Raw genomic sequence first — 114,421 nt, 5'->3', positions numbered from 1 at the left:
GTAGAAGCCAGTCCCTTTTCAGATTCTGAGGAAAGAGTGAGTGTGGTTGTAGCCCTGTGTTTCACATTATCGCACTCTGCTTTGGGCCCTCCTTTTCATAACCCATTGGAGAAATTACCTTGTCTGATGTTTGGAAAATCGGATCAGTCTACCAGGCTATTGTTATAGGGCTCTCATCTATAGGCCTCTGGGGGGCGTTTTGTGATGAGGCCAACTCCTGTCAAGGCTGTGTCTGAGTAGTATGTGGTGAAAGTACAGGAGGCTCTGGTATGGTTGCTTCCTTTGGAGTATGTTGCAATGAGGGCAATAATTATGTTTTGATTTTTTGGGGGAATGTCTGCACACCCTACATGTAGTTAGCTTATTATGTTTCTCTTGCTTTTTAGCTGACTGTACTAACTCCATGCTGTCTTTTTGTGAGTCTGTCTCCTCCAGGGTTTGACATGTTGCCCAGCAATGTTGCCCAGCAACACGATTGTGTAGTTTTGGCATTTTCACACCACGTGTCTCTAGACTAACGAGCTTTCTTTTACTTATTTACCGCTTCCTGTGCATTCTTTTAATGCATCTGGTGTCAGTACCACCTATGTTTTATATTACAAATATTTTTCCTAGTGGACAGCTCTTTCTGTCCATGACCGTCCAGGGTGTCTTATTCCACTCGCTCTTATGGATACAGTTCTAGTAGCACAGCTCTGCGTGCCCTTCACTCAATCCACACTCTCTAAGTACTCCATTATGGGATAGGTGCTATTAAGACAGTTCGGCATGTCCCTAGTACCCAGGGAAGGTCTCAATCCCTTCATGATCCTGACTCTGTTATGAAGTAAACTTCTGCTTGTCCCCTGTCTGAAGTCCTTTTTGTGCCAGCAGACACTTGTTTTAAAAAGGTCAGCACTGTGTGACACTGAACAAGTCCTTGTTAAAGGAAATTATGAAGAAAGAAAAAATTACTGTCCTTTGCCTCTAAAACAAGACAAAGCACTTATGAGGCGTTGCAGACTAACTATATTTACAGTGTGAGGTATCAAAACTCAATTGTCTGTCCTTCCTACAGAGGTGAATGAAAACAAACACCTAACATCTGGACTGACACTAGGGCAGACAAGAGAAAGCTGTGCACCTCTAACATTGTCTTAAAATAGATCTCCATGCATTAAATTAATGAAAATTTGTTTAACACAATAGTATGAATTTCTGTATAAGGATAAATACATTATTCTAATTGAGTATGCAGTGATGGAAGCAATATGCACTGAGATACTAGTATGTGATATGTAGATGCCCCAAAATGTACCTTGTGCATACTAATTTAATGGGTCACATCTACCCTGCTCCATAAAGACAACACCTGATCCACGTGTGGTAAAAGCCCAAAAAAAGTACTGCAAACTATTTTAGTAAAACATTTTTTGTATACTTGTAAGAGTTGGTTTACAGTGTGTATAAGTATGTGTTTAAATGTACATAATGAAAAAAAAGAAATATTTAAAATAAAGTCAACTTAGACCATTCCTGGAGCAGGAGTTACAATTGCATCGGCACAGGGTCATGGATGTCCATGAGTGCAAAGCTGCTGTTTGAGATTAGGCCTGCAAATATTAAGTTGCAGGACATACATGACAGCCACCAGACTCGTTGACAAGGATGCAGTCACTGCTGTTTCCTCGGCGGCTGAAGCCACCAATGAAGAGAGAAACACTCATCTGAGTGAGAACATTAATAGTACGTTCTTGCCATATAGACCACCAGCCTGTCAGCAAGTTGTGCTTGGCAGTAAAAACTATAAATTGAATGTAACAGCAAATACAATCCCTCATTCTAATTTACTACTTATAAAGAAACCACTTCTCTGTAGAACAGATGTTACATTGGCAGGAAAAGATTGTTCATGATAATTTCGGGTTTGATATTTCACAGAAAAAACAACCCACCCCTCTTTCCCAGGCTTGCAAAATACTGGCATGACTTCATTTCTGTGCAGAGCAGCTGGATGCCATCTACAGAAACTCTGCAGCATTCAGAGGAAGTAAGGGAAGGAGAATCCAAAAGTAAAACAACTTAATTTTTAAAAAAAAAAGTCTAGAAGAGCTGGGTTTATTTATAGGTTGAAAATTAGAAAATGGGGATTTTTCTCTTTACTTAGTCTTCAAAAGGTACAGCTGCAATTAAGCTGTAGCAACTGTATCAGTAGTGTTGCTAACACAAATGCATTCATTTCCTTTTTGATATTCTTGCATAAAAGGATTTGCGTTTCAACTCTAGCCTCAAAAATGTTCCTGGGTCGTGCTAAATAAGTGCTTTTATTAGCCATGTAGGAGCTCCTATGTGGAATTGCAGCCTACAGGAGGCTTTATTTGACAGTACACCTATACACAACAAATACTTGACACCAAGCCTGTAAAGTCTTAGAGATCATACAAATAATTGCTGAGAAAAATGTTACAATCCACTGGCTGCAGAATTGTTTTAGATGAGGACTGTTTTATGCAATATAAATTTATATAGACCTACATTTTAAGGGTACTTATCTGTGCTGAAATTTTGTTGTCAAACAGTCTTTATGGATTGTACTACCACTTTTCAAGATAATTGAGGCAAATCAGCTACAGTACGGATCTATTCAAAGTTGGTACCTAACACTGGTTTCCTTTCTTGTCATTTTGTTAGTGACATCATTATGAAGGGTATGCTCTATATCAAGGCATGAAAAGACTCCCCCAAAGCACCAGCTTTTTTTAATGTAAAATTTCAGTAACATTTTTAAAATATTAATCAACATTAGTGCTAATTGTTGTATTACCACATTTAAACGGTCAGATGCTCTAAATCCATTATTTTTGAATGTGTTCTATGTTTGACAGTAATCCTATACATGTAGTGGTAACTAAAACATATAGTAACATGCTAACTAAAATTGTGCTCTCACCGCAATTTTTTTTAGACCAGTTAATCATCATCTAATCGTATATGATAGGGAACTGAAACCAGTATAAAGCTTTTGTAAATGCAGGTGTATATTCCAGTGATATTGCATGTATATCGTCTTGCATCAGACCACTGACCAATGCAACATGTAGCTGTACACTGGCTTATCTACCATGACCGGTAAGTCATTCATCCCCATTTACAGTGATTGGGTTGTTTTAACCAGTGTGCACACTTCTTTTTTTGTTCTTGAAACTCTGTATTTGTATATTTCCACAAACAAAGTACATCAGTTTGTTAAATTAACTAAACTGCATGTCTATTTATATTAGTGCACATACAGAAAGGATTATTATACTACATCTGACATGAGAAAAAAAAGGCACAGCAGCACCATGTTGCTTTTTACTTCACAAAGCTAACTGAACATTTTCTCTTTCCTTCACACATTTAACATTCCAAATATTTTAAGGAATGACTTGCAAATAATATGGTTAATTATAAGCAACTTTTCAATGGCGATAGAGGTGGGCTGGGCAGCTTTATGTGGTGGGTGAATTTTTACCTGTGCTGTCCCCTGATCCTGGACTACCCAGGAGCGCAGGACTATATTGGTTCAATAGGCCTGAGGCCAGCCCTGATTATTCAAATGCAAAGCAAGTAACTTTCACTCTACATCATACAAAAAGTTAATGCAAATGTTAAATATCACTTTATTAAATCTAAGCTTAAAATAAGTTTTGTACAAGACCTTTAATGAAACATTTTGGATACGGAATATTATAATTGAAAGTTTAAGAAAAATCACACAACTCTTATCCAAAAAAAGAATAACTCAAATGACAACTTTAAACTATTCATCACTTTTTCTGATGCATTTATTGAAAAAAAATGTTTGCAAATTTTGAACCATACCATTCTCATGTTACAAAATATGACTTGTACAGGTAATTCGGTGATAACAATGCTTCTACAGGCAATGTTAAAACTGTTAAATATGAATACAAATCACATCATGTTTTCCAAAAAAAAAGTCAATTTAAAATTTTACAAGATTTCAATAGTTTTTCGAACAGACATGTACCTATATCCCATAAGTGGATGTATAGTTTCCATCAGGACAGGACACTATGAAAGAAACGTATTCCTCTTGAGCTATACTCTACTCTGCCCTGTTTTTTTTTTTTTTTTTTCATATAGTCTGTTTACTTCAACTTGCTCTGAAGCAAGTCTGTTTTCGATTGGATTGGAAGGTATAGCTGTAGAGGTATGAGTTTGTTCTTTCCTAGTGTCCTGCCCTTCTGGTGATGGAAGCTATATTAAAAAAAAATTGTGCATTCAGTGTTATAAAAAAACATCACTGCTAAGTTTTATGTGAAACAATAACTTACTTTAAAATCTTAAATGGCTGACAAATTAAGAATAAAGCATTAGTCAAAATTTCACAAATTCTTAAAGGAACAGTAACACTAAAAAATTTAAGTGGGTTAAAGTAATGACAATATAATTTATTGTTGACTTTCTATTGAAAACTGGCAGGATTTCTGAATTTTATATAAACAAGCTGCTGTGTAGCAAAACGGGGCAGCCATTCAGTCCAAAAAAAGGAGAAAAGGCACAGGTTTCAAAGTAGACAAGAGAACAGTTAGATCAGATTAGAATGTGATTCTGTTTATCGGTTATTTTCCTGTGCCTGTTTTTTTTAATTTTCAGACTAAATGGCTGCCACCATGGCTACACATCAGCTAATTTATATCAAATATACTACAGGTATGGGACCTGTTATCCATAATTCTCTGAACCTGGGGTTTTCCGGATAACGGATCTTTCAGTTATTTGGGTCTTCATGCTTTAAGTCTCCGAGGAAATCGTTTAAACATTAAAGGGATACTGTCATGGTAAAAAACATTTTTTTCTAAATGAATCAGTAAATAGTGCTACTCCAGCAGAATTCTGCACTGAAATCCATTTCTCAAAAGAGCAAACAGATTTTTTTATATTCAATTTTGAAATCCGACATATGGCTAGACATTTTGTCAATTTCCCAGCTGCCCCTGGTCATGTGACTTGTGCCTGCACTTTAGGAGAGAAATGCTTTCTGGCAGGCTGCTGTTTTTCCTTCTCAATGTAACTGAATGTGTCTCAGTGGGACATGGTTTTTTACTATTAAGTGTTGTTCTTATATCTACCAGGCAGTTGTTATCTTGTGTTAGGGAGCTGCTATCTGGTTACCTTCCCATTGTTCTTTTGTTTGGCTGCTGGGGGGGGAAGGAGGGGTGATATCACTCCAACTTGCAGTACAGCAGTAAAGAGTGATTGAAGTTTATCAGAGCACAAGTCACATGACCAGGGGCAGCTGGTAAATTGACTAAATGTCTAGCCCCATGTCAGATTTCAAAACTGAATATAAAAAAAAGCTGTTTGCTCTTTTGAGAAATGGATTTCAGTGCAGAATTTTGCTGGAGCAGCACTATTAACTGATGCGTTTTGATTTTTTTTTCCCCCATGACAGTATCACTTTATATAAACCCAATAGGCTGGTTTTGCTTCCAATAAGGATTAATTATATCTTAGTTGGGATCAAGTACAAGCTAAAAAAAGGAAATAATTTTTAAAAATTTGGATTATTTTGGATAATATGGAGTCTATGGGAGACAGCCATTCCGTAATTCAGAGCTTTCTGGATATCGGGTTTCCGGATAAGGGATCCTATACAGGTATGGGATCAGTTATCCGGAAACCCATTATCCAGAAATCTCTGAATTATGGAAAGTCCATCTCCCATAGACTCCATTATAATCAAATAATCCAATTTTTTTTAAAATGATTTCCCTTTTCTCTGTAATAATAAAACAGAACCTTTTACTTGATCCCAACTAAGATATAATTAATCCTTATTGAAAGCAAAGCCAGCCTATTGAGATTATTTGATGTTTACATGATTTTCTAATAGACAAGGTATGAAGATCCAAATTACAGAAAGATCAGTTATCCAGAAAACCCCAGGTCCCAAGCGTTCTGGAGAACAGGTCCCATACCTGTACCTGTATTTTTAAAGCAAACAATTTTTACCTGTGCATAGAAAAATGACTTCATACACAGTTATTACTTTAAAAAACTTATTTTTCGTGTTACTATTCCGTTTAGGCATTTCGAACAATTTTAGAAAAATATTTATTGCACAAGTAATTGTGTCTTGGGACAAATAAAACTGAAATGTCACAAAAATAGAGAAGATTTTAAATATTAAATTATTTAAACTAGTAGAGAGCAAGTAATTGAGCATTCAAGTGTAACCCAAAAAGAAGAATGAAAATCTTAAAACGATTTTAAATCTTTTAGAAAAATAACAGTGCACAAGTACAAATTGTGCATTCCTGAGAGAAATAACAAAACTTAATTACCAAAATAGTAGATTTAAAATAGTAAAGGACCAGTAACATCAAACCAATTTTTTAAAAAACTTGTCAGTATACATTGAAGAAAAAACGCCAAGACAAATTAAACCTTAAAAATCACAGAGCCTTTATTAATAACTTAACAAAACCATTTCCGCTCCTCTTCAGGAAAAGCCATATGGCGATCCATCGTACAACACTCAATTTCTCCTCCATGCCATGCTTCTAGGAGATTGCTGCACAATGTCTCAACGCCATAACGAGTTTTCTAAAGAGGAGCGGAACCGTAGTTTGTTTTTTTGTTAAAAAAAGCTTCGCTATTTTTAGTTTAATTTGTGTTTTTTGTCTATGTATATTAAATTTTGTAAGAAATTTTTTGATGTTACTGGTCCTTTAAACGATTTTAACAAGTTAAATAAATAAATTGCCGCACAAGTAAGACTTTTTAAATCTTATATGAATCGTTCAGTGTAATAATAAAAACGGTGCAAATAAAACATGCTTCTAATACAGTTAGTTAGGCAAAAATGTCGTGTATAAAGACTGGAGTGACTGGATGTGTAACATAATAGCCAGAACATTACTTCCAGCTTGTAAGCACTCTTGGTTTACACTGACTGGTTACCCTGCTTACCAGGCAGTAACCAGAGACTTGAGGAGGGCACATGGGTCATATTTGTTGCTTTTGAATCTGAGCTGAATGCTGAGGATCAATTACAAACTCACTGAATAGTTATGTCCCATGTGGCCCCCCTTATAGTCACTGACTAACTCAGAGGTAGAGAGCTGAAAAGCAGGAAGTAGTGTTCTGGCTATTGTTATACATCCACTCACTCCAGCCTTTATACACTACATTTTGGCTAATTACCGATATTAGAATTTTTTTTTATTTTGCACAGCCTATCAACCAAGTTTTTATTTTCACACTGAATTGAAAATGTGTAGTCAACACAAAATCTTCTCAATCTTCTTATTTATAAGTGCTATAGCACATATATAACCTGTGTCATCACAGGCATCAGATAAATTAGTTATTTATCTGAGAAAAAATTCTTAAAGCAGAATTCTGCACTGAAATCCATTTCTCAAAAGAGCAAACATATTTTTTTATATTCAATTTTGAAATCTGACATAGGGCTAGACATTTTGTCAATTTCCCAGCTGCCCCTGGTCATGTGACTTGTGCCTGCACTTTAGGAGAGAAATGCTTTCAGGCAGGCTGCTGTTTTTCCTTCTCAATGTAACTGAATGTGTCTCAGTGAGACATGGGATTTTACTATTGAGTGCTGTTCTTAGATCTACCAGGCAGCTGTTATCTTGTGTTAGGGAGCTGCTATCTGGTTACCTTCCCATTGTTCTTTTGTTTGGCTGCTGGCGGGGAAAGGGAAGGGGTGATATCACTCCAGCTTGCAGTACAGCAGTAAAGAGTGATTGAAGTTTATCAGAGCACAAGTCACCTAACTTGGGGCAGCTGGGAAATTGACACTATGTCTAGCCCCATGTCAGATTTCAAAATTGAATATTAAAAAATCAGTTTGCTCTTTTGAGAAATGGATTTCAGTACAGAATTCTGCTGGAGCAGCACCATTAACTGATTAATTTTGAAAATTTTTTTTTACAATGACAGTATCCCTTTAAAGAAATTGTTGCAACAGTAGTGGAGCGCAAAAGGAGGGCCAGAAGACAGAAACCATCTTACCACATGTAACCATAGTGGTTACAGAAATCCAAATTTGGAATTTTTTTTAAAAAACGGACTACTTGTGTGGCAGATGGGCGTTCGTATCTATTGTACTTAACACAGCATGTAACAATCTCTTTAACTGATGCAGGAACATCAGCAAGGCCATGCGGTTGTGTCTTTCTGGAAAGCAATCTGTTAAAAGAGATCATGTCCTTCACATTCCACGCGCATTTGCCGCTAAATAATTCTACAAGTAAAATTCCAAAAGACCAAATATCAGATTGGTAGGTTGCAGCTTCGTACTGTATTTGACATTCCGGGGACATGTATAAGGGAGTTCCACCGTTTTGCGGGAAAATTGTTCTGGACATATGACTGCCCATATTGAGTGACACAGAATCTTTCATGTGGGCCAAACCCCAATCTGTCAGAATGGCCTTTTTGTTTAAAAAGGTTATCTGGAAAAGAAAAAAAAAATGCAAATATTGGACACACTACTTTGTGATTACAATAGTACACTTAAAAAAAAGGCTAAGAGTCAGCATCCTTCCTACTATATAATGTTTGTATTTTAAATAGTCACAATTAGCACTTTGGCCTATGCAAAAGTAATGAGTGAATTATAAAGGTAGATTTTTTAACCTGAAATTTATACAAATGAATATATAAATCGTTTGCGGTTTGAATGATTACCATAAATAAATGTAATTTTTCTCTCACGTCTAGGGGGGTGGGGGGGACACAGGGACCGTGAGCTAAAGGGTCCCTCCCATCAAGAGGAAAGACACAAAGAAAACAGAGCTGAAGCCCCTCCTACTACTGCTTTATCCCCTGTTGACCTGAAAGGGCAACATTTTATTTCACTGTCCTTCGAACAGGAGGTTTGGACTAGCTTCTAGTTAGGCTTCTAAGAGAATGGCGATTGATGGTTAGCATCAACACCTGGTGTGAGGCTGGGTCAGCTGGACTGTTCTCCTCATGTGAGCCCCCAACGCAGTGCCAGACTTCTAGCACCCTTACGTCCATTTTGGTTCACAATCACTGACGCGTTGCAGTCAGCCCCTCCAGCTTTTCTTTCATGGGTGCACAGCCTCTCCGCTTCTCACTAATCCTCTTCTCCCCTAACGGCATCAGACCTTCAGCAGGGGGACTTAGGTACTCTGTAATTCAAATCCGACAATGGCACAAACCTGGGGGGGATTTGTTATAATGGGGGGGGGCTGACTCCCTAGCTTGCTCCACATGCCTCACTAAATTTCGAGAGGGCCGAGCAGATCCTCTCTGCTCCACTTGCTTTGAACGGCGCATGAGCAGTAGGATCATTTCGCCTGTACGATCTACTGCGCATGACTTTTGGCGCATGCGCAGTAGATCCGTACCGGCGAAATGATCCTACTGCGCATGCGCCGTTCAAAGAAGGAAGAAGATCGCGTGGAATAAGATGGCGTATGTAAACTCCCTGGACTGGACCTGTGCAGAAGGGTAAGTAACAAGTTAGGGGCATAAGCCCAGTGGGACGGGTAGGCCAGGGGGGAGGAGGGAGGGTGGGCAACACACGGGAGGGGGGGTAGAGGGTTTGCGCCGGTTTCCTTCCCCTTTAAGAGACAACGCCAGACCTCAGCTGTTATTTCAGCTCATGAACAACTGCAGACCTTTGTGCAGGAAGAACGGAAAACTACGGACAAAAAATTCCATGTCACAATTTTCAAGAGAATACCCTTTTCCAAAGGAATTCATCGACAAGTGGAGCACACCAACTATGGTCGATGCTCCAGTTTCAAGTCTTTACAGGTCAACTGCACTACCAGTCTCAGACGCTTCGGCCTTTAAGGACCACACTTATAATAAGAAGGAAGGTCTCCTCAAAGCTAACTATTTCCATTGGATCAACTCTTTCTCTGCCTAGGTGAGACAAGCAGTTGAAAGCTAGTCTAGCTCTCTAATACCGGTTACACAGGAAGAGAACATGGAGCTAGTAGTACAGCATGCCTCTTACATCCAGGAGGCCAACCATTTTCTAGCAGATGCCTCTTTAGACATCGCACTCTCAGTGGCAGCGCATAGAGCCATGTGGCTGAAGCTGTGGTCTGCCGATCTCAGCTCCAAGAAGTCACATATCTATCCGTTTCCAAGGTGCGGAGTTCTTTGGAGACAAGTTAGATAAAATCATTTCACAGGCAACAGGAGGCAAGAGCACTCTTTTACCTCAGCAGAAATCAAAATACGTTATTCTCCTCCAGAAGGGGACATTCCTTTCGGAATCAGGGATTTCGCAAGGACTGCTTTTACGATACAACCAGCACCACGTCAAACATGCATTCTTCCTTCTAAGGACGTTTCTCCAATAAGGAAAGATCATTGTGGCAGCACCGCAAGCCACAGCTCAAGTCTTCAGGATACAAGAAACCCTCCTCTTTCTCCTCTGATGCATAGGGTGTCGCCTTAACATCAACAAATGTAAGTGTTTTAAAGTAATGAAACTATCATATACTGTTGCCCTGCACTGGTAAAACTGATGTGTTTGCCTCAGAAACAATACTATAGTTAATATACAAGCTGCTGTGGAGCAATGGTGGAATTTGAAAAACTGCTATAAGGCACAGGTTAACTAATGGATAACAGATAACACCATTAGACAGACAGAGCTTATCTGCTATCTGCTGTGTAACCTGAGCCTTTTCTCCTTTGAATGGCTGCCCCCATGGCTACACAGCAGCTTTTTTATATAAACAATAGTATTGTTTCTTAAGCAAACACAGAAGTTTTACCAGCGCAGGGCAACACTGCATTATATTTTCATTACTTTAAAACACATATTTTTTGACGTTACTGTACCTTTAAGATTTTTTTTTCGCACACCTGGACCGGACTTAGACGATCCTTGGGTAGTCCAAACAAACTGGCTACCGTTTAGAGTTCCACAGTGTGCCAACAAATCAATTTCATATGTCTACGGTTCCTTCACAGGAAACCAAACAGCGGTCCTTTTACTTCATAATATACTTGCTTCTCAAGACAGGAGACAAAGGAACCGCCCTTCATGCATAAAAAGGGCGGTTCCTTAAGGCCCATCCTAGATCTCAAAGCCTGTACAAATGGGTGGTATACCACAGGTTCCAGATGGAGTCCTTTGGTACCATCAACAGGGCACTGGAACTAGGAGACTTCCTAGTGTCCCTAGACATCCAGAACGCAGATCTGCATGTACCCATTTACCCACCCCATGAACAGTTCCTGAAATTTGCTTTTCAAAATTGGAATTTTCAGTTCGTGACCTTGCCCTTCGCTCTGTCTTTGGCACCCTGAGTTTTCACAAAGATCATGGCATCCATGGCAACCTTCCTTTGAGTGCGGGGAGTATTCATCATGCCTCACTTTGGACGACCTTCTCATCAAGGCACAGTCCAGAAATGTAGCCGAAAGCATGAGTGAGTCTAACAACACAGACATTAGTACTAAGGAGGTTGAACAGGACATCAGAGACTAACCATTCCAGATGCTGCAAAAATCACTGCTATGGTGGTTGACCCCAGGCTGCCTAGGTCAGTGTCACATGGTGACAACAGATGTCAGTCTTACCGGGTGGGGAGCCACCTTTCAAGGCCTCTCTGCTCAAGGTCGACGGTCACAGAGGGAGACAGAAATGCCGATAAACATACTGGAACTTCGTGCCATACTCAAAGCCCTCCACTCATGGGAACACCGTTTAACAAACCAGGCAGTTTGAATCCACTCTGAGAATGCAGTGGCATACATCAATGGGCAAGGAGGCATAAGAAGCAAATAGAGAAGCCAGTTTGATTCATTGAATGGGCGGAAAGAGTCACCTCTCAGATATCCACCATACACATCCCCGGGTTGGACAACGTGGAGGCTGACTTTCTAAGCAGACATCAGTTGGACCCAGGGGAGTGGGAACTCCAACAAAAATGCCTTTCAAACACTAGTCCAGCGGTGGGTAGTGCCAGGGATTGATCTAATGGCAAACAGACAATCGGAAAGTAGCAAGGTTCTTCACAAGATGCAGAGATCCACTGGTGGAGGGCACAGACGCCAAGACAAGGTCCTGGTGTTTTGACTGGCATACGCAGCAGTGTAAACACGCCCCGTTATTACGCCGGACTTATTATCGGCGGAAATGACAAGAGCCGTTTGTGATGTCACAGACCCAGAAGTTCGGGCAGCACGCAAAAGAAAATGATTGACGCTTAATTGAATCGTGTATGTATATGTTTGGCATTCCAGTGGCACATCAGAATCCCCTTGACAAAGGCATTTGTGCTGAAACGTTGGGGCTATTCTCATATGTGGCAAGTATATACGCTACTTGTTACTTCCTTTTTTTGGCTTTGTACAAACCTTTGGGTGGTGTGTATACTATTACTTTGTATATCGTGGAAGGGGTTCTCAGAAGATGTCATTCAAACCATGATCAAAGCTCGTAAACTACCCACTACTATGGTTTACCACAGGGTGTGGGAGACCTACCGGAACTGGTGTAGCATAGAGGAGAATCTCTTTGGGGAATTCAGGTTGACGTGGATACTAAGGTTTGAACAGGCTTATGTCCCTGAAGGCCTAGGTGTCTGCTCTATCTGTTGTTTTTCAGGAGAGGATAGTCCTTTCGGATGATGTACACAACTTCTTGCATGGAGTTGCCCGCATGGCCCCTCAATTCTGACAGCCGGCTCCTCCCTGGGACCTAAACCTAGTCCTGACCGCTCTGCTGGATCCCCCATTCGAACCAATTTATGCGGTTTAAATTTAATTCCTCACATGGAAGATAGTTTTCCTTGTTGCCATCTCCTCAGCCAGACGAGTCTCAGAACTGGGTGCCTTATCTTGTGCTGAAGCTTTTCCGATCTTTCACCAGTATAGGGCAGTTTTCCGTCGAGACCCCGGGTTCTTACCCAAGGATGGTCTCTGCCATTCACATCAATGCTGAAATTATTCTCCCATCTTTTTGCAACAACCCAAACAATGCCAAGAAGGCCACCTTACACCACCTGGATGTAGTCAGAACCCTGAAGACAGGGGATAAAGGAGGAGCAGGAGGGCTTCAGCTCAGATGTTTTCTCAGTGTCCTTCCTCCTGATGGGAGGGACCGTTTACCCCACGGTCCCGGTGTGCCCCTTACGACTGAAGAGAAAATGTTGTAACAGTTAAATACAAAATCTTCCTTTTTTTATATCAGCAAAATGTATTCTATTTACCCCGAACATCTTCATCTCTCTTTAGTTCATGCTGTTGTATAATATATAGTCTATCATAGGTAAAAACTGAATTGATTTGAGAACTCTAGATGTCATCACATAGACTATACCAAATTAATCATTACAGATTATTAATCATATGGACAACTATTTGATTAACACTGTAGTTAGAATTTCCTTTAGAGAAGACTTTTTGCAATATGTAAAGTGATTATTGAAGTCAATTTGAAATTTTTTAATTTTTTTAATATTTCAAATTTTTCAGGATTATGAATAGGGAGATGGACGGAATATAAAGAGGTGTACTAAAAAAAGTAGTAATAATAATACATTTGCAGTCTTACAGAGCATTTTAGATAGGGTCTCTAACGCCCTTAGGAAAGCAGTAAATAGTCTAAGAAAGCCCATAATAATTCAAATTTATAAAATACCAATTGAAAGTTGATTAATAATGTCCATTCTATCAGATACTATAAAGTTAGCCAGAAGGTTAACAAACTTTTTATTAAATATTGTTGGCAAGACAAATGTAATGATAAATATGCTTGAAAAATTCACTGTTCTATTGTGTTGACTTACCATAACATTTGCTGGTTTAATGTCTTGGTGAATAATTTTTCTTTCATGTATATATTGTATTGCCAAAGACATATCAATGCCAACAAAGGCTTTTTCTTCAAAGCTTAGCTTCAAAAACAAAACAAGTTAAACATCATAAATATTTACAATGTGTGTCATTTATATATTTACCTGTATGTATATTTATATAATCATCTTATGTAAACTAAATAGAAAATATTTACTGATCCTCTGAGACCAGTAAATCAGCTGCTGGTAACACAATGGAGTCTGTCCTGTGACTAATCCATTTTACTAGAGGGCTGTCCATGTCCTAGAAGCAGGACACATGAAAAAAGATTTGAAAGGGTTAAATCAAATGGGTAAAGTCTGAGTGGACCCACCATTCCCCTTTAATCATTTTGTGTTTCAATGTCACACCTCCTTAAGGTTTGAGAGTATCCACTCGAGTTCCCTGTGTCCCCTTAAGACTGACAAGTTTAACAAGGGCCAGATTAAACAAAGTTTGAATTTAAATTTATATTCTTTTTATTAGATTTTTTAGTTTATTTTACGGTCATTTGACAAGTCAATAATCCAAATTCAATTAGAAAAATATTCAAATTAAAATTTCTAAATTTTTCAATTATTCTCTACAAATAAACATTCTACTATTCTCCTTCTAAAAGCTGCCGAATTGATTTATTTGCCTATGGGGGACATCATAAAACCATTTTGGAGTAATTTGGTTGATTTAAAACATAAAATTAAATTTCTTAAATTTTAATTAAGTTATTATCTATTTATTATTTGAATATAAATAGATAATATCTATTAAATATTTATTCAAATAGGCATTTTAAAATTATATTTACCTTAATTGGGCATTTAGGCGAATTAATTACTTTTTGTAGGGTGTCTCCATGAATGAACTCGTTAGCGAGTAATATATCATTCTCTCTTTGTCCAACGGCCATTAATCTTACAATGTTAGGATGTGACATTGTTCTAAAGGAATCAGAAGCATTATTAACAAAGACTCAAAATGTTCTGATTAGCAGTTATTGCAAAGACAATTTGTAACACCACCTTTTAAATAAATCTCTCTCTCATATTTATCTATATATCAATAGATCTGTATATCTATCTCTATCTACAGTATATCTATATATCGATCTTTATATCTATATTTATAACAAAAAAGGGAAAGTTGTGATTACCACTAATTGTAAAAACCATTAGGCGGGGGTGCAATGAGGCTGTGACCACAAAATACATATAGACAAAAAAAAATAGTCCTCTGCACTCAACCCATTATCAATATATTTAAGACAGCGACATTTTGTGCATACTGCTACTGAAAAAGGCCTTACCCTTTAAACAAAACAGGGATTGTTTGTCCATATATTACAATATATTTCAGCTGGCCAACTACGTCAAAGTCATCCCTTATCTGGCCAGTCCTATGCTCAACGAATCCGCAGCTGCATCTATCTATCTATCTATCTATCTATCTATCTATCTATCTATAACTGAACGAATCCGCACAACTCAGGGCTTCTTTAAATTTTAAAGTATACTTTATTGGACACTAAATGACTTTTCGACCTTTCAAGTACTTTGAGAAATACTGCAGCAGCAGTCGAAACGTCAGTTAGTGTCTAATAAAGTATACTTAAATTTTTCAGAAGCCCTGAGTTGTGCGGATTTGTTGAGTTATATATTTGATGTTTGAAGACTGCACCAAGGCATCTGTTTTACGAGACTTTCATGAGTGCCGATATTCCAACTTCTGTTTTTTCTCAGTCAGTTATACTTACAGACATACTTTAATCTCTTGAATATGATCAAGACTTTGGACACTCTGGATAATTTTTACAGCCGCTGGAGTATCCAGAAAGTAACCCTTGTAAACAGTGCCATAATTTCCTCTCCCAAGGATTGTGTTTTCAGAATATTTTATTTTTTCAGCTGCTACAAATGGCAGCCGGTGATTGAATGCTGCATAATAATACACACAGAAAAGAAAAAATTAGTATTATGATTATTCATCAACATATAAAATTATTATTAAAAAAATTAAACAGTATCATCAGTAAAGTATCAATTTATTATCACGCTTAGTTAATTTATCCACTAGTTAGACCAGACCTTCTATAGTACATGTATACATGTTTACAACATTTTTGATTAAAGTTATTTATTTAAATATACATACACTGTTCCCATACGGCATGAGCTTCTGCAGCATTAAAGCCCGAACAACCAGGCTGCGCAAAAGCTTTTTTCAACAAGCTATCAGACTCTTCAACTCACTGCCTGCCCTCCCACTACATTCCAGACACACTTAACTTTGTGAACTGTTAAAGGGATCCTGTCATCGGAAAACATGTTTTTTTCAAAACGCATCAGTTAATAGTGCTACTCCAGCAGAATTCTGCACTGAAATCCTTTTCTCAAAAGAGCAAATAGATATTTTTATATTCAATTTTGAAATCTGACTTATGGCCAGACATTTTGGTCGATTTACCAGCTGCCCCTGGTCATGTGAATTGTGCCTGCACTTTAGGAGAGAAATGCTTTCTGCAAGGCTGCTGTTTTTCCTTCTCAATGTAACTTAATGTGTCTCAGTGGGACATGGGTTTTTACTATTGAGTGTTGTTCTTAGATCTACCAGGCAGCTGTTGTGGTAGGGAGCTGTTATCTGGTTACCTTCCCATTGTTCTTTTGTTTGGCTGCTGGGGGGGGGAGGAGGGGTGATATCACTCCAACTTACAGTACAGCAGTAAAGATTGATTGAAGTTTATCAAAGCACAAGTCACATGACTTGGGGCAGCTGGGAAATTGACAATATGTCTAGCCCCATGTCAGATTTCAAATCGAATATAAAAAAAAATCTGTTTGCTCTTGTGAGAAATGGATTCAGTGCAGAATTCTGCTGGAGCAGCACTATTAAATGATTAATTTTGAAAAAAAATGTTTTTCCATTGAAAGTATCCCTTTAATGTTTTTGCACAATTCTAAAGGTTTACAAATGTATATATATTCAATTTCTTCCAATATATTGCACATTTCACATGTTTACATATTTATTGTGTATTTGAAGTGCCTTTTTCTGATCTGTACTAGCTGGAGCCACGTCGACTCGTCTCACGGTGTATTCGTATACTACTGAGATGACAATAAAGTTTACTTTGTCTACAGTTTTGTATTAATGAACAAAAATATTTGCCAGCTTTTACTGCGAAAAAGATACCCATACACTTTATATCAGCATGCTCTGTCACCCATAGAATTTACCTTTGGCAATTTTTTAACCTAATTTCGACAAGGCGAAATTGGTCAAATTTGCTCATCAAAATTACTTGGTATTAGAGAACACCAACAATAAATGTAAATCCCTACTGCATTTCTAAAATGACAGTGCAGTTAAAATAGAACATTTTAAACTTTCAATGTTTCTATTTAAATCATAGTACCAATACTAATTTAAAGCTACATTACCTAATGATTTTGTTGGAATAGGTGGAGTGGAATGATCTTCTATATTTTCTTCGAAGATATTAGATGCCGATAAATCCTTTAAAAAAAGGAAATGTATAGTTTTATATTATAAAATTTTATAAATGATACATATAGGCATATTATTAAATAACCAATGTAATAAAATGAGACAGAGTATGGTAACGGAGGATAAGATACATTAATTTTAAAACAAAACCAAAAGGAGATTTAGTGGACTCACCGTTCAGATGCTTGGGGACACAGGAAACGCTAGGTTATAGCTGCTGCAAATAGGAGGAGGACACAACAATAAAAATACTACTAGGTCGTCCCTCACCGCCTCAGACGAGTGCGGTATGGATTCCCCATCATCATCGTCACAGACTGACAATTCTCCTTCAGAGAGATTGGCGTCTGGGAAAGAGGGGAATGAATTTTGTCTCCATCATCATTGCTTTCCTCATCCGAGGGCGATGGGGCCCTTCTTTTATGGGCTTTGTTCTTAGGGTTGTCAGGCATGGATAGAAGCTCATCAAGAGACTGTGCCAGTTTATGAATTTCCGTTGCGAACTGGAATGCTCATTCAGGAATGACCTGTTCCCCGGATGGAGTTTTGTCAGTGGACGTGTCCCCAGAAGCCCCTTGAGCAGTTTGCTACACTTGAGAAGGAGCCATTCCTGGAGTTTCCAGAACCACAGCCGTAGGTTTGCAACCATTACATAGTGGTTCCTTGTACCCAGAGGGTATACGTTTCTGGCATTTGACACATGCCGAGTATCGAACCCACGTCCCCTTGGAAAAAAGGGCATCACTGGCCGTCTTAGACACGGTTCAGTAAAATGCCAGGCAAATAATAGACTTTCTGTGACAGAACACAGAAAACAGTGAATGCAGGGACACAAACTGCTATGTAACCGTTCCCTAGAGAGTTACAGCAGCAGATGCAGGTATGAATACAGGTAGTATGTGCAGTGAAACTATTTTATGTCACTCTAACGTTAGAGTCGTCAGAAAAAATCCTGCGCAGCATTAACTTAAAATGGCGCTGTGCGACTATGAACAACTAGAACTCCCGCCAATGTTCGTGACGCGCTTCCGTCTTCCACGTAATTAGCGCAAAAAACAATGGCGTTTATAATTTGAAAAAGTACACGCCCTTCAGAAAAATCAATTCCGGTGTCAGCAGAGGAGGAGTTGTCTGCTCCGACTCTGCTAAAAACTGCCCCTTGCGATTCTTGCATGGGTTGCTATAACAATGACCCACAATGTTAAGAACACTGTTCCCCCTGTGCAATGAGCGCTCCGCTGAACAGAGACACTGGTAGGCAGCCTTGGAAACCTAAAAGGCTAGGTGTACTCACCACAGCAGCGTGCCCCCCCTCTCTCTCTGTCGTCCGGCCAGCTAGCTCTTCTCCAGGGGAGAATCGAAAAATGAAGGCTGGTTGGTTATTGGCACATTGCCCAGCAGACCTCGCCGACAATGGAGGGTGCCAAACAATAACCTCATACTCAGTATATAGGTTGTTGCACCACCAAATGCCAGAATAAACTGACTAAACACACCAGTAGAAAATCACGTCCTTCTCCTGCGGACATAACAATTGGTTTAGGCTCTGCCTCCTGGTGGGTATAGCCGGCGAGGGAGGAGCTAGTATTTTTATTGTTGTGTCCTCCTCCTATTTGCACCAGCTATACCCCAGCATTTCCTGTGTACCCAAGCAGACGCTGTAGAAAAATGTTATCAAAATGGTAAACTTAATTCGAACTAACTTATTTTAAAATATACATTTTACAAAAATATAGACTGTCAGTTTATCATCAAGTTTACTGCTGACATTAAAGTACACAAAATATCAGACCAAATAAATTGTGATTCAAATCAAAAATATAATAAACATTTTTGAATTTCAAATGAATTATAAATTTGACCTTTGACAAATCTGCCCCAGAAAGCAGTGTAACATACATACTTTTGAAAAAATATATGTATGTTATATTATTGTTATGAAGAAAAACTTTGTATCGTGTATAGGTGCAATATTCTATATTATACAACACTTATGTAAAGTTTTCTAATATCAGCACGGAATATATTTGAGAGCATTTCAAATTAATAATGGTTGTGTTTATGCAAATGGTATTTAGGTCTCACTATGCATACTAATACTGTACCTGCATAGTACTTTCTAGGCTTCTAAAATTGCTAGTAATGGCTGCATGTACCTACTAATAAAGCTCGGTTTTACCCTACACATCTTCGGCTACTAAAAGACAATAATGTACAGTAGGAATTAAGAAATGTAATAAGTTAACTTTTGTAATAATTACCTTGCTAAGACCGCCTGTGGGTAAGAAATATAAATTTATTAATAATCAATTAAAATTTATAAGAAACGTTTTTACATACAAAAATACATTTTTACTATTAGAATTACTTACCACAACCACACAAAGTACTCCTTAAAATAAACTGGTCCAAGTCAGTACATTTTCCCCATAGACCCACTCCCACCCAACACCCCCCATCAAACTTTAGGCCCAAAATGGGTAGACACCTTCAAATACTTTGTGATATGGATACATGCGGACCTTTCCAAATATACTGAGCTAAATATTCTCCACCAGCTAAAATATCTTGAAGCCAAGAAGGAAGCGTGGGCCAGTTTACCATGCTCATGCATGATAGGGAGCATAAATTTAGTGAAGAGGATGGTATTACCAAAACTAAATTACGTATGTAGTCAGTCCCCGTTACTAACCTGAAATCAGATATTCTCCAAATTTAAAACCCTTACACTGTACTGGAATGGGGCTAATCCAAGGCTCGCCCGTGGCACTTTGCAGTTACCTGTTCATAAGGGTGGTCTGGCAGCCCCCAATCTTTTCTGATACTATTTGGCTTCACAACTAGTGACAGTGAGAAACGGGGCTCCCTCAGATACTAATGCAGCAACAATCTTAGAGGCAAAGTTGGTGGGATTCTTTGAAAGCATGAGGAACCTTCCTTATAGAGGGTGTAACTATGTGACCAAACTGTCCCCACTGATGAAAGCCACAGTAACAATTTGGGCAATCTGTGCTGAAGTTTTATCCCAAAGTACAAAATCATTGCTCTGGCTTTACCCTACTGTGGTGTAACCCCCACCTGAAACACATAGAGCAGGGGTCAGCAACCTTTACTATCGAAAGAGCCATTTTGCCCCTCTTCCACTAAAGAAAAATAGTCTGGAGCCGCTTTAACTGTTACAACAACAGAATACAACAAACAGAAATGCAATGTGCATGTGTAGTCCTACTTTGAAAAAAATTAAACACTGAATAGCCCTATTAAATGCCAGTATTCTCATCTGTTTATAGACGAGTGCTATAGACGTCCTTAAAATATGCATCACATCCATGTCTATGGCCTCGCACCTGCTGCAGCTGGACTCTGGAGGCTTCTCTCGTCTTGAGTGTGTGACCACAGTAAGGACCCTGATGAATCATCTTGCTGCGGCAAGGTCTTGTCCGTCACTCCTGTGATGTCTTATACAGACCTTGCACCTAATGGCGGCTTCCTGAATGTGCAACCGCGGTAAGGTAACCGTTAGCTTATCGCGATCGCACACTGAAGAAGACGTCAGCAGATGCAAGGGCTGTATAGACAACATGACAGGCAAAGCCACAGGACCGAGCCGCAACAAGAAGGATGAAGAGCCGCATGAGGCCCCGGAGCCGCGATATGCCTACCCCTGACCTAGAGGTAATCCCAGACCCACAAATTTGGGCAAGGTACAATATAAAATATATAGCTTATGTCTTTGCAGACGGCAAACTATTAGGTTTCCAAGGATTGAAACAAAGTGTTGACTTACGAATGTAATGCTATTCAGGTTCCTACTACTTAGACATGCCTTAGAGACTCAGTTTAGATGTGTATCACTAGACAGAGGGGGTACATAGACTAATACTACGTAAATCTTTGTCACATTTCTATGCATTGCTGTTGCAATTCCTGTCATCACAGCGGAAAGCTGTGTTGATATTCTTGACTCCACTTCTGATGGTATAATTAGTAGCAACAATAGGATGATGCAATTAAATTATCTGCATAGAGTATATCTCACTCCACAGCGGCTACATAGCGTACACTCTACAATCAGCCCCGAGTCCCCTAGGTGTCACACTCCCCGGCTGGGTTTTTCCACATGATTTGTATATGTCCAGACCTCCTAAAAACAGACCTCTTTCTTCCAATGGAACTAAATGTATCGTTACCGAACCAGGTAGAGGAAGTGGCCCCAAGGAGGGCACAGCGTACACGGTTGTCTATACTATGTATGTATGCCAAGAAACTGATTGCTATGAACTGGAACTCAAGTCAGGGGCACACAGTGCAGAAGTAGGAAAAGTTAATAGAAAAATATATTCCACTGTACAAACATGAGAAGGGGTTGCCCAAAAAAATGTAACAAGTTATGGGCCTGTGGACAGATGACCCGGACATAGATCCACCGTTTTTTAAATTTTTAAATAACTAGGAATAATTAGACTGGGGCTCTCCCCCCCATCTCATATAATAACAGACTGTGCAAGTTAGATGGTCCATTTTGGCAGTATTGTATTTTTTAGGTTTAGATACTGTGGAAATATAAGCATTGGATGTTGAGGGTAAATATGTTACTGCTCTCTAGAAAAGAATTGCAACACAAAGACACCAATTTTGATTGTTTAGATGTTTGATAAACAGTAACAATCCTGTTTGATATGAAGCAATGTAAATTGTAAAATAAATGTTATTTTGATGACTGCTTGTACAATAAAAGATTTGTTAAAATAAAAAAATAATTACTTACCACAGGACTGCATATCGAAATTGCTCTTTAAAAAAAAGAAAGTGGAAATAAATTTTTAGAATATCATAATACGTTGTGCATGATTTTACAGTTTAATTATTTACTATACAGCACTTAGTGGGACACAGCGATGTGGCTTGAAAGTGCTCCTTCCACCCCAAAAAATTTACAATCCTAACTACAGATAACAATAATGAGGATTGTTGATCATCCTAATGTAACTTCAACCTATGTATTTGTAGCGCTATAGTAAATTGAGTGCACCTTACTCTACTATGGGCTTCACTCCTAGTACATATGCTCCGGATGAGACCTTAAATCTTAGGGAGTGAGCCTTCGCATCGAGGTGGAAGCAGGGTGTAGTGCAACTGTAACAGTAATCAGGGTGCAAAGAATTGGGCGCCAGAGGTTCTTATAACTTAACCAAATAGCAGATTTATTGAGCACAGTATACAATCATCAGTGGAGTGAACATAGATCAGAACATTGCAGGTTCATACAATACATTGAATAGGCAGTACTCACAACACCTTTGGTCAGTATGATTCTCCTCAGAGATAGGAACAATACATGCAGCTTTGAGGAGGTACACCCAGCTTTCAACCATTTTCCCTAAGTGGAACTTGAGGGGAATCTATGTACCCTAGGGCTGTACACTTAGTCCCTACTTCTGGGCAATGAGTACCCTGGGATCTTAATCCCACTACAATCCTCGTAGGAGCCTCAGACTGCTCAGCTAAATAACCTGACTGACTATTATAGTGATCTATAAGGGTGAATAGCCTATTATTACTAGACCTGACCTGTCTAGGTTCCACTCGAGCTCTGCCTCCTGCACAGGCTAGAGCCAGCACAAGATGGACCCTGAAAGTCTGTCTTCAGAGCCTTTTATACTCTAGCACAGTGCCATCTGCTGGTCACTGTGGGAAACAACAAGAGTCAACAGTACCCCTCCCAACTGTATTTTAGGACCCAATTAGGTGTCCATAACATGGAGGGACTGCCTGACAATAATACTAGGGGTGGCTATTCTACACATCCCTACATATTCAACAAACAAAATTTTTTTTTAAAGGACCTGTGAAACCTACATTTTCCAACCATAAGTTGGGCATATCTTCACCACCCAAACAACCTCATTTGTCCTTTAACAAAACATACAAATAAAATGTCAAAGTTTTTTGGGGGGTGGGATGAAACCACTATTACTCTGTATTGGTTGATATATTTTTTTTTCAAATAAAAAAAAAACCAATCCTGTTAGCGTGAAAGATGTCACACATAGGGAGTGTGGCTGATGGAGAACGTGAAAAAAGAGGGGATTAGTGGAAGAGGTGAAAATGAGAATTAATGTAATTAGAGATTTTTAAATGGAGGCACAGCAAAGGTACAACATGCATAAAATTGTGTGTAAAAATCACATTTGTCTAAAAGATGTAAAAATTAACATTATGTTTTTTTTCTGTGCCAGATAGTCATACCTCACTAGCTGGTTGATCAAAAATGAACAGGTCTGGTTTTTTGCAGTAATAATCTTTCATTCTCTAGAAAAAAAAAGTTAATATTGTCACAGGTATAACAGATGATTGGAAAAAAAAACTTAATGGTGAAGAACTTGTATTAAAGATTTGACAATAAATTTTATCCTTCTTGTCAGTCATGTCCCTGGCGCATAATTTAGTCCAAACTATGTAACTCTACCTCACACAGAGAAGAACACACATTTGCAATGCCAAAGTCAGAGGTGTGTTCCAACATAGCATTTGAATTGTAGAAGTATTCAAAAAACATGAGAATAGGTCACATGAGAAGAGCCACGTGCAATCTGGAGATGTTGCATACTAGAGGAACAGCTGATTTGCTATGCTCAACTAAAGACAGCAAGCGAAATGTGTCCCTACAGGCACAAAGCTATCCTGCACTTAAGTAATGAGAAGACTAATGCTTGTGAATATTTTTAAGGCCAATTCGACTGGGCAATGGCTGACAACATTGGTGAAAGGTTTAATAGTCAGTATACAACAAAATTAACTACAAACACTGAACCGACAATGTATGTTACTGCCTTAACATTAAACAAAGATTGATCTAGGTAATACGTACATAAAAGTACAACAAAACCTTATAAACGCTTATCCATGGGTGGGGGGCAGTGGATAAGGTAGTGTACGAGAGTACACAACCGATTAACACCTGTATACAAAACAAATAAAATTTACATTTGATTCTAGTTAAAAATTTAGAAAAGTACAATAAGTTACCTTTGGTGAAGATTTTGTCAAATTAAAATCTGTAATAAAAACAATAATTAAATTATCCGTATTTAAAAATATTAAAAATAAAAAAGCAAAAACAAACTTACCTTCTGTTGATGAATTGTTTTGTACGGTATCCTTGATCTTAAAAGTAAACATTTCAACAAGGTTTTAATTAAAACATACATGACTTAATTTTAGAGAAATAGCAATTTATGATGCAATTTTTTTTTCTTTAATTCATAAATCGACATCAATTTTTTTTATCCTTAGCCTATTGTGTATAAAACAACCATTCCCTTTGTATGTCAAGATAGATGGTAAAATTGTAAAATAAACAATTAAATTTGATGCAGACGTATAGCTGTTATAGTATATGAACTATCAAAACACTGAACTGTTTTACATTTTTCTTTATTATCTATAATACTATTCAATTACATATTTCGACTATGAGCTAATTAAAGGGCAAGTCAACTCCAGAATATATATTATTATATGATAAATTATTATTTTGGGTTCACTTTCCCTTAAAAATAAGCTGCTTTAGCCTTGGATTTTTTATAACAGATATACTTTCAATATTAAAATTTAAAGAGATTATCAATAACCTAGGATTATCAATAACCTAGGAGATCAATGACTGATGACTATATAAAGTGAAGAGGCAGAATGCAGGGTGATTTGATAAAGATCATGGAACGTAAAAGTGATTTAAATATCTTGTTACTAAAAATTTGCATTAAAAATATTTTTTTAACAGAATTGTCTAAGAAAAATTAATAGGAACCATTTATAAAGGACAAGATTGGTAAATATTGTTTAGTAGGCTAAAGTTAACAGTCTAGTTAATGATATTGTATATCATGTACTGATTATTTTGTACTTACCACATGAGAACTCTGTTGATTAGCTATACAAAAATATAAAATAAAATTAATTAACATATTAAAAATTAAAATATAAATGATTAATTATTGTGAAATAACCAACCTGGATCTTGACTATTTTGTATTGGATTTAAGAGAGAGTTCTCCAGTAGAATTAAGACATTTTCCTCAGGCTGTACCATTTCTTCTTGGCAGTCAATATTAAATTCATAAAATTCAGGGACTGATTTACTGCCCTTAAATGAAAGTCAAAATCTCAGTTCAAATTAATTTAAACAAAAATAGTGTAAGTCAAATCAGAGTAAACATTACTAATAATGTATTATGACACCGTAATGAACAAAAACCATTATACAGGTATGGGACCTATTATACAGAATGCTCGGGACCTGGGGCTTTCCGATAACGGGTCTTTCTGTAATTTGTAGCTTCATACCTTAAGACTACTAGAAAATCATGCAAACATTAAATAAACCTAATAGGCTAGTTTATCTTCCAATGAGGATAAATAATATCTTAGTTTGGATCAAGTACAAGGTACTGTTTTATTATTACAGAGAAAAGGAAAAGATTATTCAAAACCGGGATTATTTGATTATAATGGAGTCTATGGGAGACGTACATTCTGTAATTCGGAACTTTCTGGATAACTGGTTTACGGACAACGGATCCCATAACTGTAATACACTGAAGCCATGATTTTCTATTAAATTATATACTTATAAATGGTGAAAAGTGATGTATTGAGTTATAAACATGGAGTACTGATGTCATTTTAGTCACATGACTCACTAAACCTTGTGCGTTCTAATAAAGCACCCCTTGTTGGAAAATTAGGCTACTAGAAGTAACGCGGACTTCCACGACCTGTTTAAGAGCACTCACCTTCGGCCTTGTGCTTTTATGGTCATGGAACTGCTCAGTGAATTATAATCTCTAATTTCACACTAGGGGTAATTTATACAATATATATTTTACATATAGTTAACCAGTAACCGGTACCTAAAGTATAACTTTATACTAATATATTTATAATTAATACGTTATTGAGCATAAACTATACACTGAACTCAAGCAAATAGAAATTACAATGAAACATGTGTACTTATTTAGATTGCTCAATGCTATAAGGAGATGTATTAATGACTAAATGAGGACAATAAAATGTACAATTAAACTTCTTAGAGCTCTGAAAACAGAACCGTCACATAATAAGTTAATTAAGAAGAACACATCATTATTAAAATTAACATTACACTCAAATACCTTGATTAAATTTTCTTGAGACTGACCTAAAAAAAAATATAATCAATTTAATATATTGATGTATTAAAAGGTTGGTGGTTGATATATTTTTAAAATTAATAAATATAATAACCTATTGATGTGTGGATTGTACCAGTATATGTGGACTGTAATGAAATAAAAAAAAATACAGAAACGGTTAAAATATTTTTAAATGAATGTGTAATTAAACAAAATAATAATAAGACAACCTATTCTAAAATTATCTGTATATTTAGCAATATTTAATGTAGTATTGGAATTAATGTTTTTCATCCTCAGTAAAATGATAATACGTTTCACAAATTGACTACCATTGCAATAAATTTTAAAAATTATTTTCATTTATTAATTTGCCTCTGCCTTCTAACATGGAAGTCTTTTAGCTTTCTGGTGGAGGATTACCGACCTCCATTTAAATAATAAAAAAATGTAAGCTCTGTGTCTTTTCAAGTTTATAGTTATTTTAATTTGTTTATACATATCTTAAAATTTCTTAGGTTATTTTACAGTCTCAAATTTAATCCTTGCCTTATTGCAAGGTTAAATTAAACCCAAACAACCAAAATGATGATGAGATGAAGAAATTTGAAAATAGAGAGACCGGATAAACATGAATATAAACAGAATTAGGAAGGGCACATTAAAAAGCTTCATCAACTGCAGGTTGGAAACTGAATATGATATAAACAATCAATCCTTCATCAAAGGACAATCAAATATAAATTGAGGGATTAATACGATAGGCAATGGATGAAAAAGAGAGGAGTGAATGAGATGTTTTTGTATCATTTTATTCTCTGAAAATAATAATTAAAATACATTTTAGGGATTATAAAACTTTCTAATTAAAACAAATGAATTGTGAACTCACAACTTCAAGTTTAGAATTGTAATTTTGAATTCAGAGTTTATTTCTGTGTAATTAGACTGGGGAATATTGTAAATTGTGCGCAGTAGGATCATTTTGCCGGTACGATCTACTGCGCATGCGCATGACTTTTGGCGCATGCGCAGTAGATCCGTACCGCCAAAATGATCAAACTGCGCATGCGCCATTCAAAGCAGGAAGAAGATAGCGTGGAATAAGATGTCGCCTGTGAACTCCCTAGACTGGACCTGCGCAGAAGGGTAAGTAACAAGTTAGGAGCATTTGCCCAGCGGGACGGGTAGGCCAGGGGTGAGGAGGGAGGGTGGACAAAAAACGGGTGGGGGGTTTGCACCGACTAGGTTTCCTTCCCCTTTAATAACAGTGTCCAAAAAATGGCTCCTGGCTGCTTGCTGTAATTATGAGTTCCGAGACTGAATATTGTAATATATATATATTGTAATTAAAGTTCAATTTGCTTGACTAATGTGAAACAATATGATTTAGAATCATTTTTTGGGTGACAGGTCCCCTTTAAGGCAGTTTTAGGATAAATTCTAAATTCAACCCTTGATACATCTGGCCAGAGTAATCATTATATTACAGGTATAGGCCTGTTATCGGATACTTTAGGAACTTGGCTATTTATTTGGTTACAGTTTTATTATTAACCACAAAAGGGAAATCTTCTGATAATTTATTTAAGCATTATTTGATTATAACGGAGTCTATGAGAAAATAACTATGTAATTCGTAGCTTTATTGAGAACAGGTTTCCTGAGCACATATCCCATACTTGTAATTATTAAAAATAAATGTAATTTTGTAGGCAAGGACATTATAGTGTTCACAATGAAAAGCAATACATAATATATAAGCAGTAAATTATATATTAAGAATATTGTACAGCTTAGTATTCTTTAAAGTAATTTAATAAAATATAATAAAAAAAAATTTAATTGAAAAAAAAAAAAAAACACATAAGACTTAAAATTAACAATGAACACTTTACTATTGGCGATATTTTGGAGCCTGTTCTTTGTGGCGAAACGGTAGTTGCTGGAATTGTATCTATGGAATAGTGTAGAAAAAGTATTTAGATTAACATTAGTTAAATAAAGCATTATCATGAACACATATAGATTTATTTTCAAACCTTTATTTCGTCTGCCGATATAAAACGTTTTTTTCCATACATCATGCACATCGCCAAGAGTCTCGTGTTCCATCAGAAAGTCGGCTTTGGGCCATCTACACCCATCGTTCAAGCATAATGTGTATGAGGCATTATACTTTTCTTTGTCATGCCAGAGGTTGTCAATACCGATTTTTATAATGTCATCATAACTTGCTGACTTTTTCAACAGAACCCTGGGAGGCTCTTCGTCAAGAATGATTTTAATATATCGTCCTGGCCTGCTTTTAGTCCTCTCCACCCATTGCATAGGACATAATTTTATCTAAAGGAAAAAAATAAGACTAATTTACAATTATTCAAAATAAAAATACTAATTTACAATTATTGGAAAATTATATAATCTTTAGATAATAATAATAGTTTGTTTACAAATATACGTGTAACAGTTAGGCTTTAAAGTAAACTGTTTTTTGAAGGTTATATTTAAAATAGGCTTTTACTAACAAAATAACTACAAAAGGACACTTTTTGAAATATTCACTTCAATATTTGGAGGACTACAAATAAATACTATACATTGGATATAACACAAAATATGTAAAATAAATATTTAAGTCAATACATTGTTTATCTAAAAATTTAAATTTTAATATAACTTGAGCCATTTTAAAAATTTAAATATTGAAACTGAATTTAAAGGGGAAGGAAACCTAGTCGGCGCAAACCCTTCCCCTTTAATGTTGTTCAACCAAGTCATAAGGTTGACTTTGACAACACACAACAAAGATGCAATGGAGAATGCAATGTTATAACAACAACTCAACGGGCAGAGCACAGTTATGTACTGTAATTAACAGCTTGTTTATTGAAAAGAGGGGTTTCAACTTTAATATAGTGTGCAGAGTGATATTCGGAGATCAGTTGCAATTGATATGAATTTTTTGGTTTGTTTTTTGGTTTGTTTTCCGTTATACAGAAAGTTCACCATTAATTTTTTTTTAATGATTGCCTTGTTTTATCTTCTATTAAAACAAGACATTTTACTTGATATAAAATATATAATTAATCCTTATTGCAAGCCAAACCAGACTATTAGGTACTGTTAAGTATAATAAAACAATAATTAATATATTAAATAAACCTAATGTCTGAAGATCAAAATTACGTGAAAGGAGCAGTAACCTTTGGATGGTACACGGAGAAAAAAAAATCATCAAGACAAATTAAACTTAAAAATCTCTAAGACTTTATTAAGAAATAAATCACCGAAATTACTCTTGTACTATTCTTCATAAAGAGCGACAGTGTGACGATCCATCATGTGGCGCTCGATTTCTCCTTCTTGGATATCTCCAATAAGGAGGACAAGAACGAGAAAGAAAGCACCGCACGATGAATCGCCCTATTGATTTTTCTGAAGAGGAGCGGAAGCAGAGTTTCACAAAAATATTTATTAATAAAAGCTTTGCGTTTTTAACTCTTACATTTTCGTGGTGGTTTTTTTCAAAGGTATAAAAAATAAAAAAAATTTGGAATGTTAATGGTACTTTAAGATGCCATATTGGAAAAAACAAGAGGACCCAAGCATTCTGGATTAGACCCATAGGTATAGCTGTTTATTAAGCAGCTGTCCAGTTTGCAATGTCATCAATTCTGTTGCTAGGGTTCAAATAACCCTAACAACCATGAACATCTTCCAAAAAAAAGGATTTTGTGATACTCACCATTAAATCCATTTCTCTACAGAGTTCTGTGGGAGACAGGGAGCTTGGGGTATAGCAACCACCACTAGGAGAAAGGAAACCAAGAAGCCGATTTCTCCCCTTCCAGCTATAACCCCTATTGGATTGGAGGATTTCAGTTGTGATTAACAAAGAAGGAAAAGCTAAGGAAAACTAACTATATACAGTTACGGAATTAGCCTGGTTGATAGGACTTCCAACCCTGGAAGCTGTCCACTTTACATCCTATGTCCCACAGACTTCCGAAGAGAAAAGGAATTTAACAGCGAGTATCACAAAATTAAATTTTCTCTTGCAGAGTTCTGTGGAACACATGGACCTTGGGGACATACCAAAGCTGTCCTGATGTAGGGCGGGAGTAAGGAAGGTTGTTGTAGTTAAACAACCACAGCTTGTAAAATCTTCCTGCCGAAATGCGTCTCAGATGACGCAAAGACATTTAGTAAATGAAAGAATGAATGGAGGCCCAAGTGGCTGCTTTGCAGACTTGTTCTGCGGAGGCCTGGTTCTTGAAGGCTGATGAAGTGCTGATACCTCTCGTAGAGTGTGCTTCGGGTCTTTAGCTACAAAAGCTCTGATAATGGCTTCTCTGATACATTTTGAGATTGTGGTTTTTGATGAGGGCGATCCCTTTTGCGTCCTGGAATGTTGCATAAAAAGTGATTCTGAAGTCTGAATTCCCTTTGTGCAATCTAAGGAGAACTTAATAGTCCTTACTGGGTCAAGGGAATGGAGCGTAATCTCTTGAGGTGATTAAGGTTGTGGGCAGAATGATGGGATGGTAATATCCTGGTTGTTGAGGAATTCAGAAACTACCTTATATATGAAGGACGTAACTGTGGAGGACTGCCCTATCAGAGTGGAACACCAGAAATGGATGTTGGCAGGACAAGGCTCCCAGTTCTGATACTCTTGTGTGCTGAAGCGATGGCAATGAGGAATATCACTTTCCATGTAATGCTTGGCAGAGCAACAGTTGGTAGTGGTTCAAAGGGTGGTCCCTGTAATGCCATCAGGACCAGATTAAAATTCAATGGTGGGTGAGGGGGTTCATGGTATGAAGGTTCTATGCAAGTGGCTCCCTGTAGGAATGTACAAATGTCTGGTAGCGTAGTGAACGCTAGGGGAAGAGGGTCTTTGTAACAGGCAATTAACTGTAGAAACTGTGTTTTCCGATTATGCCATGAGGTCTACCTCTGGGTTGGCCAACCTTTTGTTAACAGCTAGGAAGACTTATTTGGGGTGCAAACCATTCTACTAGGTCTAGGGTATGGCAACAGATAATCGGACTGCCAGTTTTTGAGCCATGGTATGTAGCTTGCCAAGATCAAGGTGTTGTGCCTCTCTGCCCAGGAAAGGATTTGTTGAGATAAGCCACTGTGGTGTCAGTCAGACTGAACCTGAATGTCCCTCTGGCCCATCTGCACCAGCCAGTGGAATAGGACTAGTTTTACTGGTCTCCGCTCTAGGATATTGATTGGGAGGAGGTATTCTGCCTCCAACCATGGTCCCTGTGCCGTCCGAGTCTGGAATAAAGCTCCCCAACCAAGGTTGGCCTTTGTAAACACTAAATGCAGAGGTTAGGCCAAACTGAAAGGTTGTAAATTGGAAGCATTGGCCGCCATAGTCCAATTGAAAAAATCACTGATGGGGTAGGAAAATGGAACATGTAGATTTGCGTCTCGGATGTCTAGTGCTGCCAGGAACTCTTTTTGTTTCATTCCTGCAATGACCAAGCGCAGGGATTCTATCTTGAAGACTGCTGGGCGGATGAAGGTATTGAGTCATATGTGGTCAAGGACTGGATGAGGGGATCCGTCTTTCTTTGAGACTATAAAGAGGTTTGAATAGAAACCTATGAATTTTTGACTGTGTTCCCGGGAACAATGTCCTTCTCCTGGAGGAAGTTGGCACCACGCCACACCAAACAATAGTCTTCCCTTAAAATATATGATTGTAAGTGAATTTTTTGAATACAGATCTGCTGTCCACAGCTTCAGCCATAGGGACCTTTGTGCAGCTACCGAAAACGCAGACGTGCGGACGACTACTTGGACTGTGTCTAGGGTTGCTTCCACTAGGTATTCTGAAGCCTCCTGGATCATTTATGCAGTCTCAAGAAGTTAATGTCTAGGTTTGCCCACTGAAATATTCTTTAACAGTGAGTTAGAACATGACTGGATTGACCTGTTCACATATGCTGCTGCCAGTGTGGAGCCTACAGCTTCTCCTGCTGCTGTAAAGGTAGAACGGAATAAACGTCACATTTTTTTCCATTCAATCCTTAAAGGATGATGCGTCTGGCACTGGAAGCAACGTGCTTCTGAATAGACGTGACACCAGCGCATCAACTGAAAGAGGGGTAGCCCATTTTATTTCTCTCCTGAGGAAAGGGATATAGTCACTGGAATACAGGATTTGTGTAATCTTTTTTCAGGATGGTCCCACGCCTCATGCATGTTCTCTAGTTGTGGATGAGCTGGGAAGATGGGAATAGACTTTGTCTGGAGCTTGAGTAGCAGAGAGAATATGGGGGGGGGGGGTGTCTTATGAGATCTGGTTCTTGAATCAGGGTAAGTCTGTTCCAACCAGTCTAAAAGCTTGTCTAGGCATGCCGCTAGTTTTGGTATGCATGAGGACAGGTGGAGTGCCCACGCTGGGGGTGCTAACTCTGCTGAAGACTGACACATTGAAGTATTATTAGTCTTGGGGAGGACGAACTGTTGGGATGCCACTGGGGTATTAGTATCCTGCACTTCTGTGAAACATAAGGAAATGTAAGGAAAGAAATTTAAATTCCTGACATTCCGAACAGAAGAGATGTCTCTATATAAATCGGACACAAAGTCAGGAGAGATAGTGCGCCACTTGATGCTAGAAACCACAAGTTTACCTAGCACAGAATGAGTTCAACACTGGAACGCATGAAGGCTCTGAGCAAGGCAAGGATGGCAACCCTGTTCTGAGGAGCCATTTGTATTGCGGTTCCTGCTGTAAGGGCTGAGTTTGACATGGGAGGGGAGGCAATGGCCGAATGGTTTATAGGTGTATGTCCTCTGAGTAGACACCAGGTATGGGTGATACTGTTTGGGAGTTCTGTAAACCTGCACTGTTCTGCCTGGTTCAATCAGCCACCAAAACCATATAGGCTACTCAACTCTCTCTTAGGGAGACAATAGCTTAAGTGCAGCAATCACACGGAGGGGTTAGCTTGAATAACAACATTCTCTGCTGGAGAATATTAAAGGTCAACCCCTGTTGGCAAGAAGTCTTGCCGCAAAATCTTTTCAGTATCGAATTCATTTGTGGACCAGGTGATAAGATGTCCTGTCTCCATGAGGACACTCAAAAAAAAATGAAATCCTCCAATACAATAGGGGCTATAGCAGGAAGGGGAGGAGTCAGCTTCTTGATCTAGTGTCCTGCCTCCTAGCGGTGGATACTATACCCCAAGGTCCCTGTGTCCCACAGAACTCTGTAAGATAAAGACCATAATATACTGTTAATTGTAGAGGGCCTGAATAGAAATAAAGATAAATGTTTAGCCTGTCAAAGCATATATTTTTAAATGGGGCCAGTGACCCCCATTTGAATGCTGGAAGGAAAGAAAAAAGGCAAATAAAAAAAAAAAATTAAACAGTGATAAAAAATGTACAATTCTTTTTCATGCTTACAGTTAAATCTGAACCATCCCTTTAATGTTAGTTGATCTGAGGGAGCACACATACCATCATTACACAGCAATTATGTAAAAGAGCAATATGTGATAAGGTATACGTATGAATGAAATTTTAAATTGAACAGAAAAAAGTATTTTCCTCACCTTCAATAGATTTTTGGACGCTTCTCTTGAGCTTGCTTGAGGAATCATTTTTTTTTTTATGGGCATCTGTTGGTATACATTTTGCCTCATTTTGCTGAATACATCAGGAGCGTCTACAAATACATAAAAAATTACATCGATGTATTGTGATGCCTGGATTTATAATGCAATATAGAACAGGTATACTTCGCCATGGGGGGGTGCAAAAATGGAAGCAATGTATTTTACTTGAGGGGGGGGGGAAGAATAATTTTTTTACTTCTACCTTACAAAACGATCGGATTATAACTAAGCATATGGGCTCATCTGGGTTTATCTTCTTGTCTTTTTCTAGATATTTGGCTGTTTCTGTTTCGGCGCATGCAAAGTTGTTTGGAACAGTAAGATTGTTTCAACTGCGCATGCGCCGCTTACTTTTACAAGATGAATGCAGCAGTGAAGATGTGAACCCGTGAGCGCCACTTACTTTGCAACTAGGGGTAATTACTGGATATGGGGAAATTAATTATCACCTGTGTGGGTGGAGCCTTGTAAATTAGGGGGTAGTGAGTTTTATTATATGGGGGGTTGAATTATGCTTTAAGTCTATTAAACAGGTAACATTAAATAAACCCAATCGGCTGGTTTTGATTCCAATAAGGAGCTTTCTGGATTACAGGTTTATGGATAACGGGTACCATAACGGTAGTTGAAAGTTCAATTAAATGGTAGCACTGGTGCATGTCTCTCCTTACATCAGCACCAGCCCAGGACAAAAGTTAGATACATATTACACTAAGAATACTTCACATTTTACCATCCCTATTAAAACTGACTTTGCATGTGCTTTTAAATAAGTACTTTTTGAAACACTATTAAAGAGGAGGTAGGTTATGCCAAATTTAACTAAAAGGGTTGTCGATGTTTAAATACAGTTTTATTTTAATGTAAACTTGCACAAGAAACAATATGCAATTATATTAATTTGCTTTGGGGGGGGTTATTACACTTCCATATAATCTCCCTTTTTGAAGCATTGAGTGCTAAAATGTAATCCCGTCTGCACAGGGTAAAGCGTGGATCCAAAGAACAATTCTGCAGCTCTCAAACATGGTGGAACCAAGTAACCAACCAGGCAATGTTTAAGGTTATGCAATAACGTAATGAAAAAGATAGTGTACTGGGTAACAAACACTGAAAGGAAAAATTTAGCCCCAAACAATGTAGGTCTCTATAAAAATATATTGCATAAACCAGCTCATATATATAAAACCCTGCTACATGTAGATAAACCATTTTCATAATTATATATATTTTTTTAGTAGTATGTGCCGTTGGCAAATCATAAATAGATAACTGACATTAAAATTTTTATAAAAAAATAAAGGCCGCACCAAGGGATCCCAGGTTTCATGGTGCACACAAACTATACAGGTTAGGTAAAGGGCTAATTAGAAGAAAGTTTTATCTTTTGCTTCCACACTTCTTCCTTTGACAGTTCAAGCTAAAATATTTTTTGGTCATCTATGAGGCAGCACACAGACCATCACAAAATTTTGGTTCAAGGCAAGAGACGTAAAAAGGTCTATATATATATATATATATATATATATATATATATATATATATATATATATATATATATATATATATGTAGATATATATCAATTATTCTCAGACCAGCACTCCCTGTTAAAAAATTTAGTTGTTTTATTGTTACATTGCATCTATGCCCGACGTTTCGGTCCCCATTGGGACCTTTTTCATCCTTCATCTATCTATCAGTTTGGCAAGATTCTTTAAAATGCCACTTGATATGATATAAAGTATTGGTTGCTCAAGTATTAGTTTTTGGGATATAGTTTGCCTTTGAATTAGTATTTGTTTGAAGGGATGGTTATAAAGACTTAATTAAGAGTGTTATACAGTACACTAGACAAATAATAATGGATTTAACAATTCAAGCGATGCTGGATTATTCTTTGGATCTAACTACAGAACTTAACACACCAGAAATAAAAAATTAAATACATAACAGTATATCACCTCTGGCTCGATGGTCAATTAATGGATTTGGCTGACTGAAGAGTATACTGGTTTGTTCAGAATACGACTTTTGATCTATAAGACCTATGGATTGAAAAAAATGTTTTTAATGATTTCAACTGCCAAGTTGTCAAATACACTCAAATACTGTAGTTCACCTTTAAATTAAATTGTAGTACAATGTACAGAGTGATATTATGAAAATTTGCAATTGGTTATTTTTTTTAATATTGTAGTAGTTATTTAGCTTTTTATCGAGTAACTTTCAGGTTTATATTTTAAGCCATCTGGTTGCTAGGGTCCAAATTAACCTAGCAACCATGCATTGATTTGATTAAGAGACTAGAATATGAATAGGAGAGGCCTGAAAAGAAAGAGGAGTAAAAGAAAGTTATAAGAAAATATTTCTAGACTTATAAGACTTATAAAAACCAGTTTTTTAGATGGTATCAGTGACCCGGATTTGAAAGCTGGAAAGAGTCAGTAGAGAAATACAAAAAAATATATATAACATTTTTTTAATAAAGACCAGTTGAATAGTTGATTAGAATTGGCCATTCTATAACACAATAAAAATGTGATTACAGGTGAACCACGCCTTTAAAGAAAATCTAATTTTTATGTAAGATTATTACTTGTACCATAGTAGGTTACTTAATTTGTATGTATGCATTATTAGTAGCTTAGAGTATAGTGATGTTATAAATATTACAGAAGCAGTAATAACATTATTTAATACATAATTCAACATCTAGATTAATCTTAAGTACAATTTTAATGACTCAGTTTTTTTTTTGTTTTTTTTTTAAATGGTATAGAATTAAACTTCGAAATTGGCATTTTAGAAGCTTCATATTATTTATTTATATATATATATATATATATATATATATATATATATATATATATATATATGTATATATATATATATATATATATATATATAGAAGTGAAGAAGCTCGATAAGTCCTGTGAGTGCGAGCTTCTTCACTTCTCTACTTAATTTTTGGGCGTATTGCACCCAGGCAGCGAAGACTTTTTGACGTGCTGTGCCGGCTTCCTGATTATCACATATATATATACACACACACATAGCGAGTGGAACGCACGTCCCTAAAGTGTAGAAGCCTGGGTGCCAGTACACTATCAGGACCAATTCTATATACATACAGGTGACGGCACTCCCAGAGAAAACAAAAAATGAAAAAGGTAATGTTGCTGATTAAATCAGGTTTATTATATCCGACGTTTCGGTTCTTATACTAGAACCTATTATAAAAAATAGTGGTGAGCACAACTTTCCCTTGTTTGTTATAGTTATACAGGAGCAGTGACGAGCTCCATGTTGTAGCTCCCACCCTTCCCAGCTATAGTCAGGTGATCCCACTGGTGTCTAATAAAAGGGCAGCCAAGTTTGGGAGTTTTACTTTGAAAGCAGCTAGTAAGTTGCAGGTAAAACTTAGTCCCTTTGTAAAATGTATAATGAAGCAATAGAATTCTTAATGAATCAGATGAAAATTGAGCATAGGACTGGCAGATATGGGATGACTGTGACGTAGTTGGCCAGCTTAAATATATTGCAATATATGGACAAACAATCCCTGTGTTGTTTAAAAGGGAAGGCATTTTTCAGTAGCACAAAATGTCTCTGTCTTAAATATATTGATAATGGGTTGAGTGCAGAGGAATCTCGTAGTTGACTATATATATATATATATATATAAAGCTAGGTTCATATAGGTGGATTAGCATAAAATTCAAAAATATGTACCTTTACGATAGTCTTCTTGCAATTTTTGAAATTTTTCGTGAGGTTTCATTCTTAGATCTGTAAATTTAATTTTAGTTTACATTAGATTGGGAAATACATACAATGAATAATACAAAAGATAAAATTAAAAGACTTCAGTGGTTATTTGAAACCCTGGGGGTGCCATTTGAAGACCAATAAAGGGACAAATACCAGAATGCTCATTTATAAACACAAGGTCCACCCAAAGTAATTACAATCTGCATAGATGAAAAATCAAAAATTTAACAATCCATGCAGAGAGCAGCATCAGGAGACAGGTCACCAAAGCAAGGGAGGGGGGGACCTCACAAGACCATGACTTATACAGTGGTTTTAGGTAAAGAAATGTGCAGGTCTCTGCTGATCTATCATTGTTTTTTTTTTTTTTTTAAAGAGCTAATGCTATAGCAACATGTTTAATGATTATGTGGACTACTAAAGGTTTTAATGAGCAGTCCAGTATATATATGTATGTATGTGCTCCCGATACAGGACCGTGTATATGCCATTATTTGCAGACGTCAGCTTAGTCTCAATGGCAAACTCGATAGCTTTCAAGAAAATAATCAGAAATGCGAGATGAACACTACAACTTACTGGTTTTATTGATAGCAGCAAAGGGCTCCCTGAAACGAAATAAATCCAAGATGGAGCAAAAACCTGTTTAAGCGTCTCCTCTCCTGCACGCAGAGACCTAATTTGAGAACAGAGCAACAGAGAAATATGGCACACACCACCAACAGTTAATGAAAATAATGTAAGGACTTTCGTTTCACAATCAAGTTCAATCATTTCTATATGGAACATTTTTATATTGATAATGCCTAAAAAGATTACTTGAATACTCTTCAAAATTGAATGTCTGTATCACAACTGAGAATTAATTTAAATTATCTATTTTAATAAATATTTTTTAATTAGTATCTAAATTTAAAAAATCTGAAATAGAAGGCCTGCCATTTCCCATATTAAGGGCTGTCCCTGGATCATACAATTAAATAGTCAAACAAACTCTAAGAAACAGAAATTCATGTTAGGCCACATCAGCCAATGAATGGACAGAGCTCTGTTTTTCTCTCTTACACTTTGGGGCACATTTACTTAGCTCAAGTGAAGGAATAGAATAAAAAAAAGAAAAAAAAACAAACAAAAAACGTTGAATTTCAAATGATTTCGACCGTCGAATTGGCTACTTCGAACTAAAAATCGTTTGACTATTCGATAGTCGAAGTACTGTCTCTTTAAAAAAAAAAAACTTCGACACCCCTACTTCGCCACCTAAAAACCTACCGAGGTGCAATGTTAGCCTATGGGGAAGGTCCCCATAGGCTACCTAACAATTTTCTGATGAAAGGAAAATCGTTCGATCGTAGGAAATGCGGTAAATCCTTCGACTTCGATATTCGAAGGATTTTACTTTGACAGTCTAATATCGAGGGTTAATTAACCCTCAATATTCGACCCCAAGTAAATGTGCCCCTAGATGTTACACTATTTAGCAGCATATTTTTAAGTTAGGTAATATTTGAATTTTCTTGTAATTTAAAGTTCAGGGAACACTATTCCTCATGATACTCGCAATTCCCTTTATAACCCAGCCTGCAGCCTTGTGCGTTTATATGGTCACAGAACAACCCCTCAGTGACTTCTAATATCCTTATCATTTACAGTAGGGGGTACATTATCCCTTATAATACATGAGTGATACTCAGAGTTCCCTGTATAACCCAGCCTGCAGCCTTGTGCGTTTATATGGTCACAGAACAACCCCTCAGTGACTTCTAATATCCTTATCATTTACAGTAGGGGGTGCATTATCCCTTATAATACATGAGTGATACTCAGAGTTCCCTGTATAACTCAGCCTGCAGCCTTGTGCGTTTATATGGTCACAGAACAACCCCTCAGTGACTTCTAATATCCTTATCATTTACAGTAGGGGGTACATTATCCCTTAGGGCTATTCCACACGGGGAGATAGCGACGCGTTTGCGGTCGCGGCGACAAAGCGCCGCGACAGTCGCCGCGACCGGCGCAGGCGACAGTTTTGTATGGGCGCCTATGTAAAAACGCCTGTGCTAACCACACGAGGCGATGCGCTTTTCAACAGTCGCCTGAAAATGCCTCGCCAGGCTTTTTCAGGCCGCAACCGCAAACGCGTCGCTATCTCCCCGTGTGGACTAGCCCTTATAATACATGAGTGATACTCAGAGTTCCCTGTATAACTCAGCCTGCAGCCTTGTGTCTTTATATGGTCACAGCACAACCCCTCAGTGACTTCTAATATCCTTATCATTTACAGTAGGGGGTACATTATGCCTTAAAATACAGGAGTGATAATCAAGAGTTCCCTGTATAACTCAGCCTGCAGCCTTGTGACTTCTAATATCCTTATCATATACAGTTGGGGGTACATTGCCCCTTATAATACATGAGTGATACTCAGAGTTCCCTGTATAACTCAGCCTGCAGCCTTGTGCCTTTATATGGTCACAGAACAACCCCTCAGTGACTACTAATATCCTTATCATTTACAGTAGGGGGTACATTATTCCTTATAATATATGAGTGATACCCAGAGTCATGGCCGCCATGAGGGGGGCACAGGGGGTACTACTGTACCGGGCCTGAAGGAAGGCCCGCAGAAAATCTTTCAGGGGGGGAGAAAAGACGCTCCAGCTGCTGCACTCTCTCTCTCCTAAGGAAGAAATGCAGACTCGCTCTACTCACTGATTTAAGAGGCTGCAGTGACATTCCGTCCGTGCTGCAAATACTTTTTGAGTTGCAAACTCCCCCCTCGCTCGATCCTCCCTCCTTAGCCCTCAGCCCCTCCCTCCTCAGCTCAGCCCCTCCCCTCTTAGCCCTCCTCCGTGCTCAAGGCTGACATGAAAACCCTAGTTCATAAGCTGAACACAGAGCACGGAGGAGGGCTAAGAGGGGAGGGGCTGAGCTAAGGAGGGAGGGGCTGAGGGCTAAGGAGGGAGGATCGCGCGAGGGGGGAGTTTGCAAGCCACCTCTTCCATCTGAAAAGCAGAATAGCTGAAGTCCTAAAATCGGCGAAAAGACCCAAAGTCCTGAAGCGGCGAAAACACCCGAAGTCACGAAAGAAGGTGTAGTTGAAGTCCTGAAGCCACGAGTTCCATACTGAACACCATTTTTTTTTTTTTTTAAATCCCCTGCCCGCCAATGTATTATTGTAATACTCTATAGGCCCCTGCCACCAATGTTTTTTTTTTACAAATTTTCTCTGGGGCCCCAATTATATTTAACTTGTAAGGAGGGGCCCTGGCCCCAATGTTTTTATTAAAAATATTCTCTAGGGCACCAATTTTTTTTTTTACTTTTAAGGGGGCCCAATGTTTTTTTTTTAAAAAAAAAAATTTTATGGGGGCCCTGGCGACAATTTTTTTTAACTTATTGGGGGGCCCTGGTCACCAATTATTTATTTTAACTTGTAGGGGGGCCCTGACCACCAATTTTTTTGAATCAAAACTTTTTTGGGGGCCCTGGTGCCACAGTTTTTTTTAAAAAGGGGCCCTGACCATCAATAGCTTTTTATAACTTGTGTGTGGGGGGGTTACCTTTTTTAGTGCTGATGTCTGGGTGGTGAAGTGGGTGGGATCTGGGGTGGGTGGGGTCCAGGGGGCCCCAAAAATTGTGTATGGGGCCCCGTGATTTTTAATGCCGGCCCTGCCCAGAGTTCCCTGTATAACTCAGCCTGCAGCCTTGTGCCTTTATATGGTCACAGAGCAACCCCTCAATGACTTCTAACAACCTTATCATTTACAGTAGGGGGTACATTATCCCTTAAATTACAGGAGTGATAATCAAGAGTTCCCTGTATAACTCAGCCTGCAGCCTTGTGCCTTTATATGGTCACAGAACAACCCCTCAGTGACTTATAATATCCTTATCATTTACAGTAGGGGGTACATTATCCCTTATAATACATGAGTGTGATACTCAGAGTTCCCTGTATAACTCAGCCTGCAGCCTTGTGTCTTTATATGGTCACAGAACAACCCCTCAGTGACTTCTAATATCCTTATCATTTACAGTAGGGGGTACATTATCCCTTATAATACATGAGTGATACTCAGAGTTCCCTGTATAACTCAGCCTGCAGCCTTGTGCCTTTATATGGTCACAGAACCCCTCAATTATTGAAAATTAAATATCAAGAAATAAGGTAAAATGACAGAGGTCTTCTAGAGATTTTGAAAATATTGTGCATCGTTTAACCAAATTTTATGTCACCTAAAAAGGACAGAAAATCTAAATAAGAAAAAATTATGTTTTTGTTTTAAATAAAGCAGTGTGCAATGTGTGTAAAATAGTGGATTCTGCAGTTAACTGAAGCAAATAATCACATAACAAAATGGGAAAATGAAATTTTTTAATAAATATAGTGCAAAGAAAGTTGGGTATTTAGTTATATACAAACAAATATAATAAATACGGAGAAGTTACAGGTACAGAACTTAGCGAGTAATTGATGCAGCATGAAATACTTACTGAAGAAAACGACATTACATTTACACAGGGCTGCCATCAGAAATCACAGACCCCTGTATGACAAAAATGTTCTGGGCCCCACCCGCCATAGGAGAAGTGTGGAAATAGTGACAATACAGTAGTAGTGGAAGAATGGTGTGAGAACCAATGGAAGAATGGTGTGAGTCACTAGTCCTATTGTGTCATATTCTACTGAAGAGTTGACACGTAGAAACTACAAGCAAAGTGTTAAATGACTGCATGTGCATTCGGCAGCATCACTAGTGTTGTCCATCTCACACCCACCCCTCAACCCCCAAATACTTTCAGTAGTCATGTCACTTCTTAAGAAGTATTTCTGAGCAGTGTTGCGGGAGGACCCAGGCGAGTCAAATTTATGTCCTAAAACTTGTCTTGAGATGAGTTAATGGAAGAGAGTAGAGCAGACGCACACCCCTAGAGAGAACAGCCTGGTGCTGGATGCTTGAGAAATGGGCGTGGCCCTGAAACGTTGCACTGACGCACTTTGAATTAAAGCAAGGGTTTCCCTTCAAATTAAGCCTTGTGTGCCGTTATCTGTTACCTGAGAAGAGTTAAGCCATATATCATGCCAACTTTATACTGAACAGAAAATGTGACATTATTACATGGATTAGGGAGACTCTACCCTAAACAAATAAGAATCTCTGCTGTAGGAATAACATTATGCACAACTAATGCTGCACATGCAAAACATAGCATGAATGTGGCAACCCCACAGCAGGGAGTTAGTTTAAACTTGGACTGGAGATACGAGATACTAATTACAGGTACAGCAGCTGGGTTGTACTTGGAAGGAAGATACAGCACAATGGCCTAGCCGTGTAAATTCGACCTGACTCCTGTTCCCAGAACACTATGTCAGACCTTTAACCCGCAAATGCAGCTCGTCTTCTTACCACATCAGCTCGGTTCACACTTTGGGTCTTCAGCTTCGGGTCTTCGACTGGAGCTTCAATTCTTAACACCTCAGCTACATTTGAGCTTCGGGTCTTCAGCTGTAGCGATGTCCAAACTCTTAAGGAGGGCCCAGCTAGTCCGGAATGCGCATCACAGCAGAACCCTCCTTTAAAGCTAAATTTTGCCAGGCCGTGGACAACGGTCGCCCATGGTGGCAGGCCTGCATTTACCATCTGAGGTTACTTTAAAACTCGTAAAAACAATACTTAAATTTTATTGGTTGAAAAACTCATTATTGAATTGCTATTGGATATTACATTTGGCACCACCCTAAAAAAAAAAAAGTGAATTATGTGTATCGCGTATGAAAATAAGTATCGTAAATATAGGGAACACGACCAATAAGAAAGGAGGGCACAAGACAAAAATATAGCTTAGATGAAAGCTGAAAACTAAAATGGCAAGCCTGACAAATGGAGGGGGGCAGAAGGCGGAGATATGTATTGTACAAGAGGCGAGGGGATAAGGGAGGAGGGCTGAGAGGGAGTGGAGGAAATCAAATTAGGAAAGCTTAGATGTGAAGGCTGACTTACGCAACAGGAGGAGTTAAATTGGAGCATTATGTGTGGCCAGGACGAAGGTGTGACTACAGCTTTTTTGGATATGTGAGCGAGAGACGCGGCCGCATTACGGTAACTTAGAAAAGCGCACAGCTGAGGCTGTACTTAAATGGTTTCCGTACTCTATAACTTACTGGTTTTATTGATAGCAGCAAACTTCCTCTCCTAGACGTAGAGACCTAATTTGAAAAGAAGAGACAGAAATATGAGCGCACAGCACAAACAGTTGATGAACACAATGTAATGATTTTAATTTCAAAACCAAGTTCGAACAATTCAGCACACACTAAAACCACACTAGCAGGTCTGGACTGATAATTAACCCTTTCCCTGCCAGCCGTTCTGTCCTAGCTGAAAACCTCTACTGGTAAGAAGTTTAAAGACATTTTGTACTCTCACTTTAAGGGCCTTTCCTGGTTTTTGTTTACCCAGGAAAATAATATATTGGGTTTTTTTTTTTCAGGACAAACTGAGCTTTGAAAATATGCAAGAATTTTGGTGTTATTCTACTTCTGTAAAAAAAAAAAAATAAATAAAATAAAATAGGCTTCTAAGGGACAAATTCACTAAGCGCCGGTACTTCGCAAATTCACTACACTAACGGACACTGGTGTAATTTCGCTAGTGTAACTTCGCACCCTTACGCCTGGCAAATTTTCACAACTAATGTAACTACGCAAATTCACTAACATGCGCATTGTTCTGAACGCTATCTTTTACGCTAGACTTCCTTCGCCACCTCAGACCAGGCGAAGCGCAATAAGAGTAGATAGGCATTGCTTCAAAAAAAGTGAACATTTTTTCTAAGTCCGAAAAAACGCTGGCGTGTTTTCTATATTATGGGTGATAAAAAAAGAAAAAGATTGAAAACATTTTTGGGGCTCCCCTCCTTCATTTCCTAACTTATGGCAACTTAACTATACAGTGGGCACATGTGTAGGGCAAAATAATCATTTTATTTGAAGTTTTGAAGGTTTTCTAGGCATTTGTAGTGCTGATACGTACAGTATTCCTCCATTGAAATTAGAATTTGGCGCCATATGCAAATTAACCATCGCTAGCGAAACTTCGCTTGGCGAATTAACGCTAGCGCAACTTCGCAAACTTACGCTACCCATGTGCGCAACTTCGGATTTTAGTGAATTTGCGGAGCGCTGGCGAAACTACGCCTGGCGAAGTGCAGCGAATTTGCGCATGGCGCAACTACGATTCTTAGTGCATTTGCCCCTAAGTGTCTAATAAAATGAAAAAAAAAAAAACATGTTTACAAAGAACAATCACATATGTCGGAAACATTTATTTTATCTACAAGCCAATTGGGAAAGGTCTATGTCTCCTGAACACGGCAATACCAAATGTATATAGTTTTACGGAGATTTCTTACTTGTATAGATCAAAATCTATACAAGTGAGAGCCCCAACTGTGTGTTATGTGCCGTAAGACCCCCAAACTGTAAAAAGACCCCCCGATATAATTTTGTTAAAGGTTGTTCACCTTTGTGTTAACTTTTAGTATGATGTAAAGAGTGATATTCTGAGACAATTTGCAATTGGTTTTAATGTTTTATTATTTGTGGGTTTTGAGTTATTTAGCTTTTTATTCAGCAGCTTACCAGTTTGTTAGGGTCTAAATTCCCCTAGCAACCATGCATTGATTTAAATAAGAGACTGGAATATGAATATTAGAGGCCTGAATAGAAAGAGGAGCAATAAAAAGTAGCAATAACAATACATTTGTAGCCTTACAGAGCATTTGTTTTTTTAGATGGGGTCAGTGACCCCCATTTGAAAGCTGGAAAGAGTCCGAAGAAGGCAGCAAATAATCCAAAAACTATAAAACTATAAAACTATTTTGGTTATGTAGATTTTAATTCTGAAGCTCTCCAGTTTGCTATTGCAACCATCTGGTTGCTAGGGTACAAATACACCTAGCAACCATGCATTGTAAAAGGTGGGAAATCAATAGGAGATGCCTGAATAGGAAAAGGAGTAATCGAAACGCAGCCTTTGCAATGCATTTGTAGCCTTACAGAGCATGTTTTTTTTAGATGTGGTCAGTATAAAGTTAGAATAGAGCAAAAAAAAAATAGAAGCTAAAGGACAAGTAAATCAAACATGGGTAAAAACTGGTTTATAAAACAAAGGAGCAAGCTGCAAAGCTATGGTAAATACCTGTAATGACAATAATGGCAATAAAATAAATCAAATAAAAAAAATTCTACCGGCATTTCCGGTATGCAGAGACCAATTCAGCCCACACAGAAGCACAAAGAGCCCCCACCAGGCCACCAAATACTGACTTTCTATGGCACCTTGCAGCAGCCACTCTGGCATTTGCAAGAACCCACAGATTGCCAGTCAGGGCCTGGACACTACAATATCTTAAATGGATTGTTCACCTTTAATTTAAATTTTAGTACAGGTATTGGACCTGTTATCCAGAATGCTCGGGACCTGGGGTTTTCCGGATAACGGATCTTTCCGTAATTTGGGTCTTCGTGCCTTATGTCTCCTAGAAATTAATTTAAACATTAAATAAACCCAATAGGCTGGTTTTGCTTCCAATAAGGATTAATTATATCTTAGTTGGGATCAAGTACAAGCTACTGTTTTATTATTACACAGAAAAAGGAAATCATTCTGAAAAAATTGGATTATTTGGATAAAATGGAGTCTATGGGAGACAGCGATTCCGTAATTAGTTGCTTTCTGGATATCGGGTTTCCGGATATGGGATCCTATAGCTGTATAATGTAGGGTGTTATGTTCTGGGACAATTTGTTTACATTTTTTAATCGTGTTTTTTATTTATTTTTTTGGTTATGTAGATTTTAATTCTGAAGCTCTCCAGTTTGCTATTGCAACCATCTGGTTGCTAGGGTACAAATACACCTAGCAACCATGCATTGTAAAAGGTGGGAAATCAATAGGAGATGCCTGAATAGGAAAAGGAGTAATCGAAACGCAGCCTTTGCAATGCATTTGTAGCCTTACAGAGCATGTTTTTTTTAGATGTGGTCAGTATAAAGTTAGAATAGAGCAAAAAAAAAAAATAGAAGCTAAAGGACAAGTAAAACAAACATGGGTAAAAACTGGTTTATAAAACAAAAACGAGCAAGCTGCAAAGCTATGGTAAATACCTGTAATGACAATAATAGCAATAAAATAAATCAAATAAAAAAAACGTATAAAATAAATAAAATTAATGCAATAAAACCAGAAAAATATTATATATTCTAAAATATTAAACTAAAACACAAAGCCATGGAAGGTAATTAAAGTACAGAGAAACCTGCTCTCTCTTGTGCAGTGTAAATTATTTGTAAGCAGCAAGCTAAATGATTTAAAAAAAATAAATAAAAAAAACAACATAAACACGAACTAATTAAAGTATATGCCACATTTCAGTTAATTAATTATCTAATTACCAGCACAAATCATGCGGGGGTAGATGAACGGAGCCAGACAGCGTGCCTTGCCAAACAATGTCTGTGGGACGAAATGGCGACGCCTACAAGTGGCAGCTTTAATTTAATTGGTCGAAACCTAAGACTCCTATTGGCTGGGGAAAAAATGCGCCAAATGTAAAACCGGAAGTAAAAAAAAAAATGAATACAGCAGCCCAGGACAGAGAGTCGCCTGATGCCTGATCCTGACGCCTGATACCTGATCCTGACGCCTGATGCCTGATGCTGACGCCTGATGCCTGATCCTGACGCCTGATGGTGGATTCCTGACGCCTGATGGAGGATTCCTGACGCCTGATGCCTGATGGAGGATTCCTGATGGAGGACGCCTGATGAAGGATTCCTGATGGAGGACGCCTGATGGAGGATTCCTGATGCCAGATGGAGGATGCCTGATGGAGGACGACTGATTCCTGATGGACGACGTCTGACAGCTCAAGGAGGAAGTCTGAGGGCGGAGCGTTGATGAGCGACGTCTGAGGAGGGAGGCTACAGAGCGGAGGTGCGACTGCACATTTGGATGATCCGTGACTTCAAAGGCAAGCGATGCGCAACGGAGAAGGCATAGGACGACGCATGACGCAAACGTAAGTAGACGCATGATGTCCTAAAATGCGTTCCGTACAATCTAGTCGTAGTGGAAGGAGGCGTGCCACAGATTGAGGCTCCTCCCACCTTCCATGAGCGACTCAGATGTGCTGATGCAGCCTCCTCCACGGTCCTTGGAAGTGGCTCATGGCTGGCGCAGTTAGTCCAATGGCTGAGGTGAGGTAGTTGCACGTGATTGGTGCGCACCTCATAACCCAAGTCAGACTACTCTCCCGCCCGCTCTTTTATTACGTTTTCTCATCTAATTTTTTTCCTGTCTTTGCAACTATCAGTGGTGGTGTTTTCTGCGGTAATATTATTTTGCTGGGACTCTGCGAGGCGTGAAATGAGGCTTCACTGTGGGCAAACTCTGACACTTACAGCAAACAAGGCACTTAGTTGTGTATATATGAAAGCCAGTATTTTTCAGAAAAGGTGGTAAACTTCTTTGTAGAATAGATAATTAGAGTGACTATAACCTATTCGTTCACCCTTTGTTATGACTGGTTTGTTAGCAGGCTGTAGGGAGGTTGTCTGTGCGTAGGTTCCTGGCCGGTGTCTCACTGGGAAATCACCTGATAAGACTGGTGTTACTAATTCACCATAAATTACACAACTGTTAATTCACACATCAGGGTTGTTAGGTCTAATTTTAAAAAACAGCCAAAGTCAGCTACAAAACCAGCCCACAACTAGCCAAGAGACACTTCAAAAGTATCCCAAAAATAGAACAATAGGCTCATTGAAAAAGTAAAAACAAAACAAAAAAAATGACTTTTCCAGGAAGCAAAATGGGACAGATTCGCCCATTGCGAATATTTCAGTAAATATTGGTAAAACAGGATAATCTCTATACATTATGGTGGCCAGGAGATTTTTGACCCAAAATTGAGGAAAGTCATCAGAAAACGCAAGAATGCTTAAGGGTGATGGGAGACTAAGGTACAGATCACAAAATGTGGTAACACCCGACTTCTACACAAGTCAGTCCCATTGCATGCTGGTATTGTAGCCTTTACATTTAACTTACATTAAACTTGGCCATTGGCAAATTGTTAAACAAAAACTTCATTACCCAACATGCATTGGGAGATGCAGGCTTGGTACATTAGGACAAGAAAAAATGTTGGCTGATTTCCAAAGTATAAACCAGCCAAAGGCCCCAAAAGTAGCCCAAATCCATACCTTGGCTAGTTTGTACTTTCAAAACCTGCCTGGGCTATAAATGAGTAGCCTAATTTGGCTGGAAAACTGCCAAACTGGCAACCCTGCAATTCATGTACATTTCCAGACTCCCTGCCCAGTTTCATTTTGAGATCATATATTTTTTGCATAAAATTTCTGAGAGGGCATTTCCAAGCACGTTTGCCATTTCCATTCATTGATTTTTTCCTTTTCATTTCCAATATATTAGTCATTTTATACAATTAAACACTTCTAAGGGCTCTTACTGCCGAGTGTTTTTACCTGCGCTCCCCTGCGTTCTGTTTTTCTGCGTTCAGCCGCAGGGGAGCGCAGGAATAGACGCATTACATTTTTTACAATGGGGCTGTACTCACACAGGCGCGTGTAGGCGCCGAACGCAGGTTGAGACGCAACATGCTGCATTTTTCCTGCGTTTGGCGCCTACACGCGCCTGTGTGAGTACAGCTCCATTGTAAAAAATGTAATGCATCTATTCCTGCGGCTGAACGCAGAAAAACGGAACGCAGGGGAGCGCAGGTAAAAACGCTTGGCAGTAAGAGCCCTAATACTTTATTGGGGAATTTGGTAACAACAGCACCACCTGCTAATCATTATGTTCTACTGGCGGAAAAAAACATTAGCTGAGTAAAGAAAGGTGTTGTGATGTTGCTCTGCTTGGAAAATGAAGTTTTAAGAGTCATTTGATGTTTCTGTAGTCTGTATTAAACAGAGCGACAGCACAGACATTGCAGCCCCTGTCCCATTTCATAGGTGAATCTTGCTGAAGGCGTGGGGAGGCCACACTGAAGTATAAGAGGCTGCTTACATTCATCCCGCAGTCAGTTTCTGGCATCAGTTCCTGACATTTAAAAGGGATACCTACAGTGGCAAGTGAGAGAAGGCAGGAACTTCAATCCACAGATAGTCTTCAGCAAGCTTATTCTTACTGTGTCATTAACACATATACCTTTGATAACATTGACAGCTCTATAACTAGATATCTCACCAGAACGGCTGCTTCCCATGCCTTTTGGAACACAATTTTCTTTTTACCTCAGTGTAATGTGATAGCAGAGCATCTGTGCAGTCTGCCATCCAAACTTTGGTTAATGATTCTAGAGTTTGTTATAACTTTGATGAGGGCATTTAGGAGCTTAAAGTCCATTTATAAGAAAGAGACTAGCTCTTCCAGTGTTGGACTTGGTCTTCATGGGGCTAGCATGGGACTAGTGAGCCCACTGGGGCTGCAAGAGATTGATGCAAGAAATAACAAATGTGAGCTTACACCTCATGTCAATGACGGTACCTGACCTTTAGATACTGTTAGATACAATCTGTATCCCGTTTATGGTAAAACAGTTTATAGAAAAAAAACTAACTCTTTAGCAATGTATAAAGGAATATTTTTTCTGAAAATCCACCACATTTTTCTCTATCCTACATTTTAACTATTCCTTTCAGGATCGGACTGGGCCAGCGGGACACTGGGAAAAAACCCGGTGGGCCCTGCCTCTTTTGGGCCCGACGACCCAGAACCGCTCCCTGAACTCCTTCTCTCTGCACTCCTTCCATGAACCCGGTCGTGCTGACTCACAGAAGAGGTACACTCGTGCGTGCGCACGCAATCCAGGGAAGGGGAGTGCAGAGAGAAAATTTGCAGCTGGGGGCCCGGGGGTGATATGGGGCCCTGCTGTGCTGGCCCAGATCTGCTCCCTGAACTCCTCTCTCCCTGCACTTCCTCCCTGAACCCGGTCACGCTAATGCACAGAAAAGGTACCAATGTGCGTGAGCTCCGGGGAAGGGAGGGGGGAGTACAGAGAGAGAACTTTGCGGCTGGGGGACAACGCTGAGCCCTTTAGTTTAGGCATACTGTTTAAATATGCTTATTTCTCCTTTCTCAGGCTCTGACTTCATTGGCATCCACTGTATCACAGCTTGATAACATGTCTGATCCTGGCCCATGTTCCTTACCTTAAACACTCTGGAATCATAAACCTGAAAGTTGAGCCAAAGTAGGCTCAGGATGCAGCAAAGGTTCTGATACATGGTAAGTTCGCTAAAGACGCTCAATTGTAACATACATTCAAAGCACACACACACTATATATATATATATATATATATATATATATATACAGGGCTGCCATCAGAAATCACGGGGCCCCGCACAACAAAATTTTCTGGGGCCCCCCCTCGCCACCCCTCCCTCAGTATGAAGGCCACACAAGACACAGGCATTAAAACATGAAGTGCCCCCCTACAAGTTAAAAAAATAACTTTGGTGCCCAGACCCCTCCTACAAGTTTTGGTGGTCAGGTGGTGGTTAAAGAAAAAAAACATTGGTGGCCAGGGCCCCACACATAAAAAAAAAAAAAAACAATTAGCCAGGGCCCCCACGCATCTTTAAAAAATAAAAAACAATTAGCCAGGGCCCCCACACATTTTTTTTAAAAAAAACAATTAGCCAGGGCCCCCACACATCTTGAAAAAAAAATAGCAAAGGGCCCCTACGCATTTAAAAAAAAAACACAATTAGCCACGGCCCCCACACATTTTTTTTCCAAAAAAAACCCAATTAGCCAGGGCCCCCACACATCTTAAAAAAAAAAAATAGCAAAGGGCCCCCACACATTTAAAAAAAAACAATTATCCAGGGCCCCCACACATTTTTTAAAAAAAACTATTAGCCAGGGTCCCCACACATCTTAAAAAAATAAAAAAAATAGCAAAGGGCCCCCACACATTTAAAAAAAAAAATCAATTAGCCAGGGCCCCCACGCATCTTTAAAAAATAAAAAACAATTAGCCAGGGCCCCCACACATTTTTTTTTAAAAAAACAATTAGCCAGGGCCCCCACACATCTTGAAAAAAAAATAGCAAAGGGCCCCTACACATTTAAAAATAAAACACAATTAGCCACGGCCCCCACACATTTTTTTTCCAAAAAAAACCCAATTAGCCAGGGCCCCCACACATCTTAAAAAAAAAAAAATAGCAAAGGGCCCCCACACATTTAAAAAAAAACAATTATCCAGGGCCCCCACACATTTTTTAAAAAAAACTATTAGCCAGGGTCCCCACACATCTTAAAAAAATAAAAAAATAGCAAAGGGCCCCCACACATTTAAAAAAAAAATCAATTAGCCAGGGACCCCACACATCTTAAAAAAAAAAAACAATTAGCCAGGGCCCTCACACATTTTTTTTTTAAAAAAAAACTAATAGCCAGGGACCCCACACATCTTAAAAAAAAAAAAATAGCAAAGGGCCCCCACACATTTAAAAAAAAAAGCAATTAGCCAGGGCCCCCACACATCTTAAAAAAAAAAATAGCAAAGGGCCCCCACACATTTAAAAAAAAAAAACTATTAGCCAGGGCCCCCACACATCTTTAAAAAAAAAAAAAACAGCAAAGGGCCCCCACACACAAAAAACAATTGGTCAGGGCTCCCACAAGTTAAAAGAAAAAAAAAACTGCACGTACCTTAGCCAGGGAATTCAGATGCCGGTATCTTCAGTTTCTTGTGCTCTGATTCGCCAGTGAAATGTTAGTCCCGGTAAAGGCGCATGGTGATTGGATAAAGTTGAGGGGAGGTTCAAACTTCTCCCAACCAATCAGCATGTGGCTTTACCGGGACTTACATTTCACTGCCGAATCAGAACACAAGAAGAAGTCATTCGGAGCTTGGATGCAGGGGAACGGCTGTGCAAGTAAGTGCAGCACGGCCGGGCCCCCCTTAACTCCCCAAAACATCCGGGCCCGGGACAACAGTCCCCCCTGTCCCCCCCTGATGGCGGCCCTGTATATATATATATATATATATATATATATATATATATATATATATATATATATATATATATATATATATATATAGGTATGGGACCTGTTAACCTGAATGCTTAGGACCTGGGGTTTTCGGATAACGGATCTTTCTGTAATTTGGATCTTCATGCCTTACGTCTTCTAGAAAATCATGTAAATATTAAATAAACACTATAGGCTGGTTTTGCTTCCAATAAGGATTACTTATATCTTAGTTTGGATCAAGTACAATGAACTGTTTTATTATTACAGAGAAAATAATATTTTTTTTTAAATTGTAATTTGTTAGATTATAATGCAGTCTATGGGAGACGGAATTTCTGTAATTCAGAACACACACACACACACACAATGTATATTTATCTAAGATAGAACTCACGCTATGAAAACCTATAGTGATATATTTATCAATATAGATTAAAAAATTAATTCACTTTATATATGATAAACATTTACTCAATGATGTAATTTCCCCTGGGATCACTATGTAGATAATTATGTAATAACCGTAAAAAGGGCTTCAATATGACATTGTGAATGTTTTAAATTTCTTACAGTTTAGCTTATTTAATGTCTTGTACTTCACTAATCAGTCCACAAGATGTCTATACTGTGCTTTAAAAGTCAATTTTAAATTGTATTGTATTGGATTATATTTAATTATATAGCACTACAAGGCTTTCCCAGTGTTTTTAAAAGCATGAATATAAAGTGAAGTATAGTTAAAGGGGTGTATCACTCAAAACCTTTTTTTCTGTACAGTGCAGTGAAAGAAAATGTAATTCTAAGCAACATTTTAACATACATTAATTAAAGTGTTATTTGTAAATGTAATTCTTTAACAGCCAGGCAGATACTGATTTATATATAGTACTCTCCTCTCCTGGTTCCTAAAACAATGTTGTTTGCCTGTGTGGATATATTTGTGGACACAAATGGTATGTGAACAAACAATATTTACTCACCTGGAGTCCTACCTGGTAAACTAAAATAATATATATATATATATACGCACGCGCGCACGCACGCACAATAATAGTTTATATATCATTACTTTTCATCATCCTTATTATATCTTTAACAAGAAGTCTTCTAAGTCAATTGGTCTAACTGCTAATTTTCCAACTTCCAGCCCCACAAATACGTAGCAATTTAACTCCCTAAATAATTATCTTTGGAGTCTCAAACCCCCAACTGAGGAGAAGGACTTGAGAGTCCGGGCTGAAGAATTGGAGAGGAAGTTTAGTGCCCCTGTGGGTTGTGATGCAGGTTATTTTAAGGAAATTATTTACAATATCAGTATTGGTTTACCACTTTTTACTGTATTCTAATTCGTTTCGTAAAATGTGCATTTCTGTGACAGATACTGAAAGTTTTCAGGAGCAAGAGAAGTTAAGGAACTGTGTGCTAAACGCTCTGCGCAAGAATATATATTATTGGCAGCCACTGAGGTATTTAGGTATTAAGCCCAGCACACATACAGCATGCTCTACTCCATAAACTAACAAATGTCCATGCTCATGGAGATGTTTTATGCATGTTTGTATTATCAATAGTCTTCACATGTCTATATTCCCTATCTAAAACTTTTGAACACAATTTGTGTTACCTTCTTACCATCTTGCTTTTAAAAATGCTTCAAACAAGCAACATTTTTTAGGTTTAAGCAATTTTGGTTAGATTAAAGGCCAATAAAAAGGGGGGGTTGTGGGAGCACTCATATTGCTAAGTTAAAAATGTATAGAAGTGCTACCGACATATCCAAATTGGTCAGTGCACATTCCCTGGGCCCCTGTCTAAATAATTCACTAGATATGCAAATGCATGTGTTCACAAAGACAGGGTTTTTTTAGTTACAAAGTTGTGATCATAAAGTTGATAAACCACCATACCACGTCAAGGTAAACCCCACACAGTGGTCCCTAACTTGTTTACCTCTGGTCATAGTATAGAGGATCCTGTGCCTCTCTGCATAATAGCATTAGTTGAAGTAGAAGTCTGCTGAACCTTGGTTTCAGTCTGAGGGCTAAAAACCAAGATTAAAAGCCGCCATGAGCTAAGAAAAGCAAGTTGAAAGTTTTGTGTTGGTCCTCTCAGTCTCTATAAAAATCAATGGGTAGATGTTAAAGGGGTGGTTCGCCTTTAAGGTAACTTTTATTATGCTATAGAACAGCCAACTCTAAGCATCTTTTCAACTGGTTTTCATTATTTATTCTTTATAGTTTTATAGTTATTTGCCTTTTTCTTCTGACTCTTTGCAGCTTTCGAAAAAACAAATGCTTTGTAAGGCTACAAATGTATTGTTATTGTTACTTTTCGTTACTGATCCTTCTATTCAGACCCTCTCCTATTAATATTCCAGTCTCTTATTCAAATCAATGCACGGTTGCTAGGGTAATTTGGACCCTAGTTACCAGATTGCGTAAGATGCAAATTGAACCGCTGCTGAATAAAAAGCTAAATAACTCAAAAACCTTCAATAATAAAAAATGAAAACCAATTGCAAATTGTCTCAGAATATCACTCTCTACATAATAAAAGTTATCTCAAAGATGAGCATCCCTTTTAAATGAGAACTACACCTTAAAATAAATATAGATAGAAATGCCTTACTACACCAGCCTTACGTTTAGAATAGCTGTAAGAGTAATGATTCGTGCCTTCAAAGTGACACTCATATGCTCAGTGTGGTCTTGCAGTAGTTAAACTGCAGCTGTTTAGAAGCTAAGCTTAAAGGAACAGTAACATCAAAAAAAAAACACTACTATTAAAATATTTTCTACCATAAATGTCAACGTTTCAGGGTATAGTTTACTTGCTGACATGATTTACTTTTGAAAAATAGCATCATAATAGTAATTCAACAGACGCTTGTTATCATGCCAAACATAAAAGAATCACAAAATTAAAGTTATTTAGGTTCCCTGGCATTAATACTATTAGTTCCTGAACCTTTGTTTAAATGATCCCTCCTGTATCAACAAAACTAATTAAACTCACTGAATCGAGTCTATTAAAAGAAAGTCTTCATTAACTGTTTCCCCACTGATAATCAAGCTTGGCAACGATAGTTCAGTTCATTCCAATTAGTACCGGTGAGAACCAAAAGCTTAAGCTAGCCATACACGGACACTTTTTATCGCTACTCTCTCTCTTTCCCAATAATGGCCTGGTTTCATGGTTATAAACTATAGGCATAGATTAGGTAAACATCCTAAAAACTATAATTTTATAATAAAGGGTAATGTAATGCTAAAAGTTAAAGTTTTTTTTAAAACGTTTTTGGTAAGTGGCAAGTTTGCTCTCTGCCCTTGCTGGTGAAGAGACTCCAGAGCAATGCCCTGCCCATAGAAGGCATTACTTGCTGATTTTCCATTGTTATAAATAAACCTTAGTGAAGCTTATAGCAGGGCCACCTTAAAATATGGGGAGAATGTGTTTCTTGGTTGTGGCCCGAAAAATTGCACGTGGCACTGAAAGTGTACATTAGCCTGTTTGTGTGCCAGGAGCAGAAAGAAGAATTAGCCATGGGGGTTTATTGGGTGATAGAACAGAAATGAGCCCTAAATATTCAATGCCGCTCACTGTTGTTATGGCAACACAAATATTTTCATGTAACAAATGAATCTTACTAATTGAATAACAGCTTGAACAGCACAACTTGTGGACCAGAGGTCACAGCTTTATTAAACATTAAGCATATTAAGTCCCCTAAACTGTGGCCCGTTTGACATCACATGTAAAATCCACCAAGGAAGAGCCCAGGGTCCTTTTTGCCCTGCTTTCCCTGCTTTCTCTATTCTCAGCTTGCCCTATGGTGGTCTATTCCACAGGTTTTCGCACAACCCTGACTGTGTGATCACAGCCTGCTAGCCTGGGCATAGGACCCAACCCTCTGGGGCTTAATCTGACCTGAGCATCCACCAAGGACAAACCCAGAGCCCTTAGTCCTGCTCTCCCTGTTGCTCTTTTCTCAGTGCACCCCATGATGGTTCATGCTAGCCTGGGCATAGCCCCAATTCTCTGGCACTTTCTCTGTCGTGCCACGGGAGCATTCACCAAGAAAGAGCCCTATGTAGGGCTGGATTTACATAGCGGTCGCCCCTAGGCCCACTGCTATTCGTTGCCCCTATCCTCTTCCCTTTATTCATGCAAATTTTCATCATCAAGACCGATGCAATGGGGATTGGCGTACAGAAATTTTAAAAAAGATTATTGTATTTGCAGCACATCCCCAGTATTTTTGAACCAATGTGGGTGTGGTTGTGCAGCATGCCGCCCCCTAAAATCCTGCCACCCTAGGCCCAGGCCTTAGTGGCCTTTCCACAAATCCGGGCCTGGCCCTATGTCCTGCTCTCCCTGGTTGCTCATTTCTCACTGTGGACCAGTGGAAAATCTTTCTTGGAGGCTTAAAGTAATATGTCAATAGTCAAATGAAGTACCGGAGTAAATAATTACAATATGGAGGATAAGAGCAAGGGTTTAAAAATCAATCCAGACACAGGGCATGCTTTTCTTTTTTTTCCCGTAGCTCTCAACCCTCCTGCTTGGCACATTCATCCTTCAACAGACACATGGAGAACACACAAACTCCAAAGTATCAAACTCAGGAACCCAACAGAGAAATTGTGCAGTGTTTACTACTGAGCCACCATGCTGCCTCACTTCAAGATATTTGTAAAACAAACGTTTTTTTTAATCATATGGCCATAGATAAGCCTAGCAGCAGCCCTATCAACACAGATCTCATGTGTGGTTTAAAGGGGGCATGTTCAACACTGGCTTCCATTATCAGCCCTCCACTGTGTAGGCCAGAAAAATTCTGTCCCTCTGTACCACAGAAGTGCTTATATCACAGCAGCCAGAGGGTCATAATGTAAATTTAAATGTGGAAATGTTTTAAATGTGTTGATTATTTAGTAGCTGGAGTGACATCCAGGATAATTTTTTATGTGCTGATTTCATTTTGGGGTCTCTAAACCAGGTCATTCTATGCACAATGGGCATCAAACTATTCAGTGGACTACCAAATGTTGCTGGGACAATTTGTATGTCTTAACTTCATTACTTTGGTAATCCTATGCACAATGGGCATTGGACCCCTGGTATTCATATTTAGGATATTTTGTCTTGGTACCTAATGCCATGTGGGAGATGTGGTGCTAGAATATTGAAGCTTTGAGGCGATTTTCAGCTATTTCATCAAAACCGACAATTTCAGGAAAGTATTGCGACTCAGTACTAGTTTGAAGTAGAAAGACACGGTTACCCAGAAGTGGAAATACACAATCACTCAGGCACAATTAGAAAGCTCATTTCTCCTGAATAAAATCAGTACTCTCTACCCAGAATCTACTGCAGACTCTCACTTAATTTCTTTAAAACATTTCTTTATTTCATCAAATTAAAAGTTCATAAAGCGCTACATGTTCAGTGTCTACAAAACTGCCAACGCGTTTCGTAACCATATGGGTCACTTCTAGGGTTGCCACCTGGCCGGTATTTTACCGGCCTAGCCGGTAAAATACCTGCCAAGGCCGGGGGCCGGTATTACAAATTTACCGGCAATGTAGCTGCCGGTAAATTTGTAATACAATTAAAGAAGCCCTCGGCCTGCCCCCAATCCCCTGGAACTTACCTTTTCTTCACTTCTTCAAGCGTCCGCGGTGCGGCCCCACCCCTTTTGACGTCACGGCCCGTCCCTTTTGACGTCACGGCCCGCCCCTTTCTGTCCCCGCCCCCCAGCCGCCGGTAAAAAAATTTAAAAAAGGTGGCAACCCTAGTCACTTCCTCAGTGCATGAATGTGTCATATAAAACGGCCTAGCTTTATATAGTGAATAAAGTTACCGAGGAGTTTCATGACCATATAAAATATGTTTTTATACAGGTCATGGAACTCCGAGGTAACTTCTAATATCCTCATATTTTGCAACTGGGGGTACTTTATTTATTATAATACACAAGTTTCAGTCAGTCATGTGACAGAAATGACATCAGAACTCACCGTTTATAACTGATGACATCAGAACTCACTGTTTATAAGGATATAATTTACAGGATATTCATGGCTTTTGTGTATTATAGGGAGTTGTGTGTACATGCTCTTACACTTCTTAAAGCTATACACTCTCAATTAAAAAATTATTCATATACATAAAAACAACATGTATGTTCAATATTTATTTCATACCAATCTATACTATGGAGTAAATGATCTACTTTTCAATCAATTTCATTTCTCTAAAGTAAATTTTTATTATATATTATTTGTGTATTCATTCGCCATAATGCAACATATTTTCCTTTATCCACATATGTCGCAATAATTTGATTTTTAAATTACTTTTCTATTTATCAGATTAATTATCTATAAAGTATTTAATTTCCCAATCTTTATTTCTCCTGAAAAAAATCAATGTATAGTTTTCCTAGGTGAACTAAACCCCCGAAAGAAATGCCCCTAAAGTGAAAGAACAAAAAATGTTCTAAAAAATGCCTGGCACTGAGTGCAAATGAAATGGGAATTTCTGCTAGCTCTTAAAAGGTTAATAATTAAATGTTTGTAGTACCAGGAGTGAACCTCCAAATCCATACAATCTGAAAACAACTGAACTGAAAAAAAGTATTTGGAAGATGAAGATCAGAACAAGTGCAAATTCGGTGCCTCTCTCCTGATACCATCTCCATGGCAGCTGCAGCCTCACACTTGCAACTTTGTTTCATTTCATCCAGAGTCTGTGTCCCACACCCTGGTCACATGATGCTGGGAGAGAGAAGAGTCAGAAAATGGCAGTGTGGACTGAATCCACTTGTTTCTGTTTGGATGTGATTTTGGGAGCATACGGTGTGTGTGTTTGTGTGTGTCCGGACTGGCAATCTGTGGGTTCTGGCAAATGCCAGAGGGGCTACTATAAGGTCCCATAGAAATTCAGCATTTAGTGGGCTGGTGGGGCCTGTTTGGGCCTCTGTGTGGGCTGATTGGGCCTCTATGTACCTGAAATGCCAGGGCCTTTTTTAATTCTCAGTCCGGACCTGTTGTGTGAGTATTATTGTGCAGTAAGTGAGGGACATGGCTGACCATGACTATTGCGATGTGGGACCCCACCATATTCCTGTATGAGCTTCTATGTATTTCTTCCATTAGGAGAAGGTAAGTTTTATTCTCTGTATATCACTTCTTATAAAGTCTATTCTATTTTGGATCTCCCTACTGAATGGCAGCTGTGCCCACTGATTGGCAGTTCTGTCACTGTTAAACAGTCCTGCTTCTCCGTCTGTCTGTCTGCCCTTGTTTGGTCATTGTATCCTGTCACATGCCTGGGGGTATAAGGTATGAATTGGGCAGTGTGTTTATTCCACTTTGTGCCCTGGGGTTATTGGCTATGAGTTGGGCTGAGTATTCCAGCAGATTTTCTGGAAGTAATGTATTAGGTAATAGTCAGGGAATTGCACTTATTTTGCCATGGGCCCTGAAGTATTAGGTATTAATTTTAATTAGTTAGTACAGTGTGTTTATTCTGCCATGTGCCCTGGGGGTATAAACGGGTGCTGCTGCTGCCATGAGGTGAGTTGAAAAACTTGTCCTTTAACACTTTGCCTTCCAATCACATAACTGCTACATGCTTGCAAGCAAAGGCTCTAACTACCAAGAATGTAGTAGCTATATGTTCTTGCATAGTTAAAGGTTTCTTTTTTTATTGGTGGCTTACACCTGTATATGCAAACAGTTTTAACATTTTTTTATTTGTTATTTTTTCCCTTTTTTAGTTAACAGTTCCTTCTGTGAGAAGCTTTCTGCTCCTTAACTCCTTCCGATGAAGCAGCTTCTTTCCCAGGGTAAAGATGTGCGAGTCGTGTGTGAAAGCCAGTGGACCTGTGTGTGTGTCTGTGTGTGTATCTATGTCTGTGTGTAAAATTAATTGTTAGTGTTAATGTGTGTAAGGGCAACTGTGTTTAAGATCTGACACACCCTGTGTGTGAGTTATAGAGACTATAATGAACCTGTGTGTAGCTACATTCATTATTGAATCTTATAGGTACAGGTTGCCTGTGGGTTTTGTCTACAACCATTCTCCCAGTGCATTTGCCACAAAGCACATTAACCCCCTACAGATCCTTGCCCTGCTGCTCCATTGAATCGCCCAGCTATCCATGGCCTCATTTTATTCACTGTCCTCTATTACCCTTTCCCTTCTCATTCTGCTGAGTTACCCCTACACTCACCTCTCCATTGCTAATAACTCTCTGCCTCACTCTATATATTTGTAGAGATAGAAATATCAATAATATTCTAATATATATATTTGCACCTCACCCCCTCTCCTGTCCTGTATCCACCTTGTTGTTTATTTTTGGATGACTCTTTATCTTTTAACCCCTCTGCCACTCTGGGACATCCCTAGATTGAAACAGATTGTATAAACAGATTCTATACTAGTGACATTTTGTTGTGCACAACCTCATGAAAATAAGTAAATTCTTATTGAATTCTCATGAACTGAGTTGTCTAAGCTCACTAAAGACATCTTTTGCTACTGTTAAAGGAGTAGTTTACCGGCGACTGCGTGGAGGAAGCAAATGAGCATCCCAGGTTGAACAGCAGCGAGGAGGAACCGCTCGGGGAGGACTTTGCTAAAAATCAGATCTGCGGGAAGTGTCTTTCCTATGGAATCGTCTAGAGGATACACAGATGGGTCCCGAGGAGCGGAGGAGTAGAGTATGCTTTGTTGCAGTTAAAACCTACCTAATGCTATCACTGCGTATGCAATACGGGGACTGAATCTAGAGTTGTCCGGCTATAGAGATGCTTGCCCACACAAATATATTCCTTCAAAGTGGTTCCAATTACACACTCCAATTAAATTTTCGGAAGGGTTTTTTTACTTCGATAGCTGTGAAGATGTGGGATTATGTCCCTGAATCAGTTGTACAGGCTGATAAGAGTAATGTTTTTTTTTTTCCTTCCTCTGGATCACCTAGTAGTTAGGCAGGTTAAATTAGAGTTAAAAGGTTGAACTTAAAGGTCTTTTTTCAACCTAATTTACTATGTTACTACGTATGTCATCTTCTGGCAGCTTATATGATGATATATAACTTTCAGTCAGTCAGATAGGATGAGATGTATTGTAGGCTATAGGTTAGATATTCTTGGTGAAAGTTTATTTTTATATCTCGGTATCTTTGTCATCAGCTAAGGGGGCCCTTAGATCAGACTGGGTACTGCCAGATCTTAATGACAGGTCCCAATGCTCATATATGGACTAGAAAGAGTTCCATACATATTTGTATACATAAATTGAATAAAAATGTATGTAGTTGTACAGGCAGTATTATAATTTACAGTGCTTGACTAACACTGAATGCATCCGTGTTGTTTTATAAGTATTACCCTTTAATAAGAACTATGCTTTCTCATTTTCTGTTTAAGCTCCTTTTATATCAAGAGTTTACAGATGCTCGGTTTCTTCATGCAAAAGTGTCAGGACTTGCTGAAACTGGGATCCTGGAGCCAGTTCCGTGAGGAGACATTGCAGATGAGATAATTGTTTTTTTTGTACTCTTATTGGATGCAGTGTCATGGGGTCATTTTTCAACCTGCAAAACATCCATTTGGAATTAAAATTTGGTTGGTGGCATTACACACACAGTTTTGGCAAACAGTATAGTAACTAAGGCAGTTTCCATGCCTTGCGCATGTTCCCTATGGTGGTAGGTGGTTAGAGAATTCTCAGTAAACAGAGTATGAAGTCCAGATCTGTCTTTGGTCCTTAGCAATAAATCATTGGTCAGAGCTTGCAATCTGCACAGAAATGGTTTTTTAACTGACCTCTGGCACTATTCAGCCTCGTAGCTGAATTCTGTTAACCTCCATCTCTTTGTGTGCTTTGCTTGGGTCTGTTACAGATGCTCATTACCTTCTCATGCTGCCCCTATTCAGCATGCACGACTGTTTCACCCTCTGACATTCCTCTTCTGGCTGTCACGCTCAGACTCCACTGCCTTGGCTAAATCCAGCAGCAGATAAGAAACTTTTCAATTCTGAGTATGAGTGTCTGAAAAGTTTGAGTCATGCAGTGAGCCGTTTTAAATCACCTTTAAACTTTATCTAGAGAAGCACACAATGCAAGTCAGATTTACGGCAAGGATGGCTATATGTAACTGCATTTATTCCCCCTGACGTTCACACGCCACAAAGAAGGACTGGCAGGCCAGGTGCGGCCTGCAGGCTACAGTTGGACATCGTTGATTTATAAGATTGTTTAGACTATGGTATACTGAGTAGCGGGACTTTACATAAAGACAATAAATACTGTAATTGCTATAAATTACAAGTGCTTTTTAGCAATACATAATAAAATTACTTAACCAAAATGATTTACTTAACTAAAAACATATATATTATTTCAGTTCAAACTTTGGTGAACTCCACCCTTTAAATGAATTGTTTATCAAAACAAAACTATTGTAAAATCAGACAGTTCATTGAGACTGTTTGGGGCCAAAGTTGGTAATGTATAAACCCAGTAATTCTCTTTTTTATATGGTTCATTAATTATGTTAGATTTAATTACAGTATAGTTAATTTGTTCAATGCCTAAGATTTCCAAACTTGAAGGATCCCCTCTATGATGATCAAAGAAATGTTTGGGCAGTCCATATTATCTGTCCATACCCATCATTTTTCTCCTATATTCCCTAAATCTATCCTTTAATTTCCTCTTTGTTTGTCTTTGTTCCTCTATGTTTGGAATAGAAATTCCCTTTTACCAAGTGCATACACTTGCTCATAGTCTGCAGAGAGAAATACCATAAGACAATCATCAACGATCATTTAGCCCTATGGCTGAACAATCAGATTAGAACAATATCGTCCCCCTTTGGTGGGCATATCAAGTGCCGATCTTTTGTGCTCCCAGCGTCACGTCCACCTTCCGAAATTTATTATTCTACAAATTATATGCAGGGTCCAAAAAACAGGCATAAGCAGCTGTGATTTTGTACTATTGATACTGCCTGCAGTTATACAAAAGATACAGGCAATGTGTGTGTTCAATCAAGTACCTTAAAAAATGAATACATTGTATGAGAATAGCGCCTTTATTCAGAGTATGCGGCAGGTAGGAGGTAAAAGAGGGTGGTACAGGGTGGCAGGTAAGAGAGGATAGAAGAGTAGGTAGAAGAGGATGGGGTAGTACAGGGTGGCAGGTAGGAGGAAATGGGGAATGGTTCAGAACTAGATAAGAAACTTGAAGTTTCTCATCTAGTCCACACCTCCACAGCATAATCTTTGAGACTCCCCCAACCCTTGGAAAACTTCACTTGTAAAAATTTTCTACATTTGCACATCATTTTGGTACCACTTGGCTCATTGCAGCTGCCCCCCATACTGTATCTTTTTATGGGATATGGACATTGATAAATATTGTTAAATTTAAGGGAATCAATCCCATTGAGAAGAAAATACAACATGATGTTTCATGCAGTTTGGGAAAAGGGTTTTGAGGACAAAATTACAGGTATGGTATCTGTTATCCAGAATGCTCGGGAACTGGGGTTTCCTGGTTAAAGGATCTTTCTGTCATTTGGATTGTCATGCCCTAATTTTTACATGCTGGTTTTGCCTCAATAAGAATTAATTATAATCTTAGTATGGATTAAGTGTGGTGTGCTGTTTTATTATTACAGAGAAAAAGGGAATCATTTTGAAGAATCTTGTTTATTTGATTATAATTGAGTCAATAAGAGACTGCCTTTCTGTAATTCAGAGGTTTCTGGATGTCAGGTTCCCGGCTAACAGATCCCATACCTGTATTGGTTGTATCGGTTGTAGTGCTCTCCCTCACAGCATATTGTGCATCTGTCAGACCCCAACCTTGATAGTTTAAGTCCTAATTTGCTATTGGTTGATGACTTTGACCGCCTGAAAATTATTTTGCAGATGCATTTGGCTGCTGATGGGCGGCAGTACTGTAGCACCTCAACACCCTGATAATCACGCCACTGCAAATGGGTTTCTGCTATGACATGATTGGAACAGCTGAGCAGGTCAGAGATTGCAAGCCGTCCTGACCAAAACCACTGCAGGAAGGAGGAGAGAAGGGCTGAGAAGAGCTGGAATATGGCAGGAAGGAAATGCACAATTGTGAGTACTGAAGCAACAGTAAGAGTTAATGTGAGTGTACATAACATACTGTAGGAGTTTGCTAGTGACAATATGTCTGCTCATTTGGCCTCTTATCCCCATTACCCTATAGATTGCTGTTAACACTTTGTTCCACATCTGTTCCTCACCATGGCCTTCTCCCATTTAACCTCTTATTTCTTTAGTTGGGGTTATTTAGTCCAGCGCAGTCAGCCTGATATTTATCAATAGGGTTGTTTGTGGGTCAGTGGCCAAAGGGATATTCAGGTGTTGGGTTTTGTCTTTAAAAAGCCGATACGGCATAGGGTGTGGTTTTAGGAGCAAAAAACATTTACAGGTTTAGTTGCACGTCTCTGCACTCTCTCCAGCTATATTTTTATAAAGATAAATCCAGATATATCTTTATATAGGACTTGCGCCCAAAACTGCACTGCATACTCAAGGTGAAGGACAGCATTTTAGTTACTTTAGTAGCCCCTCAATGACACGGCCTGAATTACTCTTTTAACTGATAAAAACAATAGGTATCTCTGACCATGGGATCGTGTGTATAGGAATACAAAATGGTTTCAGGATTATGGGCTTTAACTATGTGATAGGTGTAGAATCTTAACCCACACACACAGAAGGCTTTGGTTGTAGTCTTTACTCAACAGACTGCTGAACTGCCTAGCCGGCTCCACATGGAACGTGTCATAACCATAGAATCCTAGGATACTCTAGAATTCTCCCTGGACTGCTGTAGAGGGTGCCCTCTAGCGTCAGCAGTGCTGCATAGCAATAAACAAAGCATAATAAACATGACCTTAGAAGGGCTCTTACTAAATACTACATCAAATTAGAAGCACATAATATAAAAAGCAGTAGCCAAACAGATAATAACAAGTTGTAGCCTCATATATTTAGGTCTCAAAATCTTTCAGATATGCAAGAGGTTTTCTACCAGTTCTCACTGGATATCTGTTGGTGAGCACAGGTGGCTGTGATATGCTATCATCTACACAGCTCCTCCTGGTACATTAGCCATTGCTTGTTTTAGCATTCTCTTGAAATAGCCTTTGCAATGGCAAACCATCATCCTCAATGTTAGATCGTTCTCGATTCTGTTCAGGAATCCTTTTGAAATAGGAGGCATTTCGAGTGATACTGTGCTGATCATCTTCTGCAGTCACCATAGAGCCCTTGGTTTATGTAACGTTATATGGTTGTGTATCATACAAAGGATCCAGTTTTTTTCTTCTCTGTTTCTCTCACTGCCAAACCAGAAGGTCTGTATTGATGATGGGTGTCAGAATATGCTTTCATTTTGGATTTAGCACTAAGATCCTTTTGCAGCAGGTCTCTATCCAGAGTCTCAGTTTTGCTGTCACCAACGTCTGGGATTTTAATCCTGAGTTTGAACAGAAGCTCTGCAGGTGACCTGTCTGTTTGCAATGTGGAGTGGACCTGTAGTCTCTGAGAAAAGAAAACAGATTTTGCCTCCATGGCACCATTCAGATGTAGTTGCTCTAAGAAACGTCCCCATCGTGTGCATGAACCTTTCAACTTCCCCATTTGCTTGGGGCCATCGTGGAGTTATGCGCTGATGCATAAAGCCTAGGTATGAAGCAAAGTTCTTGAAGTTCTTAATCTCCATTGAACGGTGGGCCATTGTCTGTTTTTACAGTCTATCAGTTGCCCAGCAAGGAGAACACTTTCTCTAAAGCAGGTAAAACTGTAACAGAGGAAGTTGATCTAGAACAATCTCTACTACTGGGTATCTGGAGTAATCATCAATGTTAACCAACCAGTATTCGCCGGTATGGAATGGCCCATAAAAATCAACTCCCACATGACACCATGGGGCTACTGGTAAAACAGACATCTGTAATGGTTCCTTATGTATACCAGGCGTTGTTGCCTGACATGCAATGCATCTTTGCACCACCATCTCTGCTCGCTGATCTATGTTAGGAAACCATACTTTTTCTATAAGAAGTCTTTATATTTTTACTGTGCCCTGTTGTCCTTCATGTGCTAAGGCCAACACTCTGTTTTGTAGACAAGCATTCAACTACCTCTTAAAAGGATGTTGTTATCATCATTTACTGTTAGCTCCTTTGCAAATCTTTTGAATGCCTTTAAGAGTATAGTAAGGCAAGGTAGTCTCGGGGAACATGATTGGAATTGTAGGATAGTGTCTAATGTAAGGCACAATGTTCTGCGTGGACTATAACTGTCAGCTGCTTTGGTATATTTATGCATATTAGGCATCAAATTGTTCAGTAGACCTTTGCAATTCATATGTTTTTTAAAGGTTAACTTTTTATTGTTTTCAGAAAAAGATAAAACATTTAATAAAACCAAATATAACCAAAAATAAGTTCACATTCATATTTAGCATGGTTTCCCGTTGTATGTAAGAAATTGATAGATAAATGTGACAAATTGCAATATTTTAATCGAGTATCCACAAGGTGCTGTCGATTATGGGGTCTTCACATACCATGTACTTCAATAAAGCTATGTACATTGGGTTTCAAACTGTTGAAGGCATTCATATTTAGCATGATTTATCTTGGTTGTGATTAGTGGGTGATATGATGCTGCAAAATGGAAGCTTTGAGGTGATTTTCAGAAATGTAACAGAGATCCCCACATTTAGGAAAGCTTTTCTGCTTGGTACTTTGGAGTTAATCAAACCCATTTGGATTCAGGAGAATGTGTAATTTATAAAAATATATGGCTGTCTGGGGTGAATGTACTTTTTTGTAGTTCTACCCCTTATACAATGCTGTATATGTGTTGATTTTGCAGTAGCTGAAATGACAGATCAAATTTGGGTGTCTTAATTTTGGGGACCCTATCTGCCTATGCACATTGGCCATCAAACTGTTAATTGGGCCCCAAGAGTTCATACAGTATTTAGGGTATTTTATCTCGGTAAATAATGATATGTGATATGTGTGCAAAATGGAAACTTTGAGGTGATTTTCTGAAATTTATAAAAAAAATCACCAAACTTAGGAATGCTTTGCAGCCTTGTGTCGTTTTGAGAAATATATGGTTTTCTGGAATTAACAAACTTTTTTCTATGTTTGACCTTCATAAAATGCTTTAAATTTATTGATTTTTGCAGTGTCTGGGATTAAATAGATAATATCACTTATGGGGGTTGTCTTCATTTTGGGGTCCCTATATGCCACACACTTAGGTAAACCAATACATATTGCGCATGGAACTGTTCAGTGAAATCCAGGTGTTCATATATGTTTTCTTTTGGTACCTAATGCGATAAGGGAGATAAGATGCTAGAACATGGAAGCTTTGATACGATTTTCAGGTATTTCATCAAAACCATCTATTTTGGTTAAAGCATTGGGATTTAGTAGTTTGAGTAGAATAACATGGTTAAACATTCTGTATTTGTCTGAATGTGTAGTTTCCAAAACGTTATGGTTTGGGGGGGGAGTGGAAGCTTTGAGGCGATTTTCAAGTATTTAGTCAAAACCAGTAGCTTTGGGAAAGTATTGCTACTCAGTAGTTGGTAGTAAAAAGACATAGTTACTCATTTTTGATTTCCTGAATATGTACTGCCATTGTGTGAGCGAAAAGGCACCTTTCCAGACTGTGTTTTAGAAAGATGTATTCGCTAACCCTCCTTTTGTTGTGTTGGGAGCCGTTTGCTTCAGGGCAGTCACCTATAAAAACCAGTCCTCTAGCACACAGTGGCATTACCTAAACCACTTTAGGACTCCCCTATATGTAAGGAATTAGACATATTATAAACATATATTAAACTATTTAACAGCCTGTGTGTCAGGCCAGGGCTGCCCGTTAGGAGAACAAGTTACCTGTTCAGGGCCCCACTTAGTTTCACCTTATAGCAGGACATGAGAGACCATTTAATCTTACCCTGCTTTGTCTGTAGTTATGCCGATATTATTTGCATATAACATAGTAAGTAAGGTTGAAAAAAGACAGATATTCATCAAGTTCAACCTTTTAGTTATTTTTTTAAACTGCCTAACTGCAAATTAGGGGCAGGAAGGCAGAAAGAGAACCGTGCGGTTCGGCCAGGCACAAGGATTCCGCCATACCCATGATTTGACTTTCGGATTATCAAATCAAAACAATACATTTCTTATACCCCTACAAATAGAGTCCCTAAATGTTTTCCAGATGTGTAAAATTGGAAAAGGACATTGCTTCAGAGTCTCCAGACATCATGAAAACCATTGCACAGTAGCAGTCTTGTATCTCCTCTCTAGATGAATTCCATTACCTTGGTGAAAACACTTCTCACTTCTAGATTTCTTATCTTATTTTGTCTTAATCAGTGACTATAGGGGCACAGACCTTGTATCTGTCAGGAGGGCCTGGGGCAACCAGTAAGGCCAGGTGAGAGGTAGGGTAGTGGGTTGCCAATGATTTGCTCATGTGACAGGTATTGGGGTGGTTGTTATGCCACTGGTCTGTTATAGTTCCAAGGATTCTATTGTGGGAAAAAGTAGGTGACAGAGAGCAATTTGTTGCATTTAAACGCTTTAAAGAAATTAGAGATCTTTTATTCTTGTGCCGAAATCTGCCTCAATATGTGCAGTGTCAATACAGTTGCAACACATAGTTGCTTCAATATGTGCCAAGCTGGGGACCTTGAGGACCAGTACACTTGAGTAACCAGGCTATCTTTTGCCCCCAATTTCTGTTTTGCCCTATTTTTGGGGTGATTGCATCAGAACTTGAAATGACTCATTTTTAAGAGGATGCAAGGAGAGGTGATTATACAGTGTGTGAGGCTGTGGTCTAATAAACTGAAGTGGCAAAATATAATTGCAACTTTCTAAAAGACTGCCATGGGTTGTGGTTTGCATTAATTAAGTTGGTTCTGTACAATTAGAACTGCATTCCTCCATGTGCCCTGGGGTGTAATAGGTATGAATTGGGCAGTGTATATTTTTTTCACCATGTGCCCTGGTGGTATTATATGTTCCTTGGGGGCAATTGTGATTGGTGATTCAGTTAAAGCTTGGATACTTTATTGGACAAGCCTAATATCCACGGCTATAGTGATAAAAAAAAATCTAGAATGAATATAGATAATGGCAAATATAGATTATGTGAGTGTATGGAGGGGTCAGCGTGAGTTTGTGTATGGATGCTGGTTTTCATTTGGAGGGGTTGAATGTGAAAGTTCAGGGAGGTGCACCTGGACCTCCTCTTATGCTGGGTGAGTCTACAACGACCATTGTTCTACTGCTATATAGTAGGCAATATGGTCTCAGGGTTTGGACTATAAATGTCGGATAGTATGTATAGTAAGGCAAGGATTAGGGACTGTAACTGTGGGAATGTATGTGTAGAAGAGGAGATGGTTTCAGGAATAGGGATTGTAACAGTGGGATCATGTGGAGTGTAAGGCAAGATGGTCTTTAGGATAGTGGTTGTAACTGTGGAACAGTGTGTATAGTAATGCAAGATGGTATCAGGTATTAGGGCTGTAACTGTGGGAAATGATGTCCAGTAGGGCAATATGTTGTCAAGGAAAGTGTTTGTAACTGTGAGATATCGTGTATAGTAAGTTAAGATGGTCACTGAAGTGGGGACTGTAACTCTCGGAAACACGTATACTAAGTCAAGATGGTCTCAAGAATGGGGGATATAACTGGGTTAGCGAGTATAGTTTGGCAATATATTCACAGGAGTAGAAGCTATCATTTTGAAATAATGTGTATAGTAAGACAATATGGGGCAAATTCACTAAGCGCCGAAGCGCCTAACGCTAGCGTTAATTCGCTAGCGTTTGGCATTTTCGTTACTGCGCAAATTCGCTAACGAACGCTGGCGTAGTTTCGCTAGTGTTACTTCGCACCCTTACGCCTGGCGAATTTTTGCTAGCGGCGTAACTACGCAAATTCACTGAACTGTACTGAACGCTACCTTTTACGCTAGACTTCCTTCGCCACCTCAGACCAGGCGAAGCGCAATAGAGTAGATAGTGATTGCTTCGAAAAAAGTCAAAATTTTTTCTAAGTCCCAAAAAACGCTGGCGTGTATTCTACATTATTGGTGATAGGCTGAAAAAGATCGAAATTTTTTCTGGGGCTCCCCTCCTTCCCCCCTACATTTCCTGACTCATGGCAACTTACCTAGACAGTGGGCACATGTGTAGGGCAAAATAAAATTTTTATTTGATGTTTTGAAGGTTTTCTAGCCATTTGTATTGCTGACACGTATTCCTCCATTGAAATTTGAATTTGGCGCTGTATGCAAATTAGCCTTCGCTAGCGTAACTTCGCTTCACTTAGCGAATCAACGCTAGCGCAACTTCGCAATCTTACGGTACCCCTGTGCGCAACTTTGGATTTTAGTGAATTTGCGGAGCGCTGGCGAAACTACGCCTGGCGAAGTGCGGCGAAGTTGCGCCTGGCGCAACAACGAATGTTAGTGAATTTGCCCCTATGTGTCTTGTGGTAGTGGATGTATCTTTGGCTGTATCTTTGATATAGTGTGTGTAGTAAGGCAAAATGATGTCAGGGATTGCAACTGTAGTCCTTAACCTTTTTTGCACCAGGGCGAGAGTCTATAAACGTAGGCACCGGAAGCTGGCAGTGCTAGGTTGTGGGGAGAGTAGGAGAAGAGCTCAACCTGGACCCGCCGTGACGTAAAGATTTGTGCAGGATCCTGCGGGTTTCAAGCTGGCTAGAACCTGTGGGTTTTCGGCCGGCCCACACATCACTACTCTATACTCCTTTACTATTCCGAAAAGGGCAATTTGCTCCTCTCTGCTCCAGCAAAGTTACCAGTTGGGTGATGATCTGGGCAATCTTTCTCTCTTACAAACCCGAGTCAGAGGGAGGATTAAGCTTGTAAAACCAGTGTTTGGGTCTTGGCAGTCTCTCTCCTTTGAGATTAATAGTAGCTTGGATGATTTCTTAAACAAGCACAGTATATGCAAGGCTAATACAATGTATAGTACCGTATATACTCGCGTATAAGCCGAGTTTTTCAGCACACAAAATGTGCTGAAAAAGTCTACCTCGGCTTATACTCGAGTCAATGACGAATGGCTGCGCTTCAGAAGAACATACGCTCCTGCGTGCGCACACCATTCACTTCCTACCCGCCCGCATCTCCCCGGCACCTCCCGCTCACTCACAGTGATGTCATCAGAGGCGACAGGCGTAGTTCCTCCTACTGCAGGACCCCACCTCCGCCGTCCTGCGGCGCCTGCGGGAACTCTAGAGATGCGCTGTGGCCAAGTAACTGCGCAGGCTGGTGCACAAAGCAAAAAAACATAATTTCTACGAGCTACAGGCAGCAGAGCATTACCGTGAGTTCTAACATGGAGCTGGAGCATAGCGTGCATTTGTTGGTGTGCTTGGTGCTCGGTCTGGCCACAGCAGCGGACACAGGTGAGAGTATTTGTAGGAAATCTTCCTTTCATGTAGCGGACTGCATCAGTACATTCTTTCTGTAGCCTTTCAGCTGTGGAGTTCATTTGGCAGCCATGGCTATAGGAATGCCCCATCTCATGGGAAATAACCCATTAACAGCCTCCCTTCTGTACATATACTCTCTCATGGGTTGCTGGGGATATTTTCAGAGTAATGAGAGTCTGGATAAATGGCCTGCCATAACTCTTTAACAGCCACAGCAGTAAGCCAGTGTTACTGGGACTGACTGGGTCTCTGTGCAGCTTAGCATGAATGATTCTCACTTGGGGACAAAATATCAATGTAGATATCTTTTTAGTGAAAGGGGTTGCTCAACTTTGAGTTAACTTTTTGTATGATGTAGAGAGTGATGTTCTGAGACCGTTTGCAATTGGTTTTCATGTTTTATTATTGGTAGTTTTAAAATTTATGTTTTAGCAGCTCTCCAGTTTGGAATTTCAGCAGCTATCTTGTTGCTAGGGTCCAAATTACCTTAGCAACTAGGGAGAGGTTTAATTGAGTGTAAGCCAAAATGTGCTGAAAAAGTCTACCTCGGCTTATACTCGAGTCAATACGTTTTACAAGTTTTTGTAGGTAAAATTAGGTACCTCGGCTTATACTCGGGTCGGCTTATACACAAGTATATACGGTAAGTCTCTATAGGTACTGGTACAGTATATATAGTTATATATGTGAGTATATTAGATTGGTCATTATAAATATTTGTGCAGATATGTGCACTGGGATTCATTTGGAGGGTTTGTTTTTGATGGACTTTGATCAACCCAAGATTGTTAATAGAGAGGCAAAGTTTAGGGATCCTAACATAGTTTGGTGTGGGGCCCAGTATCTTTAAGTGTGTGTGCGCACGCAGGCTGGTCAGATTAATATCAATGGAGCACCGGCACTGAGCAGATCTGCTTCTCTCAGCTTGACAATAGCCGAAACCTTCAGCCTGTGTGCCCATAGCCTCTTTAACTGCCAAGCACGTAGGTACTACATTTTGACAGGAAAATGCTCAAACTGCCAAGCACATAGTTCCTACAAGCTGAGCAGTATAGCGGTTCCTCACTGCACTAGCAGCGTTTAACGCCATGCAGCAAGTCAAATGGACACCCAACCCCCTAGGCACCTCGGTCCTGATCTGACACCTAACATGGGATCCATTACAGGAACGTTGCATAGCAAGACCCCTCATCCATTGCCCACCCACTCAATTGCTGCTGTGCACGTTCTGTGCTCCTGGGACCCTCCAATTCTGCCATAGATCCTCCTGCATGCAGAAACTGTAAGTGCATTTTCTTTGCACATTTACACACATACATCCATTTACACATACACTACACATTTTACTAAGGCTACGGACAGCCTGCATATTTTTAAAGGCTGAGAGAAGCAGATCAGCTCAGTTCCCCTGCTCCTTTGCCTCTCATTAATTGTTGTAAATGTGTTGATTTTGCTGTATCTGGAATTACAGAAGCTCATGTAGGGTGTCTTCATTTTTGGTCCCCTATATGCCACATGCTGAGGTAAACCTATGCATATCAGGCATCAAACTGTTTAGCGGACCCCAGGGATCATATTTAGGGGGTTTACTCTGGTTTCCTAATAATATGTGGGAGAAGATGCTGTAGACTGGAAGCTTTGAGGTAATTTTTAAAAAATTTCACACATTAATATAAAAATGTATACTTTAATTATAACTTTAGGAAAGAATTGCAACTTGGTAGTTTGGAGTAGATATTTTTGCCCATTTTGGATTTGTCAGAATCTGTTCTTTCCAGTAATTTGTAATTGTTTTCTAGAGTAAACCCACTGTTAGTGGAATGTTTGGTCTTGAAATCAGAAGTAAGCAGTTCATCATCACAACCCCGCCACTTCCAGTCTTTGCACCGTAAGGTCAGTAAGGGAGTAGAGAAGAAAGAGGGCAAAAAAAAATGTGGACAATTGCCACCTCCAGTGCCACCCCAGTAGATACACCATTGAAAGCTCCAGGAGAGACACTATAACCCCAGCATGATTAATGTTTGCCCCCCAAATTATACATCTATAAATTTAGTTTCAGTGCAGGTGTGATGATACTTTGTACATATCGCCTTGGAACCTTCAACTGTTGTTAAACTTCAACTTTCAGCACTTCTGTCAGCCTACCCCTGAAGTTTTATAAAGGGCTACATGTTGGTCATTGGATTTAAAGGAGAACTAAACCCCCTTCAATAAGCCCCCCTAAGCTTCCAGGCATTGCCTCCTCTCCCTCCCCACTTTAGTGAAAAAAAAACCTTTAAAAAATTCTCACCCTTACATGCAGAGAAAGGCAGCGAAGCTCCCGGTTACCATTTTGCAGATCTTTGCGTAATCTTCGGGTCTCAATGACGATTTACGCATGCGTAGTTGAAGCCGATTCCTGACTTGGCCCAACTGTGTATGTGGAGACTCGAAGACTACACAAAGATCCGCAAGATAGCGACCAGGAGCTCCACTGCGCTTCTCTGCATTTCTCTGCTTTCTCCTTTAATACCAGCAGCCATTCTCTAAGTGAGCCATACGTATGTATAAACTTAGGAGGTTGATCCTGCTGAATTCTAGTTAAACATCTCTGGTTGATTTCCCATATCTTTTATTCCCAACTCTGTGTATAGCCTCTGTAGCTTCTGTGTTTCTTCTTCTATTCTCCAGCTAGCTCGTCCCAACCTTCCTTATTACCTCCCCCATATGGCCTTGCAAACAATGGAGCATTTAAATGTAGGGTTGAGAAGGAATAGCATACTCCACCACTGCATTAGTAGGACCCACCCCAAAAGGTTGTGGCATTCCCTTATATCAAGCACATCCATATAATAAATAACTGGTATAGTGTCAGTGAGCTGATGGGAAGTGGTTAGCTTGCCAATATTAAGAAAGGGGTGCAGTTCTGGAAATGCTGTTGCCTAATGGCCTATTGAGTAAAGCAATAGTGTAGTTGTTATTAAATTTTAGAGTTCAGTGGTATCTATCACCCCCTAACACAATTGCTCATTCACCTTTAGCAGAATGAGGGTCAGAAAACCTTCCCTCAATATGCACCATAGGGATTCAATAAAAACACAAAGACATGTTTCTGAGAAAACCTGTGAGTGACACAGGATTTATTGATATTAACCAATTGGTGGTTAGGCATTCCTAACAGCGAATGATCCAGAAGAAGGCAAAAAACCTGCAGCACTTGGGATAATGTGCACTGAGGGTAAAAATTCCTTCCTGACTCCAAACGGCAATCGGTTTTACTCCCTGGACCATGGCTTCATATGTACTATCAGTGTATACTAATTCCCCTGCCCACCAATCTCCACCTACACATGAACCCACCCACACCCTCCAATGCATACATTCACCCACCCCTGTATACATACAATAGCCTCTCCCTCCACACAATCTGGACACAAGCAACCAACCCATCACAACCCACTATGCATGCACCCAACCCCAACATATGCACCCAATCCTCTTCATACGCACCCACCCCCAACATATGCACCCAATCCAATGTACTAAAATCTGTGGCTTTCTTCTATGTTCAATAAAATGCTACACTTCAATGTGTTATATGTAACTGTTTTCATTGCTAATATCAGTACATATAGTTTTCCTCTAGTCGTTTCCTTAAGAGGTAAACACCTGTATTTGTGTTCTTTCTGGATTTTTTTTTTTGCTGATGGAAAAGGCAAGTGTAGAGGGAGACTGAACTGAACACCAGAATGGGGAAGTGGGGGGGAGAAAGAGTTGTGATGGCGGGCCGGAGGGAGGGGGAGCAATACTACACAGGGGTTGTGTGAAATGAAAGGGAAACCAGAGAAACATGATGTGAACGGGGAGCGAGACATAATGGAGACATAGGAGTAGGAATAGCGAGAACTGAAAGGGAAGTAAAGAAAGAAGTTTAGAGGGAGTGAGGCAATAGGAGCGTAAGTACAAGCTGAGTCTGGCAGTCTGATGAGAGGGGTGACAAGCAGAAGGAAAGCTGCAGAGAGAGAGAGAACAGCAGCTGCAAGTAATGTCTTTGGCTATAATTTACAGTTTCTCTAGGGAAATGACCCTACTATAGATAATAGATATATATATAAATTACATAGATAACAGAAGATGCGCAAGGTCACAAAAGATTCCTCTTGGTTGAAAGCTTCCACCAAAAATGTTCTGTGTGGTCAGCGTTTACTTCATGGCCTGCTAACTGCTAAACTGCAGAGAAAAGATGAGGATAATTGAGCTTGGTCATCTCTTGTTCTGTGTGCCCCATACCTTAATATATAACTGTTTTATTTTATATACCTTCTAAGACTCCCAATCACCTGCCTTGGGTTGTCTATGTAGAGGACACTCAATTTTGGGGGTCTTAGGCAGACGTGGACTGTGGTTTTTGGTAAATGCCAAAAAGGCTGATTCCAGATGCCTACTTTTAAATCCCAGTCTGGACCTGAGTCTGAGTGTCCCTTTAGAACTTACCCGTCATTAGTGAGTGTCTCCATCATTCCCCTCTTGAGCCATGCAGCAGCTCACAAGAATATAATTGTGGGGAGCCCCCGGAGACAAGGGCGTATAATCAGAAGGTTTTAAGACTCCCAATCACCTGCCTTAGGTTGTCTATATAGAGGACACTCAATTATAGGGGGTCTTAGGCAGATCTGTGGTTTTTGGCAAATGCCAAAGAGGCTGATTCCAGATGTCTTAGGCAGTCACCATTCATTAAACTAATGGGGACTTTAAGGCCTTTGTGCATTGGAAATGCTAATGCTTACTTTTAAATCCCAGTCTGGACCTTCTTAGTCTTAGTGTCCCTTTAGAACTTACCCGTCATCAGTGAGTGTCTCCACCATTCCCCTCTTGAGCCATGCAGCAGCTCACAAGAATATGATTTTGGGGAGCCCCCGGAGACAAGGGAGTATAATCAGAAGGTTGTTTTTTTTTTAAATTTAAATTCATACTGCAGAAAAACCGTATGGCAAGAACATACAGAGCGCAATGACCAGCATTCTAAAATTGAGGACAAGGATAACTAGGGTCTTAAATCCTGGTCCAATGTCCTGAGCCATCTTGTAAATGCTGCCCACAAAAGATTACTAAATCATCTATATCAAGATAATACTACAAACAATAAATGCAATCATATTAATAATATACTTTAATTTACTTCATCATTCCTCCTATATGGGTGTGTGCTTAAACAAAAGGAGGAGAAAATAAGGGTAAATAAGACTGAGATGAATAGATCTGTAAAGAGAGAACATATAAAGAGAGAACATATAACTGAGTGGGATCAGATTAAGAAAAAGGCATGAGAATGAATAAATGAGGTAGGGGAAATGTACCTAAATATAATTCTGTTTTTTGGAAGAGGTGCAAGCAGAGGTACAGCAATTTATTGAACATACCAATAAGCAGAACAGAAGATAACATAGTAAGTTAGGTTGAAAAAAGAAGCGTCCACCAGATTCAACCTTTTAAGTCTATATATAACCTGCCTAAATTTCTCTGACATGACCTATCCTTCATAAATCCATGCTAAATGCTGCTTATAATGCCATTCGATAGGACAACATTTTCAATGTGATCCCTTAACAAGCCTTCAAATAATTTACCTGCTACAGATGTCAAACTTACCTATATTTACCTACATAATTGCCAGGCTGAGATAGTAATCCTTTTACAATATTGGAATAATATCAGCTTTCCTCCAGAATAAAAAATTGTCCGAATAAAAATACACACTATGGGGTTAATAAAGGAACTAAGGGGGAATGTTATTTGTTTTGCTAGCACAAAACAACTGCACGTTGACGCCAACGTTAGCAACCATGTTTGCGTCCTTTTTGACGGATTAAAGACCTCAATGACTTCAAACAAATCATTTTGGCGAATGTTCACAGAGGATGTCAAATTTTGCAATCATAAAACCTTTTTTGCACCACAATATTTAACGAAAATCCAAAGCAGGTGTTAACGCTAAAACTTTGCTTGGACAAAATGTGCAATGTAATATTTGCCAGCAACCAATTTCACTTTGCGAGCAGTGCTAAAGATTAGCTAAGACGCCATTTTAAATAATGCTTGCGGCTTTTAATTACATTCCCCCCTAAGCATATTGCAAATGACCTAGTAAAAGAAAATGGATTCCATTCCTCAGCCATCTCTTTAGCCTGTTTTTAGAGATCCTTTATTTTAGAAATGTAACCTTCCACTATGTATTCAGAATCATTACCCAAGCCATTGGTAGGAGCATCTGGACACACACAGTCTGTTTCATTTAAAATTTCTGCTGTAGTCATATGCATCTGCAATCAGCTTTTGTCGGTCAGTGAAAATTTTCTAGGAGTCCATTGGTTTGCTCCATAATGTTATTACATGTGGGACAGTGCCCAGAAACATATCGCAGTTACATCAGTGCTGTTAACAATGCATTAAATTAATTGGTTCTTAAATTGACTGCCATTGTCTGAAATGAGGGTGAGAGTGAGAAATGCCATGTCTTGGGAAAATGTCACCCAGCCTTCTCACCGCCACATTCACGCACCCAGCCCCCTCACTGACACATTCACCCACCCACCAGCCCCCTCACCTACACATTCACCTACCCTCCCATCCCCTTTACCGACACATTCACCCACCCTCCCATCCACCTCACTGACACATTCACCTGCCCTCCCATCCACCTCACCGACACATTCACCCACCCTCCCATCCCCCTCACCGACACATTCACCTACCCTCCCATCCTCCTCACCGACACATTCACCTACCCTCCCATCCCCTTTAGTGACATATTCTTCCACCCCCCTCGCCGACACATTCATCCACCCTCCCATCCCCCTCACTGACACAGTCACCCCCTCACTGACACATTCAGCCACCCTCCAATCCTCCTCACTTACACATTCACCCAAATTCCCACTTACTGACATTCACCCACCCTCCCATCCCCTCACCCACACATTCTCCCACCCCCTCACTGTCACATTCACCCACCCTCCCATCCCCCTCACTGACACATTCACCCTCCCATCCCCCCTCACCAACATTCATACACCCTCCCATCCCCCTCACTAAAACATTAATCCACCCACATAGCCCCTTCCCGACAAATTCAACCACCCTCCATTCCTTTTCTTCATTCAACCATCCTTCCAACCCCCTCACCGACACATTCACCCACCCTCCCATCCACCTCACTAACACATTCACCTGCCCTCCCATCCCTCTCACCGATACATTCATCCACCTTCCCATCTCACTCACCCACACATTCACCTACCCTCCCATTCGCTTTACCGACACATTCACCCTCCCTCCCATCCTCCTTACCGACACATTCACCTACCCTCCCATCCCCTTTACTGATATATTCATCCGCCCTCCCATCCCCCTCACTGACACAGTCAGTGAGGGCAACCCCCTCACTGACATTCACCCACCCTCCCATCCCCCTCACCGACACATTCGCCAAAATTCCCTCTTACTGATATTCACCCACCCTCCCATCCTTTCACCCATACATTCACCCACCCTCCCATCCCCCTCACTGACATATTCACCCACCCTCCCATCCCCCTCACTGACACATTCACCCTCCCATCCACCTCACCGACACATTCACACACCCTCCCATCCCCCTCACTAAAACATTAACCCACCCACATAGCCCCTTACCGACACACTCAACCACCCTCCATTCCCACTCTTCAACACATTCAAGCACCATCTCATCCCCCTCACCAACACATTCACCCACCCTCCCATCCCCCTTACTGACACATTCACACACCCTCCCATCCCCCTCACTGACACCTTCAACCACCCTCCCATCCCCCTCACTGACACATTCACCCAACTTCCCCCTTACTGACATTCACCCACCTTCCCATCCCCTCACCGACACATTCACCCACCCTCCCATCCCCCTCACTGACATATTCACCCTCCCTTCCCTCTCACTGACACATTCACACACCCTCCCATCCCCCTCACTGACAAATTCACCCTCCCTTCCCTCTCACTGACACATTCACACACCCTCCCATCACTAAAACAATAATCCACCCACATATCCCTTTACCGACACATTCAACCACCCTTCCAACCCCCTCACCGACACATTCACCCACCCTCCCATCCACCTCACTAACACATTCACCTGCCCTCCCATCCCTCTCACCGACACATTCATCCACCTTCCCATCTCACTCACCCACACATTCACCTACCCTCCCATCCCCTTCACCGACACATTCACCCTCCCTCCCATCCTCCTTACTGACACATTCACCTACCCTCCCATCCCCTTTACTGATATATTCAGCCACTCTCCCATCCCCCTCACCGACACATTCACCCAACCACCCACCCCCCTCGACCCATTCATCCGCCCTCCCATCCCCCTCACTGACACATTCACCCACCCTCCCATCCCCCTCACCGACACATTCGCCCAAATTCTCTCTTACTGACATTCACCCACCCTCCCATCCTTTCACCCACACATTCACCCACCCTCCCATCCTTTCACCCACACATTCACCCACCCTCCCATTCTCCTCACTGACACATTCACCCACCCTCCCATCCCCCTCACTGACACATTCACCCACCCTCCCATCCCCTCACTGACACATTCACCCACCCTCCCATCCCCCTCACTGACACATTCACCCACCCTCCCATCCCCCTCACTGACACATTCACCCACCCTCCCATCCCCCTCACCGACACATTCGCCCAAGTTCCCTCTTACTGACAATCACCCACCCTCCCATCCTTTCACCCACACATTCACCCACCCTCCCATCCCCCTCACCGACACATTCACACACCCTCACATCCCCCTCACTAAAACATTAATCCACCCACATAGCCACTTACCGACACACTCAACCACCCTCCATTCCCACTCTTCAACACATTCAACCACCCTCCCATCCCCCTCACTGACACATTCACCCACCCTCCCATCCCCCTTACTGACACATTCACACACCCTCCCATCCCCCTCACCGACACCTTCAACCACCCTCCCATCCCCCTTACTGACACATTCACCCAAATTCCCCCTTACTGACATTCACCCACCTTCCCATCCCCTCACTGACACATTCATCCACCCTCCCATCCCCCTCACTGACAAATTCACCCTCCCTTCCCTCTCACTGACACATTCACACACCCTCCCATCCCCCCTCACTAAAACAATAATCCACCCACATAGCGCCTTACCGACACATTCAACCACCCTCCATTCCCACTCTTAAACACATTCACCCACCCTCCCATCCCCCTCACCGACACATTCGACCTCCCTCCCATCCCCCTCACCGACACATTCACCCACCCTCCCATCCCCCTCACCGACACATTCACCCACCCTCCCATCCCCCTCACCGACACATTCACCCACCCCCCTCACCGACACATTCACCCGCCCTCCCACCCCCTCACCGACACATTCACCCGCCCTCCCACCCCCCTCACCGACACATTCACCCGCCCTCCCACCCCCCTCACCGACACATTCACCCGCCCTCCCACCCCCTCACCGACACATTCACCCGCCCTCCCACCCCCCTCACCGACACATTCACCCGCCCTCCCACCCCCCTCACCGACACATTCACCCGCCCTCCCACCCCCCTCACCGACACATTCACCCGTCCTCCTATCCCCCTAACCGACACATTCACCCACCCTCCCATCCCCCTCACTGACACATTCACCCACCCACCTAGCCCCTCACCAACATATTCACCAACCCCCCATCTCACTCAACAACACATTCAACCTTCCCAATACACCTCACTGATACAGTCACCCAGCCATCCTTTCCCCCACTCACTCTCCCATCCCCCTCTCCCCCCCACTCACTGAAACATTCACCCACCAACCTAGCCCCCTCACCTACACTTTCACCCAGTCCCCTCACCACCAAATTCACCCACCCTACCCAATCACCGACACATTCACCCAGCCTGGATGGGTGGGTGAAGGGTGCTAAATGGGTGGATGAATGTGTTGGTGAGGAGGCTTGTTGAGTTGATGAATGTGTTGGTAAAGGAACTGTGTGAGTGAATGTCGGTGAGTGGGCTGTTGGGTGAATATGTTGGCTAACCGGCTGGGTGGGTGAGTGTGTCTGTGAGTGGGCTGGATGGTTGGGTGAACGTGTCAGTGAGAGGGCTGGATGGGTGAGTAAATGTGTCGGCAAGGGGGCTGAATGGGTGGGTGAAAGGGTTGGCAAGGGTGCTGGGAGTGAGGGTGAATGTGAAGGTGAGAGTGCTGGATAGGTGGGTGTACGTGATGGTGAAGGGGCTGAGTGGGTGTATGTGTCAGTGAGAGGGCTCGGTGACATTTTCCCAAGACATGGCGTTCTTCACTCTATCATTCAGACAACGGCAGTCATGTTAAGAACCAGTTATGTGAATCATTTTCTAAGAGCACTGATGTAAAATGGTGATATGTCTTTGTGTACTGTTCCACATGTAATGGTATTGTGGATTGAACCAATGGTCTCCTTTTATTGACTACAGCTTTGTGGTCCGACAACAGATGCATATAACTACAGCACAAGCTTTAAAATTTTACTGTTGGGTATGTTCACATGATCCTGCCAACAGTCTGGGTACTGCACTCCTTGATGCACTTTTACTTGTAAGGAGCTAAATGATAAGGATCATATATTTCAAAGTGGATGCAATTAAGTTAATTATATGTATAATGAGTGGTAATTTGAGCAAAATAAAATGAAAAATCCTAAACCCTTTACTCTTGCAGGTAGCATGCATTACTCTTCTGTTTTCTTCAGATTACATTACTCTTCTTAGGTCCAAATAGTCATCTCATAAAAACACATCACACTTACACACTTATACCCATCCTCCCAGTGTTGTTAGTTTTAATAAGCAGAAACTTATTTCATATAGCAAGATAAGTTGCTTAGCATAAATAGATGCTTTTATTTATATAGCAAAAATATAGAGTCCTGGGAAGCTTTTTAACAACATAGACCAATGGCTGTATTAAGTTAAACCTTCCAATGAGGATGTACACCACAAATATATAGTGGATAATTTACACCCTACTGAAATTTAAAAAGATATCATTAGACACCAAAGAGTTATATGACCATAAAAGCACAAGGCTGTAGGTTTAAAGTAGTGATATACTATGCATTATAATCTACAGATTAATGTACTACTTTGTGAAAATCTGTGGCTTTGCTCTTTGTTCAATAAAATACTGCATTTAAAATGTTATACTTCATTGTTATACGTCATTGTTTATATATATATATATATATATATATATATATAACAGACCCGGGACCGAAATGTCGATATTTGTATAATGCTCTTTTAAAGTTTGATAAATAAATTAATTCCTTTTAAAAATTCCAGTGTGCGCTGCTCACTACCTATAGACTTTTGGATAATTGACATGGCAGCAGCACCTGGTTAGTCACAGTTTGATGGTGTGCGAAAGACTCTCTTTGGTTCTTTGTGTATTAATATATATATATATATATATATATATAGTTTTCCTCTAGTCCTATATATATATAGTTTTCCTCTTGTCTTTCCTTAAGGGTTAAATACCTGTATTTGTGTTCTTTCTGGGGGTTTTTTTTGCTGATAGATAAAGCAAGTATAGAGGGAGACTGGACTGAAGACCAGAGAGGTGAAGTGGGAGGGGGAGAAAGAGTTGTGATGGTGGGTGGGAACGAGGGGTAGCAAGACTACACAGCAATCATGCGAGAGAAGAGGGAAAACGGAGAAACATGATGTGAAGGGGGGAGCGAGACATAACAGAAGAGTAGCAATAGTGAGACTTGAAGGGAAATAAAGAAGAAATATTAGAGAGAGTGAGGCAGTAGGAGTGTAAGTATGTGCTGAGCTTGGCAGTCTGGTGGGAGGGGTGACGAGAGGAGGCAAAGCTGCAGGGAGAAAACAGATGCTGCAAGTGCTGTATCTGGCTTATAAACACAATGTTGATAAAGATATAATACACAAAAGCAAAGCCAAAAATATCCTGTAAACTGAATTCCTTACAAACAGAGCTTAGTGATGTCATTTTTGTCACACGACTCACTAAAACAAGTGTATTATAATAAATAAAGTACCCCTTATTGGAAAATATGAGGCTATTAGAAGTAACCTTGGAGTTACATGACCCGTATGACTTTTATATGGTCATGGATCTCCTGGATGGCCTATAATATGCTTATAATTTACAATAAGGAGTACTTTATTCACTATATAATTGGAAGCCATGTACTTAATAATACCATCTAGTTTTTAAGTCTAAAGGCATCTAAGGAACGATAAAACTCAGTGAGCTAATATTGGTATAATCGGCATAATTATGCATGGACTCAAATAATATACCCAAACCATTGGCAGGAGCATGTGAACACACACAACTGTTTCATTGAAAATTTCTGCTGTAGTTATATACATCTGCAATAGGCTGTTGTCGTTCACAAAGCTGTAGTAAAAAAAAAGTCTTTAGGAGACCATTGGTTCACTCCATAATACCATTAGACGTGGGATGGTGCACAGAGACATATCGTCACTTTATGTCAGTGCTGGTTTGTGACCGATTCAAATAACTGGTTCTTAAAATGACTGCCATTGTCTGAAATTATTGAGTGAAAAATTCCATCTCTTGGGAAAATATCACCCAGCCCCCTCACCAACACATTCATTCAACCCAGCCCCCTCACCGACACATTCACCCACCCTCCAAGCCCCATCACTGACACATTCACCCACTCTCCCAGCTCCCTCACCGACACATTCACCCACCCTCCCAGCCCCCTCACCGACACATTCAACCACCTTCCCCGCCCTCTCACCGACACATTCACCCACTCTCCCAGCCCCCTCACCGACACATTCATCCACCCTCCCAGCTCCCTCACCAACAAATTCACCTACCCTCCTCACCCCCTCTCACCGACACATTCACCCAACTTCCCAGCCCTCTCACCGACACATTCACCCACCCTCACTGCACCCTCACCGACACATTCACCCACCCTCCCCGTCCTCTCGCCGACACATTCACTCACCCTCCCAGCTCCCTCACCAACAAATTCACCTGCCCTCCCCGTCCTCTCACCGACACATTCACCCACCCTCCCTGCACCCTCACAGACACATTCACCCACCCTCCCAGCCCCGTCACCGACACATTCACCCACCCTCCAGCCCCGTCACCGACACATTCACCCATCCTCCCTGCCCCCTCATAGACACATTCACCCACCCTCTCAGCCCCCTCACCGACACATTCACCCATTCTCTCAGCCCCCTCACTGACACATTGACCCTCCCATCCCCTCACTAAAACATTAATGCACCCACATAGCCCCTTACCAACACATGCAACCACCCTCCATTTCCACTCTTCAACACATTCATCCACCCTCCCATCCCCCTCACCGACACATTCACACACCCTCCCATCCCCCTCACTGAAACATTAATCCACCCACCTAGCCCCTCACCGACACATTCACCCACCCTCCATTCCCACTCATCAACATATTCACCAACCCTTCCATCCCACTCAACAACACATTCACCCATCCCAATACACCTCACTGACACACTCACCCAGCCACCCTTTTGCTCTAACTCTCCCATCCCCCTCTCCCCCCCACTCACCGAAACATTCACCCACCCACCTAGCCCTCTCACCAACACATTCACCTGCTCACCCAGCCCCCTCACCATCACTTTCACCCACCCTACCCAATCACCGACACATTCACCCACCCAGCCTGGATGGGTTGGTGAATGTGTTGGTAAGGGTGCTAAATGGGTGGATGAATGTGTTGGTGAGGGGGCTTGTGGAGTTGATGAATGTGTTGGTAAAGGAACTGGGTGGGTGAATGTCAGTGTGTGGGCTGTTGGGTGAATGTGTCTTTGAATGGGGGAATGTGTTGGCGAGTCGGCTGGGTGGGTGAGTGTGTCTGTGAGTGGGCTGGATGGTTGGGTGAATGTGTCAGTGAGGGGGCTGGATGGGTGAGTAAATGTGTCGGCAAGGGGGCTGGATGGGTGCGTAAAAATGTCTGCGAGGGTGCTGGGAGTATGGGTGAATGTGAAGATGAGAGTGCTGGATAGGTGGGTGTATGTGTTGATGAAGGGGCTGGGTGAGTGTATGTGTTAGTGAGGGGACTGGGTGACCTTTTCCCAAGACATGTCATTCCGACAATGGCAGTTATTTTTAGAACCACTTATATGAATCCTTTGCTAACAGCACTAATGTAAAATGCCGATATGTCTCTGTGTACTGTCCCAAGTCTAATGGTAATGTGGAGTGAACCAAAGACTAACCTAAAGACTCTGTTTGACTACACCTTTGTTGACCGACAACAGCCTATTGCAGATGCATATAACTACAGCATAAACTTTAAATGAAACAGACTGATGGTTGTGTTCACATGCTCCTACAAATAGTTCGGGCAATTCTTTACTTGATGCAAGAGCAAATGATTGGAATCATATATTTCAAAATGGAATCAATTCAGTTAATGATACGTATAATGAGTGGCACAGTGTCAGATCGGGATGCCACAGGGCCACCAGAAAACCTTAGACAATGGGCCTACTATTTCTCCTCACTCAACCACTATTTTCCAAGTCTCTTTTATTTTTATTCAATAATCTATTATTCTATCTATATAGACTCTTTGTTCCCATACAGAACTAGTCAATGACAATGAAACAGACCAAATGGTTAGAAGCAGGAGGGCCCACTGACACTTGACACTGAGAGTTGTGCGACACTACAATGGCAACTTGAGCAAACTTGGATAATAAAGCCTAAACCGCTTTCTCTAGAAGGTACCCCTGTAATTCCCTTCTCTTTTCTTCAGTTACATTATCAGAATAAACTCTTCTTAGGTCCAAATAAACATTTCATGTAACACCTAACATATAATTGGGTTCTACTTCCCATCTTTCCTCTGCCACACCCCACTCACTGAAACATTCACCCTGCCCCCTCAGCGACACATTCATCCACCCACACAGCCCCCTCACCGACACATTCACCAACCCTTCCATCCCAATCACCAACACAGGCACACATCCACCCATCCCCCTCACCGACGTATTCGCCCACCGTTCCATCTCCCTCACCGACGTATTCGCCCACCCTCCCATCCTTCTCACTGATGTATTCACTCACCCTCCCGTCCCCCTCACCAACATATTCGCCCACTCTCCCCTTTACCAATGTATTCGCCCTCCCTGCTATCCCATTAACAATGTATTCGCCCACCCTCCCATCCCTCTCACCAGCGCATTTACCCTCCCATCCCCTTCACCAATGTATTCGCCCACCCTCCTATCCCTTTCACCAATGTATTCGCCCACCCTCCTATCTCTCTCACCGATGCATTCGCCCACCCTCCCATCCTCTCAGCAAAGCATTTGCCCTCCCTCCCATCTCTCTCACTGATGCATTCACCAATCCCACTCACTGTCACATTCGCCCACTCTCCCATCCTCTCAGCAAAGCATTTGCCCTCCCTCCCATCTCTCTCACTGATGCATTCACAAATCCCACTCACTGTCACATTCACCCACCCTCCCACCCCCTCACTGAAAAATTTGTCCACTCTCCTACTCACCGACACATTCACCCACCCTTCCCATCCCCCTCTCAACGCTTAACCAACCCTCCCTTACCCCTCACCGAAACATTCACCCACCCTTCAGCTTCCTCATAGACTCATTTACCAACTCTTACATCTCTCTCACCGAATGGGTGTGTTAATATTTTGGTAAAGGTGCTTGGTGAGTAGGTGAATGTGTTGGTAAGGGTATTGGATGGTGGGTGAATGTGTCAGTGAGAGAGCTGGTTGGGTAAATGTGTTGGTGAGGGTATGGGATGGTGGGTGAATGTGTCAGTGAGAGAGCTGGTTTGGTTAATGTGTCAGTGAGGATAATGGGAGGGTGGGCGAATGTGTCGGTGAGGGGGATAGGAGGGTAGGTGAATGTGTCTGTGAGGGGGCTGGGAGGGTGTGCGAATGTGTCAGTAAGGGGGCTGGATAGGTGGGTGAATGTGTCGGTGAGGGGGGTGGATGGGTGAATGTGTTGGTTAGGAGGTTGGGAGGGTATGTGATTGTTTCGGAGAGGGGGCTGGGCAAGTGGTTGAATGTGCCGATGAAGGGGATGGGTGAATGTGTGAGTTACTGGGTCATGGCAGAGGAATTACAGGAAGTAAAACCCATGTAAGTCTTAAGTGTTTTCATGAGATGAGTGTTTGGAAAGAAGAAGAGTTAACTCTGATAATGAAAACTGAAGCACACATAAGGGTTAAACATGATACCTGCTTGAATAAGGGGTATATGCTTTATCATCTTCTTTTTCTCAAGTTGACACTCATTATACATATGATTAACTTAAGTAAATCTACTTTGAAATATACCATTTATGAGGATATAAATTACAGTTTTGTCCCATAGGAATATGACCAAACTGTAGATTATAAATTTGTATATATAAACTACATAGATAACAGAAGATGTGCACAGGCACAAAAGAATCCTTTTGATTTAAACTGCTCCACCCTAAAATGTTCTGTGTGGTCAGCATTTACTTCATGGACTGCTTGCTGCTAAACTGCAGAGAAAATATAAGATTAATTGAGCTTGGTCATCTCTTATTCTATATGTCCCATGCCTTCACACATAATAGTTTATACAACGGCACTTCTTATATTATGTGTGATATTTCTGTGTTATTTAATATAGCTTCTAAGACTCCAATCACCTGCCTTGGGTTGTCTATATAGCGGACACTTAATTTTGGGGGTCTTAGGCAGACCCGGACGGACAATCTATGGTTTCTGGCAAATGCCAAAGAGGCTACTGTTAGATTTCACAGGCAGTCACCATCGAGCTAATGATGACTTTAAGGCCTCTGTGTATTTTAAATGCCTAAGGATTATTTTTAAATCCCAGTCCGGATCTAAGTGTCCCTTTAGAACTTACCCGTCATCAGTGAGTGTCTCCATCATTCCCCTTTTGAGCCGTGCAAAGGTTCAAACTAGAATATAATTGTGGGGAGCCCCCGGAGACAAAGGAGTATATAACAAAGAGTTTTTTTTAAATAAAATTCATACTACAGGAAGCCTTATGGCAAAGACATACAGAGCACAATGGACCAGCATTCTTATAACATGGTTAACTATTGTCCAATATCCTTGAACCAAGGAAAATCCTGGTCCAATGTCCTTGAACCAACTTGTAAATGCTGTCCACCAAAGATTGCTAAAACATCCCAAAGTACATTGACCATAAACCCCATTGGAAGCCAATATTGTTTTTCTGCATAAAAAATACAAGCTACTTTTTAAGGCTAAAGGCATCTCAAGACTGTGAGTAAAAATAACAAAGCTCAGTGACCTGTTATTGGTATTATCTGCATAATTATACACGGACACTGACCCATTGGTAGTAGCATTTGAACATATCCAACAGCCTGTTTCATTTAAAGTTTGTGCTTTGGATATTTGCATTTGGATGTTGTTGTACCACAAAGCTGAAGTCATGAAAAGTCTAGGAGACCAATGATTCGCTCCACAATACCCTTAGACGTGGGATGATACATAGAGAATATTTGCCATCTTACACCAGTTCTGTCCGCAATGGATTCAGATAACTGGTTTTAAAATGACTGTGTAACACCCGCCACTAGTTTTGAGCACCGGCGCGCGTCAACTTGGGCGCTGGCGTCGAGGCGCCCGCGCACATCAAATCGGACGACGCCTGCACAGGAATGGACGCTTGCATACTTAGGAGCAATGACCTCTAATTTGGGCGCCTGGCTTCCTATTGGTCCCTGATGTGTCTGTCTTCCTCAGCCTGCTCCTGATTGGTTCCTGTTCCCTTAAATACCTTCTTTTTCCCCCTCACATTGCCCAAGCTGGCTTCAGTTCCTACTGTTCCTGCTAAAGCCCTGGTTGTTCGAGATTCCTGGTTTTGACCCTCTGCCTGTTTTCCTGACCTCCGAACCTTTACTGCCTGAATCCGACCTCTGCCTGCATTTAACTACGCCTTAGCCTGACCCCTTGGTACTTCGCTTCTCTGAAACCCGTCTTCTGTAAACGACCTTTGCCTGCACTTGACTACGCCTTGCCTGATCCCTTGTTACTTCGCTCCTGGTAACTCGCCTGGCTTCTCTACCACCTCCGCAGCAGAAAGCCTGGGGCCCCAAAAGGGCATCGGTGAATACCGGAGCCGTAGAGAGGTTCCTGTTACCATCAGTTCTCCTGGATCAGCTACCTTCCTCCGGGATCCGAGGTAAACAGATCGTTATAGTTAGCTTGGGCCAACGTCCTAATTCCTCTCGGCAGAAGAAAATTTCCGGGAAAAGAAGGCACAAGGGTTTAGGGCACCCTGGAAATCAGGCCTCTGAGAGAGAATGGCTCCAACACCGGACTCTGAAGCATCCACCTCCAAAACAAAAGGTTGAGAGACATCTGGATGAACTAAGACGGGAGCAGAACAAAAAGCTTGCTTTCCGATCGTCGACGCTCTCTGAGCCCACAGGAGACCAGACAAATCGTGTTCCCTTCCGGGTAAAAGCAGTAAGGGGGAGGACAATGCCGGAAAAATTCTTGATGAATTTCCTGTAAAATTGTGCGAACCCCAAGAAGCGTTGGACTGCTTTCATATTAGAGGGAGGAACCCAATTCAGGACTGCCGAAAACCTTGGCCGGATCCATTTCAAAGCCGGAGGGAGAGATGACATAACCAAGGAAAGAAATTTTCGACTGATGGAACTCGCACTTGTCGATCTTGGCGAACAAATGATTCTCTCTGAGACGTTGAAGGACTTGCCTCACATGAGAAGCATGGAGAGAGTCACAAGAAGAAAAAATCAAAATGTCATCCAGATAGACAACAACAGAAGAATAGAGGAGATCCCGAAAAATATCGTTCATAAAGTCCTGGAAGACTTTATGAGGCCAAATGGCATAACTTGATATTCATAATGGCCATCACGTGTGTTAAACGCTGTCTTTCATTGGTCCCCTTGACGAATCCGAATCAGATTATAGGCTCCCCTCAGGTCCAGCTTCGAAAAAATGTTGGCGTCCTTGAGTTATCGAACAGCTCAGGGTTAAGGGAAGAGGATACCTGTTCTTAACAGTAATCTTGGTAAGACCCGGTAATCGATGCACGGCCGAAGACCCCCATCCTTCTTCTGGACCCCCTAGCCAAATTTTCCTGGATGTACTCCTTCATGGCTTGGGTTTCAGGCACAGACAGAGGGTAGGTTCTTCCCCTAGGAGGGACAGTTTCCGGGATCAGGTCAATAGACAGTCATTAGGGCGGTGGGGGGGAAGAACCTCGGCACTCTTCTTCTCAAAGACGTCAGAAAAGTCTGGAGACTGAAGAAGAGGATGAGGAGGATAAACAATTAGAGGAACAGCAGGAACTCCAGGAGGACAGCTTTCTAGAAGACCAATCAATAATAGGGTTATGTAGCTGGAGCCAGCGGTAACCCTAAAAATGATAGGGGTCGAAGGACAGGAGATGGCCAGAAACGAGATCTCTTCTTTATGGAGGTCACCAACTTGCAAATACAGAAAAGATAAGACCAGGAGAGACGGGAGGACCATCCCAATCGCATGAGCGCCAGAGGCACTTGAAGAGGGACAAGAGGCAGGGAAGAAGCTCGGGCAAAAGAGAGATCAATGAAGTTCCCAGCAGCACCTGAGTCAATAAAGGCTTGACAAGGGATGGTCCTGGAAGACGTTTAATACTGCAGGGAACCGACAGACGAGAGAAATTTCTTGATGGAGAAGAAGTGGCAGTGCCCACCCGCCGACCTAGGCTTTGGAGTATACCCTGCGGCCGAGTTTGAGGCTTATTAGGACAGGTCTTAACAAAGTGACCCTTCAGGCCACAATAAAGACACAGACCTGCTGTACGGCGACGAGACCTTTCCTCAGGAGTAAGTCTGGTAGCCCCCAGCTGCATGGGTTCCTTCGGCACAGGAAGAGAATTAGCCGGAGCAGCTGGAATGTTGGAGTCGAGGAGCAGTCTATGGGCTCGTGACTTGGCCAAAAGCCTCTCCTTCAGGCGAACATCAATGCGGATCACCAGAGAGACCAGGTCTTCAAACAGCGGAGGAAGATCTCGAGCAGCCAATTCATCTTTAAGGGACTCATTGAGACCGTTCCAGAAGGCAGCTACAGCTATACCTCCGTGGCAATGGTACGGTAATCTATGGCGTACTCAGCTGCGGAGAGTGCCCATTGGGAAATTTTCAGGAGGCGAGTAGAGGCATTCTCCTTCCTGCCGGGGGCATCAAAAATCTCACGAAAAGTGGAAAGAAATGCCGTGGAGTTGTGAACCAACGGATCATCCCGTTCCCAACGAGGAGAAGCCCAGGCCAAGGCTTTCCCATGAAGCAAGGTCATGACGTAGGCCACTTTGGACTTCTCATTCGGGAAGTGTGAGAGTTCAAAATGAATCTTGCATTGATTCAAAAAACCCCGACAGGTCTCTGGATCACCAGAATAGCGAAGAGGAGCTGAGATCTTGGGTCTCCAGGAAAAACTCTCCCCGCTGGACAATGGAGCCGGAACCAAAACTGGGCTTGGTGGTGCAACAGAGACAGGAGGCAGCGGAGTCTGGGAAGCCTGCAAGGCATCAAGGTGATTTGAGAGGTGCTGCAAGCTCTGGGCAAGGTGCAACTGAGAAGCCTCGGAGTCCTTGAGACGCTTCATAAGGGCCTCTAAGACTGTCTCCAACGAGGAAGAACGACCAGCGGCTTGGGAGAGATCCATCCTTTTGGCCCAAGCTAACTATAACGATCTGTTTACCTCTGATCCCGGAGGAAGGTAGCTGATCCAGGAGAACTGATGGTAACAGGAACCTCTCTACGGCTCCGGTATTCACCGACGCCCTTTTGGGGCCCCGGGCTTTCTGCTGCGGAGGTGGTAGAGAAGCAAGCGAGTTACCAGGAGCGAAGTAACAAGGGATCAGGCAAGGCGTAGTCAAGTGCAGGCAAAGGTCGTTTCCAGAAGACGGGTTTCAGAGAAGCGAACGAAGTACCAAGGGGTCAGGCTAAGGCGTAGTTAAATGCAGGCAGAGGTCGGATTCAGGCAGCAAAGGTTCGGAGGTCAGGAAAACAGGCAGAGGGTCAAAACCAGGAAACTCGAACAACCAGGGCTTTAGCAGGAACAGTAGGAACTGAAGCCAGCTTGGGCAATGTGAGGAGGAAGAGGAAGGTATTTAAGGGAACAGGAACCAATCAGGAGCAGGCTGAGAAGAAGACAGACACATCAGGGACCAATAGGAAGCCAGGCGCCCAAATTAGAGGTCATTGCTCCTAAGTATGCGAGCGTCCATTCCTGCGCAGGCGTCCGATTGACAGTGTGCGACGGACGCTCGACGCCGGCGCCCAAGTTGATGCGTGCCTGCGCTTATGCGCCGATGCTCAAAACCAGTGGCGGGTGTTACAGACTGTCATTGTCTGAATTGATTGAGTAAGAAATACCATGTCTTGGGAAAAAATATCTCCCAGTCCCCTCACCTACACATCCACCCATCCACTCTGCCTTCTCACATCACATTTCAGCCACCAATCCAACACCCCCTCAAAGACACATTCGCCCACCCTCCCAGCCTGCTCAGGGACACCTTCAATCACCCTTCCAGCGCATTCACTGACACATTCACCACCGTACAATCCCACTGACACGTTCACTCACACTCCCATCACACCCACCGACACATTCAGCACCAACCCATCACGATTACCACCACATTCACCTACGATCTCTGTTACTGACACATTCACCCACCCATCCCCGTCACCTTCACACTGACCCACCCATCCCCCTCACCAACACATTCACCCACCATCCCATTCACCCACCCTCCCATCCCACTCACCGACACATTCGCCCACCCTCCTTATCCCACTCATCAACACATTTGCCCACCCTCCCAGCCCCCTCGTCGACACAGCCAAGCCCCCAGATGCCACATTCAATGACCCTCCCAGCCCCCACACCGACACATTCAACCACTCTCCCATTCCACTAACCAACACATTCACCCACAATCCCATCCAATTTACCGACATATTCACCGGCCCTCTCATCCCACTCACCAACACATCCTCCAACCCTCAACGTTACATTAACCCACCGTCCTAGCCTGCTTAGGACACATTCAACCACCCTTCCAGCACACTCACTGACACAATCACCCACCATACAATCCCACTGACACATTCACTTACTCACCCTCCTATCACACTCACCGTCACATTCTCCACCCACTCATCCTGATTACCAACACTTTCACCCACCCTCCCATCCCACTTATCGGCACATTTGTCCACCCTCCCAGCCCCCCACCGACACATACAGCCACCATCTAAACCCACACATGCCACATTCAATGACCCTCCCAGCCCCCACACCAACACATTCAACCACTCTCCCATCCCACTCACCAACAGATTCACCCACAATCCCATCCAACATACCGACACATTCACCTGACCCTCTCATCTCACTCACCAACACATTCTCCGACCCTACCATACCCCTCACCGACACAATCACCCAACCTCCATCCTCCACACCAACACATTCACTCATCCTCCCATACCACCATCCCACTCACCGACACATTTACCCAACCTCCCAGCCCGTCACCGACACATTTAACCAACCTTCCAGCCCTTACATGACACATTCAACCACCCTCCCAGCCCCCACACCAACATATTTAACCACTCTCCCAGCCCCCTCATCGACACATCCACCCTCCATCCCACTCACCAACACATTCACCCACACTCCCATCTAACTTACCAACACATTCACTGCCTCTCTCATCCCACCCACCAGCACATACTGCAACCCTACCTTACAGACGCATTCACCCAACCCCCGTCCCCCTCAACAACACATTCACTCACCCTCCCACTCACTGACACATTCACCCACCATCCCACTGACAACACATTCACCAACCCACCCTGCCCCTCTCCGCAATATTCACCCACCCACATGGCCCCCTCACTAACACATTTACCCACACAGCCCCCCCCCAGAATGGTGGTTGGGTGAATGTGTGGTGAAGGGTATGGTAGGGTTGGAGGATGTGTTGGTGAAAGGGCATGAGAGGGCGATGAATATGTCGGTAAGTTGGATGGGATTGTGGGGTGAATGTGTTGGTAAGAGGAATGGGAGAGTGTTTGAATGTGTTGGTGTGGGGGCTGGGATGGTCATTGAATGTGGTGTGTGGGGGCTTGGATGTGTCAGCGAGGGGGCTGGGAGGGTGGGCAAATGTGTTGATGAGTGGGATAGGAGGGTGGGTGATTGTGTCAGTGAGTGGGATGGGAGGGTGGGTGACTGTCGGTGAATGGGATGGGAGGTTTGGTGAATGTGTTAGTGAGGGGGATGGGTGGTGAATGTGAAGGTGCAGGGGATGGGTGGGTGGGTGAATGTGTCAGTAACGGGATCGTGGGTGAATGTGGTGGTAATCGGGATGGGTTGGTGCTGAATGTGTTGGTGGGGTGTGATGGGTGGGTGAGTGAATGTGTCAGTGGGATTGTACGGTGGTGAATGTGTCAGTGAGTGCACTGGAAGGGTGGTTGAATGTGTCATGAGAGGGCTAGGAGGTGGGCGAATGTGTTTTGAGGGTGTTAGATTGGTGGCTGAATGTGATGTGAGAAGGCATGGTGGATGGGTGGATGTGTAGGTGAGGGGCTGGGAGATATTTTCCCAAAACATGGCATTTCTCACTCAATAATTTCAGACAATGAAAATAAGTAATTTAAGTTCCAGTCAACTGAATCCATTGCGAACAGCACTGATGGAAAATGTCGATATGTCTCTGTACAGTCCCACATCAAATGGAATTATGGAGAGAACCAATGGTCTCCTAAAGACTTTTTGTTGATTACAGCTATGTTCACTGACAACAGCCTATTTCAGAAGTATATAACTAAAGCATAAACTTTAAAGGAAACAGACTGTTGGGTGTGTTCACATGTTCCTACCAAAAGTTTTGGTACTCCTTTACTTGGTGCCCCTTTCACTTTGCAGAAGCAAAATGATGGGGATCATATATTTTGAAGTGGATTCGATTAAGTTAATCATAAGTATTATGAGCAAAATTGGATGATAAAACCTAAACCCTTTACTCTAGTAGTAAAAAAGGAAGTAAAACCCATGTAAGTCTTAAGTGTTTTCATGAGATGAGTGTTTGGACAGAAGAAGAGTTAACTCTGATAATGAAAACTGAAGCACACATAAGGGTTAAACATGATACCTGCTTGAATAGGGGTATGAGGCTTTATCATAATCCTCATTTGTGGGTCTCAAGTTGAACCTCATTATAACTATGATTAACTGGGTTGGTAAAGTAATCTGCTTTGAAATATACATTGTAATGAGGATAGGGTACAATTACATGTTTTGTCCCATAGGAATAATGACCAAACTGTAGAATTAGGAAGATTTGTGGTATATATATAACTACATAGATAAGCAGAAGCATGTGTCACTGAGGCACAGGGCAACAAGAATCCTTTGATTTTAAACTGCTTCCATCCTAAAAATGTTCTGTGTGGTCAGTTCATTTACTTCATGGACTGCATTTGCTGCTAACTGCAGAGAAATATAAAGATTAATTGAGCTTTGGGTCATCTGCTTATTTTTATATGTCCATGCATGTCGACCATAATAGTTTATTACAACAGGCACTTCTTATATTATTTTTGTGTGTTATGATTTTCTGTGTTATTTAATATATGCTTTCTAAGACTCCCAATTCAGCCTGCCTTGGGTTGGTCTGTATAGCCCGGACACCTTAATTTTGGGGGTTTAGGCAGAAACTGGACGGACAATCATGGTTTATCTATCTGGACAAATGTCCAAAGAGGTCTGTTAGATTTCAACAGGCAGATCCACATCGAGCTAAATGAGAATCTTTAAAAAGGCCTCTGTGTTAATTTGAAATGTCTAAGGATTATTTTTAAATCCTCAGTCCTGATCTAAGTGTGCGCCTTTAGAATTTAACAACTCGTCATCCAGTGAGTTGTCTTCTCATCACTCGCCGCTTCTTTTGAGCGTGCAAAGGTTCAAATTCTAGAAACTATAGATTGTGGGAGCCCACCGGAGACACAAGGAGTTATAAAGCCTAAAAGAGGTTTTTTTAGAATAAAATTCCATACTACAGGAAGCCTTATGCGCAAGGATCCATACAGCAGCATAGAAGCAAGCTAATGACAGCAATATCTATAACATGGTTCACTATTGTCAATATCTTGAACCAAGGAAACTATCCTGGTCGCAATGTCTTGAATTACTTGTACAATGCTGTCGCTACCAAAGATTACTAAACATACCCAAAGTACATTTGACGCATAAACCCATTGGAACGCCAATGTTGTTTTTTCGCATAAAAATATTTAACAAGCTACTTTTTAAGGACTTAAGGCATCTCTAGGGGGATGTGAGTAAAAATTAACAAAGAGCTCAAGTAGACACAATGTAGATGGTTTTAGATTATTATCTTGCATAATTTATAACCGGACACGGACGCCTATTTGGTAGTAGGCATTTTGAACATACCACAGTCTGTTTCATTTATACAAGGGTAACAGTAAACACCTTAAAATGAAAGTGGTTTTAAACGTTTTAATGAAATATCCTGTAGTGTTTGCCCTGCCACATAGGACTAAAACTGATCTGCTGCTCTCTTGCTTCAGAAACACTAACTTAGGTAGTCATTATAAACAAGCTGGCTGTGTAGCAATGGCGGAATTGAAAAATCGGCTACATGCACAGGTTAACTAATGGATAATAGATAACACGATTAGATCAGACAGAGCTTATTCTGATACCTGCTGTGTAATCTGAATCCCTAAAATAAAATTTCGAAGGTTTGAACCACTATGTAAATTTAAAAAAAAAAGAAGGGGCAATTACCGAATAAAACATCCCTTTTCTCTCTTTTGAAGGGTAGGTCTTGCCCAGGCACTGGTGACCCATTTGCTTACACACAGCATTTATTTATATAAACAATAGTAGTGTTTTACTATGCCTGAAGGAAGCACTGCATATAACTATCATTTTTCATTTAGCTGGTTAGAAATCACTTTTATTTTTTTGACTTTACTGTGTCCTTTAAAAGTTTTCTGCTTTGGATATTTTGCATGTTGCAATTGGAATGTTTGTTGGACCACTAAGCTGAAAGTCAAATGAACAAGTCTAGGAGACGCAATGATTGCTCACAATACCCTTAGACGTTGGATGATACATAGAGAAATATTGCCATCTACATCAGTTCTGTCCGCAATGGATTCAGGATAACTGGTTTTAAAAAATGAACTGTGTAACACCCCAGCAACTGGTTTTTAGTGAGCGCTGGCATTGCTTTAAGCACAGCACGCATCAACTTGGGCGCCGGCTGTCGAGGCGTGGCTTCCCGACGGGGGATGCACACAGTGGCAATAACGGACACCTGCGCAGGATGGACGCTCGCTATACTTTAGGTAGCATGACCTCTAATTTGGCTGCCTGGCTTCCTATTTTGGTCCTCTGATTGGTCTGTCTTCCTCAGCCTGCCTCTGATTGGTTTCCTGTTTACTAAATAGACCGGGAATAAGCTTTCCTCTTCCCTGCCCTCAATTTGCCCAAAGCTGGCTTCCAGTTCGCTACTGTTCCTGCTCAAGCCCTGGGTTGTTACGAAGGTTCTCTGGTTTTGACCCTCTGTGCCTGTTTTTTCCTGACCCTCTGGCTGAACTTCGCGGGGTGCCTCACGCCTGATATCCGACCTCTGCTGCATTATAACCAGCAGCAGCCTTAGCCTGAACCCTTGGTAATTTGCTTCTCTGAAACCCGTCTTTCTGGATAACGACCTTTGCCTGCATCTTGACTACGCCTTGCCTATCCCTTGTTACTTCGCCAATCTTGGACTAGGAATGGAAAGACCTTACCCAATGTATCCGCTCCTGGTAACGATTTGCCTCGCGCATGGCTCTCTACCGACCAGGAAATCACGCAGACAAAAGCCCCGGGGCCACCCAAAAGTGGGGCGTCCGTGAATACTTGGAGCCCATAGAGAGGTTTCCTGTACCTCTATCAGTTCTCTTGCCTGGATCAGCTACCTTCCCTCTCCGGGACTCTCGAGGTAACAGATGCGTTATTAGTATAGGCTTTGGCGCCCAACGTCGTTAATTCCTCTTCTGGCTCAGAAGAAAATTTCCGGGAAAATTAGGTACATAGGAGTGCAGGGGACCAGCCTGGAAATCAGGACCGACTGGAGAAAGAGAATGGGCTCCAACGAAACGGACTCTGAAGCAATCCACTCATACCTCCAAAACAAGTAGAGTATAGAGAGCATTCTGATGAATAACTGGTGAGCACAGAACAAAGCCACAGGAGACCGACAAACACGTTGATTTTCGCCTTCGCAGGTAGTGCAGTTAAGGTGTGAGGACAATATGCCTTGGAAAAATTTCTTTGATGGAATTTCGTTCCTTGTTAAATAATTTGGCGAACGCGAGGTGCCCCAGAAGCGTTGGCCTGTTTTCATTATTAGAAGGGAGGAATCCAATTCAGTTTGCCAGACTTTGACGCTAGAAGCCTAACAGTATGGCCGGACTCTTTTCGAAGCCGGAGGGGGAGAGAATGAACAAAATAGACGGCAGGAAAAGAAATATGATTGCTGGGATCTGATGGAACGTCGCTCTTGGTCCGATATCTTTTAGCGACACAAATGATTCTCTCTGAGCACGTTGAAGTGGATCTTTTGCCTCACATGAGAAGGCACTCAGGAGAGACTCACAAGTAGAACAAATCAAAGGGATGTCATGGCGCAGATATAACAAGCGAGGAGAAAGAATAGAGGAGATCTCAGAAAAATATTGTTTATAAAGTCCTCTGGAAGACAGCGAGCGACGTTGCAAGTAGAGACCAATGGCATATACTAGATATTCATAATGGCGCATGTCACATGGTTTAAGACGCTGTGCTTCCATTCATGTCACATTCATAGACCACTTGACGTACCCGAATCAGATTATGAGGCATGCCCCTAAATGGGTTCGCAGCTCGTAAAAATGTTGGCAACTCGTCCACTTACGAGTTTATGCTCAGAACAGCTAGGGATAAAGGGATAGAGGATACTGTTCTTTATACGGTCACACTCACATGTTAAGAACCCGGTTAATTGCCCGATCGCACGCCTGACTAGTTAGAGACGTCAGCGCCCAGTGAAAAGCCTTCCCTTCCTGAGACTAAGAATAAAATCCAATGCACTCTCACGCGGCCTCGCAGTTTGCAACTGGTCCGGGTCCGCGAATAGAATGGAAATTTTCAAAGAAAAAGGAAATTTTGTCGGAACTTTGGTCCGATCTTGGCTTGAGACAATGGATTTTCCTCTCTGAGACGTTGAGGACTTGCTCTCAATGTAAAAGCAAATGGAGAGAGTCACATAGAAGAAAAATCAAAATGTCATTCGCAGATAGACAACAACAGAAGAATAGGAGGAGATCTGTCTTCTTCCTGAATAAAATCGTTCATAAAGTCCTGGAAGACTTTATGAGTGTGGCCAGAATGGCATATTTACTTGAATATTCATAATGGCCATATTTTACGTCATAAGCTATTGTGTTAATACAAGGTCGTGTTTAAAATCGCTCCAGGTCTTTCATGTGGTCCGCTTGGGACGAATCCGAATCAGATTATCAGGAACCTACCCGTCAGGTCAGGCTTTCGGAAAAAATAATGTTGGCTGAGTCTTAGGTTATTCGAACAAGCTCAGCGGTTTAAGGGGAAGAGGATCCTGTTCTTAACTGGTAATCTTGACGTAAGCCAAGCTGAGTCTCTTTGGTAATTCGATTGCATTTTCTAAAATAGCAACAGGTCCTGGTTCCTGATCTAGGAACCACAATCAGGCTTTACTTCTGGAGCACCTGGCCTAGCACAAGATTTTCCTGGAAACTAGCTACTTTTCCTAGGTCAGGTGATGGCTCTTCGGGTTTGCAGTCAGCCGAGACGAGGGTATAGGTTCATTCCCAACTAGGAAAGGTTGGGACAGTTCTCCGAGGGATCCCAGCAGGTCAATAGGCGTACAGTCATGAGGGCCTGGTGGGGAATTGCGCGTCTGGGGAGGGGGGAAGAAATAAGATAGGATAATTTACTGGAAGGCAGAGTTCGTTCGGCCTATCTTCTTCTTCAACGAAGACTTTTGTTCAGACCGACATATCAAAAGGTATACATATGGCAAACAGGAATGGGAGAGGTGACTCAAGCAATGGAGACGGACGCAAATGCGAGAAACTGGAGAAGCGCAGCCGATGTAGAGAGGATAAACAATTAGAGGAACGAGGAACCGTCCTAGTAGGACAGCTTTTCCAAGAAGACCAGATCAATATTCATATAGGTTATGGTAGAATACCTGTTGAAAAGCCAGGGTAAACCTAAAAATTGTATTAGGCGGTCCGAAGGACAGGGCTTGAAGTGGCGGTTGAAATCTAGATCCCTTCTTCTTTATGGAGGTCACCTAGTTGCATAATCTACCAGGGTAACTGAGGTGAAGGAAGTGGGTGATAATTGACCGACCGCTCCCATGCCCCTCAACTAAAACATTAATACACCACATAGCCCCTTTACCGGACAAAATTCAACGCACGCCTCCAAGTCCTTTTCTTGCATTCAACCACCCTTGTTCAACCCCTCACGCGAACAGGGACCACCGCTCCCATCACTACCTCACTAACACATTCACGGCTGCCCTCCCATCCTCCTGCACCGACAACCATTCTCCACCTTCCCATCTCACTGCACCCACAACATTCAAACCTACCCTCCATCCCCTATCACCGGACAACATGCACCCTCCTCCCATCCTCCTTACCGACACATTCACCTACCTCCCATCCCCTTTACTGATATATTCAGCCACTCTCCATCCCCCTCACCGACAACCATTCACCCAACCACGCCACACGTCTCGACCCATTCATCCGCCCTCCGCATCCCCTCACTGACACATGTCACCCCCTCACTGACACATTCACCTACTCCTCCCATCCCCCTCACTGAATATACATTCACACGAGCCCTCGCCATCCCCCTGCACTAAAACATTAACCCATATAGCCCTTACCCGACACACTCAACCACGCCTCTCATTCCACTTCTTCACACATTCAACCACCATCTCATCCCCCTCACCGACACATTCACCCACCTCTCCCATCCCCTTCCTGAACATTACACACGCCTCGCATCCTCCTCACCGATCACCTTCCAACGCAACCCTCCCATCCCTCACTGACAAATTCACCCTCCCTTCCCTTTGCCACTGACACATTCACACACCCTCCCATCCCCCTCACTAAAACAATAATCCACCCACATAGCGCCTTACCGACACATTCAACCACCCTCCATTCCCACTCTTAAACACATTCACCCACCCTCCCATCCACCTCACTAACACATTCACCTGCCCTCCCATCCCTCTCACCGACACATTCATCCACCTTCCCATCTCACTCACCCACACATTCACCTACCCTCCCATCCCCTTCACCGACACATTCACCCTCCCTCCCATCCTCCTTACCGACACATTCACCTACCCTCCCATCCCCTTTACTGATATATTCAGCCACTCTCCCATCCCCCTCACCGACACATTCACCCAACCACCCACCCCCTCGACCCATTCATCCGCCCTCCCATCCCCCTCACTGACACAGTCACCCCCTCACTGACACATTCACCCACCCTCCCATCCCCTCACCGACACATTCGCCCAAATTCTCTCTTACTGACATTCACCCACCCTCCCATCCTTTCACCCACACATTCACCCACCCTCCCATCCTTTCACCCACACATTCACCCACCCTCCCATTCTCCTCACTGACACATTCACCCACCCTCCCATCCCCCTCACTGACACATTCACCCACCCTCCCATCCCCCTCACTGACACATTCACCCACCCTCCCATCCCCCTCACCGACACATTCGCCCAAGTTCCCTCTTACTGACATTCACCCACCCTCCCATCCTTTCACCCACACATTCACCACCCTCCCATCCCCCTCACCGACACATTCACACACCCTCACATCCCCCTCACTAAAACATTAATCCACCCACATAGCCACTTACCGACACACTCAACCACCCTCCATTCCCACTCTTCAACACATTCAACCACCCTCCCATCCCCTCACTGACACATTCACCCACCCTCCCATCCCCCTTACTGACACATTCACACACCCTCCCATCCCCTCACCGACACATTCAACCACCCTCCCATCCCCCTTACTGACACATTCACCCAAATTCCCCCTTACTGACATTCACCCACCTTCCCATCCCCTCACCGACACATTCACCCACCCTCCCATCCCCCTCACTGACAAATTCACCCTCCCTTCCCTCTCACTGACACATTCACACACCCTCCCATTCCCCCTCACTAAAACAATAATCCACCCACATAGCGCCTTACCGACACATTCAACCACCCTCCATTCCACTCTTAAACACATTCACCCACCCACCCATCCCCCTCACCGACACATTCGACCACCCTCCCATCCCCTCACCGACACATTCACCCCCCTCCCATCCCCCACACCGACACATTCACCCACCCTCCCATCCCCCTCACTGACAAATTCACCCTCCCTTCCCTCTCACTGACACATTCACACACCCTCCCATCCCCCCTGACTAAAACATAATCCACCCACATAGTGCCTTACCGACACATTCAACCACCCTCCATTCCCACTCTTAAACACATTCACCCACCCTCCCATCCCCCTAACCGACACATTCGACCACCCTCCCATCCCCTCACCGACACATTCACCCACCCTCCAATCCCCGACACATTCACCCACCCTCCCATCCCCCTCACTGACAAATTCACCCTCCCTTCCCTCTCACTGACACATTCACACACCCTCCCATCCCCCCTCACTAAAACAATAATCCACCCACATAGCGCCTTACCGACACATTCAACCACCCTCCATTCCCACTCTTAAACACATTCACCCACCCTCCCATCCCCCTCACCGACACATTCACCACCCTCCCATCCCCCTCACCGACACATTCACCCACCCTCCCATCCCCCTCACCGACACATTCACCCACCCTCCCATCCCCCTCACCGACACATTCACCCACCCCCCTCACCGACACATTCACCCGCACCGACACATTCACCCGCCCTCCCACCCCCTCACCGACACATTCACCCGCCCTCCCACCCCCTCACCGACACATTCACCCGCCCTCCCACCCCCTCACCGACACATTCACCCGCCCTCCCACCCCCCTCACCGACACATTCACCCGCCCTCCCACCCCCCTCACCGACACATTCACCCGCCCTCCCACCCCCTCACCGACACATTCACCCGCCCTCCCACCCCCCTCACCGACACATTCACCCGCTCCCCATCCCCCTAACCGACACATTCACCCGCCCTCCCATCCCCCTAACCGACACATTCACCCTCCCATCCCCTTCACTGACACATTCACCCACCCACCTAGCCCCTCACCAACATATTCACCAACCCCCCATCTCACTCAACAACACATTCAACCTTCCCAATACACCTCACTGATACAGTCACCCAGCCATCCTTTCCCCCACTCACTCTCCCATCCCCCTCTCCCCCCACTCACTGAAACATTCACCCACCAACCTAGCCCCCTCACCTACACATTCACCCAGTCCCCTCACCACCAAATTCACCCACCCTACCCAATCACCGACACATTCACCCAGCCTGGATGGGTGGGTGAATGTGTTTGTAAGGGTGCTAAATGGGTGGATGAATGTGTTGGTGAGGAGGCTTGTTGAGTTGATGAATGTGTTGGTAAAGGAACTGTGTGAGTGAATGTCGGTGAGTGGGCTGTTGGGTGAATATGTTGGCTAACCGGCTGGGTGGGTGAGTGTGTCTGTGAGTGGGCTGGATGGTTGGGTGAACGTGTCAGTGAGAGGGGGATGGGTGAGTAAATGTGTCGGCAAGGGGGCTGAATGGGTGGGTGAAAGGGTTGGCAAGGGTGCTGGGAGTGAGGGTGAATGTGAAGGTGAGAGTGCTGGATAGGTGGGTGTACGTGATGGTGAAGGGGCTGAGTGGGTGTATGTGTCAGTGAGAGGGCTCGGTGACATTTTCCCAAGACATGGCATTCTTCACTCTATCATTCAGACAACGGCAGTCATGTTAAGAACCAGTTATGTGAATCATTTTCTAAGAGCACTGATGTAAAATGGTGATATGTCTTTGTGTACTGTTCCACATGTAATGGTATTGTGGATTGAACCAATGGTCTCCTTTTATTGACTACAGCTTTGTGGTCCGACAACAGATGCATTTAACTACAGCACAAGCTTTAAAATTTTACTGTTGGGTATGTTCACATGATCCTGCCAACAGTCTGGGTACTGCACTCCTTGATGCACTTTTACTTGTGAGGAGCTAAATGATAAGGATCATATATTTCAAAGTGGATGCAATTAAGTTAATTATATGTATAATGAGTGTAATTTGAGCAAAATAAAATGAAAAAATCCTAAACCCTTTACTCTTGCAGGTAGCATGCATTACTCTTCTGTTTGCTTCAGATTACATTATCAGAATAAACTCTTCTTAGGTCCAAATAGTCATCTCATAAAACACATCACACTTACACACTTATACCCATCCTCCCAGTGTTGTTGTTTAATAAGCAGAAACTTATTTCATATAGCAGATAGTTGCTTAACATAAATAATGCTTTTATTTATATAGCAAAAATATAGAGTCCTGGAAGCTTTTTTTTAACAACATAACCAATGGCTGTATTAAGAAAAACCTTCCAATGAGGATGTACACCACAAATATATAGTGGATAATTTACACCCTACTGAAATTTTAAAAAGATATCATTAGGACACCAAAGAGTTATATGACCATAAAAGCACAAGGCTGTAGTTTAAAGTAGTGATACACATTATAATCTACAGATTAATGTACTACTTTGTGAAAATCTGTGGCTTTGCTCTTTGTTCAATAAAATACTGCATTTTAAAATGTTATACTTCATTGTTATACGTTCATTGTTTATATATATATATAAAACAGACCCGACCGAAATGTCGATATTTGTATAATGCTCTTTTAAAGTTTGATAAATAAATTAATTCCTTTTAAAAATTCCAGTGTGCGCTGCTCACTACCTATAGACCTTTGGATAATTGACATGGCAGCAGCAACCTGGTTAGTCACAGTTTGATGGTGTGCGAAAGACTCTATTTAGTTCTTTTGTATTAATATATATATAATATTATATATATATAGTTTTTCCTCTAGTCTTTCCTTAAGGGTTAAATACCTGTATTTGTGTTCTTTCTGGGTTTTTTTTTTTGCTGATAGATAAAGCAAGTATAGAGGGAAACTGGACTGAAGACCAGAGAGGTGAAGTGGGAGGGGGAGAAAGAGTTGTGATGGTGGGTGGGAACGAGGGGTAGCAAGACTACACAGCAATCATGCGAGAGAAAGGGAAACCGGAGAAACATGATGTGAAGGGGGAGCGAGACATAACAGAAGAGTAGGAATAGTGAGACTTGAAGGGAAATAAGAAGAAATATTAGAGAGAGTGAGGCAGTAGGAGTGTAAATATGAGCTGAGCTTGGCAGTCTGGTGGGAGGGGTGAAGAGAGGAGGCAAAGCTGCAGGGAGAAAACAGATGCTGCAAGTGCTGTATCTGGACTTATAAACACAATGTTGATAAAGATATAATACACAAAGCAGAGCCAAAAATATCCTGTAAACTGAATTCCTTACAACAGAGCTTAGTGATGTCATTTTGTCACAGGACTCACTAAAACAAGTGTATTATAATAAATAAAGTACCCTTATTGGAAAATATGAGGCTATTAGAAGTAACCTTGGAGTTACATGACCCGTATGACTTTTATATGGTCATGGATCTCCTGGATGGCCTATAATATCCTTATAATTTGCAATAAGGAGTACTTTATTCACTATATAATTGGAAGCCATGTACTTAATAATACCATCTAGTTTTTAAGTCTAAAGGCATCTAAGGAACGATAAAACTCAGTGAGCTAATATTGGTATAATCGGCATAATTATGCATGGACTCAAATAATATACCCAAACCATTGGCAGGAGCATGTGAACACACACAACTGTTTTCATTGAAAATTTCTGCTGTAGTTATATACATCTGCAATAGGCTGTTGTCGTTCACAAAGCTGTAGTAAAAAAAAAGTCTTTAGGAGACCATTGGTTCACTCCATAATACCATTAGACGTGGGATGGTGCAACAGAGACATATCGTCACTTTATGTCAGTACTGTTTTGTGACAGATTCAAATAACTGGTTCTTAAAATGACTGCCATTGTCTGAAATTATTGAGTGAAAAATTCCATCTCTTGGGAAATATCACCCAGCCCCCTCACCACACATTCATCACCCAGCCCCCTCACCGACACATTCACCACCTCAAGCCCCATCACATGACACATTCACCCACTCTCCCAGCTCCCTCACCGACACATTCACCCACCCTCCCAGCCCCCTCACCGACACATTCAACCACCCTCCCCGCCCTCTCACCGACACATTCACCCACCCTCCCAGCCCCCTCACCGACACATTCACCCACCCTCCCAGCCCCCTCACCGACACATTCACCCACCCTCCCAGCCTCCTCACCGACACATTCAACCACCTTCCCCGCCCTCTCACCGACACATTCAACCACCTTCCCAGCCCCCTCACCGACACATTCATCCACCCTCCCAGCTCCCTCACAACAAATTCACCTACCCTCCTCACCCCCTCTCACCGACACATTCACCCAACTTCCCAGCCCTCTCACCGACACATTCACCCACCCTCACCGACACATTCACCCACCCTCCCCGTCCTCTCGCCGACACATTCACTCACCCTCCCAGCTCCCTCACCAACAAATTCACCTGCCCTCCCCGTCCTCTCACCGACACATTCCACCCAACTCCTCCCTGCACCCTCACAGACACATTCACCCACCCTCCAGCCCCGTCACCGGACACATTCACCATACTCCCTGCCCCCTCACAGACAACATTCACCACCCTTCCTCTCAGCCCCCTCATAGACACATTCACCCACCTCTCAGCCCCTCACCGACACATTCACCCTCCCATCCCTCACTAAAACAATTAATGCACCCACATACCCCTTACAACACATGCAACCACCCTCCATTTCCACTCTTCAACACATTCATCCACCTCCCATCCCCTCACCGACACATTCACACACCCTCCCATCCCCCTCACTGAAACATTAATCCACCCACCTAGCCCCTCACCGACACATTCACCCCACCCTCCATTCCCACTCATCACATATTCACCAACCCTTCCATCCCACTCAACAACACATTCACCCATCCCAATACACCTCACTAACACACTCACCCCAGCCACCCTTTTCGCTCTCATCTCCCATCCCCTCTCCCCCCCACTCACCGAAACATTCACCCACCCACCTAGCCCTCTCACCAACACATTCACCCCGCTCACCAGCCACCCTTCACCATCACTTTCACCCACCCTACCCAATCACCGACACATTCACCCCACCCAGCCTGGATGGGTTGGTGAATGTGTTGGTAAGGGTGCTAAATGGGTGGATGAATGTGTTGGTGAGGGGGCTTGTTGAGTTGATGAATGTGTTGGTAAAGGAACTGGGTGGGTGAATGTCAGTGTGTGGGCTGTTGGGTGAATGTGTCTTTGAATGGGGGAATGTGTTGGCGAGTCGGCTGGGTGGGTGAGTGTGTCTGGTGAGTGGGCTGGATGGTTGGGTGAATGTGTCAGTGAGGGGGCTGGATGGGTGAGTAAATGTGTCGGCAAGGGGGCTGGATGGGTGCGTAAAAATGTCTCGCGAGGGTGCTGGGAGTATGGGTGAATGTGAAGATGAGAGTGCTGGATAGGTGGGTGTATGTGTTGATGAAGGGGCTGGGTGAGTGTATGTGTTAGTGAGGGGACTGGGTGACCTTTTCCCAAGACATGTCATTCCGACAATGGCAGTTATTTTTAGAACCACTTATATGAATCCGTTGCTAAGAGCACTAATGTAAAATGCCGATATGTCTCTGTGTACTGTCCCAAGTCTAATGGTAATGTGGAGTGAACCAAAGACTAACCTAAAGACTCTGTTTGACTACACCTTTGTTGACCGACAACAGCCTATTGCAGATGCATATAACTACAGCATAAACTTTAAATGAAACAGACTGATGGTTGTGTTCACATGCTCCTACAAATAGTTCGGGCAATTCTTTACTTGATGCAAGAGCAAATGATTGGAATCATATATTTCAAAATGGAATCAATTCAGTTAATGATACGTATAATGAGTGGCACAGTGTCAGATTGGGATGCCACAGGGCCACCAGAAAACCTTAGACAATGGGCCTACTATTTCTCCTCACTCAACCACTATTTTCCAAGTCTCTTTTATTTTTATTCAATAATCTATTATTCTATCTATATAGAATCTTTGTTCCCATACAGAACTAGTCAATGACAATGAAACAGACGAAATGGTTAGAAGCAGGACGGCCCACTGACACTTGGGTCCACTGAGAGTTGTGCAACACTACAATGGCAACTTGAGCAAACTTGGATAATAAAGCCTAAACCGCTTTCTCTAGAAGGTACCCCTGTAATACCCTTTCTTTGCTTCAGTTACATTATCAGAATAAACTCTTCTTAGGTCCAAATAAACATTTCATGTAACACCTAACATATAATTGGGTTCTACTTCCCGTCTTTCCTCTGCCACACCCCACTCACTGAAACATTCACCCTGCCCCCTCAGCGACACATTCATCCACCCACACAGCCCCCTCACCGACACATTCACCAACCCTTCCATCCCAATCACCAACACAGGCACACATCCACCCATCCCCCTCACCGACGTATTCGCCCACCGTTCCATCTCCCTCACCGACGTATTCGCCCACCCTCCCATCCTTCTCACTGATGTATTCACTCACCCTCCCGTCCCCCTCACCAACATATTCGCCCACTCTCCCCTTTACCAATGTATTCGCCCTCCCTGCTATCCCCTTAACAATGTATTCGCCCATCCTCCCATCCCTCTCACCAACGCATTTACCCTCCCATCCCCTTCACCAATGTATTCGCCCACCCTCCTATCCCTTTCACCAATGTATTCACCCACCCTCCTATCTCTCTCACCGACTCATTCGCCCACCCTCCCATCCTCTCAGCAAAGCATTTGCCCTCCCTCCCATCTCTCTCACTGATGCATTCACCAATCCCACTCACTGTCACATTTGCCCACTCTCCCATCCTCTCAGCAAAGCATTTGCCCTCCCTCCCATCTCTCTCACTGATGCATTCACCAATCCCACTCACTGTCACATTTGCCCACTCTCCCATCCTCTCAGCAAAGCATTTGCCCTCCCTCCCATCTCTCTCACTGATGCATTCACAAATCCCACTCACTGTCACATTCACCCACCCTCCCATCCCCCTCACTGAAAAATTTGTCCACTCTCCTACTCACTGACACATTCACCCACCCTTCCATCCCCCTCTCAACGCTTAACCAACCCTCCCTTACCCCTCACCGAAACATTCACCCACCCTTCCAGCTTCCTCATAGACTCATTTACCAACTCTTACATCTCTCTCACCGAATGGGTGTGTTAATATTTTGGTAAAGGTGCTTGGTGAGTAGGTGAATGTGTTGGTAAGGGTATGGGATGGTGGGTGAATGTGTCAGTGAGAGAGCTGGTTGGGTAAATGTGTTGGTGAGGGTATGGGATGGTGGGTGAATGTGTCAGTGAGAGAGCTGGTTGGGTTAATGTGTCATTGAGGATAATGGGAGGGTGGGCGAATGTGTCGGTGAGGGGGATAGGAGGGTAGGTGAATGTGTCTGTGAGGGGGCTGGGAGGGTGTGCGAATGTGTCAGTAAGGGGGCTGGATAGGTGGGTGAATGTGTCCGGTGAGGGGGGTGGATGGGTGAATGTGTTGGTTAGGAGGTTGGGAGGGTATGTGATTGTTTCGGAGAGGGGGCTGGGCAAGTGGTTGAATGTGCCGATGAAGGGGATGGGTGAATGTGTGAGTTACTGGGTCATGGCAGAGGAATTACAGGAAGTAAAACCCATGTAAGTCTTAAGTGTTTTCATGAGATGAGTGTTTGGACAGAAGAAGAGTTAACTCTGATAATGAAAACTGAAGCACACATAAGGGTTAAACATGATACCTGCTTGAATAAGGGGTATAGGCTTTATCATCCTCTTTTTCTCAAGTTGACACTCATTATACATATGATTAACTTAAGTAAATCTACTTTGAAATATACCATTTATGAGGATATAAATTACAGTTTTGTCCCATAGGAATATGACCAAACTGTAGATTATAAATTTGTATATATAAACTACATAGATAACAGAAGATGTGCACAGGCACAAAAGAATCCTTTTGATTTAAACTGCTCCACCCTAAAATGTTCTGTGTGGTCAGCATTTACTTCATGGACTGCTTGCTGCTAAACTGCAGAGAAAATATAAGATTAATTGAGCTTGGTCATCTCTTATTCTATATGTCCCATGCCTTCACACATAATAGTTTATACAACGGCACTTCTTATATTATTATGTGTGATATTTCTGTGTTATTTAATATAGCTTCTAAGACTCCAATCACCTGCCTTGGGTTGTCTATATAGCGGACACTTAATTTTGGGGGTCTTAGGCAGACCCGGACGGACAATCTATGGTTTCTGGCAAATGCCAAAGAGGCTACTGTTAGATTTCACAGGCAGTCACCATCGAGCTAATGATGACTTTAAGGCCTCTGTGTATTTGAAATGCCTAAGGATTATTTTTAAATCCCAGTCCGGATCTAAGTGTCCCTTTAGAACTTACCCGTCATCAGTGAGTGTCTCCATCATTCCCCTCTTGAGCCGTGCAAAGGTTCAAACTAGAATATAATTGTGGGGAGCCCCCGGAGACAAAGGAGTATATAACAAAGAGGTTTTTTTAAATAAAATTCATACTACAGGAAGCCTTATGGCAAAGACATACAGAGCACAATGACCAGCATTCTATAACATGGTTAACTATTGTCCAATATCCTTGAACCAAGGAAAATCCTGGTCCAATGTCCTTGAACCAACTTGTAAATGCTGTCCACCAAAGATTACTAAAACATCCCAAAGTACATTGACCATAAACCCCATTGGAAGCCAATGTTGTTTTTCTGCATAAAAAATACAAGCTACTTTTTAAGGCTAAAGGCATCTCAAGACTGTGAGTAAAAATAACAAAGCTCAGTGACCTGTTATTGGTATTATCTGCATAATTATACACGGACACGGACCCATTGGTAGTAGCATTTGAACATACCCAACAGCCTGTTTCATTTAAAGTTTGTGCTTTGGATATTTGCATTTGGATGTTGTTGGACCACAAAGCTGAAGTCATGAAAAGTCTAGGAGACCAATGATTCGCTCCACAATACCCTTAGACGTGGGATGATACATAGAGAAATATTGCCATCTTACACCAGTTCTGTCCGCAATGGATTCAGATAACTGGTTTTAAAATGACTGTGTAACACCCGCCACTAGTTTTGAGCGCCGGCTTGTCAACTTGGGCGCTGGCGTCGAGGCGCCCGCGCACATCAAATCGGACGACGCCTGCACAGGAATGGACGCTTGCATACTTAGGAGCAATGACCTCTAATTTGGGCGCCTGGCTTCCTATTGGTCCCTGATGTGTCTGTCTTCCTCAGCCTGCTCCTGATTGGTTCCTGTTCCCTTAAATACCTTCCTCTTCCTCCTCACATTGCCCAAGCTGGCTTCAGTTCCTACTGTTCCTGCTAAAGCCCTGGTTGTTCGAGATTCCTGGTTTTGACCCTCTGCCTGTTTTCCTGACCTCCGAACCTTTGCTGCCTGAATCCGACCTCTGCCTGCATTTAACTACGCCTTAGCTTGACCCCTTGGTACTTCGCTTCTCTGAAACCCGTCTTCTGGAAATGACCTTTGCCTGCACTTGACTACGCCTTGCCTGATCCCTTGTTACTTCGCTCCTGGTAACTCGCCTGGCTTCTCTACCACCTCCGCAGCAGAAAGCCCGGGGCCCCAAAAGGGCGTCGGTGAATACCGGAGCCGTAGAGAGGTTCCTGTTACCATCAGTTCTCCTGGATCAGCTACCTTCCTCCGGGATCCGAGGTAAACAGATCGTTATAGTTAGCTTGGGCCAACGTCGTAATTCCTCTCGGCAGAAGAAAATTTCCGGGAAAAGAAGGCACAAGGGTTTAGGGCACCCTGGAAATCAGGCCGCTGAGAGAGAATGGCTCCAACACCGGACTCTGAAGCATCCACCTCCAAAACAAAAGGTTGAGAGACATCTGGATGAACTAAGACGGGAGCAGAACAAAAAGCTTGCTTCCGATCGTCGAACGCTCTCTGAGCCACAGGAGACCAGACAAATCGTGTTCCCTTCCGGGTAAAAGCAGTAAGGGGGAGGACAATGCCGGAAAAATTCTTGATGAATTTCCTGTAAAAATTGGCGAACCCCAAGAAGCGTTGGACTGCTTTCATATTAGAGGGAGGAACCCAATTCAGGACTGCCGAAAACCTTGGCCGGATCCATTTCAAAGCCGGAGGGAGAGATGACATAACCAAGGAAAGAAATTTTCG

The 114,421-nt window shown here is 41.7% G+C and overlaps 2 protein-coding genes and 1 long non-coding RNA gene across 3 annotated transcripts; 1 reads left to right on the top strand and 2 right to left on the bottom strand.

Moving 5' to 3' along the window:
• Positions 1-7,900: 7,900 nt before the first annotated feature.
• LOC121398224 (probable serine/threonine-protein kinase DDB_G0281745) lies at positions 7,901-25,553 on the bottom strand. Its single transcript, XM_041577110.1, has 12 exons — positions 25,369-25,553; positions 25,266-25,288; positions 24,483-24,519; positions 24,382-24,410; positions 23,602-23,664; positions 22,121-22,145; positions 19,614-19,627; positions 17,286-17,361; positions 15,602-15,782; positions 14,657-14,789; positions 13,803-13,910; positions 7,901-8,468 (listed from the first exon to the last, which is right to left on the bottom strand). Exons 1-12 carry the CDS (start codon positions 25,445-25,447, stop codon positions 8,022-8,024), a joined length of 1,215 nt encoding a protein of 404 aa, XP_041433044.1. The 5' UTR covers positions 25,448-25,553; the 3' UTR covers positions 7,901-8,021.
• A 966-nt stretch (positions 25,554-26,519) lies between these two features.
• LOC121398226 lies at positions 26,520-39,047 on the bottom strand. Its single transcript, XM_041577117.1, has 7 exons — positions 38,535-39,047; positions 37,917-37,973; positions 36,146-36,229; positions 34,121-34,233; positions 28,574-28,877; positions 28,430-28,488; positions 26,520-26,677 (listed from the first exon to the last, which is right to left on the bottom strand). Exons 2-7 carry the CDS (start codon positions 37,963-37,965, stop codon positions 26,627-26,629), a joined length of 660 nt encoding a protein of 219 aa, XP_041433051.1. The 5' UTR covers positions 37,966-37,973; positions 38,535-39,047; the 3' UTR covers positions 26,520-26,626.
• Positions 39,048-50,499: 11,452 nt separating this feature from the next.
• Positions 50,500-61,914, top strand: LOC121398245. Its single transcript, XR_005964202.1, has 3 exons — positions 50,500-51,277; positions 60,825-60,893; positions 61,601-61,914. It is a non-coding gene; the product is annotated as an uncharacterized LOC121398245 (long non-coding RNA).
• Positions 61,915-114,421: the final 52,507 nt, after the last annotated feature.

The sequence above is a fragment of the Xenopus laevis genome, chromosome 1S (genome assembly GCF_017654675.1).
Source record: "Xenopus laevis strain J_2021 chromosome 1S, Xenopus_laevis_v10.1, whole genome shotgun sequence".
Taxonomy (NCBI): Eukaryota; Metazoa; Chordata; class Amphibia; order Anura; family Pipidae; genus Xenopus; species Xenopus laevis.
The sequence above is the reverse complement of the archived record's forward strand: the minus strand, read 5'-3'. Positions and strand labels throughout refer to the sequence as shown.

What these genes read in the sequence shown, in the direction of transcription:
- LOC121398224 (XM_041577110.1), bottom strand. Translation starts at nt 25,447, where the DNA reads ATGGTACAGCCTGAGGAAAATGTCTTAATTCTACTGGAGAACTCTCTC. An exon ending in AAACAATTCATCAACAGAAG is followed by an intron (nt 24,411 to 24,482) that starts GTAAGTTTGTTT and finishes TTTTTATTACAG; the next exon opens with ATTTTAATTTGACAAAATCT. An exon ending in TGACAAAATCTTCACCAAAG is followed by an intron (nt 23,665 to 24,381) that starts GTAACTTATTGT and finishes TTTTTTTTCTAG; the next exon opens with AGAATGAAAGATTATTACTG.
- LOC121398226 (XM_041577117.1), bottom strand. Translation starts at nt 37,965, where the DNA reads ATGAAACCTCACGAAAAATTTCAAAAATTGCAAGAAGACTATCGTAAA. An exon ending in AATTGACCATCGAGCCAGAG is followed by an intron (nt 34,234 to 36,145) that starts GTGATATACTGT and finishes ATGTATTTGTAG; the next exon opens with ACGCTCCTGATGTATTCAGC. An exon ending in TATCGGCAGACGAAATAAAG is followed by an intron (nt 28,489 to 28,573) that starts GTTTGAAAATAA and finishes ACTATTCCATAG; the next exon opens with ATACAATTCCAGCAACTACC.